The 143,147-nt window shown below is 45.9% G+C and overlaps 3 protein-coding genes, 1 long non-coding RNA gene and 1 other non-coding gene across 7 annotated transcripts; all 5 read left to right on the forward strand.

Annotated features, from left to right (window-relative positions):
- Positions 1-22,830: 22,830 nt before the first annotated feature.
- TMC7 (transmembrane channel like 7) lies at positions 22,831-68,317 on the forward strand. 3 transcript variants are annotated; one of them, XM_073899452.1, is made up of 17 exons: positions 22,835-23,051; positions 37,844-38,087; positions 38,973-39,121; positions 42,143-42,310; positions 43,910-43,992; positions 46,455-46,600; positions 48,086-48,233; positions 49,492-49,665; positions 51,356-51,513; positions 54,274-54,391; positions 54,708-54,805; positions 56,917-56,946; positions 57,040-57,226; positions 59,998-60,128; positions 62,905-63,060; positions 66,986-67,064; positions 68,131-68,317. In XM_073899452.1, exons 1-17 carry the CDS (start codon positions 22,985-22,987, stop codon positions 68,209-68,211), a joined length of 2,217 nt encoding a protein of 738 aa, XP_073755553.1. In that variant the 5' UTR covers positions 22,835-22,984; the 3' UTR covers positions 68,212-68,317. The 3 variants fall into 3 exon arrangements, with proteins under 3 accessions (XP_073755554.1, XP_073755553.1, XP_025711281.2); XM_073899453.1 differs by lacking the exon at positions 59,998-60,128 and having other exon boundaries at positions 22,831-23,051; XM_025855496.2 differs by lacking the exon at positions 56,917-56,946 and having other exon boundaries at positions 22,839-23,051.
- Positions 68,318-72,824: 4,507 nt separating this feature from the next.
- COQ7 (coenzyme Q7, hydroxylase) lies at positions 72,825-81,375 on the forward strand. Its single transcript, XM_025855584.2, has 6 exons — positions 72,825-72,983; positions 76,832-77,010; positions 78,204-78,318; positions 79,515-79,654; positions 80,336-80,404; positions 80,826-81,375. Exons 1-6 carry the CDS (start codon positions 72,911-72,913, stop codon positions 80,901-80,903), a joined length of 654 nt encoding a protein of 217 aa, XP_025711369.1. The 5' UTR covers positions 72,825-72,910; the 3' UTR covers positions 80,904-81,375.
- Positions 76,577-76,649, forward strand: TRNAK-CUU (transfer RNA lysine (anticodon CUU)). Its single transcript has one exon. It is a non-coding gene; the product is annotated as a tRNA-Lys (tRNA).
- Positions 81,376-91,630: 10,255 nt separating the features above from the next.
- On the forward strand, positions 91,631-96,179 carry LOC141374048 (uncharacterized). Its single transcript, XR_012380589.1, has 3 exons — positions 91,631-91,971; positions 95,334-95,575; positions 96,053-96,179. It is a non-coding gene; the product is annotated as an uncharacterized lncRNA (long non-coding RNA).
- Positions 96,180-107,356: 11,177 nt separating this feature from the next.
- ITPRIPL2 (ITPRIP like 2) lies at positions 107,357-114,431 on the forward strand. Its single transcript, XM_025855586.2, has one exon. It carries the CDS (start codon positions 108,279-108,281, stop codon positions 109,875-109,877), a length of 1,599 nt encoding a protein of 532 aa, XP_025711371.1. The 5' UTR covers positions 107,357-108,278; the 3' UTR covers positions 109,878-114,431.
- The last annotated feature ends 28,716 nt before the right edge of the window (positions 114,432-143,147 follow it).

A 143,147-nucleotide genomic window follows, 5' to 3' on the forward strand; every position in this document is an offset into this window, starting at 1 on the left:
ACCGTCATCTCTGGGGCGACTTGTGGAATGCCTGGATTGCAGAATCCTGCCTGCCAGTCAGGATGGAGCTGAGCCAAATCAGAATCCAAATCAGCAACCAAAAATATCTCCAGGAATGGACAAGTAACCTCTGGGAGGTAAGATTGCCCCCAGCTGAGAACCACTGCTGTGAATGATATAATGTGCCACAAACTTTGCATAGTCTCTCCCAATTCCCATTGATAAGACAAAGAAATTAGTACCTCAGCATTTTCCTCTAGGAATATTTTTCTTCCCCTCCATTTCCCTACTTCTAGAAACTATACCATATTTTTACATATTGCACCCATCCTACAGATCAGGGAACTGAAGCTCAGAAAGCAACTTGTCAAAGTCCCAGAACTGGGAATTACTCCAAGACAATATCTGAATCCAGATCTAGCCAGAATAACTAGTATGAACTGTCCCTTTGCCACCTGAAATCCTCCTCCCAAAAGCCTCATCAGCTGCAGTGGGTAATGCACTAAAGCAGAGGACCTTGTGCCCTCATACAACAAAAGGCTCCCAGCGACAGCCTCCTTATACACTAGATGGAGACTAGGATACCGGGTGACACCCCTCCCTCTACACTGAGTGTAGGGGGTTTCTTAGGAATGTTCCAGATAGCAAACAGGGGCCTGGTTCCGTGAACTACACAGAAGGCAAGAAAGCTCCTTGGTCACCTTCTCCCTCCCCTCCCACTTCCACTCTCCCCTCTGCCTTCTCTAAATGAACATACCTGCTGTACCAACCCTCTACTCTTGTAGGGGAAAAATCATAGCATTCACTGTAGCCAGTGTTTACTGAGCATCTGCTAAGTGCCAGACACTGTTCTGAGTGCTTTAGGTTTATCTGATCCAGAAGAAAACCACAGAGGGTAGTTATCATTATTGTCCCCATTTTCCAGATAAGGAAACTAAGACCCAGAAGAGCAATAACTTGCCACATTCACTCAACTAAGCGATGATGGAACTTGAACTGAACGTCAAGAACATGCAAATTTTATGATCAACAGACCTTGGTTCAAATGCTAACTCCTCTACCAGCCACCCGTGTAACACCCAGCAAGTTACCTAACCTCCTGAACCTCAGTCTCCTCATCAGTAGTATGGGGCTAGCAGGGACTGTTGTAAGAATAACAACTAGTATGTGTTTCTCATCCACTCAACAAGTGTTTACTGAGCATCTACTGTGTGCCAAACACTGGGGATATATCTGCAAACAAAACCGCAGAAGGATCCTACCCTTGTGGCATGCACACTCTAGTAGAGACCCACTTATGTGTGTTAACTCAGTTAATCCTCACCATAACCCCTCACAATTACATTATTGCACCCAATTCACAGATAGGGAGAAGGGGTCTCGGAAGCAGCTTTCCCCCACCTCCCTTCAACCTTCTAAGAAATAGTGGGACATGGATTAGACATTAATGCCCAGTCTCTGGAGCTCAACTTCTTGGATTCAAATCCTGCTGTTTCCATCTAATTGCTGTGGACAAGTTACTTAACCTGTCTGAGCCCAAATTTCATGCGTAAAATGGAACCCGGAGGCCTATCTCAGGAGACTGTCCCAGGGGAAAAACAAACACCTAACATTTAGGAAGCGCTTCTTGGGTCCCCAGCACACACAAGGCTCACAGAAACCCTAGGACAGACGTCTTATTTTGAGTCCCTTTTTATGGAGGTGAACACTGGAGCTCAGAGAGGGTAACTTGTCCAGAGGCGCAAAGCGCATAAACAGTGCAATTCCAAAGCGAGCTCTAAATCACGACCCGGCGCAGAGACAAACTCACCGGGTCCAGCATGGTTCAGTGAGTGCCAGATAATTGGGTGCGATTATTCTTTCCGTCCTGTAGCTTCGAGGCAGGCTGCACAGGGCTGTGTGCGCTCTTCGGAGGCTTTCCTAACTCAAGTGGTCAGCGCAATGCAGCCCGAAGCAGGAGCCGCCGCCTATATCCTCCCATTTCGAGATCCCAGCCCCGGGATGATTCTCCCCCCATTTCTTGTTCCCCATCCCGGCTCGCTCCCCACTCCCCGCTCCCCTGCCACAGCTGCCACCCGCCCTGGCCACTCCCCTGCCGCCCCGAGTTGGGGAGAGACCCCGCTGGGGCGCCTGGCTCTTCCCATCGATCCCCTCTCTCGGAGCCAGGGAGGAGGCTCCGCCAAAGCCGCTGAATCTCGGTGGATACCCGGGAAGACAGTCCCAGAGCTGGCCCTGAGACCTGGCGAGCCCGCCTCACCTCCAGTCGGCTTTTGCGTCCCCAGCGCCTGGAGCTCTGGCCACTGCCGGGTCTGCTCGCCCACGCAGCACAGCGACAACCGTGGAGGGGGCAGCGCATACCTACACTGCGTGTCCGGACTTCCTGCCTGGAGGGGAGATCGCTTTCTTGGAATCTAGCCAAGTTCCTGCAAGTGCTGGGTTAGTACACCTGTTGGCATCGGAGACCTCTATTCACAGTCTCGGGTCTGCGTTCGTTGTTTCCTTACATCCAGCAAACCTTGCCAAGCGCCCACCGGCTGCTGCGCCCTGGCACCCAGAGGATCCCAAGGGCGCACAGGCTGAGGCTGCGCTCTCCAAAACATTGGCCACTAGCCACGAGTGGTTATGCAACATTTAAATCATGGCACCAATGAACTGAGATTTTTTTTTAAGACATAGGATTTAAAAACAAAACAAAACAAAACAAAAACTAAAACACAAAAAAACACATTTTTCAAACTCATTAAGAAGTTTTAAAATGGGGGGTGCCTGCGTGGCTCAGTGGGTTAAGCATCTGCCTTGGGCTCAGGTCATGATCTCAGGGTCCTGGGATGGAGCGCCGGTGCCCAGCTCCCTGCTCAATGGGGAGCCTGCTTCTCCCTCTGCCACTCCCCCGCTTGTGCTCTCTCTCTCTAATGAATGAATAAAATATTTTCTTTAAAAAAAAAAGAAGTTTTAAAATGATTGCATGTTAAAATGATAATATTTTGGATACAGATAGTTAAATAAAATATATCATTACAATTATTTTCTCCTGTTTCTCCTTTTCTAAAATACAGCTACTAGAAACTTTAAAAATTATGTGTCTCCTATTATACTTCTATTGGATACTGCTGGTTTGGGGAACCCATAGGATGTTTCCCAAACACCTCTCCCAGTTCTCTTCTAGAATGTATTCAGCCCTTCCTTATTTCCTTCAAGAAACACTTGGTGAAGTCTGGTGGGAACCAGGCATGGTGCTAGTGTTGGTTTGCAAATTCAGGAGCTTCCCAGGTGAATTTGAAATTGGCCCTGTATACAGAGGGCAAAAAAAGACCCAAGAAAGAGAGAGAAACCACTCCAGATTGACAGGTGGCCGGTTTAATAAGCAAGGGAACTCATATACAAGGCTTGTTTTAGACAGTTGCAAGACAGGTGGATCCCTGCACTGCCTCCCAGAATCTTAAAAGTTTATACAGAAGCCTTCATGGGGTTCAGTCATGTATCAGGTCCAGATATTTCCAAAACCACCTTACTCTCTCAACTTTGCATTCTTGAAACCAGCTCCCACTGTGGGAATAGTGGGCAAAATGTACATACCAAGGACAGGGGAGAGAGTGAGGAGCCTGCAATTATCCGGGGCCAGCTCAAGGGCCAACTAACGTCCGTGTCGTCTCCATGGCATCCTCCAACAGCTAGGCTTGGGGGAATAGCACGGTAAGCTAAACAGAGAGGTCAGGTCAGGTGAGAGAGGTCTATTAAATAAAATGTACAATGAGTAGAAAAGGCAACCTACGGAGTGGGGGGAAATATCTGCAAACCTATGTATCTGATAAAGAGTTAATATCCAGAATACATAAAGAATTTCTACAACCCAACAACAACAAACAACAAAAATAACTAGATGTTAAAATGGGCAAAGGATTTGAATAGACATTTCTCCAAAGAAGACATACAGATGGCCAACAAATACATGAAAAGATGCTCAACATCATTAGTCATAAGAGAAATGCAAATCAAAACCACAATGAGATATCACCTCATATCCATTAAGATTGCTACTATCAAAGCAACAGAAAATAGCAAGTATTGGCGAGGACGGAGAGAAAATGAAACTCTTGTGCACTGTTGGTGGGGACGTAATTTGGTGCAGCTATTATGGAAAACGGTTCCTTAAATAATTAAAAACAGAACTACCATCTGATCCAGCAAATCCACTTCCGAGTATACATCCAAAAGAATTCAAAGCAAGATCTCAAAGAGATTTTGCATATCCATGTCCATTGCAGCATATTCACCATAGCCAAGAGGTAGAAGCAACCCAAATATCCATCAACAGAAGACTGGATAAAGAAAATATGATGTGTACATACAGTGGCATTCTATGCAACCTTAAAAAAGAAGGAAATTTTGATACATGCTACAACATGGATGACCTTCGAGGACATTATGTTAAGCGAAATCAGTCAGTCACAAGAGGGCAAATTGTATATCATTCCACTCATATGAAATACCTAAAGTAGTCAAAATCATGGGAACAGAAAGTAGAAAGGGTGCGGGGAGGGAGAGGGGGCATTAGTGTTTTTTTGGTATAGGGTTTCGATTTTGCAAGATGAAAAATTCTAGAGATCTGTTGCACAACAGTGTGAATATACTCAGCACTACTGAACTGTGCACTTAAAACTGACGATGGTAAATTTAATGCTATGTGTTTTTTACCACAATTTAAAAAACTGTTCAGTGATGTAAATACAATGGTGAGTATTGCAACCAAAGTGACTATGACATGCCGTAAGAATTTATAACTGGGGGGTTTACTGGGTGCAAGGGAAGGTGTCCATAAGGAAGTGATGCTTCAGCTAACTTCAGAATCAAACAGGAGAGAAGCGAGGGCGGCTTATGCAGAGGCAGCAGCCCAGGCAAAGACCCCAGGCCAACAGGTCATATGATGAGTCTGAATTTATTTTATATAGCACGCCTGTCTCCAGCTTGCCTGCTTCATGAATAGAACCCACGATCACGATGACAATGATACCCAACATGTACTATAAATTACTTCACTTAATTAATTACATAATTAACATAGATGTTAAGCACAGGGATTCTGAACCAGTCTACTTCAAGTTAAATTCCAGCTCTGCTATATCCTTAGTAGCTTCATAATCTCGGGCAAGTTCTTGAATCTCTGTGCCTCAGTTTTGTCATCTGTAAAATGAGGACAGGGGCGCCTGGGTGGCTCAGTCGTTAAGCATCTGCCTTTGGCTCAGGTCATGATCCCAGGGTCCTGGGATCGAGCCCCACATCGGGCTCCCTGCTCGGCGGGAAGCCTGCTTCTCCCTCTCCCACTCCCCCTGCTTGTGTTACCTCTCTCGCTGTGTCTCTGTCAAATAAAATAAATAAAATCTTAAAAAATAAATAAATAAAATAAAATGAGGACAATAACGGGACCTACCACACAGGGTTGGTGTGAGGACTAATAAGGTAGCATGCACTATGAGTTAATATTACATATATGGTGCCTGCCACACAGTAGGGGCTATTAAGTACTTGTTAAATAAAATAAAACTTAATTACATGTTGGGCAATTGTGCTAACCACTTTACATGCTCTGATATATTGCAAATTGGTCACAAATTCCTCCCGTCCCTGTAAGCATACGCTTTTGCAATGTGACTTGCAGAACCAGAATCCATCTTCCCACGTAAAAGTAGGGTGCATCCCAAACCCAACAGCACTAAACTTGATCCCCAAGGGTCCTTCCTCTACTCTGTCTTTCCTACCACCTCCCCTCTCAGGAAGCGACAGCTCCATTTTTGCAGATAGTTGCTCAGCTCAGAAACCTCAGAGAAATCATCAATGGCTTTCCTATTTTCACTCCTCACATCTGCCCTGTCAGCAGGTCCTGGTGGTCAGATCTCTATGTCCAGAATCTGACCACTTCTCACTGTTTCTACCCTGCCACCTCCCTGGTCCAGCCCATGGTCTCTTGATTACTGCACTGGCCCCTTCATGGTCTCCCTGCTTGTGTCCTTGTGCCTCTAGAGTCTATTCTGGAGCCAGGAGTCCTAGAACAATCCTGCAGAGGCACCTCGGATCTTCAAAGCTCTAGTTACATCTGCACCTTGTCCCGGCCTGGGTTCTCTCCCTACTCTTTCCTGCTTATTTTTTCCCAAAGCACTCATGCTCTGACACATTATAGGTGTAAGTGTGTCTTATCTGCCTCCCTCCACCAGAATGGAAGCTTTTTGAGAGCAGGGACTTGTGCCCCCTCTGTTGTCTGACTGTTGAATCCCCAGGGCCTAGGACAGAGCTTGGCCCACAGTGGGCACTCAATATTTGGTGAATGAATACAGTTATGGGACTAAGAGTAAGAAAGGAGAAGGAAGGAGACCTACCCACAAATTCAACGAGGACCCTGCAGCCCCTGATATTTCCTCACCATCATCAGCATCTTCAACTTTGTCAGCATGCCTCCTCCACGTGTGTACCTCGCTTTACAGTTTGCAAAGCACCTTCACACCTGTGTCACATTTGATACCTACACAACCTCAGGAGAGGGATATTAGTGGAGTGAAGAGTCACACTCTCCCCAGACCCATATTTTTCATGGAGAAACAGAAAAAAACTGCTGACCCTTGCCCACAGCAAATTTACTCAGCGGTGAAACAGCTGTGATTCAACCATGACTTCTGACTCTGAGTCCAGGAGTCTTTACCTCAAGCAAAAAGGCTGTATGTGCAGTGGTTAGATGCATGAGCTGTGGAGTCTGGATAAACAAGACTTTGAAACTTGCTTCTACAACTTCCTAGCTGTGTGATGTTGGGAAAGTTGCTAGCCCTCTCTGTGATTCCCATTTTCTCAATCATCAAGCAGGGATAATGATAGAATCCCCCACATAGGGTTGTTCTGAGGGTTAAATGAGATAAGATTTGGTATGTCATGATTAGCCAGCTTTATTTTTTGAAAAATTTATTTATTCATGTATTTATCTAGACAGAGAGAGAGAGAGTGCGCACACGAGTAGGAGGAGGGGCAAGAGGGAGAGAATTTCAAGCAGACTCCCCCCTCAGTGTAGAGCCCCATGCAGGGCTGGATCTCACTACCCTAAGATCATGACTTGAGCCAAAATCAAAAGTCAGAAGCTTAACTGACTGAGCCACCTAGGTGCCCCATGATTAACCAGTTTAAAAAAATACTTTTGGGGCACCTGGGTGGCTCAGTTGTTGGGCATCTGCCTTCGGCTCAGGTCATGATCCCGGGGTGCTAGGATCGAGCCCCGCATCGGGCTCCCTGCACAGCGGGAAGCCTGCTTCTTCCTCTCCCGCTCCCCCTGCCTGTGTTCCCTCTCTCGCTGACTCTCTCTGTCAAATAAATAAATAAAATCTTAAAAAAAAAAAAAAACTTTTGGGGGCACCTGGGTGGCTCAGTTGGTTAAGTGTAGGACTCTTGATTTTGGCTCATGTTATGATCTCAGGGTCGTGAGATAGAGCCTCGTGTCAGGCTCCGCACTGGGCATGAAGCCTGCTTAAGAGTCTCTCTCTGTCCCTCCCCCCTAAAAAATAATAATTTTTTTTTAAATATGAGCATGTTACTTTGTGTTCATTCAAACACTTTTTTGACTGGCCCCCAACTGTGCCCAAATTTCTCCAGCTAACTTGTTGGGGAGGGAATGGAAAGTATGATGCCATCTATTTTAAAGGTGGTGAAACCAAGGCTCTTGGTCACAAAAGGGCTTTGACTCCGTGCTTTTGGGAAGGGAACAGTTGTGAAAATTCCATAGCAATCAGAAGGCAACCTCCCCAGAGGCAGAGCAGAGCTGCTGCACCCCCTGGAGCACTCATTATATTCACGACACAATTTTATTCTGCCATCTCCTGAGAGGATGGTGTTTACACACTGCAGGGATATTTGTAATGAATACAAAGGTGGCATCTGAACCTCCACAGCCCAAGGGCGGCAGTGCACTCACACCTGCTCACTTGCGCCCTCTTGTGGGCAGTTCCGCACTCTGTCCAAAAGGTGCGGTGACAGCAATCGTCGCTAAGCTAGACTGAGTACCTCAGGCTAGGAGTCTGCCTGGCACCTGACATCATGGATGACCTCATTTCATATCTCCATGAGGTGGCTTTACAAATCTGGAGACTGAAGGAGAGAGATTAATACAAAGAAAAGCAAACCTTGCCCAGCGTCACCCCACTAGTAAGCATCAGGGCCAACACTGGAATCCAGACGTGTCTTGACTCCAGAGCTCACAGACTTTCCCCAACATTGCATTACAGATTTGAAATGGAGTCAAGCCTACTGACCTATGTGGGGATCAAACTTTGTCACGACTCCATTATTCCATTCCACATGAAATCGCAAATTATTGGGGCACTGGGGTGCTCAGCTCAGGTCATGATCCCAGGGTTCTGGGATCCAGTCCCACATGGGGCTCCCTGCTCAGTGGGGAGTCTGCTTCTTCCTCCTTCTCCCTATGCCCCTCCCCCCACTCGTGCTTGCGTTCTCTCTCTCTCACTATCAAATAAATAAAATATTTTTTAAAAAGAAATCGCAAATTATGAGAACATGCCCCTGCCTCCTAGAAAAAAATCTCTCAATGGTCAGTCTTTGGGGAGTGAGGAGGGACTGGAGACTGTCATCTAAATGCATTGACATAACATGCATGATTTCCAAGTAAACTGTTCAACCAATTTCTAAATCACTCACCCATATGTACAGTAGAATCCCAATTATTTAACACTAGTATAACACATCAGTAAATTAGGATAAAGTGGTCATAAGAATATAAACTTAATAGTGGTTACTCCTAGGGAGGAAAAGAGAATAGAGTATGAAGAAGGGTGATACTTTTTATTCTTCCTGTTTCTGTGTCATTGGGGACAAGCAAATGTTATAATATTTTTGTAAAGTTGAACAAGCATTATTTTCATAAATTTAAAAACCATTTAAAATTATCTTAGGGGTACCTGAGTGGCTCAGTTGGTTAAGCGTCCAACTCTTAATTTTGGCTCAGGTCATGATCTCAGGGTTGTGAGATCGAACCCTACATTGGGATTCGAGCTGGGCGTGGAGCCGTCTTGGGATTCGAGCTGGGCGTGGAGCCGCGTCTTGGGATTCTCTCTCTCCCTCTCCCCCCATTCCCTGAGAGAATATATATATATTTAGAAGATACTAAAATTGTTTGAAAGAGCAATATTAAACTGAAAATCCCACAGGTGATTCTGAGGAGCCTTTTAGGTTAAAGATGGAATGATTATTGCCTTAAAGATTGTGACAGTGAGGATGCCTGGGTGGCTCAGTTGGTTAAGCGACTGCCTTCGGCTCAGGTCATGATCCTGGAGTCCCGGGATCGAGTCCCACATCGGGCTCCCTGCTCAGCAAGGAGTCTGCTTCTCCCTCTGACCCTCTCCCCTCTCATGCTCTCTATCTCATTCTCTCTCTCAAATAAATAAATAAAATCTTAAAAAAAAAAAAAAGATTGTGACAGTGATATGGAGTTGAAGAAAAGGAAAAAGCTACCCTGTGGGCCAGTAATATCAAAAGCTAACATTTATAAGCACTTACTGTATGTGGAGCATTGGTCTAGGATCCTTTCCATGTACTAATGCATCTCATTCCCACAATCAACCCTATGAGGTAGGTACTGGTGGTAGCCAGCCTGCAAGATGCCCATCAGTGATCTTCATCCCATGGTATTCACACCCCTGTATAGTCTCTTCCCACACTCAACAGTACTGATCTGTGTAACCAGCAGGAGATTGTGGAAATGACAGTATGTGACCTCCAAGGCTAAGTCATAAAAGATATTGCCACTTCTGCCTCGAGCTCTCTCTCTTGAATCACCAGCTCTGGGAGAAGACAGCCGCCATGTTGTGAGGAAACTCAAGCAACCCTGGGGAGAGGCCCACAAGGATCATGAGTGGTATTTAGTTTCATGCCTCTTTATTCTTCTTTAATCTCCTTTTCCTTTAATTTTAATTTGTCCCATTTTTTTTAAAGACATTGGCATTTTTGAAACATCCCAGCCAGTTGCCTCTCAGGAACGCCCCACAATTTGGATTTGTCTCTATTCCTCCTGAATAGATCCAGTTAATGGGTGAGGTTGTATCAGATGAGGCGGTTTATCCCATTGGTGTCATTGACCTGCGTCTCTTCTTCAATCGGGGGCTCACAAGTTTCTCTAATGCACAGATACTGTTTGTTTCTTGCTGATGATCACAAATCACTCTGGTATTTCACCTTTTTTTGAAATTGCAAAGATGCGACTGGCCCAAATCTTGACCCTGAGAAAGGACCCTAAAGAAGAATCATAAATGTTAACAAAAGGAATATAATTTACAGATATAAGCAGAAAGAGTTAGGGGGTCCCCAGAAAAAGCAAGATGAGACATAGCTTTTGTGATGCAATAGAAATCATTTTAGACTCCCAGCTATTTTCCGTGATCTATGCCTTACTGGCACTTCCTCGCCTGGCACACTTCTTGCAAAACTTCCTAGGTGTGAGAACAAGGAAATGCAAAAACCTCAGTGATTAAGGATTTTAAGGGAACAGGGCGCCTGGGTGGCTCAGATGGTTGAGCGCCTGCCTTCAGCTCAGGTCGTGATCCCAAGGTCCTGGGATCGAGACCCGCATCGGGCTCCCTGCTCCTTGGGAGCCTGCTTCTCCCCCTGCTTCTCTCTTTCTCCCTCTGTCGCTCATGAATAAATAAATAAAATCTTAAAAAAAAAAAAAAAAGAATTTTAAGGGAACAAAGGGAACGCAAAAACCTAACAGTCCCTACCAGGCCAGGAAAAAACCTAACCATTATCAGACAGAGTCAATCAATGGTAAAACTCCCAGGGCTGTTTCAGAAGTAAAGACTGACCTAACGCACATTCTCCAGTTGTTTTTGCAGGACTGAAAACGTGCCCCATGGGGTTAATGAGGTTAAAACTGCTGCCACCAGCAGGACCCCCACTGACCCCGCTTCTTCTTATCTTCTAGAGGCAAACAACAAGGAGAGCTCTGACCAGCCTAGACCAGTTTGAGCTCTATCTACCACGGACTCACACCAGCACAGAAGGACCAGGGAGTATCCCACAGTGACATCTACCTCATTATATTGTTAAAATCTCCACCCAAGGGGCACCTGGTTGGCTCAGTCAGTTTAGCATCTGCCTTCGGGTCAGGGCATGATCCCAGCGTTCGGGACTGAGCCCGGAGTCGGGCTTCCTGCTCAGCCGGGAGTCTGCTTCTCCCTCTTCCTCTGCCCCTCCCCCACCCCCGTTTATGCTCACGCGCGCTTTCTCTCTCTCAAATCAATGAACAAAGTCTAAAAAAATAAAAAATAAAAAATCTCCACCAAAAGAGGAACACAGGCTTTTAAGAACACAACATAGGATACATGTATGGGCATGTTTTCTAAGTACGCCTGCGCAACCTTTTGCCTGCCTTTCCATGCATGACAAGACTCCCCTTTCTGAATATTCATCCTAACCCTAAAGAGAAGAAACCCACTCACCCCTACCTGAGGAATTAAAGTTTTGCAAGTTATTCCCCATGATGTCCTATTTACTACAAATAAAATTTCCTCTGTGTGACAACCCCACCTGGTGTCCTCTCTACCGATAACCCACGAAGGAACGAACCTGTCACCAGCTAGACCCCAAGGCCTGACTTTTACGGTCCACCTGCTTGTACTCACTAGCCTTTTTCTGGCATTTTTCCTTAAGCTCTTCCTTCCGGTTTATCTGTTACCTCAGGCCAATGAAACCCGAAACCACCCCTCCGGGGGAGGGCAAGACCCTTGAGAAGACCTCCCGTTGGCCAGACCACCCAGACCCTTTGAGCTAAACCGCCTAGGAGCCTGCACAGATGGACCGGGAACGACCCACCATTACCTTCATCTCATTATGATACTAAAATCTCCGCCTCACAGAGGAGCATAAACCTCATTTACATAACATACAAGGTCTGCATAGGCACGTTTCCTTAAGGCGCATGCGCGGTCTTATGCCCACCTCTACATCCAATGACAAGGCTTCCCTATCTAAATAGTCATCCTAATCCTAAACCCAAGATACCCGTTCGCCCTCTCTTGGAGAGTCAAGGCTTTGGAAGCGATCCCTTGCGATCTCATTTGCTGCAAATTCTCTTTGCCACGACTCACCTGATGCCGTTTCTATGACTCACCAAGGTGTGAACTCGCCTTGGTTTGGTTACAGAGCAGGAACGCTAGCGAGTCAAAATGGTCCAAACTTGGCGCTTTAAAATTCCCAGACTCGAGAAATTAAGAAAACGATTCCATTTGCAATTGCACCAAAAAGAATAAAATACCGAAGAACAAACTTAACCAAGGAAGTAAAATTCCCAAACTCCCCAGGTCGACAAGGCGAACAAATTTAACATCACCAATAGCGAGACAATCCGACGTCATGGGCCTCCTGGCGTGTTGGACTATGAAGTATATAAAACAATAACATTTCTCCTATGCACTTTGGGAACAAACTTGGGGTCACCAGTTTTTTTTTTCACATGGCCAACACCAGGCAAAATTACATAAAAAAAAGAAAAATCACCATTTACTAACACAAACATTTAATGAAATAACTATTTAACAAACATTTATATACCACTTACTCTGGACCAGGCACAGTTCTAAGTGCTTTATAGAATTGACTTCCTTACCTCATTCCAACAGTCTTAAGAGCTGAGCTGGGACGGGGGTTGGGGGAAGTAGGGAAGGGTGGAGGAGGGAGATACGCCCAGCTGCCAACCCTGTAGTTGCAACCCTGGATATCTCCTTAAATGGTGCCCCTAGACCCCCTGCCTGCCTTACTCTAGTCCCAGCCCTGTGCTGGCGGTAGATACTGCTCTTAGAATCACTTGATAGATGAGAAAACTGGAGCACAGAGAGGATTAGCAACTTGCCTCAGATCACAGTGAGTGGCAGAGCTAGCTGTCCAACCCAGGCTGTCTGGCTCAGCCCATGCTCTTAGCCATATCTTTCTACAAATAGGACATTTCAACATGAAAAAGGATACCGAAGCAGAATAAAACAGTCCTTCCTGAGAAAGAAGTCTTTGCAACTTGACACACTCATAGGCACAGATGCACAGACGGACCTAGAGGTATATAATAAAAATTTAATGTAGCAATTGTCCTGTGCTCCAGTTTGGTGGTGCGTGCAAAACAAGCTGAGAGGGCGATTTTTTTCTCCCCTGTCACTGAAGGAGCCACCGTCGCTCTAACAGCTGGTTTTTAGGCTTGTGAGCAGCCCCCCGGGGGAATACTCCTCGCCTTTGTTAGGATGCAGCTCCGGGCGGGAGGAGATTAAAACTGAATCATCCCAGGGTGGAGGGGGATGGTCTGTGCTTTGTGGGAAGGCGAAGGAGTGGTTTAAGGCTGCAATCCAAGTAGGGAGTTGGAGGCAGGAAGGAAGTGTGTTCCAGACAGGCCCCTGGTCCATCTCCGGGCTCCCTTGGAAGGGACAGGCCAGTGTGGATGTTCATGGAGGCAAGATCACAAACACTTAGGTCTTTAAAATAGCAGCTGAGCTCTCTCCAGCAGGGAGGGAACCTTTGCGAAGAGCCCTTTGCTGGCCTCCAAGAGCCTGGGAAAATCTAAAAGTGGGCTCAGCCTCTCTTGACCTCAGAGGCGTTTGACCTTTTCTGAATTACCTTGCAATTTGCCTTAAAATTACTTTTCATGACCACAAGCAAAGAAATATTGTATTTAAAAATCACGGAGCGGGCGCCTGGGTGGCTCAGTTGGTTCAGCGACTGCCTTCGGCTCAGGTCATGATCCCAGAGTCCTGGGATCGAGTCCCACATCGGGCTCCCTGCTCAGCGGGGAGTCTGCTTCTCCCTCTGACCTTCCCCCCTCTCATGCTCTCTCTCTCTCTCTCTCTCTCTCTCTCTCTCTCTCTCATTCTCTCTCTCAAATAAATAAATAAATAAATAAATAAATAAATAAATAAAATCTTTAAAAAAAAAAGAAACCATATTTTAAAAAAAATAAATAAATAAAATAAAAATAAAAATCACGGAGCAATTTATACCAGAAAGGAAGAGAGATTCCCCCTCCCTCACCCCGTTATTTTTCACATTTCCAGAAAAAAATTCATCAGGAGCTGACTAGAGTCTGGATCCCCCTTTATAATCCTCAAATGAACTTCAGGAACCCAACTTATACAAGCAGCTGGAGTCACTGAATTCCTCCTGTGTGCTGGACCGTCTAGCCATGTGGAGTCTATCAGTGACCACGGACACACCAGGATCCCTGCCCTTGTGGGACTTTCCTTTTAGTGAGGGAGACGCACGATAAACAGAAAGCAGTCAGCTGTATATTTTATTACAAGATAATGACTGCCATGAAAAAGTCATACACTTGTACCAGGACAACGACCTACATGAAGAACATGGTTGATGAGGCCAAGAATTCACTTTTTTTTTCTTGAGGGAGCCAAGAGTGAGAGAGGTGGGAGCAGGGGGAGGGCAGAGGGAGAGGGACAGAATCCTTTTTTTTTTTAAGATTTCATTTATTCATTTGAGAGAGAGAGCGAATGTGTATGTGTACAAGCAGGGGCGGGGAGGGGGGAGCAGAGGGAGAGAGAGAGAGAGAGAAGCAGACTCCCTGCTGAGTGGGAAGGGGGGGTGTGGCTCAGTCCCAGGACTCTGGGATCACAACCTGAGCCAAAGGCAGAAGCTTAACTGACTGAGCCAACCAGGCGCCCCGAGGGAGAGAGAATCTTAAGTAGGCTCCACGCTGAGCGAGGACCCCGAGATGGGGCTCCATCTCACAACCCTTAGATCATGACCTGAGCCAAAATCAAGAGTAGGACACTTAACTGACTGAGCCACCCAAGCACCCCCCAAGAATTTACTCCTGATTTAAGTCAAGGGTCAGAGGGCTGGGAGGGTAGGGCAACAGAGGCGGCAGTGTTAAACAGGTGGCCTGGAAGAAGGCCAGTGAACAAGGGACATGTGAGTCTGCTTAAATGAAGGAGAAGCAAGGGAGTGAGCCACATGGCTCTCTGCAGGCAGTGTTCCCTGCACGTGCTATCAATCTACCTGCACAGCTAATGTGGAAAACCAAACAATATCCTGACCCAGGTCTAAGAAGAAAGATAAAACACAAATATTTAGAAGAAGATAATAGTCATGAAATAGTGGATGTCTTCTAGAAGAAATATCTCAAAGGCTTCAGCTACAAAAGCAGAGCGATGCAGAGGTGTAGTAGTGATTGATGCAGTTTTTTTTGGAATGTGGGTGAGGTCTGGAGCCGACAGCCACGAAAGAATTCTTGAGACGTCTTGGGTGCAAAAAGGTGATTTTATTAAAGCACAGGGACAAGACCCGTGGGCAGAAAGAGCCGCTGCCCCGGGACTGTGAGGAGCAACTGATTATATACTTTGGGGTTGGGGGAAGTAAGTATAAGGGAAGTTCCAAGAGGATTTTCATATGCTAAAGAAGACTCACAGGATACTGGAGGCCTTGCAATTGTCCAGCTTTGTTTGTTTTCCCCCCCTCTAACAAGGCATTAACGTTAGGACAGCTGGGAGCTTGGGGCGCCTAGGTGGCTCAGTCAGTTAAGCATCTACCTTCAGCCCAAGCCATGTTCCCCGGGTCCTGGGATAGAGCCCTGCATCAGGCTTTCTGCTCAGCAAGGAGTCTACTTCTCTCTCTCTCTCTCCCACTGCCCCTCCCAACTGCTCATTCTCTTTCTCAAATAAATAAATAAAATCTTAAAAAAAAAAAAAAAAAAAAGACAGTTGGGAGCTTCCCGGGGGAATGTTACTCTGCCTGCCTCAAGTATTTGTCAATGGGCTGCAGGTTATAAGGACATTTAACTTTACCTACATTTCCTTCCGCCTTTGTTTCCCACATCAGTGGTGACCCAAGTACCCTGAGCGGCTTTGATTTTCTGAAATAGTGAATAACTCTTGACCGAAACAGAAGCTAGATGATATATACTCTCCTCAATGTACACGGTAGCCGTGTTCCTGGAAAATTCAATACAGGTTGAAATCATACAAAAATATTGGGTGTTTGTCAGAGTTTGGTTCTTGGCTCAGATCATTAGAATGGGTTTTAACCTGCTTGCATGTCTGCTCGGATCCTGGGCGGTTTGTGTCCCAGGAAACAGGATGTTGATTGCGTGGGATGGGAGCCACCAGCTTATTGTTAGGGAGCAACCTGGCTTTCACCTTTGAATTAGGTCAGTAGCATCCCCTGTCCATGGTAACTGCTAACCTGCCTCCCCACATTTCTAAAGTGCCCCATGGGTGGTGGGTATCACCCCAGGTTAAGAACCTCTGCCCTAATCCATTTATTTTTCAAATATGAAATCTGAGGACTCCATGGTGAAATGGTTTTTCTGTGACCACACAAACCAGTAGAACTATGTTATTATTATCAGTTGTAGCAATGATAAAAATTGTATGTTCAGCATCTTTGTGTTTTTCTATTGAGAGTTTAACCCAAAAGAAAACATACTGATAAAGAACAGATGTCCTGTCATATATTATTTAAAAATAATAATTTTCATTTCTCAATTATGAATGTAATTTTGTCAAGAAACTGGCAAATACAGAAAAGCAATAAGAAAAAATAGACTTCTACAGTTATCACCTAGAAATAACTACTGCTAACCTCTTTTTTTTTTTTAAGATTTTATTTATTTATTTGACAGAGAGAGACACAGCGAGAGAGGGAACACAAGCAGGGGGAGTGGGAGAGGGAGAAGCAGGGGGAATGGGAGAGGGAGAAGCAGGCTTCCCGCCGAGCAGGGAGCCCGATGTGGGACTCGATCCCAGGACCCTGGGACCATGACCTGAGCCGAAGGCAGACGCTTAACGACTGAGCCACCCAGGCGCCCCTACTGCTAATGTCTTGGTATAACTGTTTCCATCTCCTTCTGAGGCTCAGCAGCATCTTGCCCACTACCTTTCCAGTAAATTCCCATTATCCTTTAAGAGAATCTCACTGGGTTATCACTGCTGCCAAATAGAAGCAAATCAGCCTATACAACATTAAAAATGAGTAAAAACAAAAACAACAACCAAATGAGGAAGAAAGCAAACAAACCAACAGCGATCTTAAATTACCCATGAAAATTCAAAGTAGCAAAGACATTGGCTAACTCTTTTTCCATAAATGAACTAAAATGATCGGCTTTACTTGCATGTTATCTATTGGTACATAAAATTCTCTCCTTTGTCCAATTTTGCAACCGCATAGTTACATGATTCTTACACGGCCAAGCTACTATGTAAACATTTACTTAGAAGTTTACAATTTACAAAGCATTTCTGTTTTAGGCAACTTGTGGAATGACAACTGGTGGAGGCAGGAGGATGTTTCCAAGGCATCAGTGATGAGGGAGCAGAAGGCAAGCTGAGGACAAAGCACAAGCTGACACCCCGCAACCCAGGAGGGATATGTGTGACATTCCTAACCCTAAGGCACAGGTCCTTTCCCCGTGCTTTAATAAAACCACCTTTCTTTGCACCAAAGAAGTCTCAAGAATTCTTTCTTGGGGGCGCCTGGGTGGCTCAGTTGGTTAAGCGATGCTTTCGGCTCAGGTCATGATCCTGGAGTCCCGGGATTGAGTCCCACATCGGGCTCCCTGCTCAGCGGGGAGTCTGCTTCTCCCTCTGACCCTCTTCCCTCTCGTGCTCTCTATCTCTCATTCTCTCTCTCTCAAATAAATAAATAAAATCTTAAAAAAAAAAAAAAGAATTCTTTCTTGGCCATCAGCTCCAGACCTCACCAACATTCCAAAACTACATAAGTAGGATGCACAGGTGTTGTAGGATTTCTCTGCCTTTAGTGCCCATGGTTCTTGGTCACCCCACTTCAAAGAATGAAGAGGTAGACCAGACAAAGAATGGTGAGCAGAAAAGCAAAGTTTATTGAGTAACTGTATAAAGCTCCCGGAGAGGGGGGGAGCCCAGAGGGTTGCCCCCGGAGTTTCTAAGTTTAGGGGTTTTTATGAGCTCTTCAATGGAACTGCCTTAAGCAATCATGGTGTGCTGAGTTGTGCCCATCAGGGCTTTGGTCACGTATCTGTCTACCTACTAGGTTAATGTCAACATGCTGATGGTCTTTTTTTGCTGACATCTAGGGGCTTATGTCTAACTGCCCTTTGCCCGTGATATTGACAAATGCTTTGTGGTTAATTGCCTTATTTTAGGACATTTTATGGAAGTCATTTCTGCAAAGGCTGCAAAGCAGAATGCTAGTGCGGTCCTGTCTAAGCTGCAAAGCAGGATATTAGTGCTGTTTTATTTTAGCTGTCCTGACTCCATATTTTCTTGTTGGGGACCCTGGCCCTGACTACGTAACTGTCCATCTAACTCCTAACACAGGGAACACTGTTTGTACCAGGACAACCTACATGAAGAACACGGTTGATGGAGCCAGGAATTTACTCTTGATTTAAGTCAAGTATATCAGTTTAAGTATATCAGACTCTCCCCACCCAGGGTTTGGGAATTATGACTCACAGACTTCCACTCAGTCCTTGCAGAGTTTATGAAAACTTGGAGCTGCGATGTGACCATCTTTTGCCATGGGAAGGGAGAAGCAGACAAAATCAGGGCAAGTGTGAAATGCAGGTTCCAAGGATAAAGAAACAGCAAACATGAAGCCCACCGGCAAGAACATGCTAGGTGTGTTCAAGGGGCAGAAAGGAGGCCAGCCACAGTGGCGATGGTAGGAGATGGGGTTGGGGGGGGATCCTGCAAAACCTGGTTCACACACCATAAGGAGAGTGAGTGTGTATTCTAAGTGGCAAGAGGAAACCAAAGGAGAAGGGGGTGTTTAAGCAGGAAAATGACAAGATCAACTTCCTTTTTGAGAAGTTGGCTTTGACTGCTGTGTGGACAATGTTTGGACAAGGCAGGGAGATAGTCAGGAAGCAGTCCTTGCCTTGGGGGAAGCAGTGGTGCTTGGGGTAGATGATCTGCTGGGGGATGGTGGGAAGGAGGAAACAGAAGTGATTCCACTCCGCCTCTTAGGGAAAAACATGGCTGTTTTCTCCATAAAATGAGGTTTAGAGGCTCCCATTGTCTTCTTAGGAATGATGAAGGTTAAGTGAAGTAATGCATGATAAAGTGTTGGTACAAAGTAATTTTTCAATAAGCAGTAGCTGTTGTTGTTATTATTATTATTACCACTATTATTCCCCTAATAATAAAAAAGAGCCCTCACAGAGCCACACTACGTTCTAGTGTGGAAAATAGATAAAACAAGTAGTAAAAATAAAGCGCTGAAACTGAGAAAGGAGATGGGGGCGCTGTTGCAAGACATGTGCCTTCCCTTGAAATAAAAGCAATTAAGGGAATCAAGGATTTCATTCTTGTTGTTTTCTGTCTTACTGGGCATCCTTCTGTCTGAATTTACTTCTCTAACTGACAGGCTTCTTCCTCTTTTACTTCTTTCCAACAGGAGATTTTTATGATCTTTTCCCAAAGAACTACCCTATTTCTTTTCTTTTTTTTTTTTTTTTTAAGATTTCATTTATTTATTTGAGAGAGAGTGAGCGAGAGAGAGCACAAGTGGGAGGTGGGGAGAAGCAGAGGGAGTGGGAGAAGCAGACTCCCTCCTGAGCAGGGAGCCCCTGGGACCATGACCTGAGGCGAAGGCAGATGCTTAACAGACTGAGCCACCCAGGCGCCCCAGAACCACCCTATTTCTACTCCTGTAAAATTAGTCCTCTGCTGGGAGGAAGGAGTCTCCTTCAGGAGCCTGGGTTCATTCCCTCACCATGGAGAGAATCTAAGGTCCTACCTAGCCCAGGATGCAGACCCAAACCAGGGCCAGGTGCCAGATGAGACCATCAGGAAGAAGATTCGCACCTGGGGTTCTGAGCATCTTCTCTAAGGTCACCCCATCCCCTTTATGCCATTGGGTTCTGCCATCCCCTTCTGGATCTGTAGGCTGGGACTGGGGACTGGGAGGTGGCCTCTCATGAGCAAGGGGATGAGGGGATGAGGGAGGCACTGCCTCATGATAGAAATAGCCATCATATGTCAACACTCCACAAACTTTAAAGGTAATTTTAAAAAATACAAACACAGGGGCGCCTGGGTGGCTCAGTCGTTAAGCGTCTGCCTTCAGCTCGGGTCACGATCCCAGGGTCCTGGGATCGAGCCCCACATCAGGCTCCCTGCTCCGCGGGAAGCCTGCTTCTCCCTCTGCCCACTCCCCCTGCTTGTGTTCCCTCTCTCACTGTGTCTCTCTCTGTCAGATAAATAAATAAAATCTTTAAAAAAAAATAAAAATACAAAATACAAACACATACATATAGGTAATACCATCTACGCAGTACAAAAAAAAAGATAATCATTAAATACCCCCCACTCTTGTTTAGAGATAGTCTATGCATTTACAGACATAAACTTTTTTTACCCAAATGGTAGCTTACCTAATACACTTCTTCTGCATCTTGCTTTTGTCAATTATATACCTCTCCATGCAGAATTTCCTATATGTCTATTTATAGAGCTATATAATAGCTGGACATAGGTGTCAAAATTTATTTAACCAGCCTCCTACATACAGAGATTTAGACTGCTTCCTGTCTTTTGCTATTATAAACAGCATTGCAAAGAATATCCTTGTACAAATGTCATTGCTTATGGTGCAGAATTTTAAATTTTTATGTCGTTGGATTTATCATGCTTCTTTGGCTTCTGGGTTTGGGTCAAACTCAGTAAGGCCTTCCCCTCGGTGATACTTTTTTTTTTTAAAGATTTTATTTATTTGACAGAGAGAGAGCAAGAGAGGGAGAGGGAGAAGCAAACTCCCTGCTGAGCAGGGGGCCTGACAAGGGACTCGATCCCAGGACCCTGGGATCATGACCTGAGCCAAAGCAGACGCTTACCCGACTGAGCCACCAAGGCACCCCCCCCTTTTTAAAAATATTTTATTTATTTGTCAGAGAGAGAGCACAAGCGGGGGAGCGGCAGACAGAGGGAGAAGCAGGCTCCCTGCTGAGCAAGGAGCCCAATGTAGGACTCAATCCCATGACCCTGAGATCATGACCTGAGCTGAAGGCAGACGCTAAACCCACTGGGCCATCCAGGCATCCTCGGTGATCCTTTTAAAAAAAAAACAACTTCATTTTTCTTTTTTTAGTACCTCTATGATATTACTTTTTCATTTATATCTCTCTCAAATAAATAAAATCTTTAAAAAATCATATCTTTGGATTTTCTTTTGTGTAAGTATGATATTGGCATCCAGGTTAGGATTCCCCCTGCTCCCCCAAACGTTCTGCCAGGCATTTCAGGTGAGTATTCTCACTACAGACCAGGACCTAGTAATATATCCTCATTTTACAGGTGGAAAAAACAGAGGCTCAGAGAGGTAGAGGCATGTGGTCCAGCTCACTCAGGGAATAATAGGAAACTAGGTTCAAAAGGGAAACCCAGTGACCCCACCCTTAACTACAGTAAAAATAGTCTTTATTTTGAGCCAAGCAATTAGTGTAAAATAAATAAATAAAATTTCTATTTTGGAACAGTTTTGGAGTTACAGAAAATAGCCCAGGGAGTACAGAGTTTCGTACAGAGAGAACGTACATAGTTTCCATACACCCCAGACTCGGTTTCTCTGATTACTACTATCTTATCTCACTACGATACATTTTTCACAATAGATGAACCAATACTGACACATTCTTATTATCTAAAGTTCATCCTTTACTCAGATTTGCTTAGGTGCTCCTTTATTTTTTTTAAGATTTTATTTATTTATTTGACAGAGAGAAACACAGTGAGAGAAGGAACACAAGCAGGCTTCCTGCTGAGCAGGGAGCTGGATGTGGGGCTCCATCCCAGGACGCTGAGCCACCCAGGCGCCCCAGTAGGTGCTCCTTTTTTTCATTCCACGTCCCTACCCTTCCCCATCCCAGCTACACTTACAGGGGTCATGTCTCCCCAGGTTCTTCTTAGCTGTTCACAGTTTCTCAGACTCACCCTGTTTTTTGATGAACTTGACAATTGGGGGGAGGAGTAACCAGGTATCCTGTTAGAATGTCTCACGTGTGGGGTTTGTCTGTTTTATGATTGGACTAGGGTGACAGGTTTTGGGGACAGAGACCCCACAGGTAGTGTAATTCTCATCACATCATACCAGGAGTGCATACCATCAACGTGACTTATCATTATGGGTGTTGACCTTGAATGTCTGTCTGAGAAAGTGTTTGCCAAGCATTACCCAGGTAAAGTTACTTGCCCTTCCACCCATACTGCCCTGTTTGGGAGGAAATCACAGTGTGCAGCCCCCCATTTAGAGTGGAGAGTTAGGCTCCACTTCCTTGAAGAATCTATATATAAATTATCCGGAATCCTGCACAGGAGATTTATCTACACTTCCTCATTTATTTATTTAATTTGACAATTACTTATATACAATGCACATAGAACTACATTTACTTAATCATTTTACATTTATTTATACTTGGCAATTACTTTCAATTTTGTTTGAAACTGGCCACGGATAGATGTCTAGCGATGAAACATGAATATGGTGTGAAATTTATAACACAAACTCATTTGATGGTGACATCCTCCCTTGCACCGCACTGAGCCTCCCAGCTCCCCACCCGCATTTACAAACATGTACAAATACTCTCCCCCCACCCAACTGTTTGGACCCAAATGGTAACTTTCTAGATACACTTGTTCAGAGCCCCGGTTATTTTTATTAATAACCCTTCTTAAATTTAGTAAGACATCCGGGAGGTCGCCCCTTCTCTCGGCCGCTGGGTGGAGCCTTCCGGGGCCTGCGCTCGGATCCCTGCTCCCACCGCCCGCCGCACTCCCACCCGGCGCCTGGGCCCCCGGGGGTCCGGCGGCGGCGCGCGGGGAAAGGGCCGCCTCGGCGCCGCGCCCCGCCCCGCCCCGGCCTCTGTGACGTCCGCGCCGGAACCTGGAATTTCGGCTCCGGGAGCTGGCGGCGGCGGCGGCGTTCGGAGCGGGTCTCCGGTGGCCTGTCGGGGGCGCGGGGCGCAGCCATGAGCGAGTCCAGTGCCAGTGCGCTCCCGCCAGGCAGGCGCAGCAGGCAGCCCTTCATCCACCCAGGTAGGGCGGCCGGGACCGCGCTCCCGGCGGCCGCCGGGCGAGCTGCCCGGGGCTTGGAGCGGGCCCAGCCCCTGGCCACCTGCCCGCGCCGGGCGCTCCTGGCTTTGGGGGAAAGCGGATCTCTCTTTCTCCTGCTCTCCCTTCTGCAACCCATCCTTGCCCAATTCCGAGGGTGCATGCCCTCTCCCAAAGAAGCATCAGAGTGGGAGTCCCGACCGTGTGGTGCCTTCCCGTTACTGTTCTAGGGATCTCTTATCTGTTAACTGAAAAAGAGTGTGAGAGCCCTGCCAGCCCTACCATTCTGCCACGAGGTGCCTGCCTCCCAGACATTTCAGGCTTTACAGTTAGACAGACTTGGAAAAGAATTCTGCCTGGGCTGTTTATTGCTGTGTGATCTTTGGTGAGTGGCTGGCCTTCTCTGAGCCTCCGATTCTTCAGCAGTAAAATGGGACGAGGGTGGTGGTGGGATCAGTTGAGAGAAAAATTTGTGAAGTGCCCACCACACGCCTGGTACATAGAAAGGCACAAAAAATGGTCGCCAGCCAAGTGTTAAAATCTGTCCTTTTTTACTGAGTGAAACTTAAGAGTGACGTGTAAACTCTGTGAATTTTTACATAAACATGTACAACTGCCATCCAGTCGAGACAGAAGAGTTACCAGCACCTAGACGGGCTTCCTTACAGCATTCCCATCTTACATTTGCCCTTTAACAAAACACAAGACCCTGCTGTGAGTTTTATAAGCAGCGTTTCCTCTATTTCAATTTGAGAATAGAAGTTTTGTTACAAGGAATTACAGTAAACCATGACTGTAGATTTGGGCATTGGGCCCTGCTGATTGGATTGTTCTCTACATCTAGAAGGAGAAAAGAAGAAGAAAGACATCTAGAGAGATCCAAACCCTGGGAACTTGCTCAGGAATCAGAAAACAGAAGTCAAGTTCCGTTCGATGCTAATTATTTTCTAGCTCATTATTAATAGTGCTGGTGTCAGCTCAACTTCAGCCTTTCAATGATAGCCATTCAAGTATTTTCCTAGTTGGTTTCCATTTATCTTCCTCTTATTTTAGCACAATCCATCACATTTAAGATGCTGACCCTGGTTTCCCTACAGAGGGCATGATAACATTCATCTAGCTTGGATCTTTGCTGGGTTTTAAAGGAGACTCTCTAAGCATCTTTTTTAGAAGTGTCTTAACTGACTCCTCTGACTAAAAGGTCTTCCCTGTCTCTTGCACAAATGATGCTTTATGAACTTGTATCCACCAGCATGGCTGGGAGGCTCGGAAGGGACCGCGTTTGTAACTTTGTTGTACTTTGTAAATGGTGGCCTGCTGTATGGACATCACGGGAGGACAGTTGGAATCAGGCAGTAGACAAAGGGGTTCTGGTTTACAGATTGGGAAATATGCATCCTTCTAAATGATAAAACAGATCATATTGTTCCCCTTCTTAAATTAAAACTTCCCAGTGGTTTCTCATTGTGCTCAGACTAAACTCCAGGCTTTAATGTGGTGCCTGGTAAGGCCTGGTGATTCCATCCCAGCCCACCTTTCTAGACCCTCATCACTTACGACTCTCCCTTAACCTGTCCAGTTCCAGCTACCCTTGGCTGCTTTTCCATTCCTCCAACATACAGTTACTGCCTCAGGGCCTTTGCACCAGCTGTTCTCTTTGCCTGGACTACCTATCTCTTTGATCTTCTTATGGCAGCTTCTTCCTCCTCCTGTCAGATCTCTGCTCAAATGTCACCTCAGAAATGCAGATCTCTGGAGCCCCCTTGTCTGAAGAAGCACCCCTAGCTCTCTTCCCCTGACTAGTTTCCTTGCTTATTTCTTCAAAGCACTTACCACCATCTGAAGTCATCTGGTTTGATTGTTTTCTTGTCTATTAGCTGTCTCTCCTTCTAGAATGTAGGTGCCATGAAAAGCAGGGACTTTGTCTTCTCCTAGGACCTAGAACGGTGTCTGGCACTTAGTAGATGATAAATATGTGTTGAATGAATGAATGAATGGGTGAATGAAGTATACCTGAAGCCACACTGACAGCTATGGTGTAGAGGTTGAGAATCCAGACTCTGGATTCCCAGATGCAAATCCTCATCTTCCATGCCCTGGTCTTTAGGCAAAGCACTTCAATGCTTTGTGCGTCAGTTTCCTTATGTGTTAAATGAAAGTCATGATAGTATCTACTTCAAGGGCTCAGTGTAAGGATTAAGAGAGTTAACCCCAAAAAACTTGGTAAGTACTTATATTAGTTATCTATGCTGTGTAACAAATTATCTGCAAACTTAGAGGCTTAGAACAGTGATAATCACTTCTTATCTTACAGTTTTTGCAAGTCAGGAATTTGGGGATGACCCCTCTGGTTCTTGCTCAGGGTCTCTTACAAGGTTGGATTCATGATGTGGGCCAGGGATGCAGTCCTCTGAAAGCTTGCCTGGGGCCGCGGATCCCTTCCAAAGATGAGTTGCTCATAGGGATGACAAATTGACATTGGCTTTTGGTAGGAAGCCTCTCCATGTGGGCCTTGCAGAGGCTGCTTGAGTGCCCCATGGACATGGCTTTCCCTGGAGCATGTGATCCAGGAGAGAGTTTAGAAGAAGCCGTAATGTCTTTTATCATCTGCTCATGGAGAGCACACCTTGTTATTTCTGCAGTATCTTATTGGTCACATGGGTCACCCTGTTCAGTGTAGGGTGTGAATGTCAGGGCATTTAGGGGGAGAGGATCACGGGGAGCCACCCTGGAGACTGGCTGCCATAGCACCATGTGTTAACTGTTGTTATTAACATCCCTGTTCCCTACTAGATGATAAGCCCCAGGAGAACAAGGGCTGGGCCTGTTTGGCTCACCATCATGTCCCCAGGCTTGTACAGTGCTTGGTGCATAGTAGGCCTTCAGTAAATATTAATTGGGTAGATGCCTTTCATGATTTGGCCCCATGATACTTCTTGAGTCTGTGAAGCCCCTTATGTTCCCTTTGCCATGGGTGCCGTTCATTACCTTATTCCATTATAAGGCATACTCCTCCTCTTTCAATCCGGCATTACGTCCTCTCTGGAAGCCTTCCCTGACTGCCTCCCCTCTCGCAAGCTGGACTCTCTGTCCCTGCTCCATGTCCACATGGCCCACTGGCCTCACCCTGTCCAAGTATCCATTGAGCTGTATTCTTGCTTCTCTTGGGTTATATCATTTTTAAGAGCAGGGATTTTAGAATGGAACAGACCTAAGTTCAGACAGTGATTTGCCTCAGTTTCCACCACTATAAGTGAGGTTCTGACAGGAGTAAAAGCTGGAAGACCACCTTCTGGGGCCTCTCTGAGCCGGCCCCTGGCTACCTCTCCTGAGCCCTGCTGCTTTCCCTTGCCCCCCAGGCCCCAGCTACCCACTGGTCCCTTCCAGTGTGTTCTCCTCCTCAGGTCTTGCAGTCACTATTCCTCTGCCTGATCTCAGCTTGAATGTCACCTCCTCCAAGAGGCAAAGACCCCGCCCTATCTCAGGCACCCCCCAGGAGGCATTTGCCCACCCCCAGGCCCCTCAGCCCCATGGTTCCTGGCATGTTCTATGTTTACTGCATGGAATGACTCTTGGTGGCTTTTCCCGTTTACCAAACGTTTATCATATTCCATTCGGTAAATTCTTCATCCTAGATCATCATCAACTAGCTTGTAGTCAGTGACTTTTAAATTGAGGCATGATTCACATAACAAAATCAACCACTTGGAAGTGTCCCCTTTGGGGGTGAGGAAAGGACATTTTCCTTTCCAAGACCTGTGCCCATTAAGTATCACTCCCTGATTCCCCCCCTCTGCCCAGCCCCTGGCTACCACCAATCTGTATTCCTTCTCTATGGCTGTACCTATTTCAGACACTGCATATAAATGGGCTCATACAATAGCATGACCATTTGTGACCGACTTCTTCGCTTAGCGTAAATAATGTTTTCGAGGCTCGTCCATGTTGTAGCCTGTATCAGTACTTCATTCCTTTGTATGGCTGAATAGTATTCCGTTGTATGGTTATCCCACCATCTGTATATCCATTCTTCCATTGATGGACATTTGGATTGTTTCCATCTTTTGACTATTAGGAAAAATGCTGGGGCGCCTGGGTGGCTCAGTCATTAAGCGTCTGCCTTCGGCTCAGGTCATGATCCCAGGGTCCTGGGATTGAGTCCCACATCGGGCTCCTTGCTCAGCGGGAAGCCTGCTTCTCCCTCTCCCACTCCCCCTGCTTGTGTTCCCTCTCTCACTGTGTCTCTCTCTGTCAAATAAATAAATAAATAATCAAAAAAAGAAAAAAAGAAAAATGCTACTGTGAGCACTTGGGTACAAGTGTTTGACTGAACATCTGTTTTCAGCTCTTTTGGGTATATACTTAGGAGTGGAGTCACTGGATCCTGTGGTCATTCTGTACTTAACTTTTCAAGGACTGGCCAAACTCAGGGACTCTTAACCCTTATGTGAGGGTTTGCTGTGACCATTATCCCATTGTTCATCGGGGGAACCCAAGTGACTCAACCAAGATGGACTGATTGTCATTATGTCGCGGCCGGACAGGTTGCAACTTATGCAATGGCTTCAGAACCACTCGCCTCTCCTCTCTCCTCGTCAAGGGGCAGCACTTGGGGGAGGGTGACTGTATTTGCATTGACCCCATTTTCCACCGGGTGGGACTCGGTCCGGGCCTTTGGAGCAGGAACACTTGGAAGGGTAAAGGAAGGGTAAAGGGATAAAACTAAACAGCCTCTTTAGACTCCTTCTCTTGGGGGGGATGGCTGGGACCTGGTTTGTTTTTTGTTTTTGTTCTGTTTTAAGGTAAATAAAGAAGCATCTGACAGTTTTTATTAAACCTGCCCAGCCCGTGTACAAATTCCCAGTGTGGCTGATTACCAGGTGTGTCACCTTGAGCAAGTCCTGTTACCCCTCTGACCTTCTGTTTTCTTCTCTGAAATGGGGATAATCATACCCCTATCTAGGGTTGCTGAGAGGATTTTGTTGTTTTTAAGATTTATTTATTTATTTTAGGGAGAGAAGTGCGCATATGCTTACAAGGCAGCACTGTGGGGGGAGGGGCAGAGGGAGAGGATCCCAAGCAGACTCCCCACTGAGCCCAGAGCCCCACTCGGGGCTCAGTATCACGACCCTGAGATCATGACCTGAGCCAAAATCTAGAGTCGGCGGCTTAACTGACTGAGCCACCCAGGCGCCCCAGTTCCTGAGAGGGTTTAATGAGATAAGCATGTTGAAGACTTAGCACTACACCTGGCAGGCACTGAGTACTCAAATGGTACTGTTGCTATTATTATTATATTATTATTATTTGGGCCTTCTCTAGCCTTAATATTGTAAGACTTGATGACTTCATGTGCTATATACCTACACTTTCTGGGTTACACTATCAGTTATATAGTTAACAACTATTTGGGTTGTTTCAGTCTGACACATTGTCTTAAACTGGAAGACAAGTAACCATTGATCCTGTAGTGTTTATTTTCTTCCCCTCATCGGCTAAGCCCATGGGTCAGGGTCACTCGTCACTAAAGGTGTCCTGGGAAGGAGGGATCTTCTGCAGGTCTGGACGCAGCCGGAGACTGCACAGGCCATGCAAGGCCACAGTGGTTCTCTGGTCAGCCAGCCAGCCAGCCATCTGACTTGAGTTGTTTTTTACCCTCTGTCTGAAGAGGCTGAGTGAGCTCTGCCCAGCAACTTAGGCCAGATTAGGCCCAAAGGCCCTTGGTGGCTTTTTTTGTTTTTGTGTGTGTGTGTGTGTTTTTTTTTTTCAGGAAGTGAAGAATTTAGAGGGATAAAAGGGGGAAATGACTTTCAGTGTTGTAAGCTTTGTTGCAATCTGGTTGCTTTATAAAGGAGCTTTGTTTGAGTGTGGGACCACCCAGACCTTCAGTGGGGCTCCCCCCCACCACCAGGAGGAGGAGCAGGAGGAAGAGAACTGACCTGCCTGAACCATGCCCCAGTACTAGGCGAGGAACCCAAGTAGTGAGAGAGACAGGGCGCCCTCAGAGACATGCTTTCAGGAAGCATCTGGTCAAGCAGGGGAAACATTCAGGTGAAGAGGAAAATAGGGTAGTTAACAGCTAACCATACCTGCTGAGAAGGAAATAAAGGGGTGATGAGCTAGAGAGGGGTGGGCCTACTTAGCTGAGGTAGTCAGAGTGGTCTCTCTGAGGTGCAGACTTCTGGGCCCAGCAAGAGCCCTGGGTGGAGGTGGGCATGACGTTGGTGTATTTGAGGAGGGCTCGGGCTGGAGCCTAGAGGAGGAGAGGGAATGAGGTCAGGCAGGCAGGAGCCAGTTCCTAAGGATCTGGTCAGCCCCGGTCAGCAGTTTGACTTTGGACTCAAGTGGGTAGGTTTCTTGAATTACTCACAGCAACTCAGGAAGTGTGATTTGCCCATTTTATCCCCCCCACCCCGCCCCAGAAACTGAGGCTCTTAGAAGTTACTGACAAGCTACTGAAACAGAAGGACATTAATGTTGTGACTCTAGACGCAGTGTGTCCGTGTGTTCATTTGACAGATGTGTATTTGATTTAAGATGTCCCAGGTGCCACGCTAATTGCCATGGGTGTCAGACCTTGGCCCAACCTTGGGCAAAGTTCTTTTCTGAACTTTCTATGTTGCCAAATGAAGGTAACACACAAGAAGGACCCGTGCGGTGAAGTGATGGTGAGGATCACAGGAGCTAAGTATATAAAAGGTTTGGCCTAATCAAGGTGCATGGTAAATGCTCAGTAAAGTCTAGTTGTTTTTGTTGTTGCTTCCAGAAATGTTGGAAATCTTTTTTGGAGAAATCGTGGCCAAAGAAGGTAAACACTTCACATAAGTGGTAGCGTGGTCCATAGGAAGATCCCTCACAGCAAATATGAAATCTTTCTGTACATTGAGTTCGTTAGTAAATAACTGGATGTATAGCCCAATGTGCCAGGCACTGCTCTAAGCCAAGGGTCTGCAAATTACAACCCATGGGCCAAATCCAGCCTGCCACCTATTCTTATAAATAAAGTTTTATTAGAGCACAATCATGCCCATTCACTTACGGATTATGACTGCTTTCCCACAACAATGGCAGAAATGAGTAATTATGACAAGAGACTGGATGATAATAGTAAGGAAATTGTAAGGTTTGCTGACCTCTTTTCTAAGCAGATAGTAACCGTCTAATCCTCAGGATGGTCCTATCAGGTGGGAACTCCTATCACCATTTTACAGGTGGGAAAACTGAGGCATGGCATGGTCAACAAGGTAGCAAGTGGACCTGGGATTTGAATCCAGGCAGTGGGCTTTGGAGGTGGTGCTCTTAACCACTCTTGTCTGTCTCCTCCTCAGACAGACAGAATCACAGTGATTGCTCCACAGATAGCCCACTGGATGCTCCACCCACTTGAAAACCAGGAGACTCAGGTTCAGGGCCCAGAGTTACTCTGATTACTGGTTAGTCACTCCTCTTGAACTCTGTTTGCTCATCTGGTCATAAAGCCTTGGACCCAGCCAGTCCCTAGGCCCCACCCAGATGCCAGGTGGTGTGACTCATACAGGTCCTCCCGGTCTGGCAGATGGAGGAGGCTCCCAGGGCCCCTGGATCCTCCCCTCAGACTAGGCTTTGGACTCCGAAGAACGAGGCCTCTCTACATTGTCCAATCCAGTAGCTACTAGCCACATGGGGCTATGCAAATATAAATTTAATAAAGTCTGATAAAGTTCAAAATTCATTTCCTTAGTCTCACCAGCCACATTTCAATTGCTCAGTAGCCACGTGTGGCTGGTGGTCACCATACTGGGCAGTGCAGATATAGAACATTTCTATCGTTGCAAAAGGACAGTGCAGCATGACACATGATGCCCTGGCATGGGATATAGCCATGCCAACCTGTGCAGCTCAAGGACAGAAATAGCCACAGGGCCAGCCAGAGAGATCTTGTTAAAGCTGAGTCAGATTATGTCATTCCGCTGCTCAAAACCCCTAATGGCTCCCACCTTACTTGACTAAAAGCCAAAGTCCTCACCATGGCCCACAGATGTCTATTTCTCCCCAGAACTCTTACCCCATCACCGTCCTCTCTGCTGACTCTCTTTCAGCCACACTGGCCTCCCTCCTGTTCCTTGAACTGGCTGGGCACAGTCCTGCCTCAGGGCCTTTGCACTCGCTCTTCTCTCTCCCTTGGGTGCTCTCTTCTCCCAGATAGCCACATGGCTCTTTCTCTCCCTTCCTGTAGTCTTTGCTCTAACCCATCCCTGCCTTATTTTTCTCCACACACTCTCAGCATCTGAAATATATTGTTCCTAACTTGTTTACTGTTGGTCTCCTCTGGCTAGAATGTTAAGTCCCGTAAGGGCAAGGGAACTTGTGTGTCATATTCAAGGCTATGTCCCAGTCTTAGAACAATGCTTGGCTGGCCCATAGCAGTTGCTCAGTAAATGTATTTGAGTGAGCGACTGAATGGACGGATGGATGGGCAGGTGTGTGGCCTTTCCAGGAGGAGGGCAGTGATAAAACTCGGGCCTTGGACCACTTGGTGGAGATGTCCTAGCAGCTTCAACTAGATCCCCTCGACTGTGAGCCCCTGGGTTAGGGTTAGGGTGAGCTGTGAGCACAAATTACTTGAGGTACTCCAGTTAGCATCCAAAATAAAAACAATGTCAAAGAGTATGAGTGGAAAGAAGTCCAAAAAGTTCTGAAATCAATGTCTACATTGCCTTATTGGTAATCTCACTCCGATGTACATGAGCCATTTGAGCATTTCTTGAGAAATAACAGCAAAGCACGCTTCTAATAGGGCTCGTTTGTGTGGAGTACCTTAAATAGGAAGGATATAATATACGGTCAACATCCCAGTCATTATTTTTTGCCAGCTTGTTTTTTCTCCTTTAAAATTTTTTTTTCAATTGTGGGAAAAAAATATATCATCCATATAGAAAAGAATAATATTCAGTGCTTAAATTCCTTAAATCTTATTGTCCCTTTTTGGTGCCCCTGCTTTGCTGGTATGCTAAACGCATGCTTTGATCTGCCTGGTAGGTGAGCGAACATTGCCTGTACCCCACACACCAGATTCATTCATTCATTCATTCATTCAGCAGGTGTTTATTGAGCATCCACCATGTGTCAAGTTCTGTGCTAGACCCTGGGGACTCAGCAGTGCTCCCTGTCCCTGTGAAGGTTGCTAGTCCTAAGCGGGGGAGGGAGAGGGTCGGAGACAAGGTGCAAGTGAATAATTAGGGAGGAGGATAGAATTAGGGATGAGTGCAGTGGAGTGGGCACTTGGGAGATAAGATTGAAAGAGTGAGTGAAAGCTCACTGAGGCAGGAAGCAAGTCTGTAAAGCTTCCTTCCTCTCTAGAGCCTCGCGCAGAGAAGGGCTCCATGTAACTTGTCAAACAGAACTCATTCCCCCAGCGGCTGGCGAGAGGCCTGAATCAGATGACCCAGAAGGTCCCTTCTTGCCAGGAGTTTCCATGATTCTGCAAGTGGGAAGAAAACCCTGAAGTGAACCCAGCGCCAAATACGGTTGGGCTAGGTTCTTGGCAGGCACTCGAAGGAGGCTGGTGGTAGTTTTAGTCCCATTTAGATCACAGTTGGCCTGTGCCCACATCCTGGGAGTGTTCATGCCTATGGATAGGATCTCATGACCTGTGGAAAGAGCTGCCAAGAAAGTTGGGACCTAAGGATGCTCTCCAGGTTTCCATGCCTCTGCCCATTCATTCATTCATTCATTCATCCTTCGGGTGGAGGGCTCTCCATGAGCAAGACACTGCTTTAAGTCTCAGAGAGACTAACTTTGTCTTTAACCTGGAAGAATGCCAGATATCAGAAGTACTTAATGCCCACCACTGCCCCCGCATCTCCTGTTATTACCCAGTCATCCTCCCACCTAAATAATAATCTCCTAATTGCTAAAATCCGGCTCCAGTGGCCAACAGATTCTAGACATTCCTAGATGGAGGCCCCCCAGTGTCTCAGAAACGCTCATGCCTCCCATGCAAATAGCCAACAGGCAGCCCACACGCTGACCACAGGACTTCATTGGCCATGCTGACAACAATCTCAGCTGGACCCACTCGGGAGAACATCTGACAGTAACTATAATGAGACATTCTTATTCTCTAAGGATGAGAAAAGCAAGGCTCTGAGAGATGATGCAACCTGTCTTCCTAAGAAGGTAGAACCGGGAGTCTGTCTTGACAGCAAAGCCTGGGGCAAGCCACCATTTCTCTGGGCCCCAGTTTCCCTGTTGAAAAGCTGGGGCCGTGAAGCCTTCCCTGGCTCCCGCTGCAGGTTGGCGTGGGAAATCAGGTGATATCATGCTTTGACAGATGTGTGGTGGATGAAAATGAGCGGAGGTGGATCTTTGTGATAGAAATAATGATGCCTGTGTTCAAAGGTATGCTTGTGATTTTTTTTCTCTATTTGAAGATGAAGCACTTCCCAAGAACGTCTGAAGAGGAAAAATCGTTGCTCTTCGATGATGGCCATTTTGAAACTACCAGTTTTCCACCAGGGACTGTTGTTATGCAACATGAATAGGAGTATATGGAGGAACAGTGAAATAATTTCTATCTTTAGTGTTCACAAAGCACTTTCAGATCCATGGCCCACCGAATCATTTCATGCTGAGGACTTCAGCTTTGGCATTTGGAAGACCCATGATAGGTTCCTCATTCCAACACTTACGAGCTGGGTGAGTGGGCAAGGCCCTTCACCTCTCCAAACCTCAGTTTCTTCACCCATAAAATGGGATGATTCTATTTAAAGAGTAGTTCAGAGTATTAAGTGTGGTGGCACATACTGAGTACTCAAACAGCCTGGCCCAAGGTAAATGCTCAGTAAATCCTAGCTAATAGTATTGGTTTGGTTTGTAACGCCACCCTCATGATCACGCTGATGAGGTCCGTGGTATTATATACCCCATTCCTGAGACGAGAAACATGTGACCAGAGACCGTCCTTGTCTCGCCCGGGGTGGCCTGGCTAGTGGGTGACAAGCCAACCCAGGCTCCAGCTCCCGCCCTTGGTCCCTGACCCTACAGTTGCTGAATATTCAGTTGGTCAGTGTTCCTCCATATTCAAAGACCTTTGTTTGAGGTTAATAAGAGCTCTTTGTTGCTGTCCAGAAGGAGTGGCCTCCAGCCAGGGCCTGGACCCTTTAGCCTCTAGGCCCCGGCCCGCCCCACCCCCCACGTTGGCTCTAGGGAGCCGCTGTTACTAATGGAAGTGGATCATATCCGCAGGGTGCGCAGGGGCAGGGAAGTGGAAGGTTGAGTGAGATTCGCCAGCAACTGGCAGGGTTCCAGGCGCGTGTCTGTGTGTCATCTGCAGTGAGACAGCTGACCGTTGTGTCTGAACATGCTCATCAGAGAGGCCAACGTTCCAAATCTGCTCTGTCAGACTCCAGCTCAGAGAGCGTGGCCTTGGCTGGTTCCCCCCCCCCCAGCCCTCCCTCCTCCTGTTAGCTGTAAGTACATTTATGAGCCCACTGCATGCCAGGGCCTCTGCTGGTTGCCTTTCTCCCCATGGGGTTGCCTTCACTGCTCATGGGCTGGCCCCTGTGGGTGGGTCCCGTGCTTGGCCGGGCAGCCTCCAGGGTGATCCTTGAAAATGTGGTCAGATCTCGATGGGCTTCGGCTCCGAGCCCTCAGTCCGCCACATCCAAGTGTCAAACCCAGCCCACAGAGTCTGACTCTATCTGGCCCCAGGCACCTCTCTATAACCTCTGCTTTTCCTTGCTCCCTGTCCCAGTTACCTATTGTTGTTAGCACACTACTCCAAACGTGATGGCTTACCCTGTTTTATTGTTTCTGCTGACTCTGTGCGCCGGGAAATCAGCAGGGCATGGAAGAGATGGTTTGCTCTGCTGCATGTCCTGTCTGTTGGGTCTGCAGCTTCCAGAAGGCCTCTTCGTACCCATGGGGGCACTCCATGAGGATGACCCAAGGGCTGGGGACTGGCTGCAAGAGCTCACTGGGGTCAGAGCCAGAGACTTTGGTTCTTGCTGTCCACTGTTTCCTTGGGTCTCTTCCTTGGACACTTGAGTCTCTTCCTGTCCACATGGTTGTCCCAGCAACATTGGCAGACTTCTTACACGACAGCCTTGGGGTCCCAACAGCACAAAAGTGGGAACTTCCAGGCCCTTTTAAGGCTTGAGGCTTGAATTGGCAGAGCAACATTTCTTGTTGCAGTCTTGGCTAAAGCAAGTCACAGATCCAGCCCAGATTCAAGGGGACTGCAGAGGGGCTCGTGTGGCTCATTGGAGGTCAGCAACAACAGAGCCTATGAGGCTCCTGTTCATTCATCCTCCTCTAGCCACATAGGTCTCCATGCTCTTCCTCAAGCATGCCGTACACACCCCTGCCTCAGGGTCTTTGCACTTGCTGTTTCCCTCTCCTGGGATGCTCTTCCCCAAATATCCATAGGGCTCATGCCCTCTATTCAGCCTCAGCTTAAATGCTACTTTAGTACAGAGACCATACCTGATCCACCTTCTCAGAACCGGTGCACTCCGCCTATCACCTGTCTCCTTACCCCACTCTGTTTTTGTTTTCACACTTATCACCTCCTGGCATAATATTCATCACCTATTTACTGTCTAATCTTCCCCTCCCCCACCTCAGAATATAAGTACTATGTGAATAGGGCATTTGCTTTGTTCATGGCAGTATCTCTAACTCCAGATCGGACACATGGTAGATATATTTGTTGAATGAATGAGTATTTGAGATAAGGAAACTGAAGTTCAGAGGTTAAGTAACTTTCCCAAAGACACACACGCTAATAATCGACAGAGCTAGCATTCAAACCCAAGCAATTTAGCATCTAATATTAAGTCTTAAAAGTTTTGCTGCCTAGGGGCGCCTGGGTGGCTCAGTCGTTAAGCGTCTGCCTTCGGCTCAGGTCATGATCCCGGGGTCCTGGGATCGAGCCCCACATCGGGCTCCCTGCTCAGCGGGGAGCCTGCTTCTCCCTCTCCCACTCCCCCTGCTTGTGTTCCCTCTCTCGCTGTGTCTCTCTCTCTGTCAAATAAATAAATAAAATCTTTAAAAAAAAAAAACATTTGGGTATGTGTCTTTAAAAAAAAAAAGTTTTGCTGCCTATGGTGGTAATTACTTAGGTAATTATGACTGTTTCCTACTTCCTCTCCCCGTGTCCTGTCTCCATTCAAGGTAGTCTTTCCACAACTAAAATTGGATCAGGCATAAAACCCATCTTGAAGGTAGCGTCCCTCAACTTCAGTGGAAGGCCCTCCCTTCTTAGACCACTGCATAAGGCTCAGCAAAACTTGGCCTCCAGCAGTGGCGTGATGTAGTAGAGCAAATACAGATTTTTGAGTCAGGCAGACCTAGTTCTGTTTACAGCGCCCCCACTCACAGGTTAAGCATGAGCTAATTAGTAATGTCATCCATCCATCCATCTTCCCATCCATTCACCCACACATCCATCTTCCCATCCATCCATCCATCCATCCGTCCAATGAGCATTTATTGAATTCCTCCCTGAATCAAGGATGGTGCTAGGTCCTGGGGTGCAGTGGTGAAGACATCATCACAGTCCCTGCCTTTGGAGAATTTCCAGTCTCCTGGAGGAGACAGATGTACTCACACAGTCACACAAATAAATTTATTTACAAATATGTATTTATTTACAAATTGTGATGTGCTATAAAGGACTTAGTGTGTGTGGGGGAAATGTGTAACAAGGTGCCGGTAATAGTGCAGTGCGGCAGGGGCGGTTTCCCTGAGGAAGTGATGTGTGAGTAGGAGCTAATAGGATAAATAGGTATGGCAAGTGCATTCCAAGCAGAGGGAACAGCATATGGAAGGTCTCTGAGGAGGAAACAGGGCCCATCTTCGTATTTGAAAGATCCTAAAAAATAAGTGGTTGGAGGGCAGAGAGCTTGAGGAACTGCAGACACAGACAAGAATCTGACCATGCAGAGCTTTGAGGACCCTGGGCATGGAGTTGGGCAACCCATCAACTTTATTTTCTCATCTGTAAAATGGGATTGATAATAGTACCTACCTCAGTATGTATGAGCATCTACGGTCAGCTGAGTGACAGCTGGCTGTAGGCTGGCCTGGATGGTCTCAGCTGGGGCAATCGTCCCTGCTCCAATGGTCTTATCCTTCAGCAAGTCAGCTTGGGCTTGTTTACATGGTGGCAGCTGGGATCCAGAGAGCAGCCGAAGCCAGCAAGGCTTACAACTGGCCAGCATCACTTCCATTGCATTCTGTTGGTCCAAGCAGATCCCACGGCCAGCCCAGATCCATGAGTGCGTGTGAAGCTATTAACACAATGCCTGGTGCACGGGAAGTGCTCTGTCAATACTATTATTATTATTGTTGTTGCTGTTGATGGTATCATTATGCATTTGCATAATGCTTTATGCTTTTCGGAGTTTTATCCTATATATCATTATAGCCCACACTTTGGGAAGATAGTTGGGGCAAATAGTACTAGTCCCATCTGACAAATGTAGATGAGTTTAGGTAACTGGCCGAGGTCACACATTTAGCTGGTAGCTGCATCCAAACACTAGAACTCAGATATCATGTTACCTAAAGTGTATTTGCACATGCAGCTGCTGAAAGTGAACCCATTTGCAGATGATGGCATTGTCCTGAGCACCATCCTGGTAAATAGAATAATGAAGGTACAAATGCTATTGTCAGGGGCGCAGACTGGTGACCGTCTGCATGATTTAGGTAGGCAAAAAAAAAAATTTTTTTTTTATTGGCTCCCAGGTTCTGTGGTTATTGATGGTTCTCTTTTTTTCTGTCTTGCCCAGAGAACCTCTCTTTGGACTCCAGTGGCTTTTCTTCTCCACCTGTGAATTTCCTTCAAGAATTGCCAAGCTATCGGTCCATTGCACGCAGGAGGACGACCATTCTTTCCCGAGACAAGCAAAGCGGCACTTTGCTGAAGCCGACAGACTCGTACAGCTCCCAGCTGGAGGGAGGAATCACCGAAAACCTCAATAGCCAGTCGATTCGGAAGTATGCACTGAACATCTCTGAGAAGCGGAGGCTAAGGTTTGTTTGGTGGCCATCTAGAAAGCATCTGATGTATGTTTTGGGCAGAGGTTTTATGCACGGAATGCATTTCCTGAAGAGTTCACGTAACTAGAAATGTATTACTTAGGGTCAGCCAAGCTGCAGCAACAATGTTACCCAACATGTACTAGCTCAATGTATTAGAAGTTTATTTCTTGTTCACATAAAAGTCCTGGGTTCAGATCAAGGGGGAGCTTTGCAGTCATTCAGGGACCCAGGCTCCTTCCATCTTCTGGCTCTGCAACCCCCCCAGAGCCTCATTGTTGTCTCCAGTTCCTCCTGTTTCCCCTCCCCTCAGCCCCTGTCAACCTCTGCTCTACTCTTTGTCTCTAAATTTGCCATTCTGGACATTTCAGGTAAATGGAATCATACAACATGTGACCTTTTGAAACTGGCTTTTTTCACTTAGCATGATGTTTTCAAGGTTTATCCAAGTTATGGCATGTATCAGTACATGATAGTCATTCCTTTTTATGGTTGAATGATATTTCATTGTATGGATGGATATGTCTCATTCTGTTTGTCCATTCATCTGTTGGTGGACATTTGGGTTGTTTCTACCTCTTGGCTATTGTGAATAGTGCTGCAATGAACATTTATGTACAAGTTTTTGTTTGGGACCCTGTTTTCAGTTCTTTGGGGGTATCTACCTAGGAGTGGGATTGCCGAGTCATAATGGTAATTCTGTGTTTAACGTGTTGAGGAATATCCAGACTGTTTTTCCTAGTGACTACACCGTTGTAAATTTCCACCAGCAGTGTATGAGGGCTCCAGGTTTTCCACATCCTCTTGGCTGGGGTTTTATTTGATGCTGAGGCTTGATGACACTTTCCTGATCATTGTCATGATTGTTTTTTAATGCAGGAACATTCAGGAGACCCAAATGAAGTATTTATCTGAGTGGGACCAGTGGAAACGGTATAGCAGCAAGTCTTGGAAGAGGTTCATAGGGAAGGCTCGTGAGATGACCACCCACTTGGAGCTGTGGCGGGAGGACATTCGCAGCATAGAAGGTACCATACCCCCCACTCTGCACATGCTCCTCTGTGGAAGACTTCTGTGCCTGGGGGAACGTACAGCTTCGTTTCCTCTAAGCTCTAGATGAAATTTAGCACTTCCTTCCACGATGAATGGGAGCAATGGCACTAGTTAGGATTAGCAGAACCTGTGTCTTCATCCCCAGGAAAATCAGATATTTTCCTATTCCTTCCAGTTGTATTATCTTGGAATATCACTTGTGCTCATCACTACTTTGAAATTGCAGCAAGGAATCTGTAAGATCGGCCACTAGGTCTTGTTATTTAATGTGCTAATGAAGAAGCTCATGCATTATTTTAGCACAAATTTGGTTTTTAATATTATAACCGTATGTCCATTTGTATTTGGTGCATTTATTTTTTTATTTTTAAGATTTTATTTTTTTTTTAAGTAGTCTCTACAACCAACATGGGGCTTGAACTTACAACCCTGAGATCAAGAGTCCCATGCTGAGCCAGCCAGGTGCCCCTGTATTTGGTGCATTTATTATTTTATTTTATTTTATTTATCATATATATGCAAAATATATGATTCCATTTATTTTTTCCAATTTTTTATTTAAATTCTAGTTAGCTAACATATAATAGTTGGTGCATTTATTTATTTATTTTTTAAGATTTTATTTATTTATTTGACAGAGAGAGACAGCGAGAGAGGGAACACAAGCAGGGGGAGTGGGAGAGGGAGAAGCAGACTCCCAGCCGAGCAGGGAGCCCGATGCGGGGCTGGATCCCAGGACCCTGGGTCCATGACCTGAGCCAAAGGCAGATGCCTAACAACTGAGCCACCTAGGCACCCCTATTTGGTGCATTTAAAATGTTATTCTGAGATGGGGTTCATTAGGTTTCACCTGACTGCCAAAGGTGCCCATGGCCCTGAAAATACTGAAGATCCCTACTTTTCCATATTGGTAAGAATTGGGTTGTAGTATGGTCAGTGAGCTCTGGTTGCTATAACAAAATACCATAGACAGGGTGGCCGCAACAACAGAAATTTCTTTTCTTTTCTTTTTAAGATTTTATTTATTTATTTGAGAGAGAGAGAGAGAACATGAGTGGGGAAAGGGGAGAGGGAGAGGAAGAAGCAAGACCCCCTGCTGAGTGGGGACCTCCCCCCCAATGTGGGGCTTGATTCCAGTACTCTGGGACCATGACCTGAACCGAAGGCAGACACTTAACTGACTGAGCCACCCAGGTGTCCCAAAATTTATTTTCTTATAGTCTGGAGACTGGAAATTCAAGACCAGGCTGCCTTCTCACTGTGTCTTTACATGACCTCAACTTTGTGCACTCTTGGGGAAAAAGAGGGAGAAAGAGAGAGAGAGGGCTTGAGTTCTGATGCCTCTTCTTGTAAGGCCACTAAATCCCATCATGGGGACCCACTCTTACAACCTCATTAAACCTAATCACCTTGCAAAGGCCCCACCTCAAGATACCATCACATTAGGGGTTAGGGCTTCAGCATGTGAATTTGGGGTGGGGGTGGGGAGTGGAGGATACAATTCAGTCCATAGCGAGTATATAGAAACTAGAAATTGTGCCAAAATATAAAATTAGGAAAAAACATTGAAACATTTGGATGACATAGCAGAGCCGGGGGGAAATTCCTCTTAGGATGACATAGTTTGTCTTATAAAGCAAAAACTATTTACAAACAACTCCTCAAATCTGCTGAAGTGGGGATTTTGTCAAGTGGCAACGATGAATGGAAGAAATGCTGTCATTATTACTATTTTAAGACCTATAAAATACTCGGGCCGCCTGGGTGGCTCAGATGGTTAAGCGTCTGCCTTCGGCTCAGGTCATGATCTCAGGGTCCTGGGATCAAGTCCTTCATCAGGCTCCCTGCTCAGCAGGGAGTCTGCTTCTCCCTCTCCCTCTATCCCTCCCCGCCACTCATGCGCACACTCTCTCTCGCTCAAATAAATAAATAAATAAATAAAATCTTTGTTTAAAAAAAAACTATAAAATACTCTTGATACCTTAATTCAACGAAATACCTTTTTAAATTGTTTTATTGGGGGAATGTAAATGCAATCACAAGGGGCTTCATAGGCTCACTTAAAACTTAACCATCTAGTTGTGTACTTTTTCTGAGATCTGAGCACAGCATCATGTTTGGAGCCAAATAATAAAAGCTAGCCCCAGTTGAGCTTTTTTTTTTTTTTAAAGATTTTATTTATTTATTTGACAGAGAGAGACACAGCAAGAGAGGGAACACAAGCAGTGGGAATGGAAGAAAGGAGAAGCAGGCTTCCCACGGGGCAGGGACCCTGATGCAGGGCTTGATCCCAGGACCCTGGGATCATGACCTGAGCCCAAGGTAGATGCTTGACTGAGCCACCCAGGCGCCCCCCCCCCCATTGAGCTTTTACTGTGAGCGGGGCATTGTGTTAAACATTTTCCTCATATTGCCTTAGTTAATCCTCTTAAGAACATTTCATATAGGTATCATTTGCATGGCTAAGAGAGGTTAAAATACTTTTCCAAAGTACACTCAGCTAGGATGAAGCAGACCCAGGATTTGAAGGATTTGATTCAGGCCGTCAAGCTTCCAAGTCCAGGGGTTCAGCCACCATGCCCCAGCTTCCTTTCTCGTTTAGTGGTGGCCTTTCTGGAGGTTTTTGTTCAGAACATGGCTTATGAGAATTCAGGAATAGATTCATACATTTAGGCTCAGTTACAAAAGCACTGCTGCAATTCAGTGGGGAAAGGGTAGTCTTTTCAGTAAATGGTACTGAGTCAATTCGATATTCAGATAAGGAAAGATGAATATTGAGTCCTGCCTCACACCACTGTCAAGTAGTTAATTCAAGGTCAAGTGTAGATTTAGAAAAGAGAACCTTAAAGCCAACAGTAGAAAAACAAAATATTTCTTCCTCCCTCCCCCACCAAGATCACTCCAACTTCAGCTTTGTGGCCGATTGGATCTACTGGGGGTAACGCGTGTGTAGGTCAATACTCCTGGTCAGTGATGTCTGGATTTCTTTTTTCCAGGGAAATTTGGCACTGGGATTCAGTCCTATTTCTCCTTCTTGCGGTTTCTTGTGTTGCTGAATTTGGTGATATTTCTGATCATCTTTATGCTGGTTTTGCTCCCGGTCTTGCTCACCAAATACAACATCACCAACAGCACTTTTGTGGTCATTCCGTCCCAAGACACGGGTGAGTCTAAGGCCTGGTTTGCTGTGAGAATGTTCTTGCCACTGTGTACCTATCTACAATGCTTCCTTCTCTGGAAATCTTTCTATTCTAAGTTGCGGGTGCCTGCATCAGGATGGGCTCAGTTATGCTGCAGAAACAAATGACCCCATAACTCTTAGCACTAATAACCACAAAAGGTTCTTTCTCACTCCTAGTACGTGTCCATCACTGTTTGGTGGTGGCTTTGTTCCGTATTGTCTTCACTCTGGAGCCCAAGCTGATGGAGCAGCCTCTCTCTGGACCATTGATGGTCACTATGTCCAAAAGAAAAAGGGCCAGTGCAAACACACTGGCTCGTAAAACTCCTGCCTGGAATGACACCTGTCATTTCTGCCACATCTCATTACCCAAAGCAAGTCACTTGGCCCTTCCTGATTTCAGCAAGGCATTTGGGAGGAGCACTGCGGCTAAGAAAGTGGAAAATTTAGCACACGTGATATCACCTACTCCAACTCCAGTAACTTTGAGACGTTTATGCCATAATTCTCAACATAGGTCCCATCTTTTGGGCATCCTGCGCTGTCAAACAGGGAGAGTTTCTGTCATTCTACAAACATTTATTGATTCCCTTCTAGGTACCAAGCTCTGTGCTAGGAGCCAGAAGTAGGCGAGCTGAGTCAGAGCCTGACTTATGTGAGAATTATAAAATGGCAGAACTGGAATCTTGGAACTACCCAAGGTCTTGGAGAAACTGGTTCAACTCCCTTCTTTAGCGAAGGAACATAGGAAACTAAGGCCCAGAGTAGGGGTGGTAGATTGGGTTATTTTTCTCGATTTGTCACTCCCCTGTAATTGTGACTTGTAGGGCCGCCCACTGTGGGCAGAGGATACTTTCTGCCCCCATTGGTATTGCACTTGGCCGTGTGGCTGGTTTTGTCCAATGGAGTATTAGCTTGAAACAGCTTGTGTGGTTGGCTTGCCTATGAGAAGAGCATCACCAAATAACCATTGCCTCAGCCTGGGTCCCAGAATGAAGTCATATAGTGCAGACCTGAGCCCAGCTGGAGGCATGGGATCCATCCTAGCTCAGTCTAAATCAGCTCAATGAACTCAAATTGCAGCTCCATGAATGAGAAAAATAAATGTTTGGTATGTTCAGTCACTGAGACTTTGTGGTTCTCTGTTATGCAGCAATGGCTCACTGATACAGGGAAAGTGAATTAGCTGTTCAGGGATAAGGTAGTGTCATTAAAATTGGTACTCAAATGATTTCTTGGTTATTTATGCCTATGTAAACATATAGGTTGTCTTAATGAAGCTGCGTGTCTATTTATACACGTGTAGAGATCTTTTAAAATTCGTCATACTTACAGTGGAATCACAGTTAATGTCAATCACATCTTCCAAAACATGTGCAAACATGAACCCCAAACCACAAAATACCCATACAGACAGAAAATGTGCACTGTAAGTAGACCCACATACAAAACATATAGAAAAAGACATACTAACATCTCTAAATGTATATACATGTGCGTGCCTTTATACACAAATTATGATAGCCAAGTTGTAGTGACTGTAAAACTTTTCCACTGATGTTCTTGTTTTTGTTTTTTACAGATGTTCAATGCACAGTTTATCCAATAAGTAGCTCTGGACTCATTTACTTTTATAGTTATGTCATAGACTTGCTCTCTGGCACTGTAAGTATTCTAACATAATTCCGCATTTGGACCTTTGATAGGCTGAAAATAGGTTAATTTAAAGATCAGGCTCCTGAATGTCTGTGGTGAGAGCCAGGCACAAGAGTTGACACAAATGCTAGTAAAAGGAACAGGATTTGCAGTGACCTCATCAGCAAGGATAATGTTCACCCACCTGCTGCTAGAACATATAGGAAACAGGCTTCAGCCACTGGCCATTCCTTAGTCCCTGCCCCCTTTGTATTGACTTGCAACAAAATAGTGAGTTCCCCCAAAGAAAGACGTTTCAGTGGAAATAAACCCAGAGAGAATTTCTTTAATTTCTCAGACATTGTAAAACCTTACATGTCAGGGTCCCAGACCACCCAGCTGAAAGCCATGGCTCTTCCTCCCAGAAATCACACACAGAGACATGCATCATACAGATATGTGCTCATATGTACGTGTGCACACCACATTTGTACATGTCCGTATACATTCCCCGAAATCCAAAGTCTGGTTTTTTTTTTTTTAAGATTTATTTATTTATTTGACAGAGAGAGACACAGCGAGAGAGGGAACACAAGCAGGGGGGAGTGGGAGAGGGAGAAGCAGGCTTCCCGCCAAGCAGGGAGCCCAGTGTGGGGCTCGATCCCAGGACCCTGGGATCATGACCTGAGCCAAGGGCAGACGCTTAATGACTGAGCCACCCAGGCACCCGGGAATGAATCTTTAAACGCTGGCTTGTCTTTGCTGAAAACAGGTGGGCTCATGATCAAATCAGAAAGATTCTTTTCCAGGCCCACTGGATCTTTGCCCTATAATATTTAATTATTTTGAGGGAGATATCAATGACAGCCCTGATACCAACCTGGGGCGATAAAAACTGGTTTCGTGTAGTTGGGCAAGTTTTTATGGCCAGTGGGCCCAGCCTTCAGGAGAATTAAAGGTGGAGTCTTCTGTTTCTACATTTTTCTTCTAATAAAAAATTTACTTTAATACTCAGTATAAGAATATATGGTTATCATAAAAAGTACAGAATTTATAGCGTGAAAAGTGAAATTACCTTTCCCCAGAGGCCACCGAACCTTTAACGCTGGCTCATAGCCTTCTCCACCTTTCTCATGTACTTACTTCATACGGTCTTGCTTCATATTTTGTATGGGTTTTTCATGGTCTAGCCAGTCCCCTGTTGCTTCCATATTCCCCCTTTATAAACAATGCTATACGGAACATCTGTGTACTACATCTACTAAATATACTATTTCTGCTTTCTGTATATACTGTCTTCCCACTCTCCTAGAATTTTCCCGCTACCCAAGGAGGCATGTGAAGTATTCAGTTATTTCCTCCCTAAGTAGTCAGGAACTTTTCTGTGCTATATTTTCAAGTGGGGCACCTTTGGGTTTTTTTGGTTCGGTTTGGTTTTGGTAACAGCTTTATTGAGGTATAATTCACACAGCATACAATTCACCCATTTAAAGTATAGAATTCAGTGTTTTTTTCCTGTATTCACAGGTAAGTTCTGTCATTGCTAGTCAATCTTAGAACAATTTCATCGCCTTAAAAAGAAATGCTGTACCTTTTCCATATCCCCTACCAATCCTAACTGGTGGTAAGCAACCATGAATCTACTTTCTGTCTACAAAATGCTTATTCCTGACATTTCATATACATGGAATCCTATAATACATGGTCTTTTGTCTCTGGCTTCTTTCACTTAGCATGTTTTTTCATATGCTTATTGACCATTGTGTATCTTCTTTTTTTTTTTTAAAGATTTTATTTATTTTTTTATTGAGAGAGAAAGTGAGCGCATAAGCAGGGAGAGGAGCAAAAGGAGAGGGAGAGAGAGAATCTCAGATTCTGTGCTGAGTGTGGAGCCCAACGTAGGGCTCGATCTCACCACCCTGAGATCATGACCTGAGCTGAAATCAAGAGTCTGATGCTTAACCCCTAGATCTTTAATTTTTTAAACAATGTTTTCTAGTCTTAAGAGTGTAAGATTTACACTTTATTTGTTAAATCTGTTCCTAAGTATGTTACCCTTTCTGCGTTGTTGCACACGGAATTGTTTTCTTAACTTCATTTTTGGATCACATACCTCTGTATTTTTATTTTTTTATTTTTAAAGATTTTATTTATTTATTTGACAGAGAGAGACACAGCGAGAGAGGGAACACAAGCAGAGGGAGAGGGAGAAGTAGGCTTCCCGCCAAGAAGGGAGCCCAACGTGGGGCTCAATCCCAGGACCCTGGGATCATGACCTGAGCCAAAGGCAGACGCTTAACGACTGAGCCACCCAGGCGCCCCAACACCTCTGTATTTTTAATACTCAGGTTTTATCCATGCTTTGTTCCCCAGACACTAGCTGAGCACTCCTTATGACACTGGAATGTGGGTTCCTTGAGGTAGAGACTGGTCTCCTGATTCCCTGCAGTGAACTTAACCAGTCTAACCTCATGCCTTTGGCTTTGTTTCAGGGTTTCTTGGAGGAGACCTGCCTCTTTTATGGACATTACACCATTGATGGAGTAAAATTTCAAAACTTCACCTATGATCTGCCCCTGGCTTATTTGTTAAGCACAATTGCCTACCTGGCCCTGAGCCTTCTTTGGATAGTGAAAAGGTAAAATTTATCAGGTCATCACATTCTTTTTGAATTACCCTTGATGGCTGGGGTTTATTGGTGGTCTGTGGACTCTGGGAGCCATTGCTCAAATGATGAGCAGAGTCCAGAGTCCCATAACAGGGTTATGGGAAGAAAAGTTTGTGAGTATGTTGTAGGCCAATGAGATCTGGAGGTAACGGAGGGAAGATTTGGGAGCTGGAACCACAGCCAAATCATTATTGCACACGTGTCAGGGCTGTAACGTGACCTTCTCTTTGATCTGGTGTGGTTGCTAATCAGTTCTCTATTGGGTTGTAAGTGGCAGAAACCCAACTCTGACTAACTAGAGTAAAGGGGAATTGAGAGAACCAAGGAAGGGAGGAAACTCCAAATTATAGGAAGGATAAGGCTATGGGTATGTCTTCCAAACCACCAAAAGCAAGGGCTCCTTCATCCCTGGTGATTCTCCTGGTGGCAGTTTCCTTATGTAGACTCCCAAGGTCACAGGTTCCAAAATCCTTTTGAAGAGCTGTGTTGGCTCTTCATTCAGGTACCCAACTCTGACCCTTCAACTATTGCCAGTGGGTCAAGATCATACGAGAACCTCGTATTTTCCATGGTAGACAGGTGGTTCAGTGGGAGATGCCAATTCCCAAGAAATGAATAGCAAGGAATATTAATTAAATTTTTTAAATTTTATTTAAATTTTAGTTAAATGAATTAAAATTACAAAGTGTACAACAGCATGGCATCTGACCTGAACAGGTGCTCACTAAATATTTGGTTATTTTACTATTTAAGTCATTTACTCATTTATCCATCAGCTGGATAGTGGTCATATTACAGTCCAGGCATTCCAGATATAAACATGGCAAGACAGCCTGTGTACCTGCCCTCAGGGAATTTAAAATGTAGTCAGGATAAGGGGCTACAGGCAATAAACACATAATGATAGCAGATTAGATTCAATGCTGTGAAGAAAATAGACTAACCTGAAGTGGGGGGGTCACAACTTTAGAAGGGGTGGTGAGGAATCTTTGGAAGGGATATTTGAGCTGACACCTGAATGATGGGAAAAAAGCATCTATGGGAAGAGGCAGGGGAAGAACTGACTGAGGAATGGGTAGAGCAGTCCTGTGAGTACAAAGGCCCTGAGGCCAGAGAAGTTTGTGAGTTTACAGAACGGGAAAAAAGCCATGGTCATCCCGGCAGCATGGCCGTGTGGGAGAAAAGATGGCATAGTGCACGACCTCTAGGCTGGGTTAAAGAGTTTGGATTTTATTCCAACTATGAGAAAAGCCCTTGGGTAGATGAAAGGAAATGATTTTCCACCATGAGCTACCTGGTTAGCTGCCACACATATGTAGCATGGTCCAAACTGGTCCCTGCCCAAACAAGTGGAAAATGCAGCCATGTGTAACTTTTTTACATGGTCAACAAAGCCAATCCACGGGCCTGTATTTTGTTGTTCTTCTAAGAAGGGTCATCGTGTTTTGGGGCCAGGTCGGTGGAAGGGTTCAAAATCAACCTGATCCGGAGTGAGGAGCACTTCCAGAGTTACTGCAACAAGATCTTTGCCGGCTGGGACTTCTGCATCACCAACCGAGGCATGGCGGACCTGAAGCACAGCAGCCTGCGGTACGAGCTCCGAGTGAGTGCTGCTGGGTTTTCTCTCGGCGGGTTCCTTGCCAGCCAAGTCGTGCCTTGGAAAGCATGGGGGGTCGCGGCGCAGCTTGCAGAGGAGCTGGGTGCAGGCCAGCCTGTCTCTAGTGCTTAGCAAGTTTCCCGTGTCATCTTCAAGAACTTTCCACGGAGGGGGCGCCTGGGTGGCTCAGTCGTTGAGCATCTGCCTTCGGCTCAGGTCATGATCCCAGGGTCCTGGGATCAAGCCCGTGTCGAGCTCCCTGCTCAGCAGGAAGCCTGCTTCTCCCTCTCCCACTCCCCCCGGTTGTGTTCCCTCTCTCTCTCTGTCTCTCTCTGTCAAATAAATAAATAAAATCTTAAAAAAAAAAAAAAAAAAGAACTTTCCACAGAGAACTGCCTCCTGAGGTTGATCATCTTCACCAAAGCATGGAGTTGGTGGACTGGGGATGGGCAGGAGGTAGGCACACGAGGGTGGGTGGGAGGGAATGGTGTCTTCCCTCCTTCCCCACCACCTTATACTGTTATTTTTCCACCTGATGAGAACCTGTCATGCATCACTTACACCAGGAGAAACTAGAACTAGGAGGGGATGCTATGATGATAAGGTGGAGTGGAGAGAATAAGAAAAAGTACAAGAGAATTTCCAGATTCATAAGGGGAGAAAGAGGAACAAACGGTATCTTGAACAAACCCACCCAAAAAAGGAGGAGATGATCATAACAAAAGCATAATAAAGTGACGTGGAAGGGCTCAAACAAAATGTATTCTTTGTCTAAAGGAATGACATAACTACATCTAAGTAATGCCATGGATAGGTTATGCTTCTGTTTTCACAGTTATTGCGAAGTCTAATTGCAGACTTTTTTTTTTTTTAAGATTTTATTTACTTGAAAGACAGAGCATGAGTGAGGGGGAAAAGCTAAGGGAGAAGGAAAAGCAGACTCCCCGCTGAGCAGGGAGCCCGATACGGGGCTTGATCCCAGGACCCTGGGATCATGACCTGAGCTGAAGGCAGACTCTTAACTGACTGAGCCACTCAGGCGCCCCTCCCTGCAGTCTTAGGCGGTTCTACCTTGGCTTAGACCCTTAGTAGACACGAAAGCTAGTTGGGCTTCGTCTGGGAAGATATCTACACGGAGATCGTTTTTTTTTTATTTAAGGAAGGTCTTCAAGATGGATGGATGGGGTATGACGATGAATCACAGGTTCCACCCCTGAATATCCCTTCACCCCATGCTCACGGATGAGTTTTCTTTGGCCCTCAGGCAGATCTGGAAGAAGAAAGAATACGGCAGAAGATAGCAGAAAGAACATCAGAAGAGACGATACGGATTTACTCTCTGAGACTGTTTTTGAACTGTATTGTTCTGGCCGTTTTAGCCGCATGCTTTTATGCAATCTACAGAGCGACAATATTCTCACAGGAGCACATGAAAAAAGTAAGTACTCTGTGAAAGCCAGCTTAACTTTTATTCTGGTTGCACATTAGGTATGCCAAGTGCATTACAAGCCTCTGACATAGAGACCGTCATCATTTTTGTTTTATACATAAGGATATCAGTTTGACTGCTATGACAGAGAACTGAAAATCATAGGTGACCAATTTCTATTTTTTTTTAAGATTTTTATTTATTTGAGAGAGAAAGAGATAGCGAGAGAGAGAGAGAGAGCATGAGCAGGGGGGAGAGGGAGAAGCAGGCTCCCCGCTGAGCAGGGAGCCCGATGCAGGGCTCGATCCCAGGACCCTGGAATCACAACCTGAGCCGAAGGCAGACCGTTAACCAGCTGAGCCACCCAGGAGCCCCTAGTTTCTACTTTTAATAAAAATACAGGAGCATCCAAAAAGAGTGTTTGGAATTCCTCCTAGAATCCATAATATTCAAATTCAGGTTTGCCTACCTAGATTTAATCCTCAATTCCACTACTTACTATCTGGGGCTCCAGTTTACCTAAAATAGCAGTGGTTTTAAAAATGTACATTGGGGGGCGCCTGGGTGGCTCAGTTGGTTAAGCGACTGCCTTCGGCTCAGGTCATGATCCTGGAGTCCCGGGATCGAGTCCCACATCGGGCTCCCTGCTCAGCGGGGAGTCTGCTTCTCCCTCTGACCCTCTTCCCTCTCGTGCTCTCTGGCTCTCATTCTCTCTCTCAAATAAATAAATCTTTAAAAAAAAAATGTACATTGGTCTGGTGGCTTTGATTCATGAAATCAATCATTGGAGTTGGGGGGGTTCCTTCCATCTTGTGGCTCTGCCATCCGTAGGGCACACCCTTTCCTATATGGTACAAGATAGTTCAGCATGTCCACATTCTAACCAATGGGAAGGAGGTGAAGGGGATGGAAAGGTATACCCTTTTCTTCAAGGGCAAGACCTTTTAAGTGCTTGCACTTAAAACATCTTCTCACATCTCTTTGGCCAGAATTTAGTCAGATAGCTGTACCTTGCTATAAGGGAGGCCAGGAAATAATAGTTTTATCCCAGATAGACGTATTTGTGGCCAAATAGTTTATTACTCTGAAAGGAGAGAAGGGCTAGTCCAAATCAATAACTACTATGGCCTTGAAAATACTTTAAATTGCCCACTGATACAGACTACATGGATTTTTTTTTAATACTTGACCTTAATTAATCCACTAGAGCTAATTTTTCTTTGTTTGGTACTAGAGCATGATACCTCTGTTTGAACATCCAAGGAAGGAAATGGCTTATGTTTATTTTTATTTTTATTTTATTTTTAAAATTTTTTTAGAGAGAGAGTGAGGGACAGAGAGAGAGGGAGAGAGAGAATCCCAAGCAGGCTCCATGCTCAGCACGTAGCCAGACATGGGGCTCAATCTCACGACCCTGAGATCATGACTTGAGCCAAAATCAAGAGTCAGACACTTAAGTGACTGAGCCACCCAGGCGCCCCAGAAATGGCTTGTGTTTAGAGGCCATGTTGAATGACATATATGTTTTGTGTTGTTTGTTTATCTAAATATGTATAGTTGAATTTTTTTTCCAGTTTTATTGAGATATAATTGACATATAACATATAAGGTGTACAGCATAATGACTTGATGTACTTATAGGTAAGTTCTTTCAAGGTCAATTCATTTGTGATGTAACTTCCCTTTGATATCTTCATAGGAAATTGACAAGATGGTTTTTGGAGAGAACCTTTTGATATTGTACCTGCCTTCTATTGTGATTACGCTGGCCAATTTTATCACCCCAATGATCTTTGCCAAGATCATCCACTATGAGGATTATTCCCCAGGCTTTGAGATCCGGCTGACAATACTTAGGTAATGCCTAGACATGCCACGCAGGTCACCACTTGCCCACTTTTCTGCCCATGGCAGACATTGCTAATCAATTGTGGCACCTTTTCCTGTTGAGCCAAGAATCCTTGACAGTCTTCAGACAGCCCACCTGAATGAATCAGAGTTTGCCTATGCAGTGAAATCTCTTTGACTTAAGCATGTACTCAGCGGTATTGTATTTTTGGTTCATGTATTAGCACATCCACAGCTGAGGGCATAAGGTGCGGCCCTGGGATTGCTTGGAAGATGTTAGAAATGACGAGTGTATACCACCAACGGAATGAGGAAATGAGAGAGTGAAGGGAAGGCTGTTGATAAAGGGTTTCTTACTGGGGCTGCTGGCAGCTGGGGCTTGGCCCTACCGGACAACTGGGTGTTTGGGTGGGATATGTCTTAGTGGGTTCCCACCCACCAAGGTGTCCATCCTTTACTTCATAAGAGTAGCTGGCTCCCAGAGGCATCAATTCCCCCATGCTCCACCTCGCTACCCCCGTGCATGGGCCTTGGGAGGAGAGGAGAGGAGAGTTATCAGCACTTACATCAGGAGCCTGGGGTATCTGCCGGGATAATGAGTGCCAAGAAAGTGGGGCCAGGTCACTGACTGTGCGTGCTACAGCTAACTGCTTATAATTTGTTGTGATATCTCTTCTCATTCTAAATAAATACTCAGTTTCTTAAAAAAGAAACAAAGAAAAGAAAAAGAAAGGACAGCTGTAAAGCAGGGTCTGGGGAGTGAACACAAGTAAGTTGAAGAGGACCAGGTGGGGGACTGTGTGATACAGAGCGTTTCATGCCTCAGATGGCATTCACATTTTTTTTTAACTTTTTATTTTGGAAAATTTCAAACAGAAACAAAAGGTATAATAAACCTCCATATGCCCATCACTTAGTTTTGATCATTACCAACAATTTGCTAATCTTGTTTCATCTTTCCCCCCCAACACACTTTTGCTGGATTATTTTAAGCAAATCTTTTTTTTTTTTTTTTAAGATTTTATTTATTTATTTGACAGAGAGGCACAGCGAGAGAGGGAGCACAAGCAGGGGGAGTGGGAGAGGGAGAAGCAGGCTTCCTGCGGAGCAGGGAGCCCGATGCGGGGCTCGATCCCAGGACCCTGGGATCATGACCTGAGCCAAAGGCAGACAATTAATGACTGAGCCACCCAGGCGCCCCTAATTTAAGCAAATCTTATTTCACCCCTTTCCCCCCCTTAACAGACCATCATCACACCTTAAATTAAGTTGGTTCCCCGATGAAGTTGCAAATGACTTTCCAGGATTGGTTTGTTCAAACCAGGATCCAAACAAAGGCCACATGCTATGTTTGGTTGTTATGTCTCTTAAGACCCCTTCGTTCTTTTCAGAATTCCCCCACCTCTTTCATTAGGCTGTCAATTTGTGGGAGAAACTAGGCATTTGCCCTGTAGACTGTCCCCTCATGTGGATTTAGTTCATTGTTTCTTCATGTTGTGTCATTCTGTTGCTCGCAGTTGCTAAAAACTACCGTGTAGATTCCGAACGTCAGGTGGCATGCTACATAATGAGAAGAGTGAGCAGATGTGTGGCTTTGCTTTTCTCCCCACTTTTTCATATTTTGTTGTTGTTGTTTTTTACAACCAAACAATTGAAAAGCGTCTTTCAAAAAAGTTAGCCTACTCTGCCCTCCTATCATGAATCCTGCTTTCCCAGGTAGCCCTCATCTGTGGGGTTCCTGGTGTTTATTCGCACATTTTCTGTTTTTAGAAATAGGATCATATGTAAGTGACACCCCATAACATGCTTTTTCCACTTCCCAATGTATCAGACGTCACTCAGAGCTCATACTTAGAAGATTCGATTAGTTTCTTTCAGGAATGCATCATGTTCTATAGTCTATAGTGCGGCTTTGTCATCTGTCATCATGGATTCAGTTATTCCCAGCTTTCTGATCCTTTTTTTTCCCCCCTGCCATTTAAAAAATTGTAGCAAAATATATACGTAACATAAAAAGACATTTTTTTTTAAAGATTTTATTTTTAAGTGATCTCTACACCCAATGTGGGACTAGAACTCACAACTCTGAGATCAAGGGTCACATGCTCCCCTAACTGTGCCATTCAGGTTAGACATGTAAAAAAGTATTTGGGGCGCCTGGGTGGTTCAGTTGGTTAAGTGTCTGCCTTCCACTCAGGTCATGATCCCAGTGCTGGGATCGAGCCCCGTGTCAGGCTCCCTGCTCAGCAGGAAGTCTGCTTCTCCCTCTCCCCTGCCCCTCCCCCTGCTTGTGCTCTATTGCTTCCTCTCTCCTTCTCTCTCTCAAATAAATAAATAAAATCCTTTTAAAAATTTCTATTTATTTATTTAGAGAGCGTGCACAAGCAGGGGGAGAGGCAGAGGGAGAAGGAGAGAGAGAATCTCAAGCAGACTCCGTGCTGATGGCAGAACCTGATACGGGGCTGGAACCAAGGACCCTGAGATCATGGCCTGAGCTGAAATCAACAGTCAGACGCTTAACCGACTGTGCTGCCCAGGCGACCCTAGACATTTTTAAGTGTACAATTCTGTGGCATTAAGTACATTCCCAGTGCTGTGCCACCAGAGCTGCTATCCATTTCTAGAACGTTCTCAGAATCCCAAACAGAAACTCTCTAATTATTTGTGGGTTTGCTTTGGAGCTTTTCTGCTGTCTAGCCTCAGTTCCAAGGAGCCGGCCTGCCCTGAGCCTCCTCTTCCCACACCCTCTCCTCACTGTTTCCCCCGCAGGTGTGTCTTTATGCGGCTGGCTACCATCTGTGTGCTGGTGTTCACCCTGGGTTCCAAGATTACATCCTGTGATAACTACTCCTGTGAGCTCTGTGGCTACAACCAGAAACTCTACCCGGTGAGCCTGCAGGGAGGGGGGCATCTTGCAGGGAGAGGTCATTGTTGGGTGACAGGCTCAGCATCAAGAGAATGGCCCTCAAAGCTATGGGTTTGAATCCCAGTTGATCCGCTTTTCCTCCTGTGTAGCCGAGTCACACACAGGCACTTCTGTAGGCTTGAAAACCAGAGTCTATGCTGGGGCTCCGAGGAGCGTCAGCTGATGGCCTCCAGAAGCAGCAGGATCTGAGAGTGGACAGAGCATTGGAAGGAGTGTGAGAACCTGGCTTTCTCTGCCCCAAGTTGGGCCTCATTTTCTCTTATCTCTTTGGTTTCAGTGCTGGGAGACCCAAGTTGGGCAGGAAATGTACAAGCTGATGATCTTTGACCTCATCATCATCTTGGCTGTGACGCTTTTTGTGGATTTTCCCAGAAAGTAAGTGTGAGGGATACCCCTCTGATTTCCGCCTACCCCTCCCAGTCCCTTCCATATCCCCAGTGGAGGCTCCCATCAAAGCTGTTCTTCATAAAGTGCTGACAGACATCACTGACAACCATCCAGTGACTTTCAGTTGGCTCTAGGCCATTGACCTCATAGTCCATTAGGTGCCCCCTTGAAAGGCAGCATGAACCAAAATGGCGCTGCTTTCCATGAAGTTTCCATGGAGATGGCTTCTGACCATTAGCACAGCTACTATCAAGGGAGACCTTCCAGGTTCACACCCGAACACGGCCACTTGCTGGTCATGTGACCTTGGGCAATAAGCTCTGTGCCTATTTTCCCATCTGTGAAATGGGAATGGTAGCCGTAGCCACTTCACAGCACAGTTTGAGGATGACAGGAGAAAATGCAGATAAAAGTACTGAGCACTCAACAAAATATTATCTGTCGCTATCATGATTATCATTACCACATTGTCACTGCATTATTATTATTGGCATCTCCTTGAGCCTTAGGTGAAACTGTTTACTTAACCACGTTTTTACCCAGCTGTACAAATTATCCAGGCATGTCAGTAGTCCAGTAAGCCCTTAAAAATAAACTTTAAAAAAGAACCTATCCTTTTGTTTTTATTTATCTATTTATTTTTAAAAATTTATTTATTTTAGAGAGAGAGCATGCGAGCACACAAGCAGGGGAGGGGCAGAGGTAGAGGAAGAGAATCTCAAGCAGACTCCCCACTGAGCTCAGAGCTGAATGTGGGGCTTGATCTCAGGACCCTGAGATCATGACCTGAGCAGAAACCAAGAGTCAGACACTTTACTGACTGCGCCACCCAGGCAACTCTATTTTTATTTATTTATTTATTTATTTATTTATTTATTTATTTAGGGGGATTTAGGGGGGGGGGGAACGAGAGAGTGGGGGGTGGGGGTTAGGGGAGGGGCAGAGGGAGAGAGAGAATCTTAAGCAGGCTCTGCACCCAACACAGAGCCTGAGCCAAAATCAAGAGCCAGATGCTTAACTGACTGGTGCCTCGAAACTCTCCTTTTAGAAACCTACAAATATGACATGAGTGTGTACTTATTAAAAAATGTTAAATATTTAGAATACAGAAATAAAAACAGAGGCCTAGAGAATAGTGTGACTTCTCTTTTGTTACCATCCCCCTAGCTCCCCATTCCCACCTCATTTCTCAGAGGTAGATCCAACTTTGGGGTAGATCCAGCAGTCCTTACAAATAAAAACACATTTACAGAACTACCTATGCAAATAAACCCACAGTCTTGCTAGGAGCGTTCTTTTTCCCCCTGTAAATAGGATCACAGTGCATCCACATTGGTCTGCAGCTTGCCTTCCCCCCCCCTTTGGACACACAAAATACAATGAACAACTTTCCATATCAGGACGCGTGGATTTTCCTCATTTATTTTAAGGACTGTATAATATAAGTCCATGCCTTATAATTTGTCATTGTAGCCCCTACTGATGGGCATTTAGGTTGTCTCCAGTGTTTTTGCTAATATGAGACAGTCTACAGTGAACAACTCTGTGTGTTTTTTTTTGTTTTTTTTTTTTAAAGATTTTATTATTTATTTGAGAGACAGAGAGAATGAGAGAGAAAGCACATGAGATGGGGGGAGGGTCAGAGGGAGAAGCAGACTCCCTGCTGAGCAGGGAGCCCGATGCGGGACTCGATCCAGGGACTCCAGGATCATGACCTGAGCTGAAGGCAGTCGCTTAACCAACTGAGCCACCCAGGCGCCCAACAACTCTGTGTGTTAATCTCAAGCCCCTGGTCCTGGGGTTTCTGCAAGGAGTATGTAGGATTCCAGGAAGTGGTATGCTAGGCGGTAGGGTTCTCATAAGCCATTTTCTGTGTGAATGCACATTAATTTTTGGGCTCAGTGGCAAGCAAGAGCACAGAGACTGTCCGTGTCATTCATTGTCACCACAACCTGGTGGAGTAGGTTGTTATAATTCCCCCACATTCCAGATGAGGAGAACAAACGTTATCTAACCTTATTTGACTGCTAAGCTGTAGATCTGAGATTCAAACTCTGGTCTTAATGATTCCAGAGTTCCCTGCATTCTGCATCTTCTAGACATGTGACTAACCAGTTTCCAGGAGAAATGTGTGTGGAAACAGCCCTGATTTGGTGGACGTGGTTCTGTGGCCTTGGCAGGCACTGGCAGTCCAGGTGAGAAATTGTCCCCTTTGTTTCCAGGCTCCTGGTGACCTACTGTTCCTCTTGGAAGCTGATTCAGTGCTGGGGACAGCAGGAATTTGCCATTCCTGATAACGTTCTGGGGATCGTCTATGGGCAAACCATTTGCTGGATTGGAGCGTTTTTCTCACCTCTTCTCCCTGCAATTGCAACCTTGAAATTCATTATCATCTTTTATGTGAAAGAGGTAAGGAGAGCGGGGGCAAGGGGCTGATATTCTGGACCATTCTTGACCACGCAAGGCATTGGGCAGGTCATGTGTCTGCAGCCCACGCACATCCCACGAATCAAAATTACATCCCTTGGGACGCCTGGGTGGCTCAGTCGGTTAAGCGTCTGCCTTCGGCTCAGATCATGTCCCAGGGTCCTGGGATCAAGTCCTGCATTAGCCTCCTTGCGCAGCGGGGATCCTGTTTCTCCCTCTGCTGCTGCTCCCCCTGCTTGTGCTCTCTCTCTCTCTCTCTGACAAATACAGAACCTTTAAAAAAAATTACATCCCTTTTTTGGTGTATATTTTTATTCTGGAAAAAAAGACTTTGAATGGATTTCCACATCTTTATAATTTTGAGTTTTGTCAAGACTTTTTTTTGTTCCTGTGATTGAAATGTTTTTGTAAGTCACTGTCCAAGAGGGGAGCCACAGTTGAGCCATCAGTTGGCGGTAGCACATTTTGGTGATGTTTCACAAGACGTCTGTTAATTGAAGTTCTGTTACTTTTCCGTTTGGATGTTGGAGCCAATGTATTTATTTTCAGGTCTCAAAAGTATTTGTGTAGCTCTTCCAGTGGCTCACAGGCCCCGAGCACTGTGCCTGAACTAAGTGCTTATTGGGTAGAGTAGTCCTGTGGATGACTAACTGATCTGGGCTTATTAACTGAGCTGCCTTTTTAAAAATTATTATTATAGAGGCAATATATGCTCACTATTAAACTATATACAGGGATGCCTGGGTGGCACAGTCGGATAAGCATCTGACTCTTGGTTTCGGCTCAGGTCGTGACCTCAGGGTCACGATATCGAGCCCCACGCCCAGCTCCGTGCTCAGTGCAGAGCCCATTTGAGATTCTCTCTCCCTCTGCCCCTCCCCACCACCCACATGCTCTCTCTCTCTCAAAATAAATAAGTAAATCTTTTTTAAAAAACTATAAAGTATATACAGATATGCATATTGTAACTTCCATCCCTTCTTCTGGAGGTACCCTCTGTTAACAGGGCCCACGCTTACTAATTACCTACTATGCTAAGCCCTGAGGATTTAGAAATGGAAGTAATAATAATAAAGGTATTAATAATAATGACAGTAATAATGGTTGTAAGAATACCACGTGCCTCCACTCTGCTGAACACTTTACACAGGTTATCATGGAATGCTCACACATATCTTTTGAAGTAGGCACTGATATTAACCGTATTTTATGAATCAGGAAGCTGAAGTTCAGAGAGGTTAAGTAAGTGGCCCAAGGTCACAGAGCTTATAAGTGACTCCAGATTCCAGCACCTAAGCTATTTAATCCTTCGGTAAGCAGGGCCCTTCGATTGGGCCGTACTTCAGGCCCAGATGTTTTTTGGCCTTTGAAGAATGTTCTGGTGCTTTCATGTGGAAACTTGAGTTGGTCGAAGGCACCAAAGGAGAGATGGATGTGAGAAAAGTTAGAAGAAATTTTTCCTTTTCGGGACGCCTGGGTGGCTCAGTCGGTTAAGCATCTGCCTTCGGCTCAGGTCATGATCCAAGGGTCCTGGGATCGAGTTCCACATTGGGCTCCCTGCTCAGCGAGGAGCCTGCTTTTCCCTCTGCCTGCTACTTCCTCTGCTTGTGCTTTCTCTCTCTCCCTAATAAATAAATAAAATCTTTAAAAAAGAAAATTTTCTTTTTCCAGAAAATATTGGTCACCCAGTGCTTTCCGGGTATGTAGCCTAGCAAAGATGTGTGGGGGTAACGGAATAGGTCATGGGCACTAGGCTGGGTTCTGACACCACAGGCCTGACCAGCCAGCCACCCCCAAACAGGACACCAGGGGGCCCTAGCACTCATTGCTGTTCACCTCACAAGATTTTCTGGCTACTGGAGCAGTCAGAACAGCTTGAGGTCCCCTCCCAGTAATGTAGTTTTTAAAAATAATAAGGAGAAATTGTATGCCTGTTACTATACCCCTCCCCCCTTTCCACTTGATATTTCCACAAGTCTTTTTTGCCTCGATAGAAATATTTGTTTTTATTTTTTATTTTTATATTTCTAAAGATTTTATTTATTTGAGAGAGAGAGCATGAGAAGAGAGAGAGCAGGAAGAGGGGCAGAAGGAGAAGCAGACTCCCTGCTGAGCAGGGAACCCGACATGGGGCTCAATCCCAGGACCCCAAGATCACAACCTGAGCTGAAGACAGATGCTTCACCGACTGAGCCATCCAGGTGCCCCAGAAATACTTGTTTTTAATACAGAGGAAAAATAAATATGCTTATAAAAAATTCAAACAAAATCTCTCTTAACTTGTTCCTTGTTAGTGTAGATCCATTTAATACATATTTTAACTCCTATAAAGAATACTTTTTAAAAAACATAAATGAGATCATAGGGCATATTTCACAGTGCCATGCAGGATGTAGCGCTCTCTCACCCTCTCTAAGGGCTCCCCGGTATTGCACTGTGCAGATGCACTTGAACCTTCGCGCAGCCCCTGTTGATCGCTATTTAGGTTGCTTCCAGTTATTCCCAGATATCAGCACTTGCAGCAGTAAACATCCATATCTATGTATTTTGGCCCCTGTATTCTATTTTCTCGTCGGGATGAATTTCCCCAGGGTTGGGGCCTGGATTAATCATGTTTCATTTTGATCTAGATTGCTGACTACCCTCTGGAAAAGTCATACCAGTTTACATTCCCACTGGAATGCATAAATGTGCTCGTTGATCTTCAAGGGAGCTAGACTCTTACTTGTTTCTCATTCTTTCTCTCCCTTTAGATGAGTCTTCTTTATACCTGCAGACCCTCCCCAAGGCAGTTCAGAGCATCCAATTCTAATTTCTTCTTCCTGTTGGTGTTGTTGATTGGGCTTTGTTTGGCCATAATACCTCTGACAATCAGCATGGCACGGTAAATATGACTTTGTTTTCTAGAACATTTGCTTGCTTCTTGGCATGTCCCTCTTTTCTATTCAAGGGTCCCTTGCATTCTTTATTGGCTTTCCTCATGGGGTTCCACCTGCAGAAGTCAGTAAGTCACTCCTGGTTTGGCCAGGCCCACCTTTGTTTTAGAATCTCTCTCTGGATGCTGGAATGTCCTGGCCCATTTTCGGAAGTTGGGCTTGCACTGTTGCCATTGTTTTAAGAGAGTGCCAGTGGGTCTGTCCTGCCCTACTCCTTTTTCCTCGGACTTCTAGTCTCCTTTGTTTCTGATTACAAAAATAATACATGCTCACTGTAGAAGACTTGGAGTGTCTTCAGTGTGACAAGCACTGTGCTAGGTGCTAGGAGTATAGAGATGATTCAGACATGGCACAAGGAATGTAGAGTCTAGTGTGGAATTTGGTAAGAGCAGAAATGCTTAAGACTAAGGATCAGAAATTGAGGGTTCAAACCCCAGTGACCCTATTCCCTAGGACTATAACCATTTATATCAAAGGCTGGCAAACATTTTCTCTAAAGGGCAAGCCTAAATATTTAGGCTTTGTGGGCCCTATGGTGTCAGTAGCAACTGTTTAACTCTCTTGTGTCATTATGAAAGCAGCCATAGACAATATACACACTAATGGGCATGACTGTGTTCCAATAAAACTTTATTTATAAAAAACAGATGGTGGGCCAGATTTGGCCCATGGGCTATAGTTTACCAATCTCTCTGACTTATATTCTCATGGAATTCCATTTCTTTATCTTTAAATTAAAATTCTTTTTTGTTAAAGATTTTATTTATTTATTTGACAGAGAGATAGAGAACACAAGTAGGCAGAGTGGCAGGCAGAGGGAGAGGGAGAAGCAGGCTCCCCGCTGAGCAGGGAGCCCGATGCAGGGCTTGATCCCAGGACCCTGGGATCATGACCTGAGCCAAAGGCAGCCTCTTAACCGACTGAGCCACCCAGGCGCCCCTAAATTAAAATTCTTGAACTTTGAATCTGTCTCTCAGATCTTATTTTTTAACCAATTTGAGTGTATATATTTTTATTGTTTTTTGTTATGCTGATAGATATTATATAAAAAGTCAAACCGTACAAAAGGATATAAATTAAAGAGAAAAAATTGCCCCTTATCCTCCCTTCTTGGTCCCATTCTGTCAAGGTAACCACGATTAATATTTTATGATTACTTCCAGAAATTCATATGAACAATGTATTTACTTTTAAAAAAACACAAATGGAATAATGCTGAAACCCTGTTTGGCTGCTTTTTTTTTCCACTTAATTTTATATTGTGCCCTTTTCCATGCCAGCATATACAGAACTGTCATTGTTTTAAAATGTTTTTTAGCTTTGATTTCTTTATATAATAAATACATTCACATGACACAAAATTCAAAAAGATAAGGATATGATGGAAATTCATTTTCTAGTCCTGTTTCCCAACTACTTAGTTTCTGTCTGGGAGCCAGTCACTTCACATCTCTGTGTCTCTTTCAGTGGTTTTTTAGTACTCTGTTTTATGAATGGATCATAAATTATTCATTCATTTCCTTAAGCATTAGTTAGGTTGCTTCTAAGAATGTTTTTTTATCCATAAAGATAGGGCTGCAATGGAAAATCTTATACACAGAACTTTGTGATGTGAGTGTAGGCAATTCTTTGTAGGCTTTAATTACAATTTTTTTCCATTGTTATTTTGATCCCCCCCCTTTTTATTTTGAAAAATTTCAAATCTGTAGAAAAGTTAAAAAAAAAAATAGCAACAATGAAGACCCCTATACCCTTCAACTGGATGTCCCAGTTGTTAGTATTTTGCTATATTTGTTTTATCTCACTCTACATACATTTTTTATGTGTGTCATGACCCAATTAAAATTGTTATAGGCATTATGACATACCCAAATAATAACCTCAGACAACCCCATTTTGAGATCTGGGGGTGCACAGAAGATTGGAGCTAAATATTTGAGCATGCAGCTCCTAAAAATAAGAATATCCTCCTTCCCACACATCCAGAGTAACATTATCATATCTAATTAATACATCATATTTCTGCTGTTTTCTAATTTCTCCTATCGTCACCCAATAGTCTTTTATGGTCTTATTTTTAAAACTCTTTTGAGTTTTGCCCATTGCTTTTGATTGCTATGTCTCCTTACTCTCCATTAATTTTATTTATTTTAAGTAATCTCTACAGCCAACGTGGGGCTCAAACTCACGACCCTGAGATCAAGAGTTGTATTTTCTTCTGACTGAGCCAGCCAGAGGCTTCTCCTTATTCTCTTTTAATCTTTGATTCTTGAGGGGCACCTGGCTGGCTCAGTTGGTGGAGCATATGACTCTTGATCTTGGGGTCATGAGTTCGAGCCCCATGTTGGGCGCAGAGTCTATTTTTTTTAATTAATTAATTTAAAAAAATCTTTGATTCTTTGAAGAGTCCACAATAGTTTCTGCACCTCCAAATTAAGAGACTGGTGAATAAAATCACCACCACATTCTGGATCTGTTTGATTGTTGTCTCATAGTGTCATTTAAATTGCCTCTTCTGTGCTAAATTTCCTATAAACTGGAAGTCAGTCTAGAGACTAGATGAAGTTTCAGGGTCAGCGTTTTTGACCAGAATGTTCCAGAAGGCCCATACGATCAGGCAGTTCCTCTCGGGTCACTGATAACAAGCCGGTGGGTGTGCAGAGGAGGGACGCTCAGCCTGTACTGTGTGCCTCACCCTGAGCCCCTGGGTCTATGTCTTGGCAGCATCTCTTCCTCGAAAGCCTGTGGGCCATTCACCAACTTCAACACCACCTGGGAGGTGGTCCCCAAGACAGTGAGCACCTTTCCCAGCTCACTGCAGTCCCTGGTCTATGGCGTCACATCGGAAGCCTTTGCAGTGCCTTTTTTCATGATCATCTGGTGAGTGAGAACTGCCTGGACCCTTGCAAGTATTCTCCATTGAGGCACATGGAGCTTTCTCCACTGGGAAATGGGAGCTCACCTGCTACACTCGATAAGTTACCGAACCTCCCCTCTCCCTCTGCCCCCTCCCTGCCTGTGTGCTCTCTCTCTCTCTCCTCACTCTCTCTCTCAAATAAATAAATATTTAATAAAAAGTGGGGGGGGCACCTGGGTGGCTGAGTCAGTTAAGCATCTACCTTTGGCTCAGCTCATGAGCCCGGGGTCCTGGGATGGAGCCCCAAGTTGGGCTCCCTGCTCAGCAGGGAGTCTGCTTCTCCCTCTCCCTCTGCTTTTCCCCCTGCTTGTGTTTTCTCTCTCCTACTCTCTCTCTCTTAAATAAATAAAATCTTAAAAGAAAAGTTTCCAAACCTCTGTGAGCCTTACTTTCCCATCTTTAAAATGGGCATCATAATAGTGATTTTTTTTTAAGATTTTATGTATTTATTTATTTATTTAGAGGGAGAGAGAGAGAGAGAGAGAGAGAGAGAAAGCATGCACATATGAATGGGGGAGGGGCAAAGGGAGAGGGAGAGAATCCCAAATAGACTCTGCGCTGAGCAGGGAGCCTGCCACAGGGCTCGATCTCACGACCTTGAGATCATGACCTGAGCTGAAACCACGAGTTGGAAGCCACTGGGAGGCTCCATAATAGTGACTCTTTAAGAGGGTCATTGAGCGGGTTTGGTTAAGATCCCGCAGCTAAAGCATTTAGCTCAATGCTTGCCATAAAAACCCAATAAACATTGCTGATTAGTATTGATTATTTACAAACTCACTTGCACTTTGATAAAGAAAGTGACTGGGGTGCCTCAGTGGCTCAGTCGTTAAGCGTCTGCCTTCGGCTCAGGTCATGATCCCGGGGTCCTGGGATCGAGGCCCACATCGGGCTCTCTACTCAGTGGGAAGCCTGCTTCTCCCTCTCCCACTCCCCCTGCTTGTGTTCCCTCTCTTGCTGTCTGTCTCTCTGTCAAAATAAATAAATAAAATCTTAAAAAAAAAAAAAAGAAAGTGATTACTGGGCAAAGAAGAGCACTGGATTAGAAGCATGCACTTGAACCCTGGCTTTACTACTTATACACAGTTCGTGTTCTCCCTGTGCCTGTTTCCTCACCTGGAAGATGGGGGTAAGAATGGCACATACTTCATAGGGTTGTGAGAAGAAGGAAATATGGCTAACAAAGTAAAATGCATAGCAGAGGACCTGGCCCTTAGTAAAGGCTCAGTAAATCACAGGTGTTGTACATCAAGGTAACAAGTCTTTGCTGCATAGTGATTCATTTTGAGTGTTAAAGTAATTCTAGGGCCACCTGGGTGGCTCATTTGCTTAAGCGTCTCTTTTTTTTTTAAGATTTTTTAATTTATTTATTTGACAGAGAAAGAGAGAGAGAACACAAGCAGGGGGAGCGGCAGGCAGAGGGAGAGGGAGAAGCAGGCTCCCCGCTCAGCAAGGAGCCTGACGTGGGGCTTGATCCCAGGACCCTGGGGTCATGACCTGAGCCGAAGGCAGACACTTAACCGGCTGAGCCACCCAGTTGCCCCTAAGCGTCTGACTTGATCTCAGCTCAGGTCTCAATATTAGGCTTCACCCTGGGTGTGGAGCCTACATTAAAAAATAATAATAAAATAATTCTAATCACAAATGTACACTGAGGTCTTACTATGTGCTAGGTGTTGTTCTGAGTGAGTCTATCCTCATTATTCATGGACTCAATTTTTTTTGTCTGTGTTGTGAATATGCCTACTTGCTAAAAATATTCTGCAACCCCCAAATCAATACTCGAAGCAGTTTCATGGTCATTTGTGGACTTGCACAGAGTAGCAAAAAATTGGAGTCACCCAAAAAGCACTTAGTCTGTTTGGGCTGCTAGGTGGCTTATAAACAACAGGAATTTATTGCTTATAGTTCTGGAGGCTGCAAGCCCAAGATCAGGGTGTCTGTCAGTATGTTAGATGAGAGCCCTCTTCTGGTGTTAGATGAGAGCCCTCTTCTGGCTTGCAGACTTCTCATATCCTCACGTAGCAGAAGGGATGAGCTAGCTCTCGGGGGTCCCTTTGGTCGGGGCATAATCCCATTCCTGAGGACTCTGTCCTCATGACCTAGCCACCTCCCAAAGGCCCCACTTTCTAATACCATCACCTTGGGATTAGGATTTCAACATATCAATTGGGAGGGCACACGTTCACACCATTGTATGCTTGTTGCCGGCTAGAGTCTAAACGCAATAGTCTGCCTTCTCGTTTCAGCTCTCATACTATAGATGTCCTTTTGTGATCTCTATGGGGCCAGGTTTCTTGCAGTTTGTGCTTTTGGTGGGTCGTTTCACTGTTTAAGTTGGCCCCAAGCATACTGAAGTGCTTCTTAGTCATTCCTAAGTGCAAGAGGGCTGTGATGTGCCCTACAAAGAAAATAGGTAAGTTAGATAAGCTTTATTCAGGCATGCGTTATAGTGCTGGTGACGCCGAGTTCAATGCTAAGGGATCAACAGTAATATTTAAATAAGGTGTCTTCAAACAGAAACAAGGTTATGTATTGATAACTTTCTTTTTCAATAAATAAGGAACATAAGGTATTGATCAGTTGACAAAAATGTTGTGACTCAAGGAACCTACCCCTGTACATCCCCTAGGGGCACTGGTTCAGAATTCACTAATTCATTGTTCCTGGAGACTTTGTAGAATATAACTACCACAAATACCTGGAACTGATTGTAGGTAGCATGTATTAACTGTAATGACATCAGTACTGTTATCCCACGATACAGTCTTACAGTAAAAGCCCACCACCATGCAAGAAGAGAACCCCAAAAATTTATTTGTTAAAGGCAGCATACCTTTGATGGAGATTTAATAAAACGATTTGGGGAAACTATGCAGACAGCGTGGAATTCCGAGTATCTCAGGATCCGGCTACTCCAAGGTCCTACTCCAGCTGTGGCCTGACTGGCACCATCTGGTGGCGGTTTCCTCATCTGGCCATTCTTGCCCTGTGGCCGTGGTGTCTCCCAGGAGAGTATCATTGATATGAGTGGTTCCAGTGGCCCTTATTTCCTCAGCCTATCTGGGGAGATTAGACAGGAAACCACCTTCCCTTCATGGAACGGAATGAGGTTGCCTACTGTTTCCCTGGGGGCGCACCCTCCACCCCGCGTGCCCCTCTCCCCAAAGATAATAACTTCAACCACCCCCATTTTGAGGTCTGGGACCACACAGAAGATAGGAGCCAACTGCCAATTGCTTTTATTCAAAGATGTATTCTAGGCTTGTTGTCCCTGGGTTTTACTATATTATCCCCATTGTACAGATGAGGAGACAGAGGCCGTCACAGTGATCACCCACAGCCAGTTCATTCCATACTGATCTGACTGTCTGGACCATTTCCTTCTCTTTCCCTGTCATATTGTGTGTGCCAGGGGAACATCAACAACTTTTAATATTAACTTAAAAAGCAAGGCATGAATCAGTCTCTGTTATCCCTGCCAACTAAAAACCCCTCTGCTTAGGAGAGATTTCTTTTTTAAAGATTTTTTTTTTTTAAGTAATCTCTACACCCAATGCGGGGCTTGAACCTTCAACCTCAAGATCAAGAGTTGCGCCCCAGATTTGTCCTCCCTTCCTTCCTTCCTCCCTCCCTTCTTCCTTCCTTCCTTCTTTCCCCTCCCTGCCTCTCTCTCCTTTCTTTTTTCTTTTCTTTTCTTTCTCTTTCTCTCTCTCTCTGTCTTTCTCTCTTTCTCTCTCTCTTTCTCTCTTTCTCTCTTTCTCTTTTCCTTTCTCTCTTTTTTTCCCTAACAAAAGTAAACCTGTTCTGGGCAAAATGGAACCGGTTGTTTTTCCAGTGGCTGTCAAATGGCACAAACCCCCTAGTGACCTCTCCTTTGTATTGCAGCCTCATCATGTTTTACTTCATCGCCCTGGCCGGAGCACACAAGCGGGTGGTGGTCCAGCTCCGAGAGCAGCTATCCCTGGTAAGGAAGAGCAGGTCCAGAGGGTCATGGCTGGGGACATCTACCCAGGACATCTCAAGGAAAGTGCCACTTTCCCCAGGGAGAGGGTGGAGTGCCGTGGCCCTGCTCACCACCGCTTCCCAGAACTGCCTTCGGCCCGGGCCTTGTCCAGCTTCATTCAGTCATGGGCTCATCCATGCCTTCAACGTGTGCGTTGATCACTGCGTGCCCCTCATGCTGTGCTGGGATACAGTGGTGACCGAGAGAGATGAGACTGCTAAATAGGTACAGAAAAACCATGAATTCCAATAGCGGGAGCTGCTCTGAAGGTAATACGGAGGTAGTTAGATGAGGGGCGGCCCTCTGCTGCCGTAGATGGTGGCCGCGGAGGGCCTCTTTGCGGAGGTGACATTGGAGCTGAGACTTGAAGGACGAGGAGCCGATTGTGGGAGGTCTCAGGGGTGAGAGTAATAGGCGGAGGGGACAGCGAGGGCATTCCCGGGAGCTGGACGACAGGTGGCATTGGCTGGAGAGGCAAGATGATGCTGGATTATCAGCTGGGCTCCCAGCACAGGGTGAGGGCTCTGGTGACAAGTTTGGGTTTAATTCTGAGTGTGATGGGAAACCAATGAAGTGTGTTAAGTAGAAGTCTGAAGTACATTTCTTTTTAAGATTATTTATTTATTTAGAGAGAGTGTGCATGAGCCAGCGGAGGGGGAGGGCAGAGGGACAGAGAGAATCTCAAGCAGATGCCACGCTGAGTGCAAATCCCGACTCGGGGCTCGGTCTCACACGGCCTTGAGATCATGACCTGAGCCGAAACCAAGAGTGAGACGTTCAACCGACTGTGCCACCCAGGCACCCCATCAGTCTGACGTACATTTTTTAAAAAGACTGTTGGCCCCTTTGTGGACAAGGGGCTGTGGAGGGGCAGGAGGGCAAGAGGCTGAGCAGTCTGGAGGCCATTACCACCGTCCAGTGGTTAGGATCCTTAGCCCCGAGTCTGACGGGGAATTGACTAGGTTGAAATGATGATATTTGCTTCCAAATATATTGAATGTGCTCTCGCACCAATTTCTATCTTTAGGAAAGTCGTGACAAGCGCTACCTGATCCAGAAACTAACAGAAGCCCAGAAGGATATAAAGAACAGACTGGACTGGCAGTGAGGATCCTTCCACGTGCTGCTCATAAGCTGACCTGGTGACCTGCCGAGCCTACAGAGTCCACCTGGGTTTGGAGCAGAACTTTTAAAATACATTTTTCTGGAGTTCAGGTCTTCCCTGAAGGTGGTGGTGGTGTTTATGGCACCCAGCCCCTGTGGAGGGCTTTCGTGACTTCGAAAAAGCAGGTTCAAACCAAGTGTTTGCCTGTAGACCAGAAGCTTTAGTGACTCTCCCCCAAAACTGACTTATTAAGCCGTTTAAGCTGTCAGAACAAAAAATGAAGAGGGAGAGCCCTTTTGTATTTTTCAAAGCTTATTTGTGTTGTCTTTTACGGTTAACATTAGTAGAGGTCACCCATTCATGAGGCTGGGTTAGTTCTTTTGCAACCAGGTTCTGGAGGTTTAGGCTGAGAAGTGTTCCTTAAGAAGTAGTAGCCCTTTTGACTTAAAATGAGGCCTGATTTTTTTTTTTTTTCATAAAGAGAAATCCTTGAATTGGGATGTTTGGAACAGATGGTGGAAACATGGAGAGGGTGGGTATGTGATCCCAGCTACCTGGTGGTAATATGAGAGAGAAAAGCCATTCCTGCTGGGTGAATAAGCAGTCTCTGAATACCCTGGATGAAGCTTTAGGAGGAGGGGAATGGCTACGGATCTAGGGCCTTGACATCTTAGCTTCCGGGGCATTTTGCTATAGCCTTACTCAGGGGAAAGCTGTCTTTACAGTGCTGGGTCCCTTCTGGTCCTGAGTTCTGAGACTTAGCAGAGGGCCCTGGGTCATCAAAATTAAGAGGCAAAGTTTGTCTTTCAAGTCTTCCAAATGCCATTTCCCTCGCTGCACTGAGGACCCCAGCTCTAAAGGACACTAAACATTCCAGGCTGGAAAGGGCGGTTAAATATGTGCACAGAGCATGGAGCTCCATGGTTTACGTGTGTGAGTGTTGGAGGCTGTGGGTCGCAGCATCAGACTGGCCTGTGCCAGTGTCCCAGAGTACACAGAATGCTGGCATCTTCAAGGCACATATCCATATTTTAAGGGCTCTTATTTGCTTGTGCCGAAAATTTTGACTTTTATTTTACAAAATACGCAGAGTATATTTCAGGGTTTCCATTACAGCAAAAAACAACAACAACAACAAAAAACCCATGTGCAATAAATACCTCATCATAAGCTTACCCGAAATTGATAGCTCTGAACCTTTCAATGTAAGCCTAAGTTATTGTTTCGTGTAATCAGTTCTCATCTTAATATCTTCAGAATCTTTTCCAGAGTACTTAGTTTTATAACAGATCGCATGAGCCTTTCTTCTGTTGTTTTCCTTCCTTTCACTGGCTCAAAACCTTTTCCTAGGGAGTAGCCTGGAGTTTAAAGCTGGGTACATGTTTTAGAAAGCTGCCCCTAAGAGTATTTCCCACCCCTACCCCTACCCTCCATTACTCAAAAATGACCGACTACTCGCTCTGAGGAGCAAAGCAAGCTTGCCGTAGCTTACACATTTCTGTATATTTGCCCCTTTGCCAGATCATTTTCTCGCTCTTCCCCAAAGGTAGCATTAACACAGGCTATTTATGTCCCTGTGAGACCAATGAGCTTTTCAAGCTAATAACTATTATTATGGAATTTTGAGTAACCACATGTTCATTCTGTCCTCACTTGAAAAAAATTCTAATTGGAGTTAGGGACTAATATGCGTTTTTGTCTAGCACACTTACATACATATATGTTTTTGCCTTCACCATGATTCTGAGGTCAAGTTGTGTGTGTGTGTGTGTGTGTGTCTGCACGCACATGCATGTATGGAAGCTCCGTTCCTTCCCTCATAAAATTGATACTGATGTATGCTAATATATTCATTTTGGTTAAATGCTGCTGATTTGCATACCTCTTACTTGAATGTTTTTATATATTTTGATAACTAATAACTTCAAGTGATGTCTGTGTAATTGTTGAAGTGCAGGTCTCTCTAACAACTGTGCCTTAAAACTACTGATTAAACAGTATCTTGAAGGTTTTAAAAGGGGTTTGTGTATATTGGAATTCATGGAGGTTTCCTGTCAGCAATCACGTGATCATAGAACACTATAGCAGTTTGTAAAGTCGCTCTTTGCCTTTTCCTAGAATCACAGAAGTGTTTAATGCAATCATCGGATGAGTGCTTTTAAGACTCCTTGGCTCTGCTTAAGTCAAGGAGGGGTGTATGTATGTGTTTTAAACTGAAAAGACATAAAGTTATTTCAGGCACTCCCCTTCCCTTCCCCACTTCCCAGAGGGAACCACTGCTAATGATGTTTAATTTATTCTCCCAGAAAATTATAATACATATTCAAGCAGATATATATGTGTGGTTGAATGCATGAAATATGTGTTTCTGAGCTTCTCCCTTTTTTCTCCTTAACAACATCTTGAAGATCTTTCCATATAAGTAGCCACCTCTTCTTTTTAATACACACCATTCCATTGTATCAGTATGTAAGGGTTAGCTCCTTGCTAGATACTTTGTTTTCAACTCACCAACATCCCCTATCCTGTTACAAATAGGGGGAGCTGGAATTTTAAAGTCCCTGCAAGCCTGTCTCTGTTTCTCTGTCCTGCCCCATTCTCCTAAAGAACAGGTTCTTGTTCTTTATCAAGGCAGGCTTCCACATTCTTGAAATCACAAAATATTCTCATCCTAGCAAAGAGAAGAATCCAGTTAGGCAAGTTTTTAGTTGGCAATATCTGATTGCAGCTACTCGCAAGTAAATAATGATGAAGAAAGGAATTAATTTTGCCAGAGTGGAGCTGCAAGGTCTGATCCCTGGGAAGACAGGACTTCTGAATGTATCTTCTTTAGATAGGGTATGGCTTTGTTAGTAAATTCCATCTGGTGTATTTTCTCTCCAGTGCATGGTGTGCTTGGGACCTGGGATGGCTTTGCTACTTGCTTAATTGTATAATTTTGTATAGGTGTCTTCACTTTTCTGAGATAAAATTCCCTTATCTTTAAATGTCAATTAATACATATATTTACTTTTATTTTTGAGAATGGAGTTAGGGACCAATATATATTTCTTTTTGAAATTTTGTTTTCTTATTTTAAAAATACTCGTTTATTATAGAAAATACAGAGGACACTGAAAACTACAGAGAAGAAAAGTAAAAAATCACATATAAGCACCATTTATGGACATTCACTGTTAATCTTGCCAAATTCCTTTTAAGATAAAGAGCACAGAGGGAGGGAGGATGGGATGAAAGGAAAGAAAAAAATATCGGTATTCTCATTTCTTTTTCACTTACCATGTTTTTCCAAAAGTTCTTTACAAACATTTCAGTGGGCTACATAATATAACATCCTACAGATGGGTCATAATTTTTAACATTCCTTTGCTGCTTAACATTTTGTTTTCAGATTTTCCTGACAATAACTGGGACATCTATAAATTTTTTTGTTAACGCTTAGGGACAGAGACCTAGAAGTGGGATTACAACAAAGGTTTAGAAAGAACATTTTAGGGCCTTTGAGAGGTTTACACTCTCAGTAGCTTTACATGAGAATGTTACATCATCCTTGCTTTCACTAAGTATTGGGTTTAAAAAACTATGGAATAGTTCACCATAATTTAAAAGTATTGTAGTTTGTTAGAGTAGTTTGAAAACAACCAGCACCTTCAATTATTTTATAGTGTATATTAAAGTTTTATAGTAACTTGGAAAAATGATATAATCCAAGGGTGTAAAGTAGAAAGTGAAAGCCCCCTTCTCACAATCCCAACCCTCTAAGTAACCAATATTAAATGTTTTGTTATATATCCTTCCAGATATGCATCTTTGATTTTTTCCTTTCATATATATACCCTACACATTTGAAAAATTATTTCTATTGGATAGATCCCTTGGAGGAGGGTTGCTGTATCTGTGGATATGCATTATTTTTAAAATATACAACAAAACTTTTTTCATAAATCTTTTTTAGTTTTAGAATCACAGTAAAATTGACAGGAAGGTAGAGATGTCCCATATACCCTTTGCCCCCCACATGCATAGTCACCCCCACCAGAGTGGCACATTTGTTAGAATTATGAGCCTACACACACACAGAGTATGCAGGCTTTGTTATACGTCTTCTCTCCCTACACCTATGCCCCCCAAAACAATTTGCACCAATATGGATGAACACCAACAGTAAAGTGGAAACAAACAAAAAAACATGTTCTTTGTACAAAACCTAAAACTAGAAAAAAGATAAAGCTGTTGGCTGTTAGCCCCACCACCTAGAGGCACTACTGACCATGTGGTGAGTTTAATTTTATCATGCAATTTCTATTTTAAAGTCGCTGTAGGATACACATAGAGAAAACTCTCCTTCCATGTTGGTAAAGCAAAAAACACAATGGCTTTGCCAATAAAGAATCCCTTCATGATCCTTTTTCCCAGGAATTTACCCTGGCAGAATCTCGAGAAGGGCAAATTAGCATCAACTCCCCAGCAGCCCAAGTTTCTTTTACAACCGTCGGTCTCCTGAGTGATTGATGGTGATCACATCCAATAGCATCTCTTCACTTGCCCTTTCCAGCCAATCGAATGGAAGCAGGGGTGTAGGGGCGTGTCCACCGATGCAAGGGCGGGCAGCGTATGTCTTACGTCTGCTGTGTGTCATCAGTCGGCGCTGAATGCACGTTTAGCCCGTCTCGCGCAGTGGAGCTGTTACCTTGTCGCAACAATGAGCTGGGCCGCGGCCGCAGCGGTTCGCTCCCTGTGGCGGCTGCGCACGGGAGCCCTGCGGCCTCTCTCAGGTAAAGGAGGAGCGCGGCCGCGTACGCGCGCTGTACTGGCCGGCCAGGGGATTTTCGCCTGTGACCTGGGCCGGAGAGGTCACGGGGGCAGACGTTCGTAGACGTCATAAGGCTGCGACGGAGCGCGCCTTCGAGGCGTGAACCTTGGGGCGGTGATAGGCGGGGCGGGAACTGTAGTGTGTTGGGAGACTCCGGGGCGGGAGGGGCGTGGTGTTCCGCAGGGTGAAGCTGTCAGCTCACAGTCGACGCTCTGTGGATGACAGAACTGCACACCGTGCCGGGCCGTCACTGCAGGTGTGGTCGGCATTCCAGGCTGAGGACAGGTGGCGACCTTGAAAGTTCAGTGTCCTACGGGTGTCATCGTAACCTTCGCTCAGGGCATTGCTATGCACTGCGATCAGCGGCCTGGGCTTGTTAGAAGTGCAGGTTCAGGGCGCCTGGGTGGCTCAGTTGGTTAAGCGACTGCCTTCGGCTCAGGTCATGATCCTGGAGTCCCAGGATCGAGTCCCGCATCGGGCTCCCTGCTCAGCGGGGAGTCTGCGTCTCCCTCTGACCCTCTTCCCTCTCGTGCTCTCATCTCTCATTCTCTCTCAAATAAATAAATAAAATCTTTAAAAAAAAAAAAAAAAGAAGTGCAGGTTCAAAGGACCCACTCCTGACTTACAGGGTCGCTTTGTCTGTATTTGAACAAGACCTTCGAATGACTTGCATGCACTATAAAGTTTGAGAAGCCACCAGGGTGGTGGAAGAAGCATAGAAATTGGATTAGGCAGATGGGTTAGGACCCCCGGTCCTTCTCTGATCCTTTTTTCATCAGAGCTGCCTCAGAAAATTGTTGTGAAGTCGTTTTCTCAACGCTAAATCATTCATGTACCACCTAAATATTTTTGTCTTTTAGCAATACCACTTGTACTTTTGTTTACTAAATCTGCTTTTTCTACAACCGTGTTCCATTTTTAAATTAAATAATTTCACAGAAACTAAATCCTTATGGTAAAAACGGAAAACCAGTATTGCCTGCCCCTAATAGAGTAATCAAAAAATAAATGTGCTGAAAACAGGTTACTAAGTTGTATTAGGTACTGTTGTCTACCAAGGCCTGAACCCCAAACCGTCTTTCTTTATGGTTAAAAAAAAAAAAGAAGGGATAGGATGAGAGATTAGCAAGTATTAGGAAGGCATTTGTAAACTGAAACATTCTTAATGAAATCAAAGGAATTGTGAAAGAATTTAAAAGAGGGTAACTCTTACTACATGGGTGTATTTAATGCATGTTCATAAACCACTTAAGATCTTCCCATATACCACTTAAAATCTCCTAGGTACCATCATTGTTAGGTGTTTCACACTTGGAGAAAGCACTAACATAAAATGATGCATTTGAGAGCTTCTAGCACTGGGCCTCAACTTTATTTTTACTCAATTTTAAAATGTGTGACAATGCAGACAAAACTCAGAGGGTTGTTAAACGTGACTTTTAATGTTCCTTTGTTGAGCCAATGAGCGTAACAGAATGAGAATCATTCTTTTTCATTTATAAAGTTACTTTGCTTCCTGTATCTCATTTTATCTTTATGATAACTGAGTAAGAAAGGTGTTACTATTGTATGTTTCCTTAAAAAGGAAATAATATGATTATTATTGCCAATTTTATATGTAAGAAATGGTGATTCTAAAAAAAAATGGTGATTCTGATTTGTCCAAGTTTAGTGTTACAGACAGGAAATGCATTTTCTTTCTTTCTTTTTCTTTCTTTCTCTTTCTTTCTTTCCTTTTTCCTTTCTTTCTTTCCTTTTTTCTTTCTTTCTTTCTTTCTCTCTTTTAAAGATTTTTTTTAAGTAATCAAGTAATCTCTGCCTCCAATGTAGGGCTCAAATCCACAACCCCAAGATCAACAGTCACATGCTCTCCCACCTGAGCCAGCCAGGTGCCCCAACCCTCCCATACTTTTTAAAGACACCTTGCAGAGATTTTGAAAAGGTAGATGGCAAATATTTCAATACCCAGTCTTCCATACACCCCACAAAAAAATCATTTATTAGGTGCCTGAATCTAGAAAAGTGGTGCAGTGCTAGGGAACTAGTATGTTTTTAAAAGAAATACAGTCCTGCCAGTTAGAAGTCAGCCATGTATTTGAACTCATCCTGTGTACTCAGCCACTTGGCTATTTCTCCTTAAATGTTTTTTTTTTAAATGAGTACTCGGTTGTCTTTCCCATTAACATGTTTTTGGATGGGAATAACGAAAGAACAAGCCATCAGGATTATCTTGAGAAATAGGGCCAGCTCATCATTTTTAATTTCAATTCCTAGGAGTCCTCTTTCTGCAAAGAGGTCAGATTAATCGGAGCACCAGTCCTCAGACTTGGAGGCAACAACTTGGGACAGGCTACCTTGACTTTGTCAAATGTGTCAAATTGTTCTCCATATAAAAACAAGGTCATGGACCATAGTGACCTGCTCTGTGATGGCACAGATCCGAGTGGTACAGTACACCTGGCAGAACTTGAACTCCATCCAGTTGTTGGTGTCCACTTCCTAGATTCCATCCAGTTTCTTGAGTCAGGTATGCTCAGTGAGATGAAGCAGGTCATGTGGAGGAGTGGATCAAAGCTGGGTCAGTATGTTTCAGAACCCCATGTCTATTCTCCTTTGTTTTGTGAGGCATTTAAAACCCTGGTCGAAAAGTTCAAATGCAGAATCACCCCAAATTTTATCCAACCTATCCCATCAACTTGTGTCCAAAGTACTCAAGCCTTTTAATGAAAACCCTACAGATGTACTCAAAGTGAAGTTTTCCTTACATTTTCAGAGTATAGAAGTTAGGCTAACTGAGAAGAAGTCTGTCTTAAAGATATGGTAGTCATGCATAAGAGCCTTGAAACACATCTCAAGATGGTACCAATACACGTCACAGTTCACATTACAAACTGACTGGCTTCCCTGGCTCTCCATTTGTCATGTCTGCAAAATGAGTGGATAACCCCTTACACACCTAAACACATTGTAAAACTCTTAGGGGAAAAAACTCTGGGGATGCCTTAATGCGAGGCTCAGAGAATACAATCAAGGTATTACTACTAGGAGATTTTTTTAAAAGACAAAATTTAATCTGTCCTGAAGAATTTATATTTTGAAGAGAAGCTTTGAGTTGAATTGATAATGTGCCATAACAAGATCAAACCTAAGCTCTAAGGTTCATTCTCCAAATCACATGCCCCTGGGTGTTTTGAGAGAACTTAAATTTATGGTTCTCAACCTAGGCTGCAGAAACAATTCGTGCATAGAGCTTGTTAAAAAGATCCACCCCAAGATTGACTTGGGTGGAGCACCCATGGTTTTTGAAAGCTCCGTAGGAGGTTTTGTGCCCAGGGGTGGGAACAAAGCGGGCCCCAAAGGGAGGTCAACTGGCAAACCATGCTCATCTAGAGACCATATGCCTCACTGCCACATTAGCTGCATGCTAAAAAGACAGGTTCAGTATTTCCAGATCTTTTTATGCTTAATGTGAAGCCAGAGATCCAGATATTTAGGTAAAATCTATGTTTTAAATGTTGGTAACTAATTCACTTTTTAAAAAAAAAGGAGGGGGCTGCCTGGCTAGCTCAGTCAGTAGAGCATGTGACTCTTGATCTCAGGGTCGTGAGTTCAATCCCCACGTTGGGCATGGAGCCTACTTTTAAAAAACAAAACAAAGCACTGCAGGTTAAACAGAATACATTTATGGGCATATCCTACCTATGGGGAACTCATCTGTGACCTTTGTTCTAAGGTGCTCCTTTCTTCTGCCTGGAAAAGGAAACCTCTGTTTTACCCGAGACTAATAAAGAATAAATATTTGCATTGCAGCTTATGGAAGAAGAATCAGTGTCAGGTTTTACAGTTTAGGAATGACCTTAGACAATATCAATCGGGCAGCTGTGGATCGAATAATCCGGGTGGATCACGCAGGTGAATATGGAGCAAACCGAATCTATGCAGGACAGATGGCCGTCCTGGGCCGGACCAGTGTCGGGCCAGTCATTCAGGTGGGTACTTCATTATCCCTCTCAGCCTGGTCTTACTGAGCAGCGTGGTGATCCAAAGGCCTTAAAGTCATGCATCACATTACGTCATGCATTTGCAGGGGAGAGCAAAACTTGGTTATTAGGGTGGGGGCAGGGGAATGAAAAGTATATTATTCTTTTTATGTATAAAGCACGGACAGACATGTAGTTCATAAACAGATATGTGGTATATCTGAAGTATTAAAATTTCATCATGAGGTGGGATAAAAAAGGGTTAAGAGTCATTGCATTAGGTGAAAGCCCCAGTTGCTGAGAGGTGGTGATCCTCTCCCCAGTGGGGATATTTTATATCTTACAGTGAGAGGCAGAGGGAGGAGCCTGGACTTTGTAGTCACAAAGACCCAGGTTCACATTCCAGCTTTCTTCCACCTCCTACCTGTGTGACCTTGGGGAGGTTACGTGACCTCTCTGGTCTCCATTTCCATATCTACAAAATGAGCTGATAACACCTACCTCACTGGGTTTTGGTGAGGAATAAATGAACTGGCATAGAGCAGCTGATACCATGTCTGGCTTGCAGTAGACACTCAGCACAAGTTAAATTGCCTGCTCTGAGTTCTTGGGCAAGTTACTTAACTGCTCTGTGCCTCACTTTCTCTATCTGTATAATGGGGACAATAATAATAACAGTTTGTGCCGATTAAATGAGTTGCCTTCTTAAAGCTATGTGACAGCACCTGGCACTTAGGAAATGCCTCAGTGTTAGCTCTTTTATCATTCTCCCTTTCTCCTTTGATGTAAATGATACATTCTAGCAGTCGAGAAGGAAATGACACATTAGGTGATAGCTGCCCTCCTGCTGTTGGAGTGGGTTGAACCTCTCATTTCTCCTTAGTGTGGACCTTGTCCTTTAATAGGCTATGCAGGTCCAAGAACTTCTGCTGGAACGGTGGTTCAGGCCCGCTTATCTGGAATTGAGAGAAGAGGCTCTTTTGGTTTATTGGCACTCTCTGTGTCCGCGATGCTTGTTAGTCTGAGCTTTTGTTTTTTCCCTCCAGTGATTCAGGGGGATTGGGGGAAATAGCAGTTCTCATTATTCATTCCATTACCATTTTGCTTCCTTTTTCCCACATGGACGGGGCCTGTAGCTTCCTTGGTATATAGCAGGTGGCCTCTATGATGCTTGCGTGTCTTTATTGTTATGTTTCTTACAGAAAATGTGGGATCAAGAAAAGGACCACTTGAAAAAGTTCAACGAGTTGATGGTTGCATTCAGGGTGCGGCCGACGATTCTGATGCCCTTTTGGAACGTGGTGGGGTTTGCACTGGGTATGTGTCTCTCCCGAAGAGTTTACGTGAGCTTAGGGATCTGGCACGATTAAACTGTTAAAGTACCGACTCCATAATTCTTTCCATGTCCTCTTACAATCTTTTTATTTCCTTAGTATTTTTAAAAGTTAAATGGACTTGGGGTGCCTGGGTGGCTCAGTTGGTTAAACCGCTGCCTTCGGCTCGGGTCATGATCCCAGGGTCCTGGGATCGAGCCCCGCATCGGCCTCCCTGCTCATGCAGCAAGTCTGCGTCTTCCTCTGCCTGCCACTCCCCCTGCTTGTGCTCTCTCCCTCTCTCTCTCTCTCGCTATCTCTCTCTGTGTGTCAAATAAATAAATAAAATCTTAAAAAATAAATAAATAAATAAATAAATAGACACTGGGCTTCTTTAAAAAAAAGTTAAAATGGACTTTTTGGGGGGGCTTGAATTTATTTAAATATTTTTAAATTTAAATCAGTACTCTTATAAATAGAAGGTATGGTAAAAACAAATACAACAGAGGAGGAAAAAACTAGAGCAATTGAGGTATAGCCAGATGATGTTCCCCGACAAAGGTTCTAAACCCGAGATCAGCTCGCTTTTAGAGAGAGAAGAGTAAATGTTAGAAGAGAATCAGAGACACACTCACCCCTAATGAAGACTTTCTTCTTGACATAAGCAGAGGGTTAATGGGGCGCCTGGGTGGCTCAGTGGGTTAAGCGACTGCCTTCGGCTCAGGTCATGATCCCAGGGTCCTGAGATCAAGCCCGGCATCAGGCTCCTTGCTCCTCGGGGAGCCTGCTTCTCCCTCTCCCTCTGCCTGCCACTCCCCCTGCCTGTGCTGTCTCTCTCTCTGTCAAGTAAATAAATAAATCTTTAAGAAAAAAAAAAGCACAGACGGTTCAGAAGAGCCTTGAAAAGAGACTAGCGTTCTTACTCTGTGATTCAGGATTAATCATGGGACCTGGTACCACCTAAAACAGCGGTTCTCCCTGGAGGCAGGTTGCTCCTGAGGATACTTGGCAGTGTCTGGAGACATTTTTTGGTTGTCGTGACCAGGGCTGCTGCTGGCATCGAGTGGATAGAGGCCAGGGGTGCTGCTAAGTGTCCTGCGATGCCCAGGACGGCTGCCCCACGACAAGGACTTGCCCAGCCCCAGAGCCCGTAGTGCCGAGGCTGACGAACCCCGACCTGACATGATTTGACCATTCCAGGTGCAGGAACCGCCCTGCTGGGGAAGGAGGGAGCAATGGCCTGCACTGTGGCTGTGGAAGAGTCTATAGCACATCACTATAACAACCAGATCAGGACGCTGATGGAGAAGGAGCCTGAAAAACATGAGGAACTTCTTCAGGTACTTGAATATACTCTGGAAAGGGGCCAGTAAGGGAGTAAAGCGTAGGTATGCAACTCTGTAAGAAGGAAAAAAAAGAGAAAGTTGGGGAATGACAGGCCTTAGAAACCTAGGACAGTGCCTCATTGTTGAGGCAAGAAGCACTGAAAGCCCAAGCCGTGGGCCCTCATCATGGCTGTGACCCAGCTCTGTATCAGGCAGAGCTGGGACCAGAACCCATGTCTCCTGAGCCCACGCCTGTATTCCCCACTTCTGGATCATTGACAGCTTCTGAGCGGATGTGAGCACACACCCCTCCGAACAAATACGTGAACTCATAGATACCTTCAATAATTTTCTACAGCAGATAAGGAAACTTTAATTTTTTTTAAGTCTAAATCGGGGCTTGGTAAACCCTGGCCTGGGACAGACCACCTGTTTTTGTAAATTGTTTTGTTGGAGCATAGCCTCATGCATCCGTCTGCATGTCCGTGGCCGCTGTGCCCCGTGCATTGGCAGAGTTGAGTAGCTGTCACAAGGACCATACAGCCTATGGGGCTTGAAGTATTGACGCTCTGACCCTTTATAGAAAGTTTGCCTACCCCTGTCTTCGATGGTAATATGAGGCTTTAGCCTCCAGAAGAAGACAGGACTGCAGGAGAGTTGTATGCTGACTTGCTCTCTTTCTTTGTGTTTAACCAGGTGATAAGGAAATTTCGGGATGAAGAGCTAGAGCACCATGACCTAGGCCTTGAACATGACGCACAACTGGTAACCTCCCTTTACTATTTGCTTGTGGTGCTTTGAGCACCTTATTTGGAAGATTTAGGGGCGGGAGGGTTTTTGTTTCTAGAGAAATAGATTTCAAAGTAACCACCAAAGAAAGCAAGCCAATATACTGCTTTGACAAAAAGGCAAGCAAATCATTGCTCCCAGCTGGGAATCTTATTTCTTGTCATTATATCCCCTAGCAGCTTCTTTCCCCTTCCCGATGAGAAACCAGGGGATTCAGGGCAGTTCTGATGTTCTGGCAGTCCTGCAACCATCCCACCCTTATGAATTAAAACAAGTTGTTTGTTAGATCTTATGTCTTACCCAGAGAGTTCCAGTCTTGCCATACCAGGCCGTGTCTTACTGCTACAAGTGAACATAGAACATGTTTCTTTTGTTTTCTTATTGTCATTTTTAACAGGCTCCAGCATACACTGTTTTGAAGAGCCTTATCCAGGCCGGATGCAGCGTGGCAATATATTTATCAGAGAGATTTTAAAGTATGTCCACTTTTCCCTGTTTGTAAAAGATGACAGTGATTAAATAAGTAGCATTGGCAGAAAAGGAAATGTGCAATTATCATTATATGAATTTTATTAATAAATTGCAAGAGGTTTTTTTTTTTTCTTGGTAACAAAGGTGCCCTCTGTTTTTTTTTTTTTTTTTTTCCTGTGCTGCCTTATGCCAGAAGGCTGATCACTCACCAGGTTCCAGTTACAACAAGCGAAGCTGATCTTTGGTCCATAGTTAATTTCTTTGTAAAACATCAAGAATGAATCATTAAAGGGGCACCTGGGCGGCTCAGTCGTTGAGCATCTGCCTTCTGCTCAGGTCATGATCCCAGGGTCCTGGGATCGAACCCCGCATCAGGCTCCCTGCTAGGCGGGAAGCCTGCTTCTCCCTCTCCCACTTCCCCTGCTTGTGTTCCCTCTCTCCCTGTGTCTCTCTCTGTCAAATAAATACATAAAATCTTTAAAAAAAAAAAAAAAGAGTGAATCATTAAGAAAATAATGGAAATCTTTTTTTTTTTTTTAGATTTATTTCTTTTGGAGAGAGAGAGAGAGAGTGAGAATGAGCACATGTGAGTGGGGGGAGGGGCGGAAGGAGAGAGTCTCCAAGCAGACTCCCTGCTGAGCGCGGAGCCCAACTCGGGGCTCAGTCTCAGGACCCTGAGATCATGACCTGAGCCAAAACCAAGAGTCCGACGCTCATTCGACTGAGCTACCCAAGTGCCCCCAAAATAACAAATCTCTAAGAAAAAAAAATTGACTTCACTTCTAACCAAAGGTAATTTAAAACACGGGGTTGTTGAAGATCAACAAAGCCAGACTGTCAAATCCATCAATTAAGTGGAAGACTGTCATTGTTTCCAGTGGCCTCCCTAGCCATTCTCCTCTGGATTTCTCAGTGCCAGAGGGTGCCAGGGTGTGGTTCTTGGCCCTGTCTGTCCGTCATCTTTTTCTGGGTATCCCATCCAGCCTGTGGCTCATTCCTTCGCATTCCTATTTCAGCCCAGCTTTCTCATTTTCAAATATCCAGCTGCCTACCTGGCCCCTCCACTTGGAAGTCAGAGAGAACCTCAAGTCCACGTGTCCCAGGCTGAACTCCTCCCCTCCCCTCCCTCCCCATCCTGATGCCTCAGTGGCCTGCCTTCCTTATCACACTTAATAGCAGCTGCATCCTTCTGGTCCTCAGGCCAGAATCTCTGGACTCACCTTTGACACCTACCTAAATCACACCCCCATCCAGTCAGCCGGGACATCCTACAGGTTCTACCAAAGCCTTTTCACTGCCTCAGGTGCTGCCACCCTTGTCTCACCTGGATTATTTTAGAAGCCTCCATACTATTCTTCCGGCCTTACCCTGTCCTCCCACAATTCATTCTCAACCCAGCAGCCACGGTGGTCCTTTGAACCTCAAGCCAGGCCATGTTCCTGCTCAGCTCAGAACCTCCCCAGTGGCTTTTCCCATTTCCCTCAGCATCAAAGTCAAAATCCTTAAAATGGTTTCCAAGAACCTGCATGATCTCGCTCTCTGACTGCTTTCCCCTTCCTCAGTCTGCTCAAGTCACACTGGACTCCTTGCCATTTCTCAAAATACCAGGCATGCTCCTGTCTCAGGGCATTTGCCATGGCTGTTCCATCTCTGCCTGCAGTGCTCCTTCCCAGATAGCCACACGGCCAGATCCCTCACCAACTCTCAAACTTTTATTTCAATGTCACCTCCTAAAGGAGGCCCACCCTGACCACCTATTTCAGAATTGCAAACCCCACCCCATTGCATGCTTCATGCCACTTGCTCAGCTCTTCCATTTTTTTTCCCCATAACACTTAACCACCTTCTGGCATATTATATAACGTACTTGTTTTTTGTCTGTTTCTCCCTGCAAGAATGTAAGCTCTATAGGGCAGGAATCTTTGTTTTAATCACTGGCACATAGTCATCAATGGGATTGAATGAAGAAATAGCTCTCCCGTGTTCGCAGTCATTTTCATATAACTAGTAATCAAGACTACTCCATGTGCTTGTCCACACAATTCGGTAGAGATTTATTGAAAAGATGCTATCAAGTCAGGCTGGGCCCCTGGGTTCTGGGTCTGTAGAGTATGCTTTGCTATAAAACTCAAAATCCTCCAGCCAAGAGGGGGGGAAAATGCTACCAAGAAACCAAAGAAAGGACATTCTCTATGCTTCTTGCTGATTATTTAAGAAAACAAAACGACAACAACAAAAACCAGCCTGGACATCCACATGCACAAGAATGAGTTTGGACCCTTACTTCACAGCTTTTACAAAAATTAACTCAAGTGGATTAAAAATATAAATGGTAATGCCAAAACCCTAAAACTCTTAGAAGAAGACATAAGGGTAAGTCTGGTGACCTTGGATTAGACAACAGTTTCCTAGATATGACACCAAAAATACAAGTGACAAAAAAAACACAGATTGGACTTAGAATAAAAACTTTTGTGCTTTTCAAGAAGGTGAAAGACAACCCACAGAATGGGAAAGAATGTTTGCAAATCATAGATCTGATAAGGGATTTGTACTCAGAGTGTATAAAGAACTCTTACAACTCAACAATAAGACAAATAGCCCAGTTAAAAATAGGCAAAGGATTTGAATAGACATGTCTCCAAATTAGACGTATACATGGCCAATAAGCATTTGAAAAGATGCACAAAAACATTAGGGAAAACCATAATGAGATAACACTTTACCCACAGTATGGCTATACCCAAAAAGTGGAAAATGACGTCTTGGCAAAGGTGTGGAGGAACTGGGTCCTCATACACTGCTGGTGAAAATGTAAAATGGTGCAGCCCCTTTGGAAAACAGTCTGGCAGTTCCTCAGTCAAATACAGTTACCATATGATACAGTAACTCCTCTCCTAGGTACCAACCCCATAGAAATGAAACATAAGTTCAAGCAAATACAGATACATGAAAGTTCGTAGCCACATTATTCATAATAGCCAAAAAGCAGAACCAATCCAAATGTCTATCAGCTGATTAGTAGACAAGCAAAATGTAGCATATCTGTACCATGAAACACTATTTGGTCATAAAAAGGAAGGAAGTACTAATACATGCTACAACAATGATAGACCTTAAAAACATGATGTTTGGGCACGAAGTTTCAGAACGGGAAGATGAAAATGCTGGAAACAGATGGTGGTGATCGTTGCCCAATGATGTGAATGTACTTAATACCACTGACCTCTACACATAAAAATGGTTAAATGGTAAGTGTTATGTAGAGTTTACTACAAGTAAAGAAAAAAATGCTAAGGGAAGGAAGCCAGACGCAAAGGATTCCATGTCTATATGAAATGTCCAGAAGAGGCAAATCCATAGAGACGAAAAACAGACTAGTGGTTGCTAAGGCTGTAAGGAGTGAGGGCAATGGGGAGTAGCTGCTAATGGACGGTTTCTTTTTGGGGTGATGAATGGTTTAGAATTAGCTGGTGGTGATGGTTGCACAACCTTGTGAACATATTGGAAAAAACCACTGAATCGTATACTTGAAAATGGCGAATTTTAAGGCATGTGGATCATAGCAATAAAAAAATACAGGATTTATAGTTTTAAGCTGTATTTGAAAGCAAATTTCGATCCCATCTATTGAATGGGGAAATGATTTCTTTAACGTGCCACCCTTCAAGTCAGCAAAGCATGTAGAAGCCTTGATCTTCTGAGATGCTGGTGCTGTTTCTTGCCCTCCCATATCAAAGCTAATTTTGTAAGTATTATAGTCAGGAATCTTAGTCATATAAAGACATTTTGTACAATACTTATTAAAAGCCCAGATTCGTTGCTGTTTGTTTAGCACCCCCTTCAGAATTGATGGCTGATGGTTTATGCTTCTGAGAGCTTCCAGAACAAGACCAGAGAGATTTTCTGAATCCCCCTGTGGCTGTTTTTAATTCCATTACAGCTTGTCCTCGTGTATTAACAAGGTAATCTTGTCTTTCCCTTACTTTACTGCTCCGACCTTTCAGGGAAAATGTGATTTTAAAATTGGACACCATCCCAAGATGATGCCAGGAGGACAGAGGATGTTATTCTTGCAAGCAGCATAGTTCCAAAGAGGCAACCCAAGGAAGGTACAGTTCTTTGCATGTGTTTGATCCCCTTGCTACTCAAAGTGTCATCCACAGACCAGCAGCAGTGCTATCACCTGGCAGAATGTTAGAAATGCAAAACTTGGGGCTCCTTCCCAGACCTTCTGAATCAGAATCTTCATTCTAACAAGATGTGGTGGTTTTAGACTATGTCCACAAATTCACTGATACTCTGTTCAGTGGAGCTCAATTCCCCTTGCCTTGAGTGTGGGCTGTACTTGGTGACTTGTTTCTTTCTCACCAGTGGTAGAAATGATGGAGTGTGACTGCCAAGGCTGCGGGTCATAAAAGACATTGCAGCTTTTGCCTTTCTCCCTGGGATCACTCAGTCTAGGAAAAGCCCGCTGCCATGTGGTGAGAACACTCGAGCAGTCAATCTGTAGAGAGGGTCCTATGGCCAAGAGCTGAGATTGCCTGCCAGTAGCCATGTATGGGCGCCATCTTGGGAGTGAATCCTTCAGCCCCAGGCCTACCTTCAGATGATGTAGCCCCCGGTGACATTCTGCCTGCAACCTCATGAGAGACCCAGAGCCAGAATCACCCAGCTAAGCCACTCCTCAGGTCCTGACTCTCAGCAACTACTTTTGATAATAAACGTTTACTGTTTTCAGCTGCTGAGTTTTGGGGTGATTTGCTATACAGCAATAATTAACCAATACACAACACGTCCAGGTGATTTGGAAGCACATTAGTGCAAGAAGCTGAACTAGACCATGCACTCCTGGACAGCAGAGACCGTTTTAGTCATTTCCATACCTTTGGAGCTTAGCACAAGTGCCTGACACTCAGTAAATTTTTGTTGGACCAAATACAAGGTTAAATTGCCCTGGTGTTGTTCTTTTTTTTAAGAAATGAAAGCTTTTGGGCGCCTGGGTGGCTCAGTTGGTTAAGCGACTGCCTTCAGCTCAGGTCATGATCCTGGAGTCCCGGGATCGAGTCCCACATCGGGCTCCCTGCTCAGCGGGGAGTCTGCTTCTCCCTCCGACCCTCCCCCCTCTCATGCTGTCTCTCTCTCTCTCATTCTCTCTCTCAAATAAATAAATAAAATCTTTTAAAAAAAAGAAATGAAAGCTTTTTTGTAAAAAGCAATGCACACATTTGCATGGTGAAATATTCCAACAGTGCTAGAGGGTATGTACAGTGACAAGTAAATCTCTCTGTAGACTGCTGTTGCTTATCAGGACACTGTGACCACCTGCCTTAACTTTGTGATTAGCTATTAGCGATCTGTCACATAAGACAGTGCATTGTTTTCTTTTTTCCTTTTTTTTAAAGATTTTATGTATTTATTTGAGAGAGAGAGAGTGAGAAACAGCGTGAGAGGGGAGAGGGTTAGAGGGAGAGGCAGGCTCCCCACTGAGCCGGGAACACAATGGCATTGTTTTCTTTCTTCTCCCCCCCACCCCGCCACTTCCCAAAGAAATAGCCCAGATTCGTTGCTGTTTGTTTAGCAACCCCTTCAGAAACTTGAAATGAAATAATATAAACTACAATAGGTTAAAACACACACACACACACAAAACACTGCTTCCAAACTTATCCCTAAGAAGTAACCACTATTAATAATTCATCGTGTACCTCCCCAGACTCTAAAAAGAAATCTTTTATTCATACATGTACACCTTAGGGTTTGGATCGTTCTCCACATGGAATAATACTGTGCATCTTTGATCTGCAGTTTGCATTTTTCTTTTGGTGACATCTATTGGCCATCTTTCCAACACAATGTGTATAGATCCACCACATTCCTCTGGTTGGCTGCAATACTCTTCCATTTCACAGCTGAGCCACCGCCCCCACCGACGCTGCCTCGCTCCCACCCTGCCCTGACTGCTTCACCCACCCAGTTCCTGCCACGGTCCCTCGGAGCCCGTGCTCTCCTCACCCCCTTTACAGAAACAGAGTGTGCAGGCGCCGGAGAGCCTTGAACTTAACCACCAGGTCACTTGGCCTCTAATTTCCCCTCTTCCTCTATTGGTGGACATTTGGGTTATTAATAACACAAAATTTAGGGATCTCTAATGCTTCAGGGGACCACCACTGAATACAGTCTCTGTGGAATTTCAGAAGGAAAAACCTCTCGGGGTTCCTACCCCTTTTGGAGATTCAGTACTCTTTTGAGAATGTGATAAAAAGTCTGGATTCTCACCCCAGGGCCTTCTTAAGGCCCTCCGTAAAACTTCTTGATCTGGTGATTTGAGGAGAAGAAAATGTGACCTTTCCCAACCGAGGGAACAAAAGAAACCTTTCCTCAAAACTGCTCTTTCCTGGCTCTGCCAGAGCACAAAGCACTTTCCTGCTGAATATGCTTTCAAAGGTTTAAAAGGCTCCTCTTGCCTTCGGGGACGTGCTTCCTCCCACTCCTGTCTCCCGAAATGGCAGCCCTGCAGGGCTGTGACAGAACACGACGGGTCCTTTGATCTGGGATCGTGTAGAAGACGGGCTCCCGGGCGCGCCAAGGGCAAAGGAAGGTCCTGGGCTTCACGGTCCCCGCCTGCGACCACCAGAGGGCACCCTCGCCCTGAGTTCCGAGCGGCCCCGCCCCCTCCCCCCCCCCAGCCGTCCCTGCTCGTCACGTCCAGAATGTCACAAGGACAACGCCTGGTGAGCAAGGCGAGGTCATTGCTACGTGTTGTGATAATCGGGCCCCAATAATCCCACCTCCTGATCTCCGCTGGTGAACGAGAATGGATTGTCACACTTGCACACTGCAAAAAAAAAAAAAAAAAGGTGGAGGGCTTAGCTGGCTGTTCGATCTGCGCTGGCCCACGGACTTGAGAGTATCCTTATCAGGGAGGATGCATTTTCTTTATTAGGAAAGGGAGAGAGGAAAACAGAGGGGAGGAAGATTAGTCTCTGTCCAGGGGTACCACATGGAGAAACCAAGCATCAAGCGGTATTCAGGGGGCCTCGCTGAATATTTATTCATTAGTTCAGGCTGCTCCCTGGACACACCTTGCTCACACATACCTTCTTCTGATTCACATGATTGGCTCTTTTACTGAGGAAGGCCATTTGCCCACTTATCTCGTAAGTGACGTCATCCCACACCCTCTCCCTTATCTCTCCATACTTCAGCTTTTTGCCTTGGTACCACATTCTATCATCTGCCGGTTGTTACGTGCTTTCCTACCATCTCTCCAACACAGTGTGACCCTGTTAAAGGCAGGGGCTGTTCCCACCCCTCACTGGCCCCAACCAATGTTTGATAAACTAATTTTATTTTTTTTTCAAGATTTTATTTATTTTTACGAGTGAGAGAGTGAGCAGGAGCAGGAGGGAGGGGCAGAGGGAGAAGCAGACTCCCCCTGAGCAGGGAGCCCAATGTGGGATTAGATCCAGAACCCCGGGATCATGATCTGAGCCGAAGGCAGACACCCAACCAACTGAGCCACCCAGGCACCCTTGATAAACTAATTTTAGCTAAAAAAAAAAAAAAAGTGCCCATGTGAACTCATAAAATGAAACAAAATGAATTGATCACAAGTAATGACAATCCTCCTGATCTCAACATGAACATAGCCAGAAACTGTACGGGGGCCTGATCCAGTGGAGGCCAGAAGGGCATGAAGGGAAAGGACTCACCCGAAGGCAGAACAAAGGAGATAGAAGTTTACTGGCTATACCGCAAGAGAGCAGGGTGCAGGCCCAAGGAGTGGCTGTCAGCAAGGAGGAGGTGAGGGGCTGTAGTTAAGGGAAGTGAGGAGAGGTAAGGAATTTTCCTTTTTTGGTACCTGCCTCTGGTTGTAAGGAGCCTATTGGTCAGCTAGGGCTTATGGATATTTGGAGGTGGGTCGCCTACTGAGCCTGTTTGCCTTCAGCCCAGTGGTCACTGTGGGCCCTTTGACCTTATGCGGGTTTCCATTGCTCAAGCCTGTTGCCCAAAACCAGCCTGTACAGAAACTTCTGCATGAAAGTACAAAGTTGGGAAAGGAAGGTCAACCTTGGAGTGTCCTTCAGGCCTCCCGTCCATCTGCATCCCAGACCCGGCGTGAGCCTGGCAAGCGTTTAACCCACGACCATGTCTCAAATCTTCTTCTTCAAAATGCCTTTTATTTATTGCTGCTGTTTTGGGTTTTTTTTTTTTTTTTTTTTTTGAGAATTTCCCTTCATGATACTTTCTTTTTTAAAATCAAAATTCTATTTTGGGCACCTGGGTGGCTCAGATGGTTAAGCGTCTGCCTTCGGCTCAGGTCATGATCCCAGAGTCCTGGGATCGAGTCCCGCATCGGGCTCCCTGCTCCTTGGGAGCCTGATTCTCCCTCTGCCTCTCTCTCTCTCTCTCTCTCTCTCTCTCTGTGTCTCTCATGAATAAATAAATAAAATCTTTAAAAAAAAAATCAAAATTCTATTTCTAGGGTTATATAGAATTTTCTAATTCTTATTCCTGAAATACCTAACTGGGCATGCACATCCGAATCAACTCTTGAGATTAAAAAAAAAAAAAAAAATCTGCCGTTCCTCCTGCTCCATCCAGTCCTACTGAAACAGAAACTACGTGGCTGGCCTAAGGGATGAATATATTTTAAAAACTCACATGGGGCTCTGATGTGCCCGCCTGGCTAAGAATCCGTGGTTTCATTCCCCAAGGGCTTTATTTAAAATCTGCCCCCAAAATGGATGCTTTCCCCCTGCTTTACATTTTATTTTTCTGGGCTGATTGAGGATTTCCATTCTGTTCCCCTCTCTTCCTGCACTATTTTCTGCTAAGATGTGACTTCTTGTTCCTGTTTTCTCCCCCCCATTTAGGGCCATGACAGCTGGAAACGTGTTGCAGACCAAGTTGTCTTCATGGGTTGGGAACAATGCTGAAGAGCAATGCTCCCTGTTCTGCTGGGTGTCAGGGGGGTAGGGGTGGGGGTGGGGTGGGAGGGGGGAGAGCAGCCTTTGTTTCCTTTATTTTCCATGCTTAGCTTCCAACCGGCTTTATTGCAACAATAAAAACAATTGTGTGGAGATGCCACCTGTTGCACTTGCTCGCTGATGCTCTGTGCATGCATTTATGTTTAAATAAGCCACGGTCATGAAAAGAATAATTATCTCAATTTTTTGGTTTTAAGGGAGCATAGTATTCTAAGTGCTGTGGAATAGAAAAATTTTCGAATGTGAATTTCACAGTCCTTTTTATAGCATTTAGAAGAGACACAAAACATCTCACCTTTGCTATAATAGGAAGTATTAATTCTGCTAAATGAAGAACCCAGAGGTTTTCTTCAAGTATGGTTTGATCCAGGAGCTCAAACCAAATATGTGGCTTCTCTCTCTCTCTCTCCTCTATGCTTTGCACAGTGTCAACATTAGGCTCACAATGACCCCCCCTCCCGCCGACCCCAGTGGCCCTCCTTTTGTGTGGCAGCAGAATTAGAGCAGCACTTCCATGCATCACCTCCTAACATTCCTCCACCCACAAGAAAGGTGAGGATCTCTTCCTCTAGCTTCTGCAGAAGAGAGGAAACGTTGATTTCCCAGAATCACTGTGGGCCCAGGGGACTGTGGTGCTCTCATGGGCCAACGTTAGTCACATGGTTGCTCCTGAACCCAGTAGAGTGGAGACAACTCCACCCAACTCCACCCAAGCCATCTGGGCCAAGAGTGGGGTAAGGGTGGTTCCCACAAAGGAAGCCAGAGTTCCCTCACCAGGAGGAGGGAGAACAGATGTTGGGCAGGGAAAAGGGCCTGATGTTCCATGGAGGTCATGAGGCAGACGGAACTTGAGTGGTTGTAAATGGGGCATTGGGTTTAGGATGGACTGTGGCAGGGAAGACTGACATGGGGGCGGGAATGACATTACTATAGCGCTCCCCTTGAGGGTGGTTGAGGACCTGGGTGAGGGCTCTGGTGACAGGCAGCATAGCATGATTGTCTACACCACCTGGGTGTGAATTCTCGCTCTGCCACTTACCAGGTGTTACCTAACCTCTCTGTGCCTTAGCTTCCCCACTGGTAAAATGATGGCCCCTGGGTTGTCACGGAGGAACCTAAAAACAACATGCTAAATGGAAGAAGCCAATCACAAAGGACCACAGATTATTATTTCATTTACAAGAAATGTCCAAAATAGGCAAATCTTTAGAGACAGAAAGTAGATTCGTGATTGCCTAGGGTTGGGGCAAAGGGGGTGTTGGGACGGGTGATAGCTAAGGGGTTCAGGGTTCTTTTGGGGGTAAAGAAAATGTTCTAAAACTGTGAGGATGGTTGCACAATTGTGTGAATAGACTAACAGCCATTGAGTTGTCACCTTCGATTGGTGAATTGTATGATATGTGAATTATATCTCAATAAAACTGTAGGGGTTTTTTTAGAGGTAATATGTGTCAGGTGCTTTTAACAGTGCCTGGCACATCCTCTCTGCCTGCCCCATCAGGCCCAGAGGTCACAGTGGCTTCCAACTGTTGCAGACCCTGGGGGCCCTTCGCCAGCCCTCAAGTTTAAATTTCCTTCATCCTAACCTTGCTTTTATTATCCCCTTTTGAGTGGGCCTCTCTTTCCCACCAGGACACTGACTGCATCAAGACCACTTTCTCAGAAGAAGAGCAGGACCTGTGGGCTAATCAGAAAGGACTTGTCAATTTTATGTGTTCGGAGACTGGATCACAGAGTGCCCAGACATTTGGCCAAACATTATTCTGGGTGTCTCTGTGAGGCTGTTTTTGGTTGAGATTCACATTTGAATTGGTAGACTGAGTCGAGCAGGTTGCTCTCCTAAATGTGGGTGGGCCTCGTCCAATCAGTTGAACACCTGGCTAGAACATAAAGTCTGACTTTCCTGAAAGTAGGGAAAGCAGTCCCAACTGCTGGGCTGGGACATTGGTCTTTTCCTGACTCAGGACTTGAACTGAAACATCGGCTCTTTGGTCTTTTGCAGACTGGGGCTATATCTTTGCCTCTCCTGGGACTCCAGCTTGCTGACTGTAGGTCTTGGGACTTAACTCACCTCCTCACGTGAGTCTCTTTTTCTATATATGTAGATCCTCCTGGTTCTGTTTCTGCAGAGAACCCTGACTAATACAGGACCCAAAGGAAAGATGAGTCCATGGTGAGTTTCAGGCTGAATGACTAGGAAAACTACCAAATTATAGCACAGAAATAAGGAAACCAAATCAAGGGAAGTGGTTGGTTTGGGGAGAAGAAAATTTTTTTTTTTCATTCACAGACATTTAACAACTGTCCTGTACCAGAGACTACCAGCTACTGGGGATTAAAAAATCCACCCAGTTGACTATACTAGAGGCCAAATCCATCCTTGATTCTATCTTCAGCCTCACTCTCAACATTGAATTAATCTTGAGATCTGTAATTTTACCTCCCTAAATTGCCTTCAAATCCATTTCGCTTCAGGTAGAGAGGGCTTCCATTGGAATCACCATCCACCACCCCCACCACCAATCCTTTTAGATCCATAACATTTTGAAATGATTTCACTCGGGATTCAGGAGGACCATGGACATATGCGAGGTCATCAAAGAGCTTTTGTATGTGGAATCGGAAAAGAGAAAGTCATTGGGATTGATCAAAGCGCGTGGACATAAAGCATATTTTGAAATTCCGTATTACTTAAGGTGATAGGAAGGGTGTCGCTAACAATGTTAAGTGTTTGTTGGGGGGTGAGATAGTGTCTGAAGAAAAACTATCTGCAATGATTCTATAAAATGCCATTAGTCAAAACAGGGCCCAGAGTAGAAGAAAGATGAGTTGGGGGACAGAGGGCGTCTCCAGAGAGAGAGGAAAAAGACGTCCATCCTGGGTGACGGCTGAGCCTGAGAGTCCCGCCTCCTGAGAGTCCCTTCATACTTCATACTTTATCCCCCTCTAAGGGAAGGGCACTTTAAGAGCCACAGCAAGGAGGGACAGCTTGGACCACCCCTGCCTCTTTGGAGTTGCGCAGGGCATCCTGTTTATCCACCCATTTCCGTGGGAGCCCAGGAGAGGCGCTCAGACTGTTAAATCATCTTGGGTGAGGTGGGGTGGGGGCTTGTGCATTCTCCAGGGGGTGAATCTAACAGCAGGAAGCCTTTTCTCCCCCGTCCCCCTTTTCTTCTTTTTGTTCTAGATGAACAGAGATAAAAGAGGGGATAAATCACTTTACAAGAGACTCTGCTTTTGGTATTGATTTCTAAGCAGCCTTGAGCAAAGCCGGAGAGTATTTGAAAGTTGTATCCGGTTTTAAAAAATTCAAACCCATGCCATTTTCCCTGCATTCCCATCATCTCTTCACAAGTATTGGCCACCATGATCTCTTACCTGATGCCACAGTCTCCAAGTTGGGCTCTATGCAGCCAGCATTGTCTCCCTCCCCACTGCAATGGGATGTGCCCACGTGACTACATTTGGGCCAGTAAAATATAAGCAGAAGTTCTTAGGTGGGACTCCTAGGGAAAGCTTCTTAGGAATGAGGCAGACAGCTAAAACCGGCTTTTTTTGCCTTCCCCCAAATCTTGCTTCCACCTGGGATGTGGATACGATGGCTGGAACTCCAGCATCCATTCTGAAGACAGAGTTCCACATGGGCAAAATGACATGTGTACAGGAATATTTGCTGCAGCCTTATTCATAATAGCAAAAAATTGTAACTAATCTCAGTACCTGCTAGGAGGGGACCATCCAAACAACTTAGGATTCAGCCACATCAGGGATTACTCTGTAGCCATTAAGAAGAATGAGGTGGCTCTATTTGTTGTAATATGGAAACATCTCCAAGACTGACTATAATGGGAGTAGACTAAGATGCAGAACAGAGTGTATAAGAATAGCTCAAATCCCAGCTAAAGCACTCCACTAGCCTGATGAGGTGGTAGGCCAGGGGTCAGGGGACTATGGCCAAGGAGCTAAATCTAGCCATTATTGTGAATCAGTTTTTATTGAAACACAGCCCTGTCCTTCATTTACATATCTGTGACTGCTTTCCCCCTACAAAGACAGACTTTAATACCTGCAACAGAATCCGAATGGCCCACCAAACTCAAATTATTTACCTACTGGCCCTTTACAGAAAGCATCTGTGACCCTTGATCCAGGCCTTGCTCTCATTATCTCTAAAAATGGGTTGATGGAAACATGCCTTAGTTCACAGGGATTTTAAGGATTATGGAACACAATGAACATAAAAAGTACTTAGCTTTTATAATAAACCCCTCCATAAACAAAGGTAATCATTATGACTTTTTCACTGATCTTATTCACTTTTCTTCCAGTAGAAACTTCCCTGTAGCTATTTAATGCATATTTTTTTTTGCAGATCCAAGTAAATTGCTTTAGAAATTAAAGAATAGTTTCCAAATCTAGTAAACGTGTGTGTGTGCATGTGTGTGTGTGCATGCGTGTGTGTGTGTGTGTGTGTGTTGGGGGAGTTGGCACCTTGTTGAGGGTAGGAAACCAATATTTGTCAAGCCCCTACTATGCACCAGGTATGGGATATAGATGCTTTCCATGTGTTACTTCACTAAAGTCTTATTACCCAGGAAAGGAAACTTGGAGCTCAGAAAGAAGGGATGCATAGTCAATGACACCATCAGTAAGTCTGAGCTGGGACTCAAATCCATTGCTGCTTCCCCCCAGAGCACATGCTCTTTCCATGACAGCAGCACCTCACTGTTGAGCTGTGTCCACTTCAAGACAAGGTCTTGGACCACTGCACACCTCCCCTGTGGTTTGCGCATGACAGTCCTGGTCAAGGTGTATTGTCCAACTTACTTATCCATGGCAGCCATTTTCCCTCTCAAGCATGAGTTTGGACAGTATGGTCCCCACTGTAATGTACGAGTCTTCAAATATCAGCTAAGTGAGGGTTGCAATCTTCTTTTTGTTTACTGAGTGTTCTCAGCACGTAGTACAGAATATGGCACATAGTAGGTGGTCAATAACTGTGTGTTGAATCAATGGACTGTTGAGTCAGTAACCCACACAGGTAGCTGCCAGGTGAACAAGAACCACACAGTGGAAAGAGGACTGTTCTGTTAAAATAACTCTGAACATGCCTGGATACCTGGCTCCTGGTCCTTCTTTGTGGTTATAGCAAACTGTGCCTCGTTTGGGTTTGGGAGATTTTAGTGATACAAAATGAACACCCACTTCATACCGGATATGGTCCAGGTTGGGCATCCCAGATGAACGAGGTGAGTATTGTTCAAGGCTGCCTAAAGAACAGGGACCCCAGAGGGAAGGGGCCCCCTGTTCAGGGTCAGAAATTAAACACATGAAATTGAGCCCCGGGTGGCTTTGCCAAAGAAAAGGGAGGTAGATTATGTGCTCAGCACAGCCCTGACATGAAGGCAGGGCTGATAACCCAATCCCTTTTATTCACACAGTATGTCGTGGACCACTTCCAGCTGCAGAAGAAAGCCTGACCTTTGGAGAGGGCTATAAAAAGACAGCCACATTCGCTCCTTCTTTCCCCAAAAGGCACCTTTCACAAAGGAAGAGAAGTGAAGGATCTCTGTGTTCAAGTGAAAGGTACACAAAGGCAACTTGGCGTTTTGTCAAGCTGATGGCCAGAGCACAGAGTGGCAAGCAAGATGCTGCTTAGACTGGGACAGCCTGATGTGGCCAGGTGAGAGCCGGACGGCGTGGCTGCCAGCAGAGAGGGGCATCCTTGCCTGCCAGCCCTCCAGCACTGTCAGGCTGGGGCGAGGGGCGGTTTAGGAAGCGGCTCCAGAGCTCCAGAGCTCCAGAGCCAAGAGTCTGAGATCATTGAGAAAGCTAACTCTCAAGGGCTTAGAAATCACATCTACATTTGCAATGGGCTCAACCCAGTAGGATGAAGGGTGTCCTACCCTCCAGTAAGAGGATCCCATGCTTGATTGACTACAGCATCCTGGAGGATGACGTTGCCGAAGGTTTCAGAGACAGTGAGTGGCCTGTTCGTTCTCCCATCCCTTGCAGCCTAGGGATGGTTTGGGGAGGTTCCAGAGTCAGCAGAGATGGTGAAAAGGCACAGAGTGTCAAAGATACCCTTGAAATAATTTCTTAAATTCCTAGAATATACAACATTGTACCATCCCTATACATCTAGTTTATTTTTTTCCAGGGCTGGAACGGATCACTGCATTTCTCTGGTTGAGCTCAGTAAGTTGTTTCTTTGGGACCATATTGAAGGGAAATAGCAATCTCTGTATATTAGACGCACCCAGCAGGTGGGAACTGGATAGAGTGAGGTGGGGAGCAGATTGTCAGCTTCCATCTTGCACTTAACCATGAGCCATGTGCTCGATCGAGTCAGCAGTAGATGGGTGGTTTTCCTGCAATGAATGTTTATACTGTGACTCTAATACCCCCCAACTCTCTCTCTCTCCCCATTCCCTGCTCCCCCATCTTTCTGCCACAGCACAGGCACATCTGTCTAGCATTCGTGGGGTCAGAAAAGTTCTCCCATCTTGGTGCAGGCTTCTCTTCTCCCCGACTTTCATGGGCTGGTAAAATATAGTCCCCAAATATTTATTTATTGAGTGATTCTTGTGCCAGGAACTGAGGAGATAATGGGGGCACAAAGCAGATAAAAACCCTGCCCACATTCCAGTGGCAGAGGTGAGTGAGTTGGGACTCCGACCTAGGATCGTGCACTTGTCATTTTGCTAAGTTAGGACTTAAGGAGAAAAACAAGCCTCCCATGATCATCGTTGATATCAGTTTCTCCATAGAAGAGAATGGTTATTTTAACATTCAACAGAGAGAAAGAGAAAATTAGTATTTTTTAAAGAATTTATTTATTTGTGCGAGAGAGAGAGAGAGAGAGAGAGAGAGAGCATGTGCAAGTGGGGGGAGTAGCAGAGCAGGAGGGAGAGAGACAAGCCCACTCTACCCTGAACCCAATACGAGGCTTGATCTCTCCACCCTGAGATCAGGACCTAAGCCAAAATCAAGAGTCGGACGCTCAACTGACCGAGCGACCCAGGCGCCCCTCTTATTATTTTTTTTAAGGCTTTTATTTTTTTAAGTAATCTCTATACGCAACAGGAGGCTCGAGCTTACAACTCCCGAGATGCATGCCCCACCTACTGAGCCAGCCAGGTGCCCTGGGCATATTCTTTTTTTTTTTTTTAAGATTTTATTTATTTATTTATTTGACAGAGAGAGAGTGAGAGAGGGAACACAAGCAGGGGGAGTGGGAGAGGGAGAAGCAGGCCTCCCGCGGAGCAGGGAGCCCGATGCAGGGCTCGATCCCAGGACCCTGGGATCATGACCTGAGCCGAAGGCAGACGCTTAACGACTGAGCCACCCAGGCGCCCCCTGGGCATGCTCTTTTTTTTTTTTTTTAAGATTTTATTTATTTATTCATGAGAGACACAGAGAGAGAGAGAGAGAGGCAGAGGGAGAAGCAGGCTCCCCGCTGAGTAGGGAGCCTGATGTGGGACTCAATCCCAGGACTCTGGGATCATGACCTGAGCGGAAGGCAGACGCTTAACCATCTGAGCCACCCAGGCACCCTGGGCATGCTCTTAAAAGGATATTTTAAGAGCATTCCTTAAAAGGAAACTTATCGTATGCAAATTTCAGTTGTTGGGATTCAGCTACATAAACAAAACTGCTTTGGGTGTGGGAGAGAACACTTTAAATAGTGTAGACAATTTGGCTCACCCATTTACTTAAAGAGCTGGCTTCCTGTTGTCTCCCATTTCCATGCCTTACAACGGCTCCCTCACCAGGCTGAACGCCTGAAGATACATATTATTCATGCAATGTGGCCCATAACTCAAACCAACTCCTTCATCAGGTGCTCAACAGATGGTTTCAATGTTGGAGAAAAATCGGAAGGTGATGGTCAAATGAGAGACAGAATATCTATTTCCAAAATAGCAACTTCCTAAGCAGATTTTCAAATGTATTTTTTTTCTTTCAACATAATATTGAAAAAGATGTTCAAGCAGACAGAGAAATCGAACGAACTGTACAGAGGACGCCCATCTGCCCACCATTTAGATTCTACCCTGAATGTTTAGCTTGACTTGCTTCCTCATGTCACCCCTCTCTCCACGCATCAGTTCCAGCTCACTTTTTGGTACATTTCAAAGGCAACAGCTGAGGCCGGGACACATCACCTCGAAACACTTCAGCAAGCACATCACTCACTAGAATCCAATTTGCGTTTATGATTTTTTGAGGTAAAACTGAGATCCAGTGAAAGGCTCAAGCCTGGAGTGGACTGACTATTCAGTGAGTTTTGACAAGTGTGTAATCCAAATCCCTATGCTGATCTATCAAGGGTAATTTGAACGAAATACAATTTTCTTTTGCTATGTGCTGACTTTGAAATGTCCGTACCCTGTAAGAAGAGACTCCACCGTAAATTGAACTTTATGAAAAATTCTCGTCATATGTCTTAGTTTGCTTTTTTGCCCGAGACCCTGGGAAACATCATCAGAGGCCTGTTTGGAAACAGTTGACTCGAGGCAGTGGAGTGGGGGGTGGTTCAGGTTATCAGCCTATGAAACCTGGGTTCCAATCCCAGCCCTGCTGGCTTCTGGCTCTATGAACTAGGGCAAAGTATGTACCCTGCCTGTATGCCTCAGTTTCCCCATCGACAAAATAAAGATAGAACCTGCCTCATAAGGTTGTTCTGTGTGGTGAGGGCTGAATTAGTTAAATTACATACAGAGCTTAATTAGAACATTGCCCGCCAAGCAGCAAACACTCAGGACACGCTGACCCTGATCACCGCATTCATTGGTAGCAGGAGACAGAGAGGAGGCGGTCTCCTATCTGACTCATTAACTTTGTAGACAGTGGCTTTCTGAACTCAGTGATTTTATGTTCCTCTCGGTTCTGAGTCTCTCTGGCCACATTGGCCCTCCAGCCAGAAATTTAATGACTGTCAAAATTCTCACCATGACATCACCAGACAATGTCAGTGGGAAGTCTGTGTCCATAAAATGACTCAAACTAGAACTGGAGCAGGTGGGGGATCGGGTTCTTACTCTCTAATTGTGTTGGGTTTTAGTGTAAATCTCATGGCCTTGAATTTAATATTGCACCATTTTATTGGCACCAAATTGCATTACAGACTCATTAGCTCTCTTTTGGCCCTTCATCTCTGCCAGACCAAAGCTTGCCTTTGACTGATGTTGGTTTCATTATTTGGGACTCTTAAATAAACAGTGTCTCTGAAAACGGAGATCAGGGAAGGACTTTTTCCAGTGGAAATCTCTTTATCAATATAGGGATATTTTGCTGGACTTCTGAAATAAGATTCATTCTTTCATTCAGGTGGCCATTCAACAATTAGTAATTGAGTGTGTATGAGACAGTTATGGTACCTGTTCGCAAAAACTCTTACAGTAGATTTAGAAATACAAACATTTATTTAGTAATCACACAAATAATTACACAATTAGGACAGAACTGATCCAACAGCAGCCCTTGTAGCAGATACTGTTGGTCGCCTGCTACTGCAAGGGCTGATAATTGTCCCCTAATATTTATTTCCTTTCTTTTCCATAGTAATAAAGCACTTATTTTTAGCAGGATGTGTGCTATCTAGGATAAGGACTACATTTCCCAGCCTCCTTTGCTGTTCTATGTGGCCATGTATGACCCTGGGACCAATCTCAGTGTGTGGAAGGGATTTCTCCCACATCACCAAGCAATTCTCCAACACCAGCTGGGTGTCCTGCAGTTCAACTCAATTCTGACACTATGTATCTGAAGACAGAGTCAGATCCCACAGGTTAAGGGCTCAGTCCCACAAGATGGCCCCTCACCACCGCACTTTAGATGCCATTCACAAGGCTAGGTTGTCACCTGTGCTTCTGACCAATCGGAGGTTCTGTAGGTCAGAGGTTCCAACACCCACACCCTCTGGCCTTGGGTTTGATTAATTTGCTAGAGTGGCTCACAGAACTCAGAGAAACATTCCGCTTAGTAGATTATGGGTTTGCGACAAAAGGACATAACTTCGGAACAGAGTTGGAAGGTATGGGGCAAGGTATTGGGAAAGGGCGGTGGGGTGTGTGTGTGTGTGTATGTGTTCCATGTCCTTTCCAGGCACTGCTCTTCCCCCATCTGCACGTGTTTATCAACTGGAAGCTCTCCAAATCCCAGCTTTTGGATTTTTCTGGAAGTTTCACGGCGTAGGCATGATTGATTAACTCATTGGCCATTGGTGATTGATTCAACACCCCTTGGCTCCTGTCCCTGGAGGTCAGGGGGGGTGGGACTAAAAGTTCCCAAAGTCCTAATCACTGGGTTGGTTCTCCTGGCAACCATTCTCTACCTCATTAACATAACAAAAGACACCTTGATTGCTTTCCTCATTTAGGAAATTCCAAACGTTTTATTTATTTATTTGACAGAGAGAGACACAGCGAGAGAGGGAACACAGGCAGGGGGAGTGGGAGAGGGAGAAGCAGGCTTCCCGCTGAGCAGAGAGCCCGATGTGGGGCTTGATCCCAGGACCCTGGGATCATGACCTGAGTCAAAGGCAGATGTTTAATGACTGAGCCATCCAGGCGCCCAGAAATTCCAAAGGTTTTAGTTGCTCTGTGCCAGGAATGGGGATGAAGCCCATATATATTTCTTTTTTATTTATTTATTTAAGAGCGAGGGATCAAGCACAGGTGTTGGGGGGAGAAGCAGACTCCTGCTCAGCGGGGAGAAGCAGACTCCCCGCTGAGCAGGAAGCCCAATGCGGGGCTCCATCCCAGGACCCTGAGATCATGACCTGAGCCGAAGGCAGATGCTTAACCAACTGAGCCACCCAGGCGCCCCAATCATATATATGTATCTTATTATAAATCCAACATCGCATCAGGTGACTAAGTTACGGTCAATGCAGTGTTGACAATTCCTTGTCCTGCCCTTCCTTTGTCCTGTTACTTCTTCCCATGGGGTTTGCATCCCCAGTAACACATTCATATGCAAGCCATTCTAGGTTCTGTTTTCTAGGAAATGGAGCTAAAATGCCTTCCCACCTCACGCCACCACCACCCCTGCAGCAGGGTTACCAGGGAGAGGCACACTCACATGACCTCAGACCCCAGTGGGGATTTTTATAAGGATCCAAGGAAAAGAGACCACGGCTGGTCACTCAAACAGGAACGAGGTCTGGAACGTCATCCGGAAACATGGCGGCTTTAGTGCCCCAACGTCGACTCGGACACTCACCATTCTTGGATTAGCTGCTCGTTCCTACCCTCCTCGGACCTGCCATGGTGTCTATTTCCTGGAGGTCCTGGGGTATTCTGTGGCTTCTGCTTAATTCTGAATACTGCTTCCTCTTGGCTTTTCTGTCCCATTCAGAATCCCCAAGGGAAAAGATGGGTTTGAGTTATTTAGTCACCATCTAGTATTGGGTGGTGGCACTTTCGGCAAAGCTGTGTGGCTGGCTCCTTTGTTGGGGGCTGTCCTGGTGCAGTGACTTGAGAGTAAATATTTAGAAAGATACGCATCAATGTGACATTGCTGTAACATCCATAAAAGTGTGACTGATGGGCTTGTCTCTCTGAATAGAGGACAGAGCAGCTTGGGTGTTCTGAGTTAACTGTGAGTTGAGCTGTGTGATAGTCATGCATTGGAGAACCAACGGGAAAAAACAGCAATAGACCATTTATCATATACAGTTAGAGGAACACTGAGAAAGCTGCAGGAAAGGACTCTGAGCCCACCTTCCAGAAAAGATTCCTAAGCCACGCAGCAGAACTTGGCCATCATGGGAGCTGCCTGTGGAATCGAGACCCAGCCGTGGGTGGCAGAACCCCCCCGCTTTTGCCGTCAGCCATCCTAGCAACGTGGGCGTCTTGAGCAGCTTCTGTCCCTGTGCCAGAGAATCCAAGAATGCGCTCAGCTTTCCAGCCCCAGATGCAGAAGAAGGCTTGCTGGAGAAGGCTGGCATGGATGACCAGTGAATGCCACAGTGTCTGTTCACCAACTCCAGACTCCCGCAACAACAGGACTCACATCCTGCTCCCCACCACTGTCACGTGCTCCTGGAATGCGCCAATGCATGGAGCATTCTGTCGCCATTACCCCAAATGGCCTCCCTGCATTTCTGCGGCTCAAAATCCTATTCATTCATTCAACAAATCTCTGAAGTGCCGAGCATGGCATTGGGTGCTGGGGATACCAAGTTGAATCTGGCAAAGTCCCTGCTTCCAAGAACCTCATCACCTGGTTAGGGACAAAGACACACCAAATTAACCTGCATCCCCAGGATGCCCCCTTTCTGTGCTGCAAAACCCTTTACAGTGCGAAAGAGAGTGAAGCGTCAGGTTTGCCAACCGTGTGACTTGGAATAAGTTACTCTCCCTCTCTTAGCCACACTTCTCCCATGTGCAAAAGGGCATTACTATCAGCATCTGCCTCACTGGGCTTGTTCTGAGTATTTGAGGAGATGCTGCTTGGGAAGGGTTGTGTCCAGGAGGCGATATTTATCAAGTGTAATGTCCTTTCCCATCCTTCACAGCCTGATCATGTGTCTCGTCCCCATACCCGTGAGCCTTCTCCAAGCCTCCCGTGAGAAATGAGTCCCCTCAGCCTTCTCTTTTCCTCTCATCAGTGTGTCATTCTTCCTCCACGGGGGGACACACCTCTGGCGTATCAGAAATGCTGGAAGGACTGTGTGTATATATTTGCTGATCTATTACAAAAAAAAAAAGCAGGAGTGGCCCTTGTCAAATATTAAACATTAAAGGAAATTTTTTTTAAAGATTTATTTATTTATTTGAGAGAGCGAGAATGAGAGAGAGAGTACATGAGATGGGGGAGGGTCAGAGGGAGAAGCAGACTCCCTGCTGAGCAGGGAGCCCGATGCGGCACTCGATCCCGGGACTCCAGGATCATGACCTGAGCCGAAGGCAGTCACTTAACCAACTGAGCCACCCAGGCGCCCTAAAGGAAATTTTTAAGGAAATAATTATCGAAAGTCACTGAAAGGGTGGCAGTTTTCTGAAGCTCCCCATACTGTGTGGATAGAGCACCCTGTTTTCCTTTGCATTCCTCTCTGCCTGGCATAGAACCCACAGAGGTGTGTAATAAATTAGTAATAAATGATTTTGTGTTTGTTCTGACACATACAGGAGATTTTCCAAGAGCAAAGTTCTGAGGCTTGTACCTTGAGCTCTTGGGAGGAAATGAGCTATGGAAATTGATTATAGGCAGGAAAAACAGTAACAGTGATACATCATTTGCTCAGTGTAGTGGGGTCAATCATGGCCCCCTGTGAGATAATAGAAAATATATATATAGTAGTCTCTGCACCTGCTTCCTGGCACAGAGTTCCTAAAACCCTTGTAATTTCCTAGGTGATAACAGCACTAGTAGAATCTTTTGTTCTAATGAGGTGACTCTGGGTGGGCTCCTGGATGGCTCCAGGATAGGGTCTGGTCACCAGGAAGACCAAGTGATGATTAGAAGCTTGGCATTTTCAGCAGCCCCCTCCCCTTCTCCGGAGCAGGGGAAAAGGGCTAAAATTGAGTTAATAATTGATCATGCCTATGGGAGGAAGCCTCCATAAAATTGCAAGAGTACAGGGTTTGGGGAGCTTCCAAGTTGGTGAACACACCCATGTACTGGGAGGGTGACAAGACACCCTGTAAAAAGGGGGACACCCCAACTCCACAGGGACAGAAGTATCTTTATCATGTCCTTTAATAAACTGGTAAACATGCCCCCCTGAGTACTGTAAGCTGTTTTAGCAAATTAATCAAACCCAAGGAGGGGGTTATAGGAACCTCCAACCTATAGCCAAGTTGGATAGAATAATGGGTCCCCTGGGAGACCTACTTCTTGTGACTTGGTGTCTGTAGTGCGGGGGGGCCAGTCTTATGGGACTGAGCTCTTAACCTGTGGGATCTGATACCATCTCCAGGGAGATAGTGTCAGAATTGAGTTAAATTGTAGGACACCCAGCTGGTATGGCAGAGAATTGCTTGTTGTGGGGAAACCCACCCCCCAAAGTTGGATGGCCAGAAATGTCAGAAGTGGGGTATGCAGTGTGAGTAGTAAAGCAGACACATAGGAAGGAAAACTGAGGCTCTTCTAAAAACCCCCTCAAAAAATATGTCCCCGTCCTAACCCTTGAAACCTGTGAATGTGAACTTATTTGGGAAGAGAATCTTTGCAGACGTAAGGATCTCCAGATGAGATCACTAGGATTATACCCAGTGTCACGTGTCCTTACAAGAGACAGAAAACAAAAAGATACAGACAGAAAGGAGAAGACCTATAGGAAGAGAGAGGCAGAGATTAGAGCAGAGTGATGTGGCCACAAGCCAAGGAAGGCCTGGGGCCACCAGAAGCTGGACAAGGCAAGAAAGGATCCTCCCCTAAAGGCTTCTGAGGGAGCATAACCCCGTTGCCTTCAAGAGCTGGGAGAGAAAAATTTCTGTTGTTTTAAGCTCCCCGGCAGCCCCAGGAAATGAATACAGTTGCTTTGGGTCTATAACAGCAGACCCAAGTCATCAGAGCAGAGACTGTAGGGCCTGAAATATTTATTCTCTGGCCTTTTACAAAAAGTGTTTTCTGGCCTATGATCGAGAGTTGCCCTTCTTTGTATGGCTGAAGACAGCACACCACCATTTCCACTAGGGAGAACATGTTACTTTCTTAAAACCGCTCCCCCCGCAGCTTTCATAGATTATGGGGGAGATTGAAGCAAAGTGAGATTAAGAGATTTATCCCCAAATGGTGGCCACCTGTTGGTTTTGCATGCCAAACATCCCCCTTCTTCCAGCGTAGTGTTGTGACTTTCCATGAGGGATACCCCTCCCACAGTCCCCACGGTTTAAGCAGGGCTCATCCCACCTCCAACCGTGTTAGTCAGCTGGGGTTCCATATACCATAGACCGGATGGCTTAAGCGACAGAAATTTATTTTCCCACAGTTGTGGAGGCTGGGGAGCCCAAGGTCAAGGTGCGGAGGGTCCTGGTGTAAGCTCTCCCCCTGGCCCACAGATGACCACCTTCTTGCTGCGTCCTCACGAGGTCTTTCCTTGGCGTGTGTGTATGTATGGAGAGAGACCTCTCTGTCTTTTCAACTTTTTAAAGATTTATTTATTTTAGGGGTGCCTGGGTGGTTCAGCTGTTAAGCGTCTGCTTTCGGCTCAGGTCATGATCCCAGGGTCCTAGGATCGAGTCCCACATCGGGCTCCCTGCTCGGCGGGAAGCCTGCTTCTCCCTCTCCCACTCCCCCTGCTTGTGTTCTCCCTCTCTCTGTGTCTCTCTCTGTCAGATAAATAAAATCTTAAAAAAAAAAACACATTTATTTATTTTAGAGAGAGAGAGAACACGCACGCGCATGCGCGCGCGCACGGGGGGAGGGGCAGAGGGAGAGACTCTCCAAGCAGCCTCCCCGCTGAGCAAGGAGCCCCACTTGGGGTGGGATCCCAGGACCCATGAGATCATGACCTCAGCCGAAACCAAGAGTCCGGGCTCAATCGACTGAGCCACCCAGGTGCCCCTTCCTCTTCTTATAATGACACCCGTTCTGCGGCGTTAGGGCCCATCCTTATAACCTCATTTAACCTTAATGACCACCGAAAAGCTGTTTCCAAACACAGTCACATTAGGGGTTAGGGTTTTAATTTTGTGGGGACACAACTCAATCCATAGCACCAGCCCAGGCCAGATTTATCAGTGCATCATTCTCTAACTTGGCCACCTTTACTTATTTATCAGAGAGAGAGAGTGCACGCACAAGTGGGGGGGGGCACAGAGGGAGAAGCAGACTCCCCGCTGAGCAGGGAGCCCAATGTGGGACTCGATCCCAGCACCCTGGGATCATGACCTGAGCCAAAGGCAGATGCTTAAACGACTGAGCCACCCAGACATCCCCGGGTGTTTTTGTAAGATTTTATTTATTTGAGAGCGAGAGAGTGCAGGAGCAAGGAGGAGTGGCAGAGGGAGAGGGAGAAGCTGACTCCTGGCTGAGCACGGAGTCCATGTATTTATTTAAAAAAAATTTTTTTTTCCAAAGTAAATTCTATCCCCAACATGGGGCTCGAGATCCCAATTCCAAGATCAAGAGTTGCGTGCTCTACCAGTCGAGTCAGCCAGGCACCCCTAACTTGGTCACTTTTAGCATATTTCTCAAGACTATCTCTAGGCATGGCATCTGCTACAATTTTCAGGCAAGCACAACTCTCTTCCTCGGCACCAAGGTTAATATGAGGAGGTGAGGCTAGAGCAGCCAGGGGCATATGGAGAAGGAAGGCCTGGCAGAGAGTGCCCCCGCTTAGAAAAGAGGTCTCACTTAACATGACACAGTAAAATATTTTTTAGCTGTGTTTCTGTCACTTGCGACCCAAAGAACCTGGACTAGTAGAGCATGGGCCCATAGCTAATAGTAGTAGAGGTGGGATCTGAAAGCAGGTCTCCTTAGCTCTAAGAGGCTCAATCCAGGATTTCCTGGGAGGCATCCAGATGCTTAACTCAGGAGTCATCCTCTGTGTCTTGAGTCCTAGAGGGCAGCTGAGTTCTGTCAGTTTTATTTTTATTTTTTATTTTTAAAGATTTTATTTATTTATTTGACAGAGAGAGACACAGCGGGAGAGAGAGAGCACAAGCAGGGGGAGTGGGAGAGGGAGAAGCAGGCTTCCCGCGGAGCAGGGAGCCTGATGCGGGGCTTGATCCCAGGACCCTGGGATCATGACCTGAGCCGAAGGCAGATGCTTAACGACTTGAGCCACCCAGGCGCCCCAGTTATGACAGTTTTAATACATTCACCTTTGCTCTCCTTAAATGGTGTTGGGGGGGGAGGTGCAATGAGCATAAATAAATAAAGATAATTATTTCAATAAATCCAGCTTAACTAAACAAATCCAGATTATTTCAGGGACTGCTCCCTGTTATGAAACAAAACAAAACTTCTGGAGGACTGAGGTCTCAATGCAGGTCCTGACAAAGGACACAGAAGAACTCCCAGCAGTTGAGGAGGGGGCTCCCTGCTCCCCCTCCCTGAGTCCTGCCCCCTGACTTCTCTGGATCTAGATGCCTGTATTCAAGGCACAACTCTGCTAAAGCTGTGTGACCCTGGGCAAGTCCCCGAACCCAGCTATGCCCCAGTTTCCTTAACTGAGAAATGGGGAAAATACAAGTGTACATTTCATAGGATTGACATGAGGAGGGAGTATGTGTAAGGTGATTAGCACAATACTGGCACACAGTCAGTCCTCTGTAAAAGCTGAAATTGATATTCCCAAGGTTGGCTCCTCCTCGTTCAGATCTCAGACCAAACGTCAGCCCCAGCCCGCAGTGAGCCTCCAGCTTCCATGGAGCAGCCCCCACCTTCTCACTCCCTCACGCCGTTTTGTTTCTTTCAGAGAATCATTTTCTGCTACGGGATCCTTTCTCTTTTGGTTTCCTTTTTTAGAAAGGCTGTAAGCTTTACGAGGGGCACAAACCTCGGCTCATCCTGCCCACTGCTGTTTCCCCAGCTCCTAGCCTACTGCCTGGCGCGTAGTAGGTGCTCAGTAAATACTGGTTTGAATAAGGGACGGCAGCACGGTGGGGCAGCGGCCACTTCCGTGCCAGAGCCTGCCACGCCACCAACGCCACGACTCGCTTGGCTGGGGGCGGGGAGGGACACTCTGGGTGTGAGCTCTTTTCTCCTCCTTTTCAACTTCCCCGTGCAACTTTATGCGAGCACCACTTCAGAGGCTCCCAGGGCGAGGCCACCGCCCCGGGATCAGGCCCTTCCCGGTTCTGCCTTCGGGGAGGGGGGCGGGGGGTGACCCGCGAGAAGCCAGTTCCAGGCGCGTCCTGAAGTCCCTCCCGCCGCCCCACGTCGCTTTAAGGCGGAGGCCGGGGAGGGGGCCACGCCACCCGGCGGCTCCGCGCACGGCTCCAGACTTCGGCATTTCCTCCCCGTTAGCTGGCGCGGGCTCCTGTCCCCTCGGAAGAGGAAGCTCCTGGGGCCGAGTAACGGGAACAAGCGCGGAGGAGAGCGGGAACGAGCGCCGAGGGGGAGCCCGGGAGTGCCGCCCAGGGTAGGAGGCGAGCCGGGCCGGGTCGGAAGCTGGCCGCGGGCAGCGCGCGGGGCCGCCGGGCGGGGAGGGGCGCCAGGCAGGACGCAGCGTGCGGCCGGCGCAGGGCGCGGCCAGGGGCCCGGGAGTGCAGGGCCGGCCGCAGCTGGAAGGAAAACTTGAGCTGGGAGAGGAGGCCGAGCTGGAGGGCGCCCTCCCCCGGCCCTGCGAGGGGGGAGCCACCGCGGAGGCGAAGGAGACCGGGACCGCGGGGCTGCCGGGGCGCTGCCCGCATGCTGGGCCGGGGGCGCCGCCGGGGCTCGCGCCCTGGGCTGCAAGGCCGCCGCTGCCCCGGGCGCCCGGTATGTCGGTGCACTACACCCTCAATCTGCGCGTCTTCTGGCCCCTGGTGACCGGCCTCTGCACTGCCCTTGTGTGCCTCTACCATGTCCTGCGGGGAAGCGGGGGAGCCCGGGCCGAGCCCCCCGACGGTGCGGACGGCGGCTTCCCGCTGCTCAAGGTGGCCGTCCTGCTCCTCCTTGGCTACATCCTCCTGCGCTGTCGCCACGCTGTTCGGCAGCGCTTCCTGCCAGGGTCTCCTCGCCTGGGGAGCCACTCGACCTTCTCTCCTAGACACTTCCGAGAGCCCAGTCTTGGCATCTTGCTGGAGAGTTACTACGAGCACGAGGTGCGCCTGTCCCCGCACGTGCTGGGCCACAGCAAGGCGCACGTGAGCCGAATCGTGGGCGAGCTGGTGCGGGCTGGCCGCGCCCGGGGGTCCCCCGGCCCCATCCCCGGCGGCGCGCTGGCGTTGGCCTTCCGTGGAGACTTCATCCAGGTGGGCAGCGCCTACGAGCAACACAAAATCCGGCGGCCCGACGGCTTCGACGTGCTGGTGCCGCTGCGTCTTCCGCCGCTGGTGGCGCTGGAGCCGCGGAGCCTGGGCGCCGAGCCCGCGCTGGCCCCTGCTTTCCGCGGCTGCTTCGTGTGCGCCCTCAAGGCGCCGCCGGGGGCCTCCGGGAGCCACTGGCTGCGGGACTGCAAACCCTTCGCCGACGGGTTCTGCGTGGACGTGCTCGGGCGGCGTCACCTCTCTGCCGCGCTGGTGCTGCGCTGGTTCCAGGCGCACCTGCAGCGCTCCCTGGCCACCGTGCGCTACAGTCTGGAGGGGCGTTGTCGGGTCAGCCTGACCCCGGGCGGCCTGGAGCAGCCTCCCACCCTGCACATCCTGCCCTGCCGCACGGACTACGGCTGCTGCCGCCTTTCCATGGCAGTGCGTCTCATCCCCGCTGTGCATTTGGGCGACGGCGTTTTCCTCGTGGCACCGCCACCATCCCCCTCGCCCATCGGGCCTCTGTCGGAGCTCCCTGGAGGCCTGCGCACGGATGCACTGTGGGGTGTGAACACAGCTCGGCAGGAGCAGAAGCTGCTGAGCTGGCTGCAGGAACGGGCCCCTCCAGGTGCCTGCTACCTCAAGTGCCTGCAGTTGCTTAAAGCTCTGCGAGACCTGGGCGCCCGCGGGCTGGACCCAACGGCCGCCACCCAGTGGGGACGCATTCTGTCCTCATACATGCTCAAGACAGTGCTGCTGGCGGTGCTGCTGCGGGAGGGGGCTCCTGCTTCAGGCTGGGAGGAGGCGCACCTGGGCGAGCGGCTGGAGGAGTTAGTGCAGTTCCTTAGGGACTGCCTGCTGAGACGCCATACGCTCTTCCACTGCGTCCTGGGCCCTGGTGGGGCGGCTGCCGAGGTGGGCCCGCTGCCCAAGGTACTGCGTGAAGCTGCCCCCGTTGACCTCCTGGCTGCGTTCGACAGGCACGCCCGGGAACTTGCAGCGGCGCGGTTGCTGTCCACCTGGCGAAGGCTGCCCCAACTTCTCCGGGGCTACGGGGGTCCTCGCTACCTTGCCAGGTGCCCCCCACCCCGGAGTCAGCGCACGCAGGGGTTCCCTGAAGATCAGCCATAAAACTTGACAGTGCCCCCACGCGGCCTAATGCTCCTAAAGCCTCTCCCACCAGATGGGGTGGGGATGGCAACGAAGCCAGTTTAATGCAAGGAAATGAGGTGCCAAAGGTGATGGAAAATTCGGCGGGTGACATTTGGTGGCTTATATGTCCCCCCTGGCTCCACAATCCAGTATAGTTATGGCATCTTCTTCACACCCACCAGCGTATCCTGAGCAAGCTACAGAAAAAGACCTTCAACACCAGCCACTAAGAGTTGGTTCAAATGTTGGTTTGTGTGGAATGATTCTGTAGAAGGATCCAGCTTTTAGGGAAGCCCAATGAAGGAAGCAAGAACTAGCTGCAGGAAAAGTTCCCTCTGTCAGTTTTTGAGACAGATCTCTGGCCCCCAAATTTAAAGAAGCTATTTTTCCCCCCTGTAACTACTTGCCCCATCCTGGGTTCCTGGTTGTCTTTTAAAAAATCGGAATCTTTATCTACAACTGGAATTGAAGTTCTAGTCTAGGGGCTAATGTTCTGAGGAACACAGTTTTCACTATTCAAATTAATATTAATGTGTTTTTTTAAGCGGTGCAATCACAGGTGTTTGACAGGACTGCAAAGAATTAAGTCACGTGTTGAGAGGCAGTCAAGAGTTGGTTAGAGAAACTTCCAGAGCAAATAGCACTTTATTTTGATCAGTCCTTTCATTTTGTGGTAATTGCCACTGCCAAGTGTTGCATCCAAAAGGGAGGCCAGTTACCTTTATTATTTTTTTAATAATTTTTTATTGTTATATTAATCACCATACATTACATCATTAGTTTTTGATGTAGTGTTCCATGATTCATTGTTTGTGCATAACACCCAGTAACTTTATTGTTAAGAAATGTGCAGTCGTAAAAAGCAGGCTTGCTTAACATCCCTGCAGGCACACCCTAGGATATGTACCAGTCAACACGCATTGCCCACCGTGAGCCAGAAGGGCCAAGTAGCAAAGAATATGTGTTTAGGACCATACTGGTGAGCAGGGAAAACAGGTTGGGTTTTGAGAAAGATACATTTGCCTATCCAGGTGACTCACCAGAGCTTGCTGCTGGCTGGAGACGGAAACATTTGTTGTTGTTGTTGTTTGAAGCCTTTTGAACAAACTCTTCTGCATGGAAATGTCTTTCTGAGTTTCATGAGATAATGAGCAAACGCCTGCCATAGTTCCTAGCATGTAGTTAGCTTTCTGAGTCAGTGCTCAGTGATGGTTAGTGGTCACCACGTTTCCCTCCCATCCCCCTGGTGGCCTTTAAGTGGTCCTAAGGCCAACTTGGAGGAGCGGCTGATTCGGCCCAGGTCTTGCAAAGCATTTCCTATAGAATTCAGTAACTTGGGCTCTGTGCTCCCTGACCACGGATCAGCAGTCAGCCGAGGAGAGCGAGGTGCGGGTGACAGCTCTTGGCCAGTAGTCTGCTGTTTTTTCTCTTTGGACATAAATATCCCCAACTCACTTTAGGTTTAGGTTCAGAATACTCCATCATCTGCTTGGCTAATAGAAAATGCAGTCAGTTCCACCCAGTGTTAGACCTTGGGACTTTTAATTTTTTTGACAAAGACATGTATTTCCTTAGACTTTTAAAGGTAAAACTTGGAAGACAGAAATAGCCACCTGAATAGGGCCATTGTTTAGCTTCTGAGTTATTCTGAGGGAATTCTTTAAACTTTCTTTAGGGGACCTACTTGGCCACTGCAGGAAATCATTGTGAATAAATGATTTGCAGGGGATCCTCATGGGAGCTGCAGAGACTTCTTAGATCCTTTGCAACCTTGGACTGTAAGAGAAACAGTTGCAAATGTCATGCCTTCTCTTTGAGGTTGTTGTGGGGACAGTTCCTCTTGATATCACAAAGGTCATTCCCAGTTTTTAAGGTCAGTGTTAGGTCATAAGGTACTGAGTTTAGTAAAGGGATCAGTCTACCAACTTCCTGCAAAGATATAAACTGCAGAGTGTTCCTTAAAATTACTTTTTAAAACAGATGCAAAGAGTAGGTAGATCTTTATATATATATATATATATATATATATAAATTTTCCATATCAGCCCCAATTCCCCCTGTAGTCGTTAAGTCTACTGAAATGGGGAACAGCAAGGCTATTGGAAGGATTATAAAGCTTTAAAAGCTGAACTTTCCAATGTCTCTAGTTGAGTTGATAGGTTCCTTTTTTTATCTTGCTAGTCTTTTGAAGTTTAAATCTGGTAACATTTTGTTCTTGTAGTGTTTTTGTTATTTTTTTCACGTTAATTACCCAAAGCCTCATCCATCCTCAAGATTTTTAAATTTTATTATTATTTTTTAATTAATGGGGCATTGTTTGTGAATTGTTAAAGTATTAATGTTTTATTTAAGTGCCATGCTGAGCGATTGTTCTCTGTACATGGCAACCAAAACGTAGAGATTTCGATCAATTTTGATCAATGTGTAGTGATCCCAAACATGTACTGTGTACAAATGAAATAATATGGCGTATTAGCCAGGTGTGATGGTTGCCCAAGGCACTTAAATTAAGCTCAATTCTTTCTTTTATCAGGGCTCCATCACCTCCTTGATCTGAAATGTACACATTTTTGGTGTATACTTGGTACTAGAGATTGATGTATGCAAAGATTCTTATACAAGCCTCCAAATTGCTCGTGGTTAAAAAAAAAAAAAAAAAAAAAGATTAACTGTCCAGCCAGTGCCAGAAGAAAAGTTTTCGGGAGGATGACTCAGCCATTTTGCCTGAAGACACCCTTCAGTAACTCCCACTGACCAGTCTTGGGAGCCATCCTGCAAGTCTCGTCGTGGGCTGAGAAAAGGAGATGTTTTTTTGCAAGAGGAAATGGAAGAAGCTGTTAGAAGGGAGACCGGGAGCAGGGGAACCAAGAGAAATCTGAAGAATTCAGGAGAGAGGCCTTAAGAGGGAAGCGAAGGAAGCGATGGCGGGAAGGGAACCCCGGGGGTGGGGGGAGAATCCCATGAGGGTGCAAGAGGTTTGGGTAGGAAACACATTTTTAGGTATGTGCTATTTCAAGCCAGGGGTCGCAAACTCAGCAGCCTGCAGAAGTAAGGCAGGGAGATCAGTCCGGGCCGGGGTGGGTGGGTGGTGGGGACTATGCTCCTCTTAAACAGGGCAGCCATTGGTCAGCTCTGTGCTGGGAAAAAGGTGGGGAGGGGCCGGAAATCAGGATTCGTTTTTTTTTAAAGTGAAACTTTCTCATTTTTAAACAAAATCATTTTAAATTGTCCCACACATCAAGTGGGCCAAACAGAACATTTGCTTGAGCCTGGGGCCACCAGTTTGCGACCCCTGCCGAACATATTTAACCCTCCAAGTATGTATAAGGTTATATTTATTGTTCTGGAGAGGTCATTATACATAGTTGGGGGTGTGATATTTCAAGTCCTTATCTCTCAGAGCTAAGCTTTATTATAGAAACAAACCAAAAAAAAAAAAAATTAACAGGGCTACAGATAACACTTAACTCATAGTTCCCAGAAGGGCCCTTGATCCCGGAGCTGTTCTTGTCCAGCTACACATCCTACAAACAAACCACTGGGGGCCAGTTCTTGGCATTTCCTTCCTGGTGAGTCGGGGCTAAACTCCTCGGCTCTGTCACGGAGTTCACAGATGAGTAATCAGGAAGGATTGCAGAATAACTTGTTTCTTTTTGATTTGTATTTTGTTCTTATTTTTAAATTAGTCATTTTTTTTAAGTAGTCTCCCAGACTGTGGCTTAGCAGTGATGGTGGGTGGCCTTGGACCCCAGAAAACCGGTGCTGGGTCTTCAGACCAAGCTTCTTAGGCTTGTTACCATGCCTACCACCGAGAACACTGTTGGCTTCCACCAAAACTGACATCCTCGGCTGTTACCGCCTTCCCCAGTAGTGGGGGAAATGAACCTCATTAACATTTCCAGTGACCCTTGAGAGGGGAAAAAAGTTCAGTGTTATCATCTTGGTGTTTGTTAATTTTTTTTTTTAAATCACATGTCTGTTACTTAGACACTACTGTTTATTTTCTTTTATACCTACATAGCACATGGTTTGATGGGAATTTAGCAAGTAAGTTGGGAGAGGGTGAAGATAATATGCAATCATCTATACAGAGAGAATAGCCTAAAAAATGATATGTAATCTGGTTTTTGAAGTATCAGATATTCAGGAATATTTTTAGCACCTTTTGCTTTAAAAAAAAATTGTGCCTTGATTCAGTGACTTGACTTTAAAACATTCCTCTTATTTTATTGTTATTTTAAATGTGTATTCTGACCCCCAGCTGTGTACTCTGATGCAGTCTGCTGGCTGCAGTCATAGTATGCGGTTTGTTCCAATAACAGAGACCAAAGGGTTAATCAAAATGATCCCGCTGCTACAGGTGTGTGATTAAAAGTTTTAGATCACACCACATTTCCATGGCCCAAATGGTTGGGACCAGCCATTTGTTTTCTATTTCAGGTTGGAGTAAATTTGCACTTTTAATCTTTTGGGTTTTTTGGGGGGGACTGTTCTTTTATACTTTGCTTTGTTAATAAAGGACCTTGTAGAAAACTCTGGACTGAATGTCAGATTTGGGGAGGGCTCTCCTCTTCCTGAAGGGCAGTTTGTGGATGCCCTGGCTTATGATTCCTTATACAAGCTCACTCGCTTTCAGCATCTGGGTGTCTGGGAGTCTTTTCCCACCCAGCAACGCTAGAATAATTGTATACAGTTGGCGCTGTACACAGGCAGGCAAGGATGTTAGTTCACACTTCTATAGGTTTGCAGCCTGGGGTCCTGCCTTCAAGGCTTTTTCCTTGCCTAGAACCTTCTGCCTGGCTCCCACACACACTCCATAACACAATTCAAGTCTTGGCCTATAGCTAATTTGTTGCTCAAGAATTTTGCTCAGAAATCTCTTAGGCCCTCGGGCCCTCTCTAAATGGTAAACATTTGCTAATAGTGAAAAACCACGGGGCTTAGTGAAAGATGGAATCTTGGAGATGATGCAGGACTCCTCAAAGTCTTGGAGCCAGGTGAAAGTTGAGAGAACCTGCAGCCACAGGCTGATGAAACAGTGTTGTGTAGGATCCTTGGCCCGGGGAGAGGTGGTGGGTATGTTTTATTCGGTTTTCCACAAGTAGCTGTTGAGTGGTTACTGTCCCCAGTGTTGAGGACGCATGCAGTGACCCAGACGGACGTGTCTCTCTGTCAGGAGCTCGCAAACTCATTGTGAGAGGTAGGCAGTTCTGTGGTTTCCATGCAGTGTGGTGGGTGGTGGTGAGGAAGGGCTAAGGAAACACAGAAAAGGGGCACCTTATGCGGTTCAGGAATTTCAGGGAAGGCTGCTCGGAAGAAGTGACATCTACGTTCAGATCTAGCGGTTGGTAGGAATTCGCTAAGTGGAGGGAGTTGGGCAGGAGAGCAATGTATCAAGGACAGAGATGAATGGAGCATTTCAGTTTGGCCGGAAAGTGGGGGTGGGCAGGAGGGAGGAGGCTCCAGCGGCAAAGGATGAGGTGGGAGAGGGAGGATACAGGGGTCTTGAAGCCAGAGCTTCTCAAACCGGAATGAACAAACCACCTGGGAGTCTGGTTAGAGTGCAAATTCTGATCCAGCGGGTCTGAGCTGGGGACCTGAGATTCTGCTTTCCTAACAAGCTCCATCACGTGATGGTGATGCCAGTGGCCCCAGGGGCCACATTTCGATCACAGGGCTGGACACCATGAAAAAGGTTTGGACTGATCCCCGGAGATACTGGTGAACCACTTTAGGCAAGGAATGGCAGGGTTGCCTTTGAGTTTGGCTCACTCTGGCTGCAAGGTGGAGAAGGGATTAAGCAAGGGTTGGCAATGCATTTGTTTTTGTAAATAAAATGTTTACAGTTATGCCCATTCCTTTATATACCATCCCTGGCTCAAGTCAGCCTACACTGGCAGAGCTGAATAACTGCAACACAATCCTGCAAATATTTACTCTCTGGCCCTTTATAGAAAAAAAAATCGGCTGGAAGTAATCAGACTGGGAAGTCTTCAGGTGCTGCAGCAGTCCAGGCCTGGACAGGGGGCCTGAGCAGGGAACAGAGAAACAAGTTGCCCTAAAGACAGAACAGAGTCCTGGCTAGGGCCAATGCTTTGGCACCAAAAGATTTGTCTTCAAGTCTTGTGTCCCACATCTCTCATCTGCGCGTCTCTCTGCAAATTACCTAATCCTCGGGGCGCCTGGGTGGCTCAGTCGTTAAGCGTCCGCCTTCGGCTCAGGTCACGATCCCAGGGTCCTGGGATCGAGCCCTGTGTCGGGCTCCCTGCTCCGCGGGGAGCCTGCTTCTCCCTCTCCCACTCCCCCTACATGTGTTCCCTCTCTCACTGTGTCTCTCTCTGTCAAAAAAAAAAAAAAAAATTACCTAATCCTCTCGGAACCTTGATTCCCTCATCTATAAGATGGGATTCATAGTAGAACCTCCCTCACAGGAGTGAGAGAAGATTTAGTGGGATCGCGTTTCATGTAGTAGGCACTAGAAACGGCACCAGAAACGGGCGGGCAGTGTAGAAGTAATTATTGGAATGGAAGTTTGATTTAGTCCGTTTCTCCAACCTCTTCCTCTGTTTCCTGTGCTGCTCATTCTGTCTCCACTACAGGATGGTTTCCCTTTTGTCCACACAACCATCTCTCTAGCTACTCCGATTTTGTTCTCTCTTTCCTTGATGTCCATGGTGATCCGTTCAAGGAAAAGCTCTCACTCCGGGTACAATGGTGGACTGATGACAAAAATGGCCCCTGTGCTCCTTCTCTTCCTACACCGATGCCTTTGGGGTCTTGCCTACCCCTGAAACTGAAATGACTGTGACTTTCTTTACTCAGTAGAATGTGGCAGAAGGGATGTTGCCCGAGTTCCTGGCCTGGGGCTCAAGAGGCCTTGTCTGCCTCTGATTGTTCTCTTGCAAGCCTTCTGCCACCGTGTGACTAACTAGCCTGCTGGAGGATGAGGGACCGTGTGGCCCCATCAATCTTGTCCCCAGAGCGGACAGCCAGCCACCTGCAAGACACGCAAATGAAGCTATCCCACACGGATCTGACAACAAACGGACTGAAACACTTGCACGAGCCCAGCCGAGACCATTCACACTTGGCCCAGATTAGCAGAAGCACTCCGCAGGTCCATAGCCTCCGAGACATAATAGACATTGTTTTAAGCCACTGAGTTAGTGGTAGTTGGTGGCTCAGCCATAGCTAACTGATTTGGAGGCTTAAAAAACCAATCTGGCATCCATGGGCTGCCGCAGGAGTACACACAGGCCATCCTTGACTTTTGTACATTTGACTTTCAAGCGACTAGACTTCGATACGAGTGCTTGACTGGTGCCCCAAACCACCTTGCCTGCAGGAATCCAGATTTCCCTCACCAGCTGCCGCAGCGGGGTGTCAGCCTGCCATTCGGTGGTTGAGTTGGGCCAATGCCACCATCTTTGTGCCATGCGTGTATTCCATCGTTTGACCGTGTTCCGGCACTTGCCTTCATCTTCTAAAACCAAACAGAGGCTGGGAAAACAAAAGTGCTGATTCAGGTGACAAGCCCCAGGTCTCAAAGGTAATACAACGAAGACAGCGAACCGATGTGCCCAGAGTGGCCAAGCTTCAGCGGCGGTCGGATGCCGGCTGCTTGCCGCTGAGCTGCTGGCCGGTGTGTTCAATTGTAAAGGAAAAGAACAAGAACGATGACGGGCATGTAGGAAACTGTATCCGTTAGGAGTGCATTTGGCCGTGATTTATAAAAACCTAACCTATAGTGACTTAAACAAATAGCGGCTTATTCTTCTGCATCCGCCCGAGCCTGGAGGTGGGCAGCCAGCAGCTCGGGGATGATTCAGGGACCCAGGCATCTCTATGCTCTGCCATTCTGGGTATTTTCACTTTTATCCTCCCCTACTTGTCATCTCGAGATCCCACAGTTGTTGCTACAGCTCCAGACATTGTGTAAGGCCAGGAGAAGAGAGAACGGATTAGGGAAGGCAGCCCGCGGCTCCTTCCATCTCATTGGCCATGCTGGCGTCACGTGACCACTCCTGGCTGCAAGGGACGTTGGGAAAGAAAGCCTGGCACGTGGCATGGAGCGGACCCAAGCCAAACAGGAAGGAAGAGTGGGTATTAGTGGGTAAATAAGATTTTGCCGCAGAAATGCTAACAACAAATAGCAGAAGATGGTGTCAAAGAAGAAGTAATTAGGGGCGCCTGCGTGACTTAGTCGGTTCAGTGTCTGCCTTGGGCTCAGGTCAGTCTCTCATCGTGCTCAGCGGGGTGTCTGCTTCTCCCTCTTCCTCTGCCCCTCCCCCTCACTCATGCTCTCTCTCTCTCTCTCTCTCAAATACATAAAATCTTAAAGAAAAGTAATTAGGGAATATATAATTCCATAATTATATGATTTATACTTGCCTTAGTCCTTGCATATAGTAAATGCTCAGTAAATATTAGAACGGAAATCCCAGCTCTACCATTCAGTGGCTGTAATCTTTTCGGCAAGTCAGTTAACTTGTCTGGATGGTAATTTCCTCATTTGCAAAATGGGGTGAGGGTGGGGATAATCCTGCCTTTTATAGGTTTGTTTGGTGCATCAAAGACTAATGCCTGTGAAATTGAGAAATGCTATCCAAATTTTAGCTGTTGTCTCTGGAGTAGTGCTCCAGCATCTTTGGAACAGTAGGAAGGTGAATCCATCTCTTTCTCCTTGTTTAAAAAAAAAAAGATTTCATTTATTTGGGGGGTAGGGTGACAGAAGGAGAGGGAGAGGAACAAGCAGACTCTAAGCAAAGCCCCATGTGGGGCTCAATCCCACAACCTTGAGGTCATGACCCCTGAGGCCAAAAGTCAAAAGCCCAACTCACTAAGCCACCCATCTGCCCCAAGGTAAATCCATGTCTTAAGGGGGGTAGGGTCACCCTCAGGCACTCTGCCCAGCACCTCCCCACCGCCAAGCTTCCTCTCCTTCAGGCCTGTGAGGGAGCGGCAGTTGTGAATTTTGTTCCCAGGAGGGAGGACATCCAGGGAGAGGATCCACCATCCCCATAGCTCTTTCTTCTGAATTATGTCATTTTCTTATAAGCTTTCTCTTTCTTTCATTGCTAAAATGAAATTTCATTTTCACTGCTTCAGTCCTAGGTGGAAAGCTCAAGCTCATGGTTCTCAGTCCTGGCTCTATAACAATCCATGAGGGGCTTTGTAAAATCGTCCACACTCAGTGGGGCGCCTGGATGGCTCAGTTGGTTAAGTGTCTGACTCTTGATTTCGGCTCAGGTCATGATCTCAGGGCTGTGAGATGGAGCCTGGGTCAGGCTTGGAGCCTGCTTGCAATTCTTTCTCTCCCTCTGCTCCCCCCCCCCCACCCCCCCCCCTGCGCTCTCTCTCTCTCTCTCTCTCTCCAGGGAAAAAGAAAATTGTCCACACTCAAGAGTTCACCCTGGCCCAGTGAGGTAGCAAACTCAGGGAGTGTAGTCCAAGTATGGGGAGCTTTTTACAGCTCCCTGGATGATTCTAGAATGCAGCCAGGGTTGTGAACCATGAGGGCCTTCAGTCAGATGGCCCTTAGGTCAGAGAACCTGGAAACACCAGCTGGTATGTGTGAGGAATGCTTTGGGGCAAAGATAGCTGAAGGCCGGTAGTAGAGGTGAAATTACAGGAGTTCAGGATGGAATTCTGCAGCTGAGAGATACAGGGCAAAATATCACTACACAGGCATAGGATTTAATCCCACTGGCAGTTCCCCTTTTCTCCAACCCCAAGGAGATGGAAACAGGAAAAAAAATTAATTTATAAAAAGCATCAGAGTCATCCTGAAACTTCTCAGGAAAAAAAGAAAAAGAAAAGCTTCTCTATTCAGAGGCACACTGCCCTTGTTCTTTTTGTCTTCTAGCCTGGCGAAAACACAAGTCATATACAGTCTGTCTTTACAAAATGCTGGCTCTCTTCATGAATATTCAGGGATTTTCCCCACGCGTTGTCTCCGTCTCCCTCCTCCCCCCACTACCATCTTCGATGCAGTGACTTTGAGCTTGCACTTAAAAAAAATTAAAGTCCATCAAGTCACCTCCAATAAAGCCGGGGGGGGGGGGGGGGGGATAGGTGGGTGGGGCATTAGGAGTTCTACTGCATGCCAGACTCAAGCTAGAAGCTTTTAATGACCTTATCTCATCAAAAGATTTTTATCGGCATGGTTTATTTAATCACTGGTCTCCTCGAATTAGGAGCTAAGCCTCTGATGGGTGACTGTCGATCCTTATCAAAATAAAACCATTAGGACATATTTCAACCATGGAGAAAAATGGGGTGGACTTTAGAGATGGAGGTGCCCTCAGGGTTTTTCTTACGTGGCCAGAAACTGCAGGCTGAAAACACTGCTCCCTGTTTTAAGCAAAGGATTTGTGATGAGTGATTATTTTTCCTCTGATAAATACCCGGTTTCCAAAAGCAGTCTAATTAGTAGGGATCTCCATTTTCCAAGGATTCAAAATGCATTTGGCTGTCCTGTCATTAAACCCAGACGCATGAGACCAGCTGAGGAGCCTGAGCCCTTCCCAGGTTCGCCAGAGACACTCCTGCTCGAGGAGTAACCCTGTATTTCCCGCCCCACTGCAGCCAGGCAGGGTCAACAGACCGGTTCCCAGCAACGGGCAGGGAGCACAAGGGACTTTCACATGATCCTGGAGAGGCACTATAGGTCACGCGTGAATATGGTGGCACCACAAGATGGAACTGAGTCACTACGAAGAGTTTGGGAGGCTCACATGCTGGCCTTTGCATAAGAGAAAAATAAACCTCTGTGGTGTTAGCCTCCCTAACTGAAACGTTGAGATTCTTTGTGAGTGGAGAAGCTGAGCCGAACTTATTCAGGCAACAGGATGCCGAAGAGGGCTCCTATCATAACCCCGTTTGGGAAGAACCCATTGCAAGCCCCTCACATGCCTGTGTTTGTACTAGACGGGAAGAAGATGCCCTCTCCCAGGACCCCAGGGACGTCCCAATTATGAAATGCTCCATCTCCATTCACTCATTCAGTAAAGAATCACTGAGTGACAACTATGTGCCAGGACCCGTGCTGACCCTGGGGATGGAGCGGTTAGCAAAACCGACTCCATCTTATTTTTGCCTGCAGCTTTCAGTCTGCTGGATGAGACAGACGCTGGACCAACAAGCATGCCACTTGGTGTTGAATAACTAGCGGAGGTGAATGCTTTGCAGGAAGGAGGTTTCTATGACTCTGTAAATCAGAAGGGACTTTACAGCAGCCCAGGGGATTAAAGAAGGCTTCCCTGAAATTTTGGAATCCTGCACACTAACCCTGAGGGTCTGTCTCTGGGAGTCAACTTGCAGAGCACTTACTAAGTGCAGAGCTCTGTACCAAATGCTTGACACACACCCTCCCCACTTGACCACTGCACCAGTCCCAGCAGGTAATACCACTACCATCCATCTCCACTTTACAGGCGAGGAAACTGAGGCTCAGCAAAGTGAGGCCACATGCCCCACATACTGAGTGCAAACAGGGATTTGAATCCACATCTGCGTAGCTACAACACTCACACTCATTTCTGGCCCTTGCAAACCAAGCCAAGGAGGTTAGTCATGCAGGAAGTCACCCCTCATGAGGCCCACAGTGGGAGATCAAAATGAAAGCAGCCGGCAGATGTTTACAAGTTGCCTGGAAGGGGGCTGCGGGGGGAGAATAGCTTTCTCCCCACTCCCCAAGCCCCTCCTTAAAAGCTCCAGTGTTCCTTTTTCATTTTTACAGCATCCCCTCCCCCTCTCCCCAGAGGACTGACTTCTCCTTTCAGCAGACGGGAAGGCGTGGGCTGCCGGCCCTACGGTAGCCCAGCCACTGACAGATGATGGCTTCCCTCCAAACCTAGCCCAGATGAAAACGATAGGGACATACCAGCTCTTTGTCCTCTTGGCTTTGTACCATGCTTCCCTTTCTCCCCAGAATAGAAGCAGGGTGGCCTGAGGTAGCTGCGTCGAAACGTTAGCTGATACAAGCCTACTGCTTTGTCTTACAGAACGACTAAACTGATTCCGCATATAGACACATTTACACTCATTCTGACACACGCTGCCCATGCAGATGTGCGTGTGCGCATACGCGTGCACAGACATACCCGCTCTCAAACTCTAACACATACACGCATAGCTAACCCTTGGAACACTCACTGTATTCTAGACAGTTTGCTAGGTCTAGGCAAATGACTGCTGATTGCTAGCGGGCCAAATCCAGGCTGCCACGTCTTTGTGTAAATAAAGTTTTATTGGAACACAGCCACACGCATTCATTAATGCATTATCCGTGGCTGATTTGGCACTACTCATCAGAGTTGAGTAGTTGCAACGGCGTCTACGTGGCCTGCAAAACCTGAAATATGTACTATCTGGCCCTTTACGGGGATAGTTTGCCAACTCCTGTTCTAAGTGCTTAAAAATTCGACAAGGAATGACTGCCGCATGGCTAACCACCCTAAAACTTAATGGCTTAGAAACAGCCACCTCCATTATGATACCTTACGATTTTGTGAGTTAACTGATCTCTGCTGCAGTTCTGCTCCTCGTAATGTCAGCTAGGACCACAGTCCCTTCCAGGAGGGCTCGCTCCCATAGCGGGCAGTGGGTGCTGCTGTGGGCTGTGAGCTCAGTGGGCACTGACAACCCACGGCGTGCCTTGGTTTCCCGCCACATGGCCTTACTTTCGGGCTCTAGCATCTCAGAGCTTGGCCACTGGGTTCCAAGAGGCAGCATTCCACATTTGCAAATGAAGAAGCACTGCGGGTCTTCTAAGGCCCAGATTCCATTGGTCAGAACAGATCACAAATCCAGCTCAGGTTCAAGGGGAAGTGACATGGACCCCACCTATCAGTGGCCAGACTGGCAAAGAATTAGCAACCACCTTTAATCCACCAAAGTACCTCTTTTCATTTTGGACATTGGAACATGGAGGCACAGAATGCTTCATTAACTTGCCCAGCAACACCCAGCTAGGGACACACACGACCTCATACACACTCATTCACACAAATATGCCCGTGCATACACCGTTGCACATTACACACACATCTACAGTTCACATCCTTATACAGAGTGACACAGTCCCATGTTACATCCTCCTATAGACACCAAGTCCTCGAGCAAGTTCATATACACGTGCATACATATTAGCACATAAGCACTCACAGATACCCACAGACACACACATACACCCATGCACATACTCTGGGCATACACACCCTCCACGCCCACATATGTAATCACACGTATCCACATGCATGAACACACATGCACACGGCCTGATCCTTCTCCGCTGACCACAGTAATTTGCTCCAGTGACTCAGAGGCCTTTTCCTCCTCGCTTTTGAACGAGGTGTTCTGAGGCCAGAAGAGGCCCCCTGTCTTCCTTCTGTCGTGCAAATTCTCTCTCTACACAAAGAGGCCCACAGGCCCGGGACCCTGGACCCTAAGCCCCACTTAGAATGGCCATGGAAGTGAGACCCACACACCTTTGTTGATGTGTGATGTGAGGAACAGAGAAGTTAAGTACGTCGCCCAGGGTCGCCCAACAGATGCCTTTGGGCTGGCAATGCACACTAACCCCCTGCCCTTCAGCTGGGTCAGGGGCGGGGGGCTCAGGGCTGCTCCACAAATGGATGAGATGGAAGCGCTTGTTCAGTAATGATTGTTTGGAAGAGACTTGATTCATTCAGAAGCAGTTTTAGGTTCCCAGCAAACTTGTTGGGAAGGTACAGAGATTTTCCATCTACCCCCTGCCTCCACACAGGCATGGCCTTCCCCGTGTCCAAATCCCGCCCCCCCGCCACCCACTGGCCCCGAAGTGGTACATTTGTTATAAGTGATGAGCCTACATTAATGCAGCACAATCACCTAAAGTTCATAGTTTTTACCTCACAGTTCATTCTTGGGTTGAACATTTTATGGGTTTGGACGGTTGTATAATGACCTATATCCACCATTATAGTATCATACAGAGTATTTTCACTGCCCCAAACACCCTCTGTGTCTGGTCTATTCATCCTTCCTTTCCCCATAATATCTGGCAACCACTGATCTTTTTATTTGTTTATTTATTTATTTAAGATTTTATCTTTTTAAAGTCATCTCTATACCCAGCATGGGGCTTGAACTTACCACCCCAAGATCAAGAGTCACATGGTCTACCAGCTGAGCCAGCCAAGGGCCCCAACCACTGATCTTTTTAATGTCTCCCTAGTTTTGCCTTTTCCAGAAGGTCAGATAGTTGAAATCCTGTACACACTATAGTATGTGGTCCTTTTTCAGACTGGCTTCTTCCCCTTAGTAATATGCTTTCAAGCTTCCTCCATGTCTTTTCATGGCTTGAGAGCTCATTTCTTTTTAGTGCTGCATAATACTCTGTCATCTGGATATGCCACAGTTCATTTATTTGCTCACCTACTAAAGGACATCTTGGTTGCTTCAGTATTCATTTTTTTTTAAGATTTTATTTATTCATTTGAGAGAGAGACAGAGAGGGCACACAAGTAGGGGGAGAGGCAGAGGGAGAAGAAGCCTCCCCACTGAGCCAGCCAGGAGCCCCATGTGGGGCTCAATCCCAGGACCTGGAGATCATGACCTGAGCTGAAGGCAGACGCCCAACCATCTGAGCCACCCAGCCGCCCCAGCTTCAGTATTCATTCTTGTTCGTGACTGTAGAAAGCAGGTAGAACAGAAATGCTCCCCAAACCTTATGAGTCAGACAGCAAGGATGTCAGAAAAACACTGAAGATGTAGAGAAGAAATGCCCATCTTTCCTCCTTCATTGGCTCATCGTCAATCCCAGCCATCTTCAGTCCTAGCCAGACATTACAGTGATGTGGGGAGATTTTTTAAAATATTGCTGCCTGGGTCCCACCCCCAAGACTATGATTCAATTGGTCTGAACTAGGGCCTGAGCATCATGATTTTCTTTTTTTAAGATACCGAGGTGACTCTAATGTGGGCTTGAAAACCACCAGTCCACTGGGATCCAACTGTAGGTGGAAAATTCTTGTGGTGGCTCTAGAGTAGATGTTGAAGGTTGTCTGTTGGAAGTTTAAAACAAGTGGGTCTGGTTTGCCAGTGCAGCGCTGTTTCGTATGTTTATTTCGATGAAATGGGAAGGCTCTAGCAGGACACGCTCTCTTCATTTGTCTGCTCTCCACTAGCTACCTCACACATGTAGTTACTGGCCCGGCACCTGGAGTCATTCGGTCTTGCTGATCGTGGGACCTGGCTTTGGCCGAGGTGACCAAGGTGTCTCAGTTTGTCCAGGGTTTTACAAGTTCAGTGCTGAAAATCCCATGTCCCAGGAGCTTTCCTCAGTCCTGAGCAAACTGGACAGCTAGTCACCCTACTTTGACTCTTCTTATAAAGAAAGTGAGGACAGACCCACAAATCATTCTAAAATGCCTGTTCTCAACGTTAGCTGCACATGAGAATCACCTGGGTATTAATAAATACCCTTAGCAGGCCCCAGTATTACACTCCATCCCACGCCCAAGGGACTGTTACATCCCCGGAGACTCTGATGTCATTGATCAATCTGCAGCTGGGGAATTGAGGATTTTTTAAAGCTCTCTCGATGATTCCATGTGAAGGTAGGGGCCAAGAGCCCTGAGCAAGGTAAGAGAGAATGAGCTACCAGGGGGATTGCTCTGGGAAGGGGCAAATGAAGCAAGGCACCCAAATGAAGTGACATCACAGAAGACACAATGGGCTTTGACTTCAGAACTTTGAATAAAGTCCCTTTATCTCTCCGAGCCTCAGTTTCCTTGTCTATAAAATGGGAACTTCCCTTTTGGTCCTCCCTTTTTTCCTTATCTATAAAATAAAGCATGCAAGTTTTGGGCACAGGACGTGATTGACACTCATGAAGAATAATAAAGGTGCCATTTATCCAGTGCCCACAGTGTGCTAAATATTTTTCAGTCTATGACTCATCTGGGCCTAGGAGGTAGCTCGTGTTCTTACTTCCACTGTAGACTCAGAGTGGTCTGCAGTTGAAGGAACCCCAGAAGTTTTCCTGGTTCTGTTAAATTATTTTCGCAGAGAGCCAGGCCAAGATGCAAGTGACCCAGAGAAATCTGAAACCGACCCTGGGAATCTAGAAGGGTGGACACTGGCCTTGGATTCATTTTTCAAAATGAAAATAGCTTTCTTGTTTGTGACCACAGATGTAGTAAAAATAAATAAAATAAAAAGTTCAAAGAATGCAGAATCCTATGAGAAAGAAGTGGAGATCTTCAGGGCCAAGCTTCCCCCATGAGACCAGGAGTGGGAGAGAAGGGCTGCTCTAGCAAGTGTCCCTGCCCACCCCCCCCAACCCGCCGCCACCCTTTGCCCATCCCTTCAGGAAGGAAACATCAGTTCCCATGACATCATCTCCTGCCTTGGAGCTGGGGTGTTGGGGACAATGGCAGGATAGGGAGTTCCAACAAATTCTGACATCAGCCTCACTGGAAAGGTCTTGGCCTGGAGCTGGGACTTTCCCCTGATCAAGGCCTCTGTGAGAGACCATTTCAACTTGCGTCTAGAGCTGTCCCCAGAGTGACTAATAATAATGATATTGACTGAACACTCACAATGTGCCAGACATCAGAGGGTGAATTAACTCATTGAATCCTTGTGACCACCTCTAGCAGTTAAGCACTGTTATGACCTTCTTGTTTTTATTTTTTTGTTTTTAAGATTTTGTTTATTTATTTGACAAAGAAAGCGTGAGCGCACAAGCAGGGGGAGCAGTGCACAGAGGAAGAGGGAGAAGCAGGCTCCCCATTGAGCAGAGAGGCTGACATAGGGCTCTATCCTAGGACCCTGGGATCATGACCTGAGCCGAAGGCAGACGCTCAACCAACTGAGCCACCCAGGCACCCCCTCATTATGCCCTTCTTATAGAAGAGAAGCAGGCTTAGAGAGGCAAATAACTTGTCTGAGGTCACACAGCTGGTAAGCAGCGGATGTGCTCCACCTCAAGCCACACGCTTGGCATCAAGAAGATGATGTGATGCTCAGAAGAGCCAAACAGAAGAGCGGGTCGGTTTAGAATCCTCATCAGATAAATGAGGAAATCGGAGCCCTGAGAGGCGGAGTGACTTGACCAGAGTCATAGAGCTAAGGAGCAGGAGTGCCAGGAAAGAAGTTCATGGTCACCTGCCTTCCGAGCTGGCTCTTAGAATCAGTTTTCCTCAACTTCAGCCCTTGAGGTACCACCTTCATTGTCTTTGCTATGTCAGTGGACCTTATGAATTTAATCTTTTTTTCTTAATGTTGACTTCTTTCTCTAGCCTTATTCCAAACAATATCTGTAAAATTGTTGGTTTAATGTGCTAGTTATATGTATTTTTTGAATACGTTAAACACCTACTAAAGTAAACCATAGGGGCGCCTGGGTGACGCAGTTGGTTGAGCGTCTTGGTTTCAGATCAGGTTGTGATCTCAGGGTTGTGTGATGGAGTTCCATGTCAGGCTCCACACTCTGCGTGGAGTCCTGCTTGAGATTCTCTCTTCCTCTTCCTCTGCTTGTGCTCTCTCTCTCTCAAATAAATAAATAAATCTTAAAAAAAAATAAAGTAAACCATATAAGTCCATCCCACAAATTATACCTGTACTCACTTATAAAAAGCACAAGAGTTTCTCTGACCAGACATGAATTGAACCTTCATTAAGGAGTTTGCAGGTGAGTGGGGGAGATGGACAGTATTACGGACTGAATTGTGTAGCCCACAAAATTCATATGTTGAAGCCCTAACTCCCAGTAACTGTACTTGAAGATAAGGTCTTTAAAGAGGTGATGACATTAAAATGAGACTATCAGGGTAGGTCTCTAATCCAATAGGCCTGGTGTCCCTATAAGAAGAGAGAGAGACACTAGGCGGGTGCATTCACAGAGAAAAGACCACATGAGGACACAATGAGAAGGTGGCCACCTTCAAGCCAAGGAGGAACCAGCCCTGCTGGCACCTTGATCTTGGACTTCCAGCCTCCAAAACGATGAAAAAATAGATTTCCATTGTTTGAGTCCCTCAGTCTCTGGTATTTTGTTACGGCAGCCCTAGCAAACGGATACAGACGGGTTCTCAAATCACACAGGACTGGAGATGATCAGAATAGAGGGCCATGGTGGGAGGTGGGAGCTGGGAGGGGCTGCAGTAGGGAGCAACCGCGTTCAAGTCTCCAAACTGGTATCAGGAGGGATGGTGGAGGATTTAACGTCTTATCCCAGAGGCATAGTCAAAGTTATAGACCCTGGGTAGATGTGGGACAGGAGGGTAGACAGAGATGAAGAGTGTATCAGCTAGATATTGCTGCCTAACAAATCATCCCAAAATGTAGTGGCTCAACACAAGGACCATTTATCATTTTTCACAATCCTGTGGATTGACCAGGCAGTTCTTCTCATGGTCTTATCTGGGCTCACTCACACAGCTGCCTTCAGTTGGCAGATCCACTGGGGCCTGGATTTGTCTGAGACAGCCAGATGGCGGGGCATCTCTCCACGTTGTCTTCCATCCCACGCTTCTTCACAGCATGGCAGTCTCGGGGTTCGAAGAGGGCAAAAGTAGAAGCTGCAAAGGCATTTGTAGCCTAGGCTCCAGAACGCATACACCACCTCTGCCACATTCTGTTGGTCAAAGAAAATACTCTGGCCAGCCCAGGGGCAGGTGATGGAGAAATAGACTCCATCACTTGACTGGAGTCTAGAGACTGCTGCAAAATACTGTGGCAAAGTTTTTCAATCCATGATAAAGGGGTTGATCTTAAATTCAATCCCAGACTTTTAGCCAATGGGAGATTCATCCCAGGTTCATGGATAATAATCAAATTAGTCAACAATCTGGGGTGAGACAGAACCCCATTAAGAGAGACTCAGATGGAGTTCGGCTTTGTTTCCTACCCTAGATTTAGACCAAGGCTTACAGATTCAAATGCCTACTGAGGATGGTAGACAATATAAATTAAGAGGACCAAGTGTAGGGAGGAAAAATCAAGTGATCTGCTCAGTTATTGCTCATTTTCCCACTTTTGAGAGATGACCGGAGCACCAGCAACCGTTTTGGTCTATGAAGTGACCTTGATGGTGGAAGTCATGAGCTGAAGTTGACTGAGCAGGAATATAGAGTCTGGATCCCTGCTGACGCTTAGAGACTCCATTCCAGCTCTGAGCTGATGATTCTCCAGATATCTTTCTTATGTGTGAGGGAAATAAGCTTTAATCTTAGACTTGTTATTTTGAAGTTTTGTTGTAAGCAGGAAAACCTAATCGTAGCTGATTGAGCTGCTTACAAAAATGGGAAGATGTCATATTCACATTCAAATAAAAATTTCTATTTTCATTTGAAAAAATAAGAGCTGGCTACACGGGGCCCAAGTTCTCAAGTAGCAACATTGGGGATGGGTGTGAGAAGGAGCTGTCCCCTTTATTCTCAGCATGAGTGCCTGTCTCCAGTCCACACAGTCCTCACTAATCACAACTGATATCTTATATCCTCCCAGTGCCCCCATTTATATTGCCTGCCTGCTCCTGTAGGCATTCAAGCTTGTGACCCCTAACCCGTGTTCTCTGAGCCTCAGTTTCCCCATTAGCAAAACGGGGCTAACAATAGAACCTCCTTCTTAGGCTTTTTGGGAAGTGGAAAGATTAGACATGTTCGTTACTAGATGTAAAGCACTTACCAAAGTGATAACCACCAGTCTCAGCCGTGAAAGACCGGATATTATTGGGACTATTACCATTATTTTCAACACGGGAAGGAATTTGACTTTTTCAGTGGGTGATCCAAAAGCAAAAGAAGAAAAAGCAGGGCTCAGTTCAGGCTCCAGCAAGAGTTTCTCGGGTGTGATCATGCCTGTGGGTGACTTTTCTTGTTGGTCCGGGGACGATTGCCAGGTTGATTTCATCTCTCTCTTTTAAAGTGTGAGCAGCTCATCATTTTCACAGAGGTTGGAGCTGCCTTTGATCTTCTTCAGGCAGCTCACATCTTCTTCCTTCCCAAAGGCAAAAGCCACCCTTGGCATCCCCCCCCACCCCGAGGCCTTGGGAACTGTCATACCTGGGCTACTGTCACTCCTCCATCAGGCTGGGGCCGAGGGCAGGGTAGGCAACGCACTGAGGAGCGGGGTGGGGGGGGGGGACTCCGGGTTAGCCCACAGCACAGGGGAGGGTGGATTTTTTTTCCTTTGCCCCATCGTTTTCCCAAGGCTGGTACCTCCTAAGGAAAAGGGGGGATTTTGTGGTATAACTCAAGGCTGGGAAGGAGACAGACACATTGTGCCTACAGAGGTCTGGGGGGATATGCTCGCAGAGGTCACCCTCAGCTCGTGTAGGGGTCTGCGCTCGCTCCCGCTCTGAAGGCTGCCTCCTGTGAGCACCTGCAGCTCAGGCCCCAGGGCTCTTAGCCAGCCCTGGTGGGACCCTCCACCCTGGTGCAGGACAGCAGAAAGTGCTGGAGAGTTAGAGCCCTCAGGGCAGCCCTCAGGCACTTGGGATAAGATCCTGGCTTTCTGATTCACAAGCTGTGTGATCTTCAGCAAGTTACTTAACATCTCTGAGCTTCGGTCCACTATCCCAGCATCACTGTAGTGAGTATTCCTGTCTGGGTCTCCTTAGGCAATGGGCAGGAGTTTCTCTAGCACATCCCTGGGGTCCAGATGTGCTGAGTTACAGGGTGTGGGTAGCCCTAGTGTCATTGAGGGCCAGGGGTGCTCTGCAATGATTCACAATTTACACTCCCATGAGGAGTGCGTGTGCTTTCCCTGGGCTGTGTAATATCCTTTACAAGCAGATTCATGATATGCTCAGTCTTCACCTTGCTTTGTTTCCACTTACCATGTATATTGGAGATCTTTCCATATCAACCCATCTAGATATGCCTCATAAAAAAAACATTTTATTGAATGATATCATAATTATAGAAAAGTGCACAGCACAGTGAATTTTCAGAATGAAAAACACCCAAGAAATCACTACTTCAATCCAGAAACATTAGAATGTTATTCTCATCAGAGAACCCCCCCCCAGCTTACCCCTCCCCTCTCCCAACCAAAATGGGTTTATAAATAATATGTACTTTTTTTTTCTTGTAGGGGGGGAGGGACAGAGGGAGAGGAAGAAAGAATCTTAAGCAGGCTCCATGCCCAGTGTGGAGCCTGACTCAGGGCTCAATCTCATGACCAGAGATCATGACCTGAGCTGAAATCAAGAGTCAGATGCTTAATCGACAGAGCCACCCAGGCCCCAATAATATGTACTCTTTTTGTGTTTTTTGTTTAGCTTCTTTAGCTAAACATTATGTTTATGAGGGTTTTTAAGATTTAAAAGATTTTATTTTAAAGATTTTTTTTTAATTTATTTGAGAGAAAGAGAGAGAGCATGACCAGGGGGAGGGACACAGGGAGCGGGAGAGGGAGAAGCAGGCTCCCCGCTGAGCAGGGAGCCCGATGCGGGGCTCGATCCCAGGACCCCGGGATCATGACCTGAGCCAAAGGTAGACGCTTAACTGACTGAGCCACCCAGGCACCCCTATTTGTGAGATTTATTCATATTGTTGCATGTAGCAACATTCAGCGATGTCTGGAGACATGGTTGTCACAACTCGAAGAGGCAGATACTGCCGGCATCTAGTGGGTGGGGTCCAGGCATGGCGCTATGCACCCTACAACCCACAAAACAGCCCTCCCTCCCCCACAACGGAGACTATCTGGCCCCAAATATCAGCAGTGCTGATGTCAAAGAAGCCTGTTGTAGACCAGGCTAAGGACTTTGGATTTTCTCCTAAGAGAGAGGATGAGAAACCTGGATCAGGTGTATGTTGAGATATACGGGATACCGCCAAACTATTTTCCAAAGTGGTTGTGTTCTCCTTCTTTAGTAATGCCTGCATCCTTTCCCATCATGTGGCCACATTGTGTTACCAGTTCCCATCGATTAACTTTATATTGTTTCCAATCTTTTGGCCACTACACCAGCGCCAGATGAGAACCCTTGTAACGGCCTATGTAGACGGAATAGTTAGACTGCATTAAGAATACTTAATAGACTGCATTTAGATGTAGACACATACACACTCTCTCTTTCACCCGCAGATTCTCTTTCTGCAGAGGCCAGACAATGGGAACGTGATCGAAGTTTCATTTAAATGTAAATTTCCTTCACCCCCAGCATGTTTAACAGTGAACTTGACATACAGAAATAGCTCCTGTCATCTCAGCTTCTGTTGCGGATTCACATCTTGCACAAGTGGACACACGATCTGGGAAGATAAACAGGAAGTCCCTCGAGGCATGGGAACATGGGGCAGGCCTCGGCTCATCTGCGAGCTGAGACTCAACTAGCTGAGTGCCGGCCCTGGTGGGGCCCCTCTGCCTACAAACAGGACTGACCGGCTCTGCGATGATTTACAATTTTTTCCCCCCAAATGCTTCATCTGAACTAATTCCACGTTGAAATTAATCTCCGGTATCTCAGTGTCTTTTATCTTTGTCTAAAATTCAAGTCAAGGGAGTGCTTTGATTTCAAATGCACAGTTTTAAACTATAACTACATAGTATGTCTTGCTCATTTCTACCTCACTTATTTTTCAAGCGGCTGCATTAACAATTTTTTTACATGAACTCTAAATGTTACAGGAACAATGAAGTCAATAGAACAGAACATTTAAAATGGGGGCGCCTGGTGGCTCAGTGGCTAAGTGTCTGCCTTCTGTTCAGGTCATGATCCCAGGGTCCTGGGATCGAGCCCCACATCGAGCCCTGCATCGGGCTCCCTGCTCCGCAGGAAGCCTGCTTCTCCCTCTCCCACTCACCCTGCTTGTGTTCCCTCTCTCGCTGTGTCTCTCTCTGTCAAATAAATAAATAAAATCTTTAAAAAAACAAAACATTTAAAATGCACATGACATAAAGGAAGACAGCCCAGATTCATTCAGTTACTCTCAATAATCATTAAATTTAGCTCTGAGCTTTCTGGCTGTCAAAGCAAAAAGGGAAACACGATGCTTCACATAATTTTTTGTTTTCTAATCGAAGGAAAATGGCACATCTTTAGCTGACATAATTATTTTCTTGTCCCAAACCCCCAACCCCCACTTGGGGGGGTTAGTAGAGTTGATAGGTGGTCCGGATGGTCCTCTGAGAAGGTAAGTAACTTGCCCAAGGTCACACAGCTGGGCAATGCCAGAGCGGGGATTCAAACAGGAGAATTTAGACACCTTAAATATCTTTAACACTGAAGTGCCAGGTACAACTTTAGGGCCTTTGGTGCAATTGTGGCGGGGGTGGGGGATAGGTTAAAGTTAAGTAGCTGATTTAGGCTCAATTTGGCCTCCTAAGAGCCATATGACTCTAGGCAATTTAAGTGCTTTGGGCCTCAATTTCTTCATCTGAAAAATGGGTAGAAAATGGTCCCAACCTCAGAGGGTATTGTGAGGACTTAGCAAATTGATGCTTGGGGAGGGTTTAGCATAGAATCTGGCAAAGACAGTACCCATCAAAGTCAGCTCTCTACACCAAGAATCCTAGATGATAAAGAAAATGTGTGAGATAGATGGATATAGATATGATGGAATATTATTCAGCCTTAAAAAAGAAGGAAATCTTGCCATTTGCAACAACGTGAATGGACCTGGAGGGCGTTATGCTAATTGAAGTAAGTCAGACCCAGAAAGTCAAATACTGCATGATCTCAGTTACGTGTGGAATCTGACATAGTCAAACGGTTAGAAACAGAGTTGGATGGTGGTTGCCAGGGGCTGGAGGAAAGGAGAAAGGGGGAGCTGTTGGTCAAAGGGTAAGCGTTTCAGTTATGCAAAATACATAAGTTCTGGAGATCTATTTTGTCCAGCATGGGGCCTATGCTAAGCAGTTTTGTATCATATACTTAACGATCTGCTGAGAGGTGGATCACATGTATGTGTTCTTACCATAGAAGGGAAAGAACAGAAGGGATGGGAGGAAGTTTTGGAGGCAACGGGTCAGTTTACACATTGGTAGCGTTGATGGTTTCACCGGCGTATACTTACTTGTCTCCAAACACATCAAGTTGCATACATTAAATAGCTCCAGCTTTTGTATATAATCTACATCTGTAGCTATATATCTATGTTATAAAGAATCCTTGATGAGGTAGGCATGGCCAGCTCTCCGCCTCAGGTGGGATCAACACCTCTGCCCCTTTTCATAAGCCTTCCCTGTTCCCAGCCCCACACTCTCTGATTGCCCTGGGGGGCGGGGGAGTTGAGGGGAAACAACCAGGACAGGGGCTGGAATTTAATAAACAAGCTCTCTTTGAAATGGCCGGAAGGTCCCAGCTATGAGCTGTCTGCAGTGGTTTTCACCGCAAGCTTCACAGCAATACTTTCTGTTTTTATTTATATTACATTTCCTGTTTACAAAGCCCTATTGCTATGAGCCCTCATCAGTCACTTCACTTCTCTGGCAGTTCTGTGAGGGGGAGGGTTCTTGTCTCCATTTTATAGATGAAGCAAAGAAGGTTCAGAGAGGTTAAGTGACTTCCTTAAGGTCACCCAGCAGAGAATATTCCAGCTCTTCTGGGTCCATGTTCAGGGCTCTCCTCAGGCACATGTTGCTGCAAGCCAGCAGTTGATAAAACCATCTCCAGAAATAGTTAAGAGTCAGAACTAGGAAAAAAGCACATTTTTTAGAAAAGATTTTATTTATTTATTTGAGAGAGAGGGAGAGACAGAGTGTGAGCAGTGGGGAGGAGGCAGAGGCAGGGGGAGAAGCAGGCTTCCCGCTGAGCAGGGAGCCCAATGCGGGACTCGATCCCAGGACCCTGAGATCATGATGAGCCGAAAGCAGATGCTTTACCGACTGAGCCACCCAGGCGCCCCCCACCCCAAAAGCACATTTGAATTGGCCAAGAGGGATTTGAAAAACCAACACACATCAAATCCCTGGCTTTTCTCCTAATGTGGCTCCTATTTGTCTCTTGTCCCCTGTTCCTTCAGTCTCTGTGTTTCTCTGACCACCCTCACTCTCCTGCCCAGAAACGAAGCAGAGGACTGGTTCTTTCTTCATTCATTCATTCAGTCAGTCAGTCACTGTTATTGGGCTGAATTGTGTTCACCTCCTCAAATTCATATATTGAAGTCCTACTGCTCAGTGTATCAGAATGTGACTGTGTCTAGAGATAGGGCTTCTAAAGAGATAATTAAGGTAAAATGAAATTGTATGGGTTGTGGGGCGCCTGGGTGGCTCAGTCAGTTAAGCATCTGCCTTCGGCTCAGGTCATGATCCCAGGGTCCTGGGATCGAGCCCCGCATCGGGCTCCCTGCTCCGCGGGAAGTCTGCTTCTCCCTCTCCCACTCCCCCTGCTTGTGTTCCTGCTCTTGCTGTGTCTCTCTCTGTCAAATTAATAAAAAAATAAAATCTTAAAAAAAATTTAAAACAAAATTGCAACCCCTTTCCTCTTGCCTCATCCCCTGGTTCCCTCCTCTGCTTCATTTTCCATAGCACTTGTGACTATCCGGAAATCCATGTATTTGCTGATTTATGTGTGTATTGTCACCCACCCCCACCCGGGTATATGCACACAACAGGTTTTTGGGTTTTTTTTTTTTTTTTTTTGGTCTGGTTTGTTCACTGCTGCATCCACAGCGCCTAGGTCACCGTAGGTGCTCAGTAAGTGTGTCTTGAATGAATGAGGTCATGCACACACTCGACCAGTCAGCAGCATCTGTGCTCTGACTTAGCATGAGGCACTGTGCCAGGAGCTGGGGTATACCGGGGGACCCAAGTGTCTGTCCCCATACTAGACTGAAGATACTAGATGCTAGGGATCATGTCAGAGTCCCTCCTACACCTTCCACCTTCATCCCAGACTTGGCCTGGAGGTGATAGCTGGACCAATGCTTGTTGAATGGTTGTGTGTTGTAAGAAAGGACCTGACATACTTAACCTGGATGGGAGGGTGAATGGCCTCACTGTGGGGCCAAGATGTGGCAGGTATTGTAGTACTTATTTATAACGAAGTACCAAAGTCTGCAAACGTAGGGATAGAGGAAGTAACCTCCCTCTCCATTATTTAATTCAATTGTGTCCTCCTGAGTATGAGAAAAAAGGACAGATGGCAGGATGATTTTCAAAGCAGAGATTTGCCCAGAACCCCCAGAACTTCCGGGACCCACAGTGATCCACAACCCCCGCCCCGCGGCTTGCCATCCACAGCTTGGGAGACTTTGAGTTGTTATTTTATTATTATTTTTTTAAAGGCAAGATTTCTTCCTTCCTTCCTTCCTTCCTTCCTTCCTTCCTTCCTTCCTTCCTTCCTTCCTTCTTCCTTCCTTCCTTCCTCCCTCCCTCCCTCCCTTCCTTATTCACAAGGGGTGGGGAGGTACAGAGGGAGAGGGAGAAGCCGACTCCCCACTGAGCAGGGAGCCTGACACGGGACTCCATCCCAGGACCCTGAAATCATGACCTGAGCCGAAGGCAGACGCTTAAAAGACTGAACCACCCAGGTGCCCTGAGTTGTTATTTTAGAATTACATGCATTTGTGTTTAATTTTACCCATGGAGTATTTTTACTAAGGTAGATCAGGAGAGGTGAGCAAAGCGTGAACTTGGGCACTTTCTGGGGTGCTGGTGATGTTCCGTATCTTGAGAGGGGGTTGGGTTGCACAGCTGTGTTCCTTTGTCAAAACCCATTGGATAGTGTACTTAAAAATCTGTGCAAATCACTGTATGTAATTTCACCTATAAACAAATATTGAACTCTAGGGAATGATAATCTTGCTGCAGTATTTAGGAGGAAGTAAAATAATAATTGCAACTTTCTTCGAAATGCATCAAACCTCAAGATGGATCAACAGATAGAAACAGATTCATGGGCGTCTGGGTGGCTCAGATGGTTGAGCGTCTGCCTTCGGCTCAGGTCATGATCCCAGCGTCCTGGGATTGAGTCCCTCATCGGGCTCCCTGCTTGGCGGGGAGCCTGCTTTTCCCTCTGCTTCTCTCTCTCTCTCTCTCTGTCTCTCATGAATAAATAAATAAAATCTTAAAAAAAAAAGATTCACGATAAAGCAGGTAAAATATTAATGTAGAGCCCATGTGATCACTGCAAAATTCTTTAGACTTCCTGGTATCTTTGAAAAATTTTATGTTAAATTTTGGAGGTAAAAAGCATGAGCAAAGCACTGATTATCTTTTTGGGAAGAGGGGGATACACAGGTTTCTTGAACAGGGTAGTAGGAGGGCTCAGCGAGGGAGTGAGCCTAAAATGCCATTTTCAGAATGGTTTCCATGGTGCTCCTGGTACTCTTTTCCTTCTTCTTTTTTTTTTTTTAAGTTTATTTATTTATTATCTTTGGTAATCTCTACACCCAGTGTGGAGCTTGAACTCATGACCCTGAGATCAAGAGTCACATGCTCTACCAAGTGAGCCAGCCAGGCACCCCTCATTTCCTTCTTGATTAAAGACTTGCAACATTGATGCGCTCCTTAACGGACACAGCTGTGGCTCCCAATTTATCCCAATCTGTCTCAATCTATAAAGTGGATTGCAGGTACTTTATTTTTAGAGAGAAAGAGAGAGCACATGTGCAAGTGGGGGGAGGGGCAGAGAGGGAGGAGAGAATCTCAAGCAGGCTCCATGCCCAGCGCAGAGCCCAAAACAGGGCTCCATCTCACCACCTTGAGATCATGAGCTGAGCCGAAACCAAGAGTCAAACGTTTAAAGACTTATTTATTTATTTTGAGAGAGTGAGAATGAGAGAGAGAGAACATGAGAGGGGGGAGGGCCAGAGGGAGAAGCAGGTTCCTCGCCGAGCAGGGAGCCCGATGCGGGACTCGATCCCGGGACTCCAGGATCATGACCCGAGCCGAAGGCAGTCGCTTAACCAACTGAGCCACCCGGGCGCCCAGGAGTCAAACGTTTAACTGACTGGGCCACCCAGGCATCCTGGATTGCAGGTATTTTAGAGAGAGTCCTATCATATTTCTAATATTTGTAAATTTTTCTCTTTTGGAATTTGGGGACACATACCACTCATTTATTCACTCATTCATTCATTTATTTACCCAGTCATTCTTTCCTTCCTTTCTTCCTCTTCTTTTTTTCATGAACTACTTTAATAACTCATTCATATCGAATGTCTCACCTTTATAATTAATTAATATCAAATAAGTGAAATGTGCATTGATGCTTTTCATTTTAATTATCCCATGTTAAAATCTACACAATCTATGTGGTATCATTTTAAATTATAAAATAAGATTTTTTTTAAGATTTTATTTTTAAGGAGCGCCTGGGTGGCTCAGTAGTGAAGCGTCTGCCTTCGGTTCAGGTCATGATCCCGGGGTCCTGGGGTCGAGCCCTGCATACAGGGAGCCTGCTTCTCCCTTTCCCACTCCCCCTGCTTGTGTTCCTTCTCTCGCTGTGTCTCTCTCTGTCAAATAAATAAATAAAAATCTTTAAAAAAATAAATAAAAGATCTTATAAAGAAAAAGATTTTATTTTTAAGTAATTTCTATACCCAATATAGGGCCCAAACCCATGACTCTGAGATCAAGAGTTGCATGCTCTACCAACTGAGCCAGCCAAGTGCCCCTAAAATAAGATTTACTCATGCTTCTTTATCAACAGTACATCTGGAGCAGCTTGCTGGATTTAGCAAATAAAAATGCAAAACACCCAGGTTGAGTTTGCATTTCAGATGAACGATAAATTTTTTTTAGTATAAATATATATCATGCAATATTTGGGACATATTTACTCAAAAAAAGTTGTTTCTCTGAAATTCAAATTTAACGGGGCTTCTTGTATTTTATGTGGCAAGCCTCCACATAGACTCACCTCACATATATTACCTGGAAAACATCAGCACTGATTTTTTAAAAATCTTTTTATTTTGGACTATTTTATATTTACACAAAGGTTTCAAACATAGTATAGAGAGTTCTAGTATACCCTTCACCTAGTTCCCTGATGTTAACATTTTACAAAACTGTGGTGCACTCATCAAAACTAAAGAATTCACTTGGGTATGCTAGTATTCATGAACTCCAGATTTTATTTGTTTTTTACCAAGTTTTCCACGGATGTCCTGTTTCTGTTCCAGGATCCAATCCAGCATACTGCATTGCATTTAATATCTGATTTTCTTCTAACATTTCCTATTTCTGGAGGTGAGGCTGGGTGTGTCTATTTGCCTTTGCTTATAAAAGGGCAACTTCCTGAGATTTTGCAAATGACTCTAAGTGTTTGTAGGCTAGCAAAATGTTTGTGGGAGAACCATGGCAAAAAAGAAGAACAAGTTTTGAGGCACTGATTACTACCGAACAAGTTTTGCATTTATTACCATCTGGGCATGCTGATAGGAGTGCATTGCATGTGCTCACGTCTTTTTGCATCTGAACTGCAATGATAGTAGGTATTGTTTATTGATCAGTTACTATGTGCCAGGTATTGTGATGTTATTATTGCCATCAGGTCATGGGTCCCATGAGGGCGGAGATGATCTTTTACTCATTTTTGTAACCCCAGCATGGTGTCTGGAATCCAGTAGGTGCTCTGCAAACATTTACCAAATAAATGAAGTATATAACTATTCTCCCCAAATCCAACACCACCAGTTTAAATGGTGTAAAAGTCTAGATTTTCAACTAGTCAGAAGAAGCTAAGTTATGCTGTCGTAATAAATGAGTCCCTGAATCTCAGTGGCTTCAGAAAACGGAGGTTTAAAATAATCCAATCAAGAAATGGGCAGAAGACATGAACAGACATTTCTCCAAAGAAGACATCCAAATGGCCAACAGGCACATGAAAAAGTGCTCAACATCACTCGGCATCAGGGAAATCCAAATCAAAACCTCAATGAGATACCACCTCACACCCGTCAGAATGGCTAAAATTAACAAGTCAGGGAACGACAGATGTTGGCGGGGATGTGGAGAAAGGGGAACCCTCCTACACTGTTGGTGGGAATGCAAGCTGGTGCAACCCCTCTGGAAAACAGTATGGAGGTTCCTCAAACAGTTGAAATTAGAGCTACCGTTCGATCCAGCAATTGCACTACTGGGTATTTACCACAAAGATACAAATGTAGGGACCCGAAGGGGTACATGTACCCCAATGTTTATAGCAGCAATGTCCACAATAGCCAAACTGTGGAAAGAGCCAAGATGCCCATCGACAGATGAATGGATAAAGAAGATGTGGTATATATACACAATGGAATATTATGCAGCCATCAAAAGGAATGAGATCTTGCCATTTGCAACGACGTGGATGGAACTGGAGGGTGTTATGCTGAGTGAAATAAGTCAATCAGAGAAAGACATGTATCACATGACCTCACTGATATGAGGAATTCTTAATCTCAGGAAACAAACTGAGTGTTACTGGAGTGGTTGGGGGTGGGAGGGATGGGATGGCTGGGCGATAGACATTGGGGAGGGTATGTGCTACGGTGAGCGCTGTGAATTGTGCAAGACTGTTGAATCACAGATCTGTACTTCTGAAACAAATAACGCAACATATTTTAAGAAAAAAGGAAAAGAAGAAGATAACAGGAGAGGAAGAAAAGTGGAGTAAGTCAGAGGGGGAGACGAACCAGGAGAGACGATGGACTCTGAAAAACAAACTGAGGTTTCTAGAGGGTAGGGGGGTGGGGGGATGGGTTAGCCTGGTGATGGGTATTGAGGAGGGCACGTTCTGCATGGAGCACTGGGTGTTATGAACGAACAATGAATCATGGAACACTGCATCAAAAACTAATGATGTAATATATGGTGATTAACATAACAATAAAAAAATTAAAAAAAAAATAAAAAAAAGAAAACGGAGGTTTATTTCTTACCTCTGCTACCTGTCTAAGCTAGGGGAGTAGGGGGAGGGCTGGGGCTCTGCACCACTCAGTCACTCAGAGACTCAGGCTGACAGATGTTCATACACCTCAACCTCTGCGTTCTTGGTCCCCAGAACAATGGTAAGAGAGAACTGAAGCTTGTAGCCTGCTTCTTAAAGACCTTGGTCGTGTCTGCTACAGCCCTTTGGTTAGAATTAATTCCATGGCATCACCTAGCTGCAGAGGGGCTGTGGAATGAAATCTTCTTTGACCTAAGAAAAGAGGGAAAGGAAAGGGGGAAGTTTGACCCATGGTAGCATACATGTGATACGTAGCTAAATGATTCCAAGGTGGAGAGAGATCGTCCATTTCCATCCACTTGCCTAACTCCCAGCATAGGTTGGCACCAAAAAAAAAAAAAAAAAAAAAAGGTGTACTGTCAGGCTTGTAGGGTTTGTAGGCTGAATAATGTATGAATAAATCAAATGAATGATCATCTCACTTTTCGCCTGGCTTTGGGAAACACACTTTCTGAGTCATATTTAATTCCCGCACTCTGAGGCTGAATCCTTTAAAAGATCCTAATTAGATTCTTGGAAGAAATAATACCCATCAGACAAACGAATGACAGGAGGTTGCCTGTGGAGCTCAACTCCAGGCTGGGAAAATGTAATAAGAGGGCCTATCCCTCTGGAGACTAAACAGATCGGAGGGAGAAAGGTCATGCCGATTCATAGCGGGCATAAGGCCCATAAATAGTGTCCTTCAAAGATCAGCGCCCTATTCGCTGTCAGTCTGAGGAGGAGGAAGGAATACTTTCACATGATTCGAAGTACGTACTTTGTTTCTGACGAATTAAGCTCGAGACAGTTCTGGATTGTTGACAAGGGTGTTCTACATTCTAAAAGGCTGTCTTATGGGCAATATGGGAAATTTCAGAGCCATCTCCATTCTGTACATTGGTGAAGAAACAGCAAGTCTTCCTGGGAAGGCAAAAGACACCTTTGTGTTCTTGCCTGTTTATTATTCTCCTGTGTGAACACACATGGTTTGTCGCAGTATCCTAGGCTCTCACAGGGGACCTCAGAATCATTCTAGAACCACCAGCTCAATTTGCAGATGAAGAAATTGGAGACTATGCAGGTTAAATTTAGCCCGGTTTAATATCTGTGGCTGGGCAGGTTGTGCACTGCAGAACTTTGAGGGTGCTGTTAATGCAGGCTCCGTGTGAACGGCACCTGCTGTGGTTGTGCCGTTCACTCATCCTATAAGCCTTTATTGTGAAGAAAAGATGATCTCTTGTGGCTTTGAATGAAAAATGTGTATAAATTTCAAGTACCTTTCAACGTATTATTTAAAGAAGATTAGCATAGCTTTGCAAAGTATGATTCTCACATTTTCAAAGCGTCTCATATTTTTGTTTTCCTTCTGGAAGTCAGTGTTCCATTGCAGCTAAGAGTTCAGACTCGGGAATCAAGGAAGAAATGTGATTTGATCATTAATTAGCTGTGACCTTAGGCAAATTGCTTCTGCTTCTCTAGTATCGGGCTTTACATTTGTAATATGAACATAATATTATCACTGGGTTGGACAATGTTACTTACAAATTGCCCAGCCCCCCCTACTTCTTTACATACTGTGAATTTGTTCCAGGTAGGAGTGGACTTAGACTATAGATCATGGTTGATCACTAAGCTAATCAATCGGGCAGTCCATTCCCTGCTTTCCCAGACTCCTTTGCACCTAGGGGTAGCCATGTGATCCTGTTCTGGCCAGGAGGAGTGTTGCTTCCCTTTCTAGGATAGTTGGTTATACTTGAGTCCCTTTCTTTCCCGGAGTTCATAGTTCTTGAAGGCTATGTGCATCCATCTGGGAAGAGAATCCACCTAAGCTCTGAATCAGAAATCACAGACCCATTTTCTCCTTCCAGGGGGGCCAGTGGTCCCGTTGTATGACCGTGGCCTAGCCACTTCCCCTTTGGGGATCTCAGTTTTCTCTTGTAAAGTGGAGGAGGGGGGGTTGGATGGTGTCTGAGAGGTTATTTATTTATTCGTTTACATAGGCAAAGAGGACTCTTCAGTCCTCGTGCCTAACCACCCACAGCCCATCACCCTTTTAGCTCCTCTCCAAGGGGAAGATGCTAGCTGGTTCCTTCAGAGTCCAGGACATTCTCCGGGCCATGCCTCACTAGTGGGAGGGGGTCACTACGTTGCCATAGCTGCAGCCCTGTTCTGCCTCTCTCCCGCTTCACAAGGCTGGGCAGGGCTCCGATCTAATGCTTGCCTGAACTCTTGTGCTTTCCCACTGGAAAACTGGTGGCCATTTGATTGTGCTCTGTATTAAGTTTGGTAAGACCTCGAGATTTATATTCATGGATTGGAGGTAGGGAGCTAGGAAGCCTGTTTTAGTCTAATGTTCAAACTAAGTGCTCTGATCTAACTTTTTTAAG

This window comes from Callorhinus ursinus, unplaced genomic scaffold (genome assembly GCF_003265705.2).
Source record: "Callorhinus ursinus isolate GAN/ISIS: 27379988/994484 unplaced genomic scaffold, GSC_fseal_2.0 scaffold13, whole genome shotgun sequence".
NCBI classification, from domain to species: domain Eukaryota; kingdom Metazoa; phylum Chordata; class Mammalia; order Carnivora; family Otariidae; genus Callorhinus; species Callorhinus ursinus.

What these genes read in the sequence shown, in the direction of transcription:
- TMC7 (XM_073899452.1), top strand. Translation starts at nt 22,985, where the DNA reads ATGAGCGAGTCCAGTGCCAGTGCGCTCCCGCCAGGCAGGCGCAGCAGG. An exon ending in TAGACTTGCTCTCTGGCACT is followed by an intron (nt 43,993 to 46,454) that starts GTAAGTATTCTA and finishes GCTTTGTTTCAG; the next exon opens with GGTTTCTTGGAGGAGACCTG. An exon ending in TCATCTTTTATGTGAAAGAG is followed by an intron (nt 57,227 to 59,997) that starts GTAAGGAGAGCG and finishes CTCTCCCTTTAG; the next exon opens with ATGAGTCTTCTTTATACCTG.
- ITPRIPL2 (XM_025855586.2), top strand. Translation starts at nt 108,279, where the DNA reads ATGTCGGTGCACTACACCCTCAATCTGCGCGTCTTCTGGCCCCTGGTG.
- COQ7 (XM_025855584.2), top strand. Translation starts at nt 72,911, where the DNA reads ATGAGCTGGGCCGCGGCCGCAGCGGTTCGCTCCCTGTGGCGGCTGCGC. An exon ending in CGTGGTGGGGTTTGCACTGG is followed by an intron (nt 78,319 to 79,514) that starts GTATGTGTCTCT and finishes TGACCATTCCAG; the next exon opens with GTGCAGGAACCGCCCTGCTG. An exon ending in TTGAACATGACGCACAACTG is followed by an intron (nt 80,405 to 80,825) that starts GTAACCTCCCTT and finishes CATTTTTAACAG; the next exon opens with GCTCCAGCATACACTGTTTT.